The sequence below is a fragment of the Musca vetustissima genome, unplaced genomic scaffold, assembly GCF_032173495.1.
Source record: "Musca vetustissima isolate MV318-11 ecotype Yass unplaced genomic scaffold, APGP_CSIRO_Mvet_v1 utg3485, whole genome shotgun sequence".
Classification (NCBI taxonomy): Eukaryota; Metazoa; Arthropoda; class Insecta; order Diptera; family Muscidae; genus Musca; species Musca vetustissima.
In genome coordinates this window covers 1-129,790 of record NW_026889661.1, presented here as the reverse complement: position 1 = coordinate 129,790, position 129,790 = coordinate 1, and the positions used below count along the sequence as shown (strand labels likewise).

Sequence of the window (129,790 nt, the reverse complement as noted above, 5' to 3'; positions counted from 1 at the left end):
ATGATACCCTTCGCCACTTTGGGTATATTCAACAGATGAATCCTAACAGATTTTAAAGAAGCAGTAAAATGAAATTGGATCCATGAACATGTCATTCTGTAACCGATACTAATTTTTTTATTTGGTCAGATATAGAACCAATATCTAAATCTGAACCGAATACACATCATTCTAGACCTAATTCATTGCGCTTTGCCAAATTTCGTGCAAATCGTGATATATTTACTGACTTTGGTGCACAATTTACCTCAAATCGGACGAAAATCTATATGGGAGCTATATCTAAATCTGAACCGATTTTCTCGAAACTTAACACACATATTTCTAAGCCTAATTCATTACGTTGTGCCAAATTTCGTGCAAATCGAGAGATATATAGACACTTTGGTGCACCATTTACCTTAAATCGGATGAAAATATATATGGGAGCTATATCTAAATCTGAACCGATTTTCTCGTAACTTAACACACATATTTCCAGGCCTAATTCATTACGCTGTGCCAAATTTCGTGCAAATCGAAAGATATATAGGGACTTTGGTGGACCATTTGCATTAAATCGGACGAAATTATTTATGGGAGCTATATCTAAATCTAAACCGATTCCAACTAAACTTCGCATTCATTATTGAACTAATTTAGTACGAAGTGCAAAATTTTGTCTCAATCGGATATGTATCGGCAGTATGGAGCTTCATTTACATAAAATGGGACGAAACTATATATAGCAACTATATCTAAATCTGTACCGATTACAACAAAATTTTACATACATTCAGTACTCTGTGCAAAATTTTGATTTAGTTGTCCACTATTCGGAGTTTGGTGCACTATTTACATTAAATCGGACGAAAGTATAAATCGGAGTTATCCAAATCTGAACCGATTTTAACAAAACTTGGCATATAACTATCTAGACCTAATTCAATACTCTGTGCAAAATGTTGACTCAATCGGATCACTATTGGGAGATTGGTGCATCAATAAGTTAAAATCGGCCGAAAATATATATGGGAGCTATATCTAAATCTGAACCGATTTTCTCCAATTTCAATAGGGTTCGTCCTTGGGCCTATTAAGTGACCTGTGCCAAATTTCATACAAATCGGATTATAAATGGGACCTGTACTTTGTAAACAAAAATACAAGCACGGACGGACGGACAGCCGTACATGCATAAATCGTCTCAGAAAGTGATTCTATGCATATTCTCAAAATGAACCATGTGTCTATCTCGTTTCCTTCTGCCTGTTACAAACATATGCACAAAGACATAATACCCTGTACCACAGTGTGGTGAAGGGTATAATAAAAATATAGTTGAATTCGATCTTCATCATTTACCATGTGGTGTGCATTCAACATGTCTTAAAAAGGTCGGGACATTTATATGGAGAGAAAGTCATTGGAATGGCACGATCTGTGAACATTAAATACTAAGGATGGATAATTCGGATAAGACATTCCATATATTGAAAATTAAACGGGCCTTGATATTTGACAGGGGCGTACATGAAAAATACTGCAAACCGTGAACCGATACACGGACGTAGCCATAGGGGGTTGGGGAAAGAAGGTGATCCAGGTTTTTTGGTATTCAATAGGAACATGTTTTCTGATGTCTTTTATGAGAACAGCTTTTCAGTGTTATGGAACCCCTTCTTTTTTTAAGATGACCATTGGTCTTCTGACCTCTCGTAAAAAGGCCCTGCTAGTCTTCCATAAGAATATGAAGACCATGCAGGTCTTCTGTAAATAGATCCATCAGGCCCTCTGTAAGGAAACCCTTTCCGGTCTTCTAGGAAAACGCTGGCTTCTGTTCTTCTATGAGAAGACTATCTGTACTACAAAAATAAGAACTATGCGTCCTCAATAAGCCCCGTTGGTCTTTCTTGTCATCTATGAGAAGACCTACTGGTGTTCTGTGAGAAAACATACTAGTCTCCTATACCTATTGGTCTTTTATAGGAAGACCTTCTTCTATAACATGAACTTCTGATCTCCTAAAGGAATGACTTCTGGTTTTCGATATGAACATTTTCTTTAAGAAGGCCTCTTTGGTATGAGAAGATCTTCTACAAAAGATCCTTTCTGTTCTTCTGTAAAAAGACGTATTGTTCTTTTGTGAGAATACCCTCAGGACTTCTTAGAGATGATCTAATAGTATTTTATGATAAGAATATTGATCTTCTATAAAAATCTGATCGCCCTTCTATGAGAACACATACTGGTCTTCTATGAGAAGATTATCTGATCTTCTATGAAAAGATTATCTGGTCCTCTTTTTAGATTTTCTTTGAGAAGATCTCCTGGTCTTCTATAAGAATAACTCCTGATCATCTTCATGAAGACCTACTGGTCTTCTATAAAATACTTTCTGGTCTTCTATGAGAACCCTTCTAGTCTTCTATGAGAAACCTTCTAGTCTTCTATGAAAAGACCTTCTGATCTTCTATAAATATAGCTTATAATTTTCTAGAGAAGATCCTCTGGTCTTCTATGAGAAGACCTTCTAGTCTTTTATAAGAAGTCCTTTCTGGTATGAGAAGTTTTGCTGGTCTTCTATAAAAGAATCTTTCTGGTCTTCAACGAGAAGAATTTATGGTGCTCTATGAGAATACATTCCGCTCTTAAATAATAAGACCTTCTGTTCTTCTATAGAATACCTTTCGGTCCTCGATGAGAATACCTTCTGGTATTCCGATCTCCTATGAAGAAACATCCTGATCTTCTATGAAAAAAACCCCTGTTCTCCTCTTAGAAGACCTTCTAGTCTTCTAAAAGAAGACCTCTCTGGTATGAGAAGAATTGTTGGCCTTATATAAGATACCCTCTCTGGTAGACGAAGACCTTCTGGTATTCTAGAAGAAGAACTCTCTGGATTGGTTGTCTGTTTTCCTATATGAAACCTCTCTTGTCTTAAATATGAAACTCTCTCTGCTCTTTTCTGAGGGAGAAGACGTTCTGATCTTCTATGAGAAGACTTTATGGTATTCCAGGAGAAGACCCTCTTGTCTTCCTTCTACTATAAGAAGTCATTCTGGATTGATTTTGGAAAATATTACGGTCATCTATAAGAATCCCTTCTGATCTATTTTATATGAAAAAGATTTCTGGGCTTTTGTATGAGGATCCTTTCGGTCAATTCTGTGTGGACCCTTCTGGGCGTCTCTATAGCGACCCTTAGTTTCTTCTGACCTATCGACCCGTCGTGTTTTCTGTGGAAACTCCCTTCGTTTAGAAAACAATTATTTGGTCTTCTTAAATAATGTCCTCTGCTCGTCTATCAGAAGAAAGTTTTTCATTGAAACATATTAAATAATCTATTGAGGTTATTAAACCCTTAGTCAGGTCACGATTATAATCTATTTTCACTTATTTAATGAACTTTCATTTAAATCCATTCGCCGTTTTAAATAAATATGACCCATAACCTTTGGCCGAATGCCAGAACTAAAAACATGGCGACTGACTTTTAAAATCACTTCGGATGACCACTACATAAAATAAAGTTAATTCTCTACTAAAGTTTCAATGAAACTGAACTGAAAAAACTGCAGGCCGTTGAATGCAAATATATATTTATTTTTGGTGGAAATAATGGAACTGCAATACAATATGCAGAAGAGAAAGACAACAGCAGCGGTAGCAGCAACAACAACAAAAGCTGAAATTTAAACAAAAGACAACCATTTCCGCAGAAAATTAATTTAAACTTTACGAAATAGTCATAGAGAGCTAGAGAGCGAATGGCAGAGCCAACACAATTGTATAATGACGATGGTGATAGAGATTCCCCCACCCCTTCACTTCATTGTCCCTTCTAACATGTGCCCTTGTTTCCATAGAATTTCATTTGAGCGCATTCCTATAGTGGACTAGTTTTGCTGTTATGCCCTTGCCCATGATGAGAAACTTAAAACAAAAGCTATACAACCATCCGCACCAGCAACAGCAACATGGAATGTCCTCGAAATGGCAAAAACAAGAACAACAACAACGCCAACATCAAACAATAAGAACAGCTATCAACAAATTTTATGTGGAACAAATTAAAAATTCATTTTCTGCATTTGCAACTTCCTTTCAAGACGAAGTCGTCGGCGACGAAGACTACGAAAGTCCAATTTTAATATGGCAAACTTCTTTGAATAGTTGTCATTGCTGCAGCTGTTGCAAGAATGGCTTTTGATGTCTTCCTTTTTTTTTTGTATCATTGCATTGCAGCGTCATCATTTGAACTGTGTCAGTTCCTTTCTGGCTACTTTAATTTTCTTTTCAAAGTTGTTTAATTTCTTCTTTGCAATTTCTTTGCTTCTCACTTTATTTGAGGGTTTTGAAGGGAAACTAAGGCGATAAAATTTAAAATTGGACGTTGCTGCGATTTTAAGAATGATAGAAAGGTATTACCATATATTTGAGGGTCTACTATAGAATATAGGAAAACACATTCGAAGGAGATCAGATGACCTTCATATCGTAGAACAAACGGTTAGAAGATAAAAATGTTTATTTATAGAAAACCAAAATGTCTTCTCACTGAAGGCCAGATTTGATTTTCATAGAAGTATTCTTACAAAAGGGCGTATTGATTTCTCACAGATGTCCGGAATGGTTTTTTATAGCTGCCGATAATGTCAAAAACGCAAGCATATCTTTTTATAGAAGGCTCCTTATAGAAAATACCATGAATACAGCGGGGTCTTCATGGAGTAGACCAACGCATTTTATTATAGCATACCAGTATGTACTATTCAAGCTGTCCAGAGGGTCTTCCCATAGAGACCAAAAAATCTTCTCATAGAGCACTTGAAGGATCTTTTTAAAAAAGAGCTGATAAATCTTCTTTCAAAAAACCTGAGCGGCCTTCTTAAAAAAGGTCTTCAAATAGAGCAAATACTGGATTTACTTTTCATAGACTATCAGAATTATTTGTCATAGAAGACCAGCAGTTCTTCACATAGACAACCAGAATTTCTTCTCAAAGAAGATCAGAAGTACTTCTCGAAGAAGACCAGATGATTTTCTCATAGAAGACGAATAGAAGATCTTCTCATCAATGATAAGAATGTATTCTCATAAAAGACCTCAATGTAATTTCATAGAATAGCAGAATATCGACTATATGTATGTTTTATAGAACACCAGGTACTTCTTTTAAAATACAATAGATTCTGGTCTTTGAAGAATGGAGGATCGTTTTTAGAAGACCGGAAGTATTTTGGAAGGCCTTATTTAGAAGACCAGAAAGTACATGTATATAAAACCAGAAGGTTTTTTTTATAAATGTACTGATTTCTCATAGAAGACCAGAACTTATTCCCAATATACAACCAGAAGTTCTCCTTTAGAAGATCAGAAGTTATTTTCATAGCAGACTAAAATTATTATATCAGAAGACATTCATACAGAGGAGCAGAAGGTCTTCTCATAGAAGATCGGAAGGTCTTCTCATAGAGGAGCGGAAGGTCTTCTCATAGAAGTGCCGAAGGTCTTCTCATAGAAGAGCGGAAGGTCTTCTCATAGAAGAGCGGAAGGTCTTCTCATAGAAGAGCGGAAGGTCTTCTCATAGAAGAGCGGAAGGTCTTCTCATAGAAGAGCGGAAGGTCTTCTCATAGAAGAGCGGAAGGTCTTCTCATAGAAGAGTGGAAGATCTTCTCATAGAAGAGCTGAAGGTCTTCTCATAGAAGAGCTGAAGGTCTTCTCATAGAAGAGCTGAAGGTCTTCTCATAGAAGAGCTGAAGGTCTTCTCATAGAAGAGCTGAAGGTCTTCTCATAGAAGAGCTGAAGGTCTTCTCATAGAAGAGCTGAAGGTCTTCTCATAGAAGAGCTGAAGGTCTTCTCATAGAAGAGCTGAAGGTCTTCTCATAGAAGAGCTGAAGGTCTTCTCATAGAAGAGCTGAAGGTCTTCTCATAGAAGAGCTGAAGGTCTTCTCATAGAAGAGCTGAAGGTCTTCTCATAGAAGAGCTGAAGGTCTTCTCATAGAAGAGCTGAAGGTCTTCTCATAGAAGAACTGAAGGTCTTCTCATAGAAGAGCTGAAGGTCTTCTCATAGAAGAGCGGAAGGTCTTCTCATAGAAGAGGGGAAGGTCTTCTCATAGAAGAGCGGAAGGTCTTCTCATAGAAGAGCGGAAGGTCTTCTCATAGAAGAGTGGAAGGTCTTCTCATAGAAGAGCGGAAGGTCTTCTCATAGAAGAGCAGAAGGTCTTCTCATAGAAGTGCGGAAGGTCTTCTCATAGAAGAGCGGAAGGTCTTCTTTTAGAACACAAGAAGGTCTTCCTTTACATCCGAAGGGCGTCTTATAGAACGCCAGAAGGTATTTTTAAACACAACCAGAAGGTCTTCTCATTGGAAGACACGAAGGTTAATATCAGAGTGATTTCTCATAGAAATCAAGAAGTTCTTCCCAATATACGATCAGAAATTCTGCTTTAGAAGATAAGAAAATCTACTTATAGAAGACCAGAAGTTCTTCTCATAGAAGACGAGAATTTTGGTTAGAAAGATCAGAACAGAAGAGCAGAACGCCTTTTCATAGAAGATCGAAAGGTCTTCTTACAGAAGATCAGATGGTCTTCTCATTGCAGACCAGGTGGTGCTCCCATAGAATACAAGATGGTCTTCTCCTAGAAGACCAGAAGTTCTTCTCCTAGAAGGTCAGAAGGTCTTCCCCTACCGGAGACCAGGTGGTCCTCTCATAGAAGACAATGTGGTCTTCTCATAGAAGACCTGATGAGCTTCTCATAGAAGACCGGGTGAGCTTCTCATAGAAGAGCAGGTCTTCACCTAGGGGACTAGAAGGTCTTCTATTCGAATATCAGAAAATTTATCCTAGAAATCCAAAAGATCTTCTTGAAGAAGACCAGAAGTGATGTTATTATTCTCATAACAGACATGAAGGTCTTACTATAGAAGACAAGAGGGTCTTTTTGGATAAGATCAGTCCATCTTCAAATAGAAAACAAGTGAAAAAGCGTTAAGTTCGGTCGGGCCGAACTTTGGATACCCTCCACCATTGATATACTGACAGGTACTTGAAATAAAAATATAGGGAACATACCAAAAAGTGTACCTATACAGACATTTCTACAAACCGGTTATGGTCCTAAATATTGGTGCTAGACCCCATGTTTCTTGGGACCAAATTTGTTTCAAAAAAATTTGATTTTATCCACACTTTGCCCATCTTATTATTTCTAACGAAATTAATACAGCGAATTCGGTTGAAAAAACCCGCTCAAGAACCCCAAAATACCGAAATTTGGGGGTACCCTTATATGGGGGCTATCAGAAAAAATGGACCTATATTTATAAATTTTTGTGGAGAGTTTTGGTACCTACCAAGAACTCAAAATACTAAATTACAGCCAATTCGGTAAAAAAATACGATCAAAACCCCCACAATACTGAAAATTAGAAGGTACCGTTATATGGGGGCTACCAGAAGAAGTGGACCTATATTTATAATTTTTTGTAGAGACATTTAGTACTCAATAAGAACCCAATGTACCAATTTCAGCGTATTCGGTTGAAAAACGCACTAAAGAACCCCAAAATACCGACAATTGTTATATGGGAGCTATGCCTAAACGTGGACCGATATATCCCATCTTCGAACTTGACCTGCCTGCAGACAAAAGACAAACCTATGCAAAATTTCAGCACCCTATCTCAATTTCTTCAGAAGATAGCGTGATTACAACAGACGGACGGACAGGGCTAGATCGTCTAAGAATTTTACCCTGATCAAGAATATATACTTTATAGGGTCGGAAATGAATATTTCGATAAATAACAAACGGAATGACAAAATTAATATACTCTCCATACTATGGTCTTCCCATACAAGCGCGGAAGGTTCTCATGTGGAATCTTATAGGTCCCTATAACTAGAAGGGCCTTATTTTAGTATATAAAAAAGGTATTTCCGTAGAGGACCAGCAGGTTCTCCTTTTAGAAGACCAACAGGGGTTTCTTGTAGAAAACCAGCAGGGTATTTTATAGAGTACTAGCGGGGTCCTCGTTTAAGGCGTATTTTTTATTAAAAACCAGAAGGGTTTTTTTATAGTTTTGTTCTTTTTATGGTATTAAGGTTATATCCGCACCTTCCACCAAAGTAGGCTTTTGGAAGCTAATATATATATATATATATATATATATTTGAAAAATTATCAATATGGGTCTAAATTTTTAAATAGCTCCCATATAAAAATACCATCTCAGTTTTGGTCTTTTAAAAGGTATAGCCGCATTTTCCCACCTAAGTAGCTGGAAATTGTCGTCCCAAGTTCATCTGGAAAAACATATTTCCTGAAAATGTTTGATTTATGTCCATACATGGCCCCCATTTAAAGGATCCGACCCATTTTCAGTATTTTGAATGTGTTTAGCCTCTTTAGACTGACTACAAAAGAGATTGCTGGTTGGTAACATCTGCGATTTATTTCTATAAGCCTTAATTCGACTTGGCGAGATTCATCTTCTTTTCCCCTTTTAGGTGAAGGGTGCAAAAAGTTCCGAACTCAAACAAAAACATATGTTTTTGTTGCTTTTTTAAATTAATCTTGACGCCTTTCCCCTCTGTGATATTGAAAAGAATATCAGACTTAAAAACTTGTCATCCAATATTCCACATCCCACCTCCTCCACCCCCACCCAGTACACAAAAACACAATCCTACAATTTTGATAATATCCAGGTATCTATTTCATAACTCAATTTGTTGACTCTTTATCTTCTCCGAAGAATATTATTTTGATTATAAATCCAAAAAAAAACCTTCATTTTCTCTCAAAAGCCAAATGCAAAGGACAACAATGGCAGAAAAACTCATCCCGGGCAGATTGGGCACACAATACACCAAACACACAAAAAAAATGAAAGCCATGTAAACTTATTAAGTTGTTAGCTAAACAAAACTTATTTCCTTTTTTCTCCAGTAACAATGGGCAAAATGTATGAATATATGTGCGTACGTATGTGTGGTGTATGCATGATGGTCAGACATAAATTGACTCCATGGTGAGTAGATGTGGAGCAGGATCCCCTTACCCTAGGAGAGTTATTCTATGTAATGTAATGAATTGTGAATATTCATTCAACTCATATGATTGGAAAACAGAATGAAACTTTTTGCGAACAGTAACAAAAGATAATAACAACAACAGCAACTACAACAAAAATAGAGCACAAAGTAATAGAAAACTATTGTCATTTTTGGGGGGTCTTTAAATAACTTCCTATTTTTTCGGAGTTTGTCTCGAGTGCTTTGTTTAGATTAACAACTTCAGTTCGTTTTTTTTGTCGACGTCGTCGTCCTCAACATCCTTGGCTTTCAGACCTATTCCCGTCGGATGATTTGATGTTATATAATGGTAGTAGACAATCCCGAAAAATGGAGAAGAAGAAGATGCGGACGAAGTTGTTGTTTATTTGAAAAGAGGCTTTGTTTGAATAGTTCTTCAAATTATCATTTGTTTCCGATTTTTTTTCGTTTTTGTATTGTCATAAAGGTCTCTTGTTGCTGTTGACAACAAAGTAATAGCATTGTTGCTTTGTTGTTGTTGTTTTTGTTAGTTGTGTATATATTTATGGACCAGTTGCTTTGGTTTCCATTCTGTTGCCAAAATTTTGTTACTTTAACAAAAATATTAGGCTTAGCATTGTAATTGATTCCGGAAATTTTCATCAATCGACATTAAGGGATGGGAAATGCCAAGTCCTTTTGTTAATTCGCTTCAGGTTTAATATTGTATGGAGTGGGGATATGTATATTTTGTAATTCAGATCGGATGAAAGCTCGAAATGTGTCCTTTATAAACTGGGATGATGGAGGTATATATGGTCTAAAAGGTACTTCCCAATTTAATTAGAATGAGCACATGAATAGAGGTCATACAATTTAGAAAGAGTTTTGAAATGTTGAGCATACATTGCTACCACTCATAGGGTATTTGAATTTGAACCAGTAAGGAAAGTAGTAAAGTCGGACGGGGCCAACTATATGATACCCTTCACCACTATGAGTATATTAAAAAGATGCATCCTAACAGACCTCAGACCATTATTATGACATTGGATGAACAAAAATATGTGATCCTTATCTAAATGAGAACAGACTTAGATCAATCCATATACATGTCATTCGTTTGTTAAAATGGGACAAAAGTATGTAAATCGATTTCAAACAAATATCAATGGGACATCCGTTGGACTGTGTCTGCAATTCTACAAAACACGAATACGTTAATCTATGCACAATTTCGCGCAAATCGAAACATATATAGGCACTATGGTGCGCTATTTACTTAAAATCGGACGAAACAATATATGGGAGCTTTATCTAAATCTGGACCGATTTTCACGAATCTTGGCAGGCATCGTTCTAGGCTCAATTCAGTACCTTATGCCAAATTTCGTGCAAATCGAAAGATATATAGGGACTTTGGTGCGCCATTTACTGAAAATCGGACGAAACTATATATGGCAGCTATATCTAAATGTGGACCGATTTTCACGAAACTTGGCACACATCATTCAATTAAGTGAGCTGCGCCAAATTTCGTGCAAATCGAAAGATATATAGGGACTTTGGTGCGCCATTTACATAAAATCGGATGAAACTATATGGGAGCTATATCTAAATCTGGACCGATGTTCACGAAACTTGGCAGGCATCGTTCTAGGCTCAATTCAGTACATTATGCCAGAGTTTGTGCAAATCGATAGATATACAGGGACTTTGGGGCGCCATTTACATAAAATCGAACGATCTAAATCTGGACCGATTTTCACGAAACTTGGCACACATCATTCTAGACTCAATTAAGTGAGCTGTGCCAAATTTCGTGCAAATCGAAAGATATATAGGGACTTTGGTGCGTCATTTACATAAAATCGGACGAAAAAATATATGGGAGCTATATCTAAATCTGGACCGATTTTCAGGAAACTTGGCACACATCATTCTAGGCTCAATTCAGATCGCTATACCAAATTTCGTGCAAATCGAAAGATATATATAGGGACTTTGGGGCGCCATTTACATAAAATCGGACGAAATTATATATAGGAGCATAAAATCGGACGAAACTATAAATGGGAGCTATATCTAAATCTTAATCGATTTTCACGAAACTTGGCACACATCATTCTAGACTCAATTAAGTGAGCTGTGCCACATTTCGTGCAAATCGAATGATATATAGGAACTTTGGTGCACCATTTACATAAAATCGGACGAAACTATATATGGGAGCTATATCTAAATCTGAACCGATTTTTTTCCTAATTCCATAGGGTTCGTCCTTGGATCAAATAAATGAGCAGTACCAAATTTCATCCCAGTCGGATTATAAATGCGACCTCTACTTTGTTTAGAATTTAACACCAATAGACGGACAGACGGACGGACATGCATAAATCGACTCAGAAAGTGATCCTATGCATATTCTCAAAAGGAACTATGGGTCTATCTCGTTTCTTTTGGCCTGTTAGAAACATATGCACACGGACATAATACCCTGTACCACAGTGTGTTGAAGGGTATAAAAATAGGAAATGAAATAGACCCATATGTACCCGCCCGTCCGGAATTTTTAAAATCGAGTTATATGTTTTGACATATCCGCCATATAAAGAAGAACCCGCTCAAATTTCGGTATTTTAAAGTATTCAAAGTGTGTTTGTCATTCCTTTTGAAATATTCATTTGAGACCCCATAAATCGTCTGTGGGACAACATTCCACAGAAGTCTTCAAAAGAAAATATTAAATAAAAATATATTCTCAAAGACAAAGGTGGCCTCAGAAAAGGTCCTATAACAAATAGAAGACCTCATGCTATGTTCTCTGACAAGTATAATGCCTCAGGAAAGGATACCTAATGAATATAAAAAATAAAACCTTTACTTCTGAGGTCTTGTGGGCCTCTTTTGAGAACATCTATCCTCAGACCTTTTCTATAGTCAAACCATTCCTCAAATGAATACTTGGGAAGCATTCGATTCATTGATGTCATTTTCTGAGATCCACTATTTATTGGAGGCATTTTCTGCAATGTTCATTTTTTCCAGATGTACCTAATATATCAGTGGACTGCTTAGGAGTATTTTTACTCCTTGGAAGGCGTCTTCTGAGCAATTCAATTTCTTGGATGCTCCATATATCCTACCAATGACGTTCTATATATGTTAGTAGATTTCATAGGCCTTTGATGCCACAACGGAGGACTTCTATACCCTGGAGAACTTTTTCGTGCCGTGTGAAAAATTCTCAGAGGTCTTCTGAGGCTTAAGGGCTTACGAATTTCTTGTATGCATTAAGGGAACCCCCCATTCTCGATTTTAATTTTTCAAGATTTTCAATGGGCTGGTAAATCAATACAAATGCTTTTTAAGGTTTGTAACTTTACACATATATAATTGAAGATTTAAAATAGAAGAAAAATAATTTACAAAAAATTTTTGTTATTGTTTTGTTGTTGTTTTTTTGTAATTAAAGAAAAGTCCTTATTTTTGATGGCGGGCATGATAACTCCTCACTGAAACATCGAAATCCGAAAATTCCAACAGTTGAGAATCCCTTCAGTCGTCACTTGATGCTGACACAATAAATCTGCTATATCTTCAAGAGTTCTTGAGATTTTCATTTGAAATTTTGTAGGGGCATTCTTTAATTAGTGTAGATTCGAATTATATCCACAACATTTTTGACCCCGAGAATGGGTGGTCCCCTTAAGTAGTTCATCGGGAATCTACTTATTCGTAGAAGACTTCCATACAGGCATTATATATCTATGACACATTCTATGACTTAAAGGTAAATTTCAGGAAACTTCTGAACCTAACAGCACCTTCAAAGACTTCGATCTACTCAGCCCTAGAGAACTTTGGGGAGGTGTTATTTGCCTTAGAAAACCACTAACTCTATCTACTAAAGGACCTTCTCAGATCTTCTATGCATTTTCTGAAGACTTCTATGATTTCGAGAGCTTTGATTGCCCTATATAGGCTTCCTATGAGGCCTCGTATGACCTCTATTCGGGTATTCTATATCTTTCAAGCCCATCTCATGGATTTTCTCCAATGTGTTTCCTATTGGCATGCAATTTAGAACAGAGAGCTATTCGGCAGCCTACCGAGTGTAGGTACCAAATTTATTTAAAATCAGTCCAAATGTACATACAGTTCTCATACATACTTTCAATATTTAAATAAACGGTACATCAATGCCCCTAAGTCAGTCCGATTGGCATGCAATTTTGCATTGATTTGTATTGATTGAGTGAAATTGATTTATATATAGTATGGTCCCCCAAAGGCAGATAGTCCACCGTTCGACAGAATATTTTGGGTGTAGGCACCGTCCGATTTTCAACCCTTCCTTACTTTTTTCAAATTGTGTTAAATCGTGCTTTTTGAAATCCTCCATAGACTTCTGACCAACAAATAGATTTCGAGATCGGAATTGTAATTGGCGATAATTTCCTATGAAATGTTTCTTTCACGTACAATTTGCGTTATATTTGGTTCGATTTCGATTTTCCACAACGTCGATTGTTGTTTTGTTTCATGTTCATATACCTAGAACCTTGATCTTTTAATTGCGTTGCTTAATCAACTCCAACTGTTTTTGAGCGATTGTGCGGGTTTCAACGAGAACAAACTTCCTTTGATCGGCTAATCTCTTCTCATATAACTTGGGACTAAAACTAATTATTTTGATTAATTTCTGCAATTAGTATTTTCAACTTGATAATAATTTAAAAATAGACGGAAATTATGTACCAGACGCAATTTACGCACAGTAATTTTCTTCATTACAAAATTTAAAATTATTATAATTAAAAAACAAAATTATTAATTCCGACATTTATTTTTAATATTTATTGATTTTTTTGATTTATTTTAGAATAAAAATCTGACCTTTTAAATATTCTACAATAAATTCATTCCTATACGTATTCAAAATAAAACAAAGTGCAATTAATCAGAGTCTACTGTAATTATGTAATAAAATCTTAGATTAGCTACGCATTACGTGATACAATAACAACGAATTATCAACACACTTTCCATCACAATCCTCTTTCAATGTAAGTTTATTATTGCACGACTCGCAATTTCAAATAAACTCATTTATCTTCCCCACACTCTCCACCACTCACAACAAAACTTAACGAAGAAATCGCAATCCATATCATTATCATCAAACAGGCCAATTGACACTGATACATGATCTCAGTACACGTGTTCCCACGCTTCTCTTATAATTATTGTTTCTCAATATTGGTTGTTGTTACTACAGTTTTAAATTTAGCATCCATCTAACGTTGGACATATTGCAAACGTTTATTGTTTATCTTTTATTGTTCTGTCGGAGTAGTTAGTTTTCTCTTCTTTATCACCATCCAAAATTCCTACACTCTTTCTTGATTGTGTTCCCACTCTCTTAAATTGTTAATATTCCAGTGTTGTTACTTACAACGTTACCACTGCGATACAAATTTTACAACCAATAGGGAATTTTTTAATTGGATTATTTGCACAAGAATGACAGAGTATTTCACTCTTTAAAAAATGTTCTTAGTAAATAGCAAATATTCCTGGTTTATAGGGGTTCGGAAAAATTCTGTAAAACGTGGTTTTTGGTTAATATTTTTAAAAGTAAAATGCTTATAGTATTATGGACTTTGAAAAATTCTTAAAAACATCTATGCTTATGGGTTGGTGGGAACATTTTTTGTAACAAATCCAGGCAAATGTGTCTATGAACTTTTTGACTTTTTTAAATGAACCTGACTCTTGGACAAAAATGTATTTAAACAAGTAAACAGGTACCAGTCGGTGTTGCCGATAGTTATATACCCTCAGCCTATGGTTTGCGATGGTCTACGGATTAAGACACAGGGTTTTCGCTTTATAAAAGGTCTGTATTTTTTAAAAAGTTTACAATCTTTGGAGATTTCTCTGGTGACTTTGCCCGATTTGGATTTGACCTGACATTCCATTATTTGGATATTGAATTGAATATTTCCTTCGCTTCGTATGCGATTTACAAGTCTTAAAAATGTTTAAGACCCTTCGGGGTACCTCCCCGAAGGTGTGGACTGAAAATTCTCATTTTCAACACTATACAGGCTTGTTTAAAATATTAGGTTGTACAAATGTTTCTATTCAAATCCCCTGATATTATATAATTAATTTTCAGTAAAACGTTGACCATTTTGTGTAGGAGGTACCAGAAGGAGTGTTCTGATTTTCCTCATTTTCAAACTTAATTTAAGTTTGAAAGAAATGTTACAATGTCATATCCGCTATTCAATTAGCCTAATAGTGGATTTATAAATATGGAAAATGTTGACCATTTGTAGGGATTTACCGGAAGGAGCGGTCCGATGGATACCATCTTCTAACATATTCTAGGTCTGATAAAGTTTATAGGTAATGTTTGTTTCAAATCGAATAGTCCGTATATAATTATTTTTTGGGGGGGAGGTACTAGAAGAATTGGATCGATATTCCCCATCTTTAAACTTTCTCGACGTCTGGAAGAAATTTTACTATGTGGAAAGTATGGATGAAAATTATTACTCCTTTTTATACCCTTCACCACACTGTGGTACAGGGTATTATGTCTTTGTGCATATGTTTGTAACAGGCAAAAATAATCGAGATAGACCCATGGTTCCTTTTGAGAATATGCATAGAATTACTTTCTGAGTCGATTTACGCATGCCCGTCTGTCCGCCCGTCCGTCCGTCCGTATGTCCATGTTAAATTGTAAACAAAGTACAGGTCGCATTTATGATCCGAATTGGATGAAATTTGGCACAGGTCACTTAATTGGCCCAAGGACGAACCCTATTGAAATTGGAGAAAATCGGTCCACGTTTATGCACAGCTCCCATATGAGGGTACCTCCAAATTTTCGGTATTTTGAGGTTCTTGATCGCGTTTTTTAACTGAATTCGCTGAAGTTTGATACTTTGAGTTCTTATTGGGTAGCAAATCTCCCTACCAAAAATTATAAATAAAAATCAATTTTTTCGGATAACTCCCATATAAGGGTACCTCCAAATTTTCGGTATTTTGAGGTTCTTGAGCGCGTTTTTTAACTGAATTCGCTGAAATTTGATACTTTGAGTTCTTATTGGGTAGCAAATCTCCCTACCAAAAATTATAAATAAAAATCAATTTTTTCGGATAACTCCCATATAAGGGTACCCCCAAATTTTCGGTGTTTTGAGGTTCTTGAGCGCGTTTTTTAACTGAATTCGCTGAAATTTGATACTTTGAGTTCTTATTGGGTAGCAAATCTCCCTACAAAAATTATAAATAAAGGTCAATTTTTTCGGATAGTCCCCATATAAGGGTACCACCAATTTTCGGTATTTTGGGGTTCTTGAGCTCGTTTTATAACTGAATTCTCTGAAATTTTGTACATTGCGTTCTTATTGGGTACCAAATTACTCCACTAAAAATTATTAATATTGGTCTAGTTTTTCTGGTAGTCCCCATATAACGGTACCCCCAATTTTCGGTATTTTGGGGTTCTTGAACGCGTTTTTCAACCAAATTCTTTGTAATTTGGTTTTTTGTAACGAACCTCCATCCCAAAAATTATTAATATTCGCCTTTTTAGGGGTAGTCCCCTTATAACCCCCTTTTTATACCCTTCACCACACTGTGGTACAGGGTATTGTGTCGTTGTGCATATGTTTGTAACAGGCGAAAATAATCGAGATAGACCCATGGTCCCAGTTGTGAATATGCATAGAATCACTTTCTGAGTCGATTTATGCATGTCCGTCCGCCTGTCCGTTCATGTATTTTTGTTAACATACTACAGGTCCCATTTATGATCCGATCTGGATGAAATTTAGGCCCAAGGACGAACCCTATTGAAATTGGAGAAAATCGGTTCAGATTTAGATATAGCTCCCATATATATTTTCGTCCGATTTTTTCTTATTGATGCACCAAACTACCAATAGTGATCCGATTGAGACAAAATTTTGCATAGAGTATTGAATGAAGTCTAGATAGTTATATGCCAAGTTTTATTGAAATCGGGTCAGATTTAGATATAGCTCCCATATATAGTTTCGTCCGATTTAAAGTAAATTGTGCATCAAACTCCCAATATTGTTCCGATTGAAGCAAAATTTTGCACAGAGTACCGAATTAGGTCCGACTAATGTATGCGAAATTTCTATATCAACAGGATATTGTAGATATTAACATGTCTTGCATGTACCCATAGTGGTGAAGGGTATCATATAGTCGGCCCCGTCCGACTTTTGAACTTTCCTTACTGGTTTATATATTATTTTTTATTATTATTTCATTATTTGTTAATTTATTTATTTTAGGAATGCCAAATTGTACCCACATCAAAATACCGAAAATGTGGTGCGAATCTGTTTTATATAGACAGAATGGATATTATGCCAAAAATATTGACTTATATCGGAATATTTCTGCAAAAATGTGTCTCTTCCAATAACTCGCAATGTCAAATTACAGTCACTTCAGTGCAAAAATATGTTAGGTTAAAACCTTGAAAATACGGAAAATAGGACAAATCCTTCATATTAAGGATATACCAAGAATTGGACTGATATCGAAAATCTCAGACAAAAGAAAAATGGGTTTCCTCCAAGAACTCGGAATGTTATGTTTCAGGTACTGCCGTAGCAAATGAGGACAAAAGCTTCAAAAGCACGAAAATGGAGCAAGACCGTTATATGGGCCTATGACAAATCTTGCTATGGATTTAATTTCGGGAGCCCGCGTTTTTAAACAAAGATTACTCCGACCCCCTCTCTCTTTTTAAGTGCGTATGTCTAAATTGTTCTGGCTAGGCCTCTATATGAGAGCTTTTGCAAAACGTGGACGGATTTATCCCATTTCCATTAGATAAATCGACATAGAATTATATCGTATTGCAAACGAATTTAATAAACACCTCATGGTTGGAGGTATAAAAATCCAATTCGCAATGTCTCCGGGAAAAAATGTCTTCGAGGCTTATGGAAAAAATATAAAATATTCTTAACACTAGAAAGACGGGAATTTTGTATATACCTATATTGCCTAAAATCGGTCAAAATGACTTCATTCTGAAAAAATTTTTATTTTGTAAAGAAATTTGTTTAAACTTATTTATTAATATTTTTTACATTATTTACAATCATACAAAACGTTGTTATTATTTGTTTTATGGGGGAGGGCTCTCGAGTTTCCCTTTATGAAAAATAAGAACGCGGACAATATGTTAAAAAAAGAGGAAGTCTTTACTCTAAGAGTGAAATCGACTGGAAATATAAAATTTATTTTTCCCGATTTGTTTGTTCGTTTGTGTTTCTAGAGTATTAAACGGTTTTCGATGTTGTTGTAGTGATGTTGTCATATAACAAATTTACTTTATACAATAATAAAAGTAGTTTGATTATTTAATATTTCACAAAAAGTCAAAATGACCGATTTTAGGCTATATAGGTATAGCACATGTGAATACGGGGAATGAAAGAGGGGAGGAAGCAGCTACTATGATTAATAAGCGTAGTTCTATGTGGTACAAAAAGTCACCAAATTTTAAAAAGCTGGGTCATAATATACACAATTGTTTTTGTACTTGAAATTGAAAAACGGTCAAAATGACTGCCTTCGGCTATCTAGTGTTAATAATATCATCGATTTCTAATCAAAAAAAAAAAACGTCATATTTTGCAGTTTTTTTTCTACAGTATCTACATTTGTAGTATAGTATTTGTAGTATATTTAGTCCTTGTCCTTCACTGTATTTTTTGCCATACCTTCACGTTTCTAAGTACAAATAAAGAACAAAATTCTTCGATTTTGGTTTACCTTTTCCCGAAAATGTTCATATATACAATTTTGTGGACTTTAGTAGTAGTTCTCCTCACAGCCTTAAATTGCAAATTCCCTCAAGAACCGGCATTAAAAAAATAATCTGGCAAGTCCGTTTAAAATGCTTTAAAAAATTATAAAGATTTTATTGTTGTGTTGTTTTTTTTTTTGTTATAATTTAGTTACAGTGTGTCTTGCCGCAACAACATTCCCATTAGTGGTGTATACATGGGGGAGTTTGTTGTTTTTTTCTAATACGCATGGGACTGTCAAATTTCAATGTCTGTCTGTCTCACTAACGGTCGCTATGTCTCGTCATTGCAATTCACACACCATTCACAGCAACGTAATTGGCTTACTCAAATCTTATTAAAAAATACACAAGACCCCCTGCAACAAGCTAACCCCGCTTGCCAAACAAATTTGCCAAAATACCATTGAAGGAAGAAAAAAAACAACAACAAACAAAAAGCAAAATCCTTAGAAGGATAGATTCTCAAAAGAGAATCGCAAACAGAAGAAAAAGAATAAACGGGAAGGAAGCATTCAAATGAACGTTGGAGACATGTCTGTCTGTCCCAAATCATCACACATCTCCCTTTGGTATTACACCCCCCTTCCACCACTCTGCAGCTATTAACGTCGAGTACTAAGTAAACGTGGGAGAAATCCTCAAAGTTGACAAACTCATGGCAAAAACATGTGGTTGTTGTCTCTCCCTTTTGTTATTGTTTTTCATTCGTTGGTTCTATGTTTTGTTTTTTGCGACGTTTTTTTTTTTTTGAAGTATTTCTCTCAAATTTCTTTTGAAATTAACAGAAGGTAGAAAAAATATCACATTTTTTGTAAACAAAAAAACGGGGGACGAACAATTGGCATAGAGGAACTAGCAAATGGACGGTCTCCTCCCAAGAGGCATATTAGGCATAATAGACAATGCTCGAAAAGGGAACTGCTGCAAAAAGTTTGTAAAATAGCAAAAAGTGCACTAAATCTTAAAGAACACAAAATATATAGGGACTTTGGTGCACCATTTACCAAAACTCGGGTGAAACGAAACTAGGCACACATCATTCTAGACTTACTTCAGTACGCTATGCAAAAATTCATGCAAATCGAAAGATTTTTAGGGACTTTGGTGCACCATTTACCTAAAATCGGGAGAATCTATATATGGGAGCTATATCTAAATCTGAACCGATTTTCACGAAACTTGGCACACATCATTCTAGAATTAATTTCGTACAATATACCAAAATTCGTGCAAATCGAACGATTTTCTGGGATATTGGTGCACCATTTACCAAAAATCGGGCGAAACTATATATGGGAGCTATATCTAAATCTGAACCGATTTTCACAAAACTTAGCACATATCATTCTAGACTTAATTCAGTACGCTATGCAAAAATTCGTGCAAATCGAAAGATTTTTAGGGACTTTAGTGCATCATTTACCTACAATCGGGCGAAACTATATATGGGAGCTATATCTAAATCTGAACCGATTTTCGCGAAACTTGGCACACACCATTCTAGACTTAATTCCGTACGCTATACCAAAATTCGTGCAAATCCAAAGATTTTCTGGGACTTCGGTGCACCATTTACCAAAAATCGGGCGAAACTATATATGGGAGCTATATCTAAATCTGAACCGATTTCTATAGGGTTCGTCCTTGTGCCAAATAAATGCACTGTGCCAAATTTTATCCAAATCGGATCACAAATGCGACCTGTACTTTGTTAGCAAAAATACTTGGACGAACGGACGGACATGCATAAATAGGTTTAAAAAGTGATTCTATGCATATTTTCGAAAGGAACCATGTGTCTATCTCGTTTCCTTTTGCCTGTTACAAACATATGCACAAAGATAGTACCTTGTACCACAGTGTGGTGAAGGGTGTCAATTCAGGCCAGCTGAATTAGAGTTTCTATCGATAATTTTCAATTTAACCTGACTGACATTTATATAGACAAACTTCAATTTAGACCTTTTAAATTAGAATTCCTATAGAAAATCTCTTAAGTTTAGCCCGGTTGAACAAGGTTTTCTATAGATAATCTTAAATTCAGCCCGACAGAAACGTTTTTGACATAACATTTCTAAAAATTCCAGGGTTCTAAACCCATTTCGCAACCAATTCGACATTTCATTTCATTTTATTTTTTATTTTATTTATTTTTTTATACCCTTCACCACAGGGGTATTATGTCTTTGTGCATATGTTTGTAAAAGGCAAAAATAAGCGACATAGACCCAGGGTTCCTTTTGAGAATATGCATAGAATCACTTTCTGAGTCGATTTATGCATGTCCGTCCGTCCGTCCGTCCGTCTGTCCGTCTGTCCATGTTAAATTGTAAACAAAGTACAGGTCGCATTTATGATCCGAATTGGATGAAATTTGGTACAGCTCATTTGTTTGGCCCAAGGACGAACCCTATTGAAATTGGGAAAAATCGGTTCAGATTTAGATATAGCTCCCATATATATATTTTACCGATTTAATGTAAACGGTCCCTATATATCTTTCGATTTACACGAAATTTGGTACAGCCTTATCATTTAGGTCTAGAATGATGTCTGCCAAGTTTCATGAAAATCGGTCCAGATTTAGATATAGCTCCCATATATAGATTCGTCCGATTTCATGTAAATGGTGCCCCAAAGTCCCTATATATCTTTCGATTTGCACGAAATTTGGCACAACGTACTGAATTGAGCCTAGAATGATGTCCGCCAAGTTTCGAGAAAATCGGTCCAGATTTAGATATAGCTCCCATATATAGTTTCATCCGATTTCATGTAAATGGTGTGCCAAAGTCCCTATATATCCTTCGATTTGCACTAAATTAGGCATAACGTACTGAATTGAGCCTAGAATGATGTCTGCCAAGTTTCGAGAAAATCGGTCCAGATTTAGATATAGCTCCCATATATAGTTTCGTCCGATTTCATGTAAATGGTGACCCAATGTTCCTATATATCTTTCGATTTACACGAAATTCGGTACAGCCTTATCATTTAGGTCTAGAATGATGTCTGCCAAGTTTCATGAAAATCGGTCCAGATTTAGATATAGCTCCCATATATAGTTTCGTCCGATTCCATGTAAATGGTGCCCCAAAGTCCCTATATATATTTCGATTTGCACGAAATTTGGCACAACGTACTGAATTGAGCCTAGAATGATGTCCGCCAAGTTTCGAGAAAATCGGTCCAGATTTAGATATAGCTCCCATATATAGTTTCGTCCGATTTCATGTAAATGGTGCCCCAATGTCCCTATATATCTTTCGATTTCCACGAAATTTGGTACAGCCTAATCATTTAGGTCTAGAATGATGTCTGCCAAGTTTCGAGAAAATCGGCCCAGATTTAGATATAGCTCCCATATATAGTTTCGTCCGATTTCATGTAAATGCTGACCCAAAAGTCCCTATATATCTTTCGATTTGCACGAAATTTGCCATAGAGTACTAAATTAGGTACAGAATGATGTGTGCCAAGTTTCCCAAAAATTGGTTCAGATTTAGATATAGCTCACATTTATAATTTCGTCCGATTTAAGGTAAATGGTGCACCAAAGTCCCTATATATCATTCGATTTGGATATAGCTCCCATATATAGTTTTGTCCGATTTAATGTAAATGGTGCACCAAAGTCCTTATATACCTTTCGATTTGGATGAAATTTGGGACAGCGTACTGAATTAAGTCTAGAATGATGTGTGCTAAGTTTCGTGAAAATCGGTCTAGATTGAGATATAGCCCCCATATATATTTTCGTCCGATTGAAGGTAAATGGGGCACCAAAGCCCCTATGCATGCTTCGATTTGCACGAAATTTGGCATAAGGTACTGAATTAGATCAAGAATGACGTGTGTTAAGTTTCGAGAAAATCGGTCCAGATTTAGATATTGCTCCCATATATAGTTTTGTCCGACTTCATGTAAATGGTGCACCAAAGTCCCTATATATCCTTCGATTTGCACGAAATATGGCATAATATTCTGAATTAAGCCTAGAACGACGTGTGTAAAATTTCCTGAAAATCGGTACAGATTTATATATATATATATATATATATATATATTCGTCCGATTTTATGTAAATGGTGCACCAGAGTCCCTATATATCCTTAGATTTTCACGAAATTTGGATTTATAAGTAAATGAAGATATCGGTTTAGATTTCGATATTTTGCTTTAAATTTATTTACATAATTTCCCATTGTAAGAAGCAACTCTATATCTGACCAAAATTTAGTATAGGTTGCGGAATGAAATGTTTAATTTAATGTTAATGATCATTCAAAAATGCGACGTCCGTTAGGATCCCATCTGTTGAATATACCCATAGTGGTGAAGGGTATCATATAGTCGGCCCCGTCCGACTTTACTACTTTCCTTACTGGTTTTTTTTTTTGAAAAGACAAACACATCAAAACAGAAACGAAACAATAAACCCCACATAAAGCCCCGACGCCATTTTTATACCATTTTTATACCCTTTAGGCTAATGAGGGTATACACTTTGATACGGTGAAAATGTGACTCATCGAAATATTGGTTTTAGACCCCATGTTTCTTTAGACCAAATCCGTTTCAGAAAATTTGAGGCCGATTTAGCCATGTCCGTCCGTGTGTTGTCAGCACGATAACTTTCGAAGGCAGCAAACGATTTCATTCAAACTTTGCACATCTTAATATTTCGTTCAAACTTAGTTTAAGTTCGAAAATGGGGAAGATCGGTCTACTCCTTCTAGTACTCCCCCTCACTAAATGGTCAAAATTCTGCTAAAAATTAATTTTTATTATAACATGCAAACGGACTATCCGATGTTAATTAAACTTTGTACAACCTTTTGTCTTTACCAAGCCTAAATCAGGTAGCAAGATGGGACCCATTGGTCAACTCCCTCTAATACTTCCCCCGCAAATGGTCAAAATTTTCAATATTTGTAAATTCAATATCAGGCGAATGGAAAATCCGAAGTGAACCATACTTTGCACAATCCATTATCTTTACGAAATCTAGATTAAGTCCGAAGATTAGTCCACTCCTTCTGGTACCTCCCCCACAAATGATCAAAATTTTCAATATTAGTAAATTAGTAAATGGAAAGTCCGATTTGAACCAAACCTATTATCTTTACCAACCCTAGATCAAGTTTGAAGATGGGACCCATTGGTCCACTCCTTTTGGTACCTGTCCCATAGTATAAAGAGTTCAAGAAATGTGACAAGTGTGTCCATATGAAGAACTAGATCCACTTCATATATTTAAATGGTCCCTGGAAAAAATGATTAAATACTCGAGTTGACAAAAGAACATATATTAGAGGAGAGAGTTTTATATTTGTTCGCCGACCCACAACCCAATCAGACCAGTGATGGGGCCGATTATATGTACAAGAGATGCTATTAAGAAATACGTAGTATTTTTGATGGACCTTTGAAGAACTATGAAATCGGAAGAAATAAAGTATGTCATCAGTGTCTATAAGAGGAACAACAAATTTTATTCTGCAATCTATGCGAAATGTCATTTCAATCGAAAATTGTAGTCGGTTACCTACCATTTATATGAATCGGACAAATTTCTTTAAATCTGGATCGATTTAAAGCAAGTTTGACACCCGCTATGCAGTATGCTACAGTATACATCGCACTGTGCAAAATTGCATCTCAATCAAATTGCACTACTTGGATGAAATCGGTCGAAAATATATATATATATATATATGGGAGCTATATCTGCATCTGCACCAACATCAACAAAACTGAATATCGTGATTCTGGGGTCAATTTGGTACCTTGTGCAAAATTCCGCCGCAATCGGAAAAATGTGGGTATTTGGGGTACCATTTAAATAAAATTGTCTGAAAATATATACGGAAAATACACAAAAATTAAAATCCATTTATCAAACTTAACATACATTATTTGAAACCAATTTCAGTAAAATGTGCAAAAGTTTGAGCAATTCTGACAGAAATTCGAATTTTGGAGCATCATTTACATAAAATCGTAGTAAAATGTTTATGAGATCGAAATGGGCCTACTATGTGATATCCTTCACCACTTTCAGTATATTGTACAAATGTATCCTAACATGTCAATGACCCCTCGAAGAAGTCGTTTGCATAAAATGGGACTAATTTATGGAAATCGATTTATAGCAAACTTGATACCGGCTATTCGGTAGCCTCATGCGACCTGTACTTTGTTACACGTTTTCATTAAAATTGATTATATTTTAGGATATGCTAGGTAAAACAGAAATAGAATTTGAATTCCTGGACTAACCCCAATAAATCAATTCAAAATAAATAAATACCAAAATAAAGTTACTTAGGTTACTTTTCGCCATAAATGTCAATAAATTCTAATAACGCATTACGCATAGCCAGCAAAACAAAACAGCAACAACAACAACAAATATTACAATGTAATAACAAACAAATATAATCTCTAACGGTACCTTTTGCAACAAGTCGTTTTATTGTTGTACGGACGAAAAAGAAGTTGAAAGCAACAACAACAATAACAAAACTTAACGAAGAAACGGCAATTTCTTTAACTCTGCCGGCGAGAAGTGCCAAAAATGGAAATGGAAGAAGAAGGAACTTTTTGTCGGGGGGTACTCTTTGACTGGCGCTGAAACTTCTCGTTCATTTCTAAGTCGACCGTTGTCGTTGAAAGTCATAACGCGCGTCTCGGTATTTTTTCCATCCCCCTACAACGGAAAGTTGCTGTTGTTTTGTGTGTTAAAACAAAACACCACGCATTCACCCTCTCACCCACCTCACAATTCTGTGTTACTTTAGTCCAATAACAACAACCCCCGTTTGAAAAAAACAAAAAGAAATTTGTCGATTCCCTTTCTATATTGAATTGTCTGCTTAAATGAAACCAAAGTGAACGAAGCAAAAAAAGTGTGTTTTAAAAAAACAACCAAAGTGTGGGCTTATCCAAAACCTTAAAAGAAAAATTAAATTAATTCCTATAAATAAAGTAAACAACCTTAAACGTTTATTGTGAATTCCAATTGAGAGTGTTAAACGTGCCTATATATTTTTTTACAAATTTTGAATTCTTTTTGCCTTAATAAATATATTGCGTGAATAAAATATATTTTCTACTTGAATTGTGCCACGTTTTTTGCGATATATACGTACTTATATCAATATATAAGTTTTTTATTATTTTAAAAAATTACTTGTGTATATTTATTATTTTATACAATTAAAACAAATTGAATTACTCGTTGTCTAAGTGAGAGTGGGAATAAAAAGAAGAAGAAAAACGTCCGCGTGTTCCAAATTCGTAGTTTATCGAAATCATCATGTTTAGCACCAAATCCACTTGCTTTTTGGGCAATCGCCGTTCCATATTTGATTTTGCCGAAAAAAAGGAATTACTTTTGGAGTAAGTTAAGAAAACAAAAATTGCTTTGGAATATTATTATTTGTTAGAATATTATTAATTTTATTTAGTAATATTTTATATTTTTTATTATATATTTAATTATATTTAATATTTTTTTCCTAATCCTGTATTTTTTGTTTATATTTTATAAAATAATAATATCAAATTAAAATCCATTATTCACGCAAATAAGTGTTTATGTGACTTAGTCGTTTTTGTCACACATTGCAAAAACTATTTCAAGGCCATGTTTCTTAAATGTCAATCACATGGACGAACAGGTCTTACCATGCTAACAGGTGTATGAGAAATTTGAACATACTGATGGAGATAGAAAGAGTGGAATAAATGAAATGGGAGAGATGTTATTCCGCTGTAATAATTGAATATTTATCATTTTCTTTGGTCTCACTCTCCTAAAATAGACTCTTCTAAATGGATTGTAATATTAAACAATATGAAGAGAATTAACCATTGAGAGAGAGACAGTTCAATTGTGAGGAAAGTGTAACGGAGTTGCCCCAAGTTGGGAGTATTATTTCTAATTGGGACTGCCAATTGGAAGTGGAGAGTTCATTGAAATTAGTTATTGTTGTTGATGGAAGAAGAGAGATTGAATATTACCATTGTGTAAGAGATTGTATAAGAAATCTATCATTGTCGTTCTCTTTTTTTACAGTGAAGTAGCCTAATAATCAAAGATGAGCAGCGTTGATGCGTTCTCTTAAGATTTTTGGTTGCTAAATCGAAATAAACATTAAAGAAATTTTTTAATGAATAATTTGTTTACTTTTTTTTGTGTTAAAAACTAATTTTATTAAATCTCACAAAATGAACCTTAACAGGAGAACATATGTCAATTTTTGTTAATAAGAAACCTTTTGTATCATTTTGGCTCATAATTAGAAAAAAATGTAAATAAGTGCTCTAAATAAGGATTAATTTATAAAAAATCAGTTTTGAGTAGTTTTATGTAATAGAAGACACGACTTTAATCTCAAATTCTTTTAACCTCTAAAATGCCTTATTTAGCCAGGCCGATAATTGGATAACAGGTTCCCAATGTCGGCAACATGTTTTATAATTGTAATATTTTAATAAATAAAATTATTTTATATAATTTTTTCAATACAACACTGATGGAAACGTCCTATAATAATAATTTATTAATTTTGTTTACTCCCCGATGCAATGAAAATTTGTTTAATTTATTTTGTATTAAAGTAGATTAAATTGATAATTAGCTAAAATAGAGCCTTTGTGCCAATAGTCAGCACTTTTTTCCAATAGTCGGCATGTCGTATTTATACCCTTCACCACACTGTGGTACAGGGTATTATTTAGTTTAACAAAAATGATTTTTTAAATTAATTTTTCTGATATTTTAATTAATATAATAAATAATTAATAAAATAATATTATCGGAGTTTCCATCGGTGTTGTATTAAAAAATTAATATAAAATAATTTTATTTATTAAAATACTACAATTATAAAACATGGTGCCGACTTTGGGAACCTTTTATCCAATGCTCGGCATGGCTATATAAAGCATTTCAGAGGTTATAAAAATTTTAGATTAAAACCAAGTCTTCCATCATGAAAAACTACTCAAAACTAATTTTTTGTAAATTAATCGGTATATAGGGAACTTATTTAACATGTTTTCCAATTTTGAGCCAAAGTGATCGAAAAGGTGCTTATTATTCACCCATATGCCGACTATAGGAAAACCTAAAAAGTGTTGTTCCTAAGGGCGGCATCGATAAAAATGTTATAATTACAAATATTTTTTAATGATTTTAAATTCTAAAGAATTCTCCTCTATGTTCTTTACAATTACTAAGAAGATTCTTGTGATAAATATATAATTTTAATATAGTTACAAGTCTTTTAATATCGATATGCCCACTAATTTTTTCTTAATGAACTTGAATTTTCCCTTGCGTTGAAAAACCTCATTGACTAAATGCTAAATTTTGACTGAATAAATGTACTGAACTCGATTATGCAATGTTATTTATGATTATTCAAGGTATTTTTCATATATATATTATAGAAAAACAGATGCCGACTATTGGTACATGCCGGAATTAGGTGCGTTTACCCTATTACGATGTGCACATTTTGAATGAAATCTCTTCGAGGTATCGTGCACACCAGACGGACAGACAGATATAGGGACGTTTAGACAGTTATAAATGGACTCCAAATTGTCTGAAACGGATTTGATCTAAAGAAAATTTGTCTAAAACCAATATTTCGATGAGATACATTTATGTCGGAGCAAAGTGTATATACCCTAATTAGCCACAGGGCTGATTGATTTTGAATTAACTCGAATTTGTTTAATTTTGCAATTTATAAATTTGATAAAAAATATTATAACAATTTTTTTTGTTAATACAGTCGAGTACGCTTATAACCGCTTATAACAAACACCGGTTACAACGAAGTTTTAAGACAGATTTTTTTTTTTTTATTAGGTCCCAGCTTCAGATTTTCATTTAATTCGGTTATAACAAACAAATTTCTTACAAATATACATAATATTTAACGATGAGAATCCGCACATAAGTTAAATCCCTAACGCTAGCACTCTTCACAAAAAATTGCAGGCTCATCAAAGAAAATATAATTAGGTATTGTTAAAAATGACTGTCTATTTCGGGACTGAATATTTTTGTTTCTACCCAATAACAGCTGATTAGATTGAAAATCGTGCCCATATGCTTTAAAATACCGAATATGGATGGATACAATTTTATGGGGGCCTATCATATGATGTGGACCGATATATCCCATGTGTCAAATTTTAAGACTCTTTCATAAATATTGCGAACACGGAGATGGCAACAACACAGGATTGAAAATTTCAGTTTTTCTTCGGGATATATAAAATTCCAAATAGCAGCCGATTATGTCTAGTTTTTTTGAAAATATATAAAATAGTTCGCAGGTTAAGTCGCTGAACATTTTTTTAACATAAGAGAATCCGAAATTTTAATTAACGCCATTTTGGTTGAGAAAAACGAATAATCTAAAAATTCATAAAATAACGAATAAAGATATTAAATTTTTTCAAAGCATGGAAATTCTTTGGAAATAATCCTAGTATATATATGATGAATGTCTTAGCAGCATTTTCAAAATGTCTACTTTTCATTATTAAGGAATTTTACTGTCTACATTGGAGGGTATACATTTTTATACCCTCCACCATAGTATGGAGGGTATATTAGTTTTGTTTTTCCGTTTGTAACGTATCGAAATAATCATTTCCGACCCTACAAAGTATATATATTCTTGATCAGCGTAATATTCTATGACAATCTAAGCATGTCCGTCTGTCTGCTGTAATCACTCTAGCGTCTAAACGAATTGAGATAGAACACCAAAATTTTTCATAGAGTCGTCTTTTGTCTGCAGGCAGGTCAAGTTTGAAGATGAGCTATATCGGTCCACGTTTGGGCATAACTTTTTAGTATTTATTTTCAGAATTTTGGGATTGGTGATCGCGTTTTTCAACCGAATTCGCTTAAATTTGGAAAAATGAGTTCCTTTCGGATACCAAATTTCTCCACCAAAAATTATAAATATAGGTTTTGACCGAATTGGCTGTATTTTAGTACTTCGAGTTCTTATTGGGTACAAAATTTCTCCACAAAAAATATTATAGATATAGGTCCATTTTTCGGGTAGCCCCCATATAAGGGTACCCTCCAATTTTCGATATTTTGGGGTTCTTGAGCACGGTTTTCAACCGAATTCGCTGTAATTTGGTATTTTGTAGTCGTATATGGTAACAAATCTCCCTACCAAAAATTATTAATATTCATCCCCTTTTAGGGGTAGTCCACTTATAACCTCTATTTTTATTTTAAAAAATGAGCTGATTTTTTCCGTGTGTTAGGGTTATCATATATAGCTGTATTCCACCATAGAAGGGGGGATATTGGTTAGACGAAATTTTCAGTTCATACCCCACATAGTAAGGAATTCTAAAAGGATTTAATCGATTTAGCCATATGTTGTAATAATTTTTCTCTCGGAGGATATCGACATAAAAACTAAAACGTGAGGTTTGAGAATGAACTGTATCGACCCGCATTTAGGACCAAGTCCTATATAAAACATCCTACCTATTTCATAATAAGCGTGATGGACAGTATTGGGATTCAAAACAAAAATATTAGCTTGGAACTTGAGCTACATCGGCCCTTAATTAGGCCTAACCCCTTATATATTGAAAACACCCAGTAGTTGCTAATTCCTACACAATGTTGTCATATTGGTCCCGCTTTAGTATGCCTCATATATAATATTGCCTCTATATTGGAGTATTTTCAGGATTTTATACACATGTTTCACCGTACCATCCGTTACTAATATATGTCAACTTTTTAGGGTTTTGAGATTTTAGGAAAACCCCCATTGGAATTTGCTGAATTTTCTATTTGGTTTACAACAATCGTTTGGAAGAATTGTCGTTATTATGTATGTTCCCTATGTTTTCATTTCAAAAAATTTTCAGTGTTTCTATGGTGGAGGGTATCCAAAGTTCGGCCCGGCCGAACTTAACGCTTTTTTACTTGTTTATATTAAAAAAGATATATGATTTGTTACGCGTTTTGAGTTTGGTTCTAAGACTCTGTTAAAATCATTTCACCTACGGAGGATAGCGAGATAAACAATTAGAACATAAGGTTCGATATTGAACTGTTACCGCATTTGGACCTAGCACCTGTGTGAAGGTTCCAGTAGGAGTAGACCGATATTCCCCATCTTCTAATTTGAACTAAGTTTGGAAGAAATAATAAGATGGGCAAAGTTTGGATGAAATCAAAATTTTCTGAAACGGATTTGGTGCAAAGAAACATGGGGTCTAGAACCAATATTTCGATGAGGCACATTTTCATTGTATTATGGTTTACATAATCCGCTTTTAGAAATGTCGGTATAGGTCCACTTATTGGTATGTTGCCTATATTTTCATTTCTAGTACCTGTCAGTATATCTATGGTGGAGGGTATCCAAAGTTCGGCCCGGCCGAACTTAACGTTTCTCACTTCTTGGTTTTCATAATGTTGTCACATTATTGTTTTTCATTACCCTAAAAAGGATATCTCTAATTTGTATTATTTTGAGTTCCCATTGGATTGGAAAGAACGCCGCTGACATGCACATTAAAAATACAATAAAATTTTCCAGGATCTTTATATGAGAGTATGTGAAAACATGATCTTATATTAAAAATTGTATCCAACATAACAAATGTCGTATAACAGCCATTTATGTATGAAGGTAAATTTTGGACGTGATTTTTCGTGCTGTATACGAACGGATAAAGAGAGTATTCCTTTTTTAATATACGAAAAAAATGTTTATATTCCCTATACTTAGAGATAAATATATAAATTCTTCAAAAAGCCTAATTTGAAAAGTTTTGTTTTCCTCAAAGGGTATCAAATTTAATTGTTAATACACTTCGAACAACTTCCAAATATTGCAAATAAAATAAATTTCACTTTTCTCAATATTTCTAATTATAATGACCGATTCAATGTAAACATGTCTTCACCAAAGGCTTATAAATTTCATTTTCTTATTTCAGAGTCTGTATGTGTGTTGTGTAAACTATCAATAGTCCAGACATTATTTTCTCTTATTTATTATTGAACAACACAACACATCATTGAATAACAGCATCAAAGTCTATATTAACTTTCCTATATAGACAAGGGACATTGCATGTTATCCCATTTTCTGTTTTTCGTATCGATGGCTATATCTTTCGTTTTCTTTTCATTGTCTGTCCACAGACGGCTGACATTCGGCAGCTTCAGTTTCATTTTCCTTATCGAAGAGGCAGAAATTTCCTTTCGTAGCATCTTCCTTTAACTATGTTTTCTTTTTTTGTCTTCCTTCTCATCTTAACTCATTTTTTTTTCATTTTCCGACGGGGGTAATGAATTTAATTGTCCAGTAGTATCAAATTGCTTTTTCAGTTCTTCTTCATTTATTTCTTGGTAATTTAATTAATTATGTCGAATTATTGGTAGGTATTTTATATGTTTTCTTTTTCGTTTTTTTTCTCTCATTCGACATCGACATGGTCATCGTCGTCTTTGTCTTCGAAGTCGTTGTCGTTCTTGTCATCGTTGTTATTGTAGTGGGTCTTGTCTTTTGTGTGTGTGTGTGGGGCGAAGCATTCCCTGCCCAGCATGGAATTTGAGAAAATGATTATTGCCTGTAATGGCCAATAACAGGTGACCACACCAACAACGATTAAAGTGAAATAAGATAGCCCAAGTGAAAGCTGAAGATGTTCTCTCTTCGGCCGTTGTAATCCAAGATGATGCCTTGTAGTTAATTTTTTAAGTATATGGGGAACGTGTTGTTTTTTTGTCTTCCGATCAACCGTCCTTTTAAATGCGCGTAATTGCAGAAAATCCATTTGTGAATTAAAGATAAAAGCGAATAATTTTTGCAATTCGAAGTTGGAAATTATAGGTTATGATAATTATGGAGATTTTGTTTTAAGAATGGAAATTGAAAACAGGTGACTAAAGGTAGGAGATATGCATACATGTGAATATGAAATTTCTTGAACGGACAAAATATTAAAAAAAACTTATTTTTTGAAGGTTACCCGTATTTCTGGATTTCTTAAAAAATATATTTTAAAGAATCCTAATTTAAAAAAAAATGAAGGTTTTGCTATAGGCGTGGATTTTTCAAAAGATATTTTTTAAAGGTTCGATTTTTTACCCTTCACCTCACTGTGGTACAGGGTATTATGTATTCGTGTATATGTTTGTAACAGGCAAAAGGAAACGAGATAGACACATGGTTCCTTTTGAGAATATGCATAGAATCACTTTCTGAGTCGATCTATGCATGTCCGTCCGTCCGTCCGTCTCTCCGTCTGTAGATGTTAAATTGTAAACAAAGTACAGGTCGTATTTATAATCCGATATGGATAAAATTTGGTACAGCTCATTTGTTTGTCCCAAGGACGAACCTTATTGAAATTTGGAAAAATCGATTCAGATTTAGATATAGCTCTCATATATATTTTCTTCCGATTTTATTTAATGGTGCACCAATGTCCTTATATATCCTTCGATGTGCACGAAATTTGGTACAGCGCGCTTAATTGAGTCTAGAATGATGTGTGCTAAGTTTTACGAAAATCGCTTCAGATTTAGATATAGCTCCCATATACATGTTCGTCCGATTTTAAGTAAATGGTGCACCAAAGTGCCTACATATCTTTCGATTTGCAACAAATTTGGCACAGCGCATTGAATTAAGAGTGGAATGATACGTGTTAAGTTTCGTGAAATCGGTTCTGATTTAGATATAGCTCCCAAAACATTTTCGTCCGATTTAAGGTAAATGGTGCACCAAAGTCCCTAAATATGTTTCGATTTGCACGAAAGTTGGCAAAGCACACTTAATTGAGTCTAGAATGATGTGTGCTAAGTTTCATGAAAATCAATTCAGATTTAGATATAGCTCCCATATATATTTTCGTCCGATTTTAAATAAATGGTGCCTCATAGTTTCTATATATCTTTCGATTTGCACGAAATTTGGCACATTGCACTTAATGGAGTTTAGAATGATGTGTGCTAAGTTTCGTGAAAATCGGTTCACATTTACATATAGCTCCCATATATATTTTTCGTCCGATTTTATGTAAATGGTGCATCAAAGTCCTTAAATATCTTTCGATTTGCACGAAATTTGACATAGCGTACTGAACAAAGTCTAGTATGATGTGAGTTATGTTTCGTGGAAACCGGTTCAGATTCAGATATAGCTCCCATATATATTTTCGTCCGATTTTATGTATATGGTGTACCAGTCCCTATATATCTTTCGATTTGCATGAAATTTGGTACAGCGCGCTTAAAGGAGTCTAGAATGATATGTGCAAAGTTTTGTGAAAATCGGTTCAGATTTAGATATAGCTCCCATATATATATTTCCGTCCGATTTTAAATAAATGGTGCCTCAAAGTCTCTATATATCTTTCGTTTTTCCCGAAATTTGGCACAGTGAACTTAATTGAGTCTTGCATGATGTGTGCTAAGTTTCGTGAAAATCGATTCAGATTTAGATATAGCTCCCATATATATCTTCGTCCGATTTTAAGTAAATGGTTCACCAATCCTCATATATATCTTTCGGTGTGCATGGAATGTGGTACAGCGCGCTTAATTGAGTCTAGAATTATGTGTGCTAAGTTTCATGCAAATCGGTTCACATTTACATATAGCTCCCATATATATTTTCGTCCGATTTAATGTAAATGGTGCACCGAAGTACCTATATATCTTCCGATTTGCACGAAATTTCTCATAGCGTACTGAACTAAGTCTAGAATGATGTGTGCTAAGTTTCGTGAAAATCGGTTCAGATTTAGATATAGCTCCCATGTATATTTTCGTCCGATTTTAGGTAAATGGTGCACCAAAGTCCCTAAATATCATTCGATTTGCACGAAATTTGGCATAGCGTACTAAATTAAGTCCAGAATGATGTGTGTTAAGTTTTGGAAAAAATCTAAAAATGATATGTCTGTTCTATCTACAGGATATTGCATATATTTGCGTCTCCTGTATGTACCCATAATAACACATGAACATTTGTCCTAAATTAAAAAAAGATAATTCATCTAAATTTTCAAAATCGAATTAGTGTCCCATATTCGATACTGAAAATTTAATCACTTCAATTCTAAAACATGTAATTACTTTCAGTTGTTTGTTTATGTCCTTACCACCTTACTTCGTTGATAAAATGATATATATGACACATTCATGAATTCATAAAAATAAATAAAGAAAAATTATTACAAAAGAAGAGAAAATTGATAAAAAACCGAACTACTGAAAGGAAATGATAACTTAAAAATTGATTAATTTTTCCATTCAATTCATTTCGTCCACTACGATTTACATTTACACAACATTTACTCGGCTACTCTATATTTTCATATATACTACATGCATATGTATATGTGAATATATGTGTGTGCATGAAAATAAATGGAAGAATGAGTGATTTTCATATACATATGTGAGTTCTTTTTTCTTTTTTTTAAATTTTTGTGATATATATTTTCATTTTCATTTAAAAAGCCATTCATTCAATTCAATACATCATCCCCCCGCACAACTCATCTCGCTACCATTTTACAACCCGTCAATAATGACAGCCAACTGCAATATTGGACAGACATAAATGGTGGAGAATAGTGGTGATTCTGGCAGGTTTTCCATAGAAATACAAAAAGCTGGCAACACAAATAAAATGATGATGTTTATAGGCATTGGCCATTTCGCTTATACGCTATAACTGATATTTTGTTTATGTTCTGTCTGAGCATGGTATTTTACACAATAAAACAATACTGTGGGGTTGTTTCGTTATTTGTTTCAGAATTCACGTTAAAAATCTCTCCATATATGACAAACAATTTTTTTAAGAATTTTTTCGAAGTGAAAAATGCTAGCCCTAATTAATTTTTATTTATACGAAATATTCTTCTAAGACCTTTAAAATTTTGAATTCAGTCCAATATTCCGTACCTCTTTTTTAAATTTTTTGATCTTTGTGCCCACTGTACCATACATCCTTGCATTCCAATCAGCAATGATTATTATGTGTAATATTTGCACGAGTAATTTTACTTCTCGTAGTCATCGTCGTCGTCTTTCCATCAGTGTCAGTTGGACACATATACAGACGAGAACCTAAATACATACATACGTTCATATGTAAAAAAAATGACTAACGAAACGAATGAAATATAAAAATTGACAGATTTTAATAGCAATTTACTTTTTCCATCATTTTCTCTTCCCTTTTCTACCATTTACATTCATCACAGATATTTTCGCTTGTATTTTGTTCATATACGAACAATGTGATGTATAATACTTCAAACGGTTGGCATCAGGCAACAACAACAACAACTATTGTTGGCTTCAAACAACAACACCAATAACATCATTTTTATAAAATATTGCATATACAGTTATTTTGCTGTAACATCATTCATTGTTTACACCTATTGGAGGAGGTGAGATCATCTCTAATGGGTTACTCAAAAAACAATGGCGGTGGAGGAGGAGATTTTTAAAAATAATTTTTTAGATTCTACTGTTGGCGTGGATTTTTAAAAATAATATTTAAAGGACCAATATAGGCGTGGAGTTTTAAAAAAATGTAAAGGCCCACAATAGTCGTGGATTTTTAAAAATAAATTTTTAAAGGACCACAATAGGCGTGGATTTTTAAAAATAAATTTTTAAAGGACCACTATAGGCGTGGATTTTTAAAACCAAATTTTTAAAAAACCGCTATAGGCGTGGATTTTTAAAACCAAATTTTTAAAGGACTACTATAGGCGTGGATTTTTAAAACCAAATTTTTTAAAGGACCACTATAGGCGTGGATTTTTAAAACCAAATTTTTAAAGGACCACTATAGGCGTGGATTTTTAAAAACAAATTTTTAAAGGACCACTATAGGCGTGGATTTTCAAAAACAAATTTTTAAAGGACCACTATAGGCGTGGATTTTTAAAAACAAATTTTTAAAGGACCACTATAGGCGTGGATTTTCAAAAACAAATTTTTAAAGGACCACTATAGGCGTGGATTTTTAAAAACAAATTTTTAAAGGACTACTATAGGCGTGGATTTTTAAAACCAAATTTTTACAGGACCACTATAGGCGTGGATTTTTATAACCACCCACTATAGGCGTGGATTTTTAAAAATAATTTTTAAAGGACCACTATAGACGTGGATTTTTATAACCACCCACTATAGGCGTGGATTTTTAAAAATAATTTTTAAAGGACCACTATAGACGTGGATTTTTATAACCACCCACTATAGGCGTGGATTTTTAAAAATAATTTTTAAAGGACCACTATAGACGTGGATTTTTAAAACCAATTTTTTAGAGGATAGGATAGACACATGGTACCTTTTGAGAATATGCATATAATCATTTTTTTAAGTCGATTTATGCATGTCTGTCCGTCTGTCTGTCTGTCCGTCCGTGGGTTGATCTTAAATTGTAAGCAAAGTACAGGTCGCATTTATAATCCGAAATATGGCACAGCTCCTTTATTTGGACCAAGGACAAACCCTATTGAAATTGACGAAAATCGGTTCAGATTTGGATGTAGCTCCCATATACAATTTCGTCCGATTTAAGATAAATGGTGCACCAAAGTCCCTAGATATACTTCGATTTACAAGAAATTTAGCACAGCGTATTAAATTAAGTCTAGTATAATGCTTGCCAAGTTTCGTGAAAATCGGTTCAGATTTAGATATAGCTCCCATATATAGTTTCGTCCGATTTTCAGTAAATGGCGTACCAAAGCTCCAAAATATGGCCTATTGACACAAAATTTTGCACAACGTACTGAAGTTTGTATAACTGTGCGGAAAGTTTCGCTGAAATCGGTTCAGATTTAGATATAGCTCCCATATATAGTTTCGTCCGATTTTCAGATGATGGTCCATCACTGCTCCAAAATATTGCCGATTGGCACAAAATTTTGCACAACCTACTGAAGTTAGTATAACCTAACGTGGTGAAAGTTTCGTTGAAATCGGTTCTGATGTTGATATAACTCCGTCCGATTTTATGTCAATACTGAACCATAGACCCACAAGTCCTGAAGTTAGTTTAGCTCCCATATATATATTTTTTTTTATCCGATTTGGAGTAAATAATGCGCCAAGGACCGATATGCTGAAAACATACTGAAGTTAGTATAACCTTGAACGTTAAAATCGGTTCGGGTTTCGATATTGGTTTCATATATATTTTTGGCTCCAAATAATCCAAATTGGTGAAGGGTATCATAATGTCGGTCACGTCCGGCTTTACTATTTTCATTGCCGGTTATAAACTATTTTTTGGAAGACTATACAAAAATAAGGCGTGGATTTTTTGGAGGACCATCAAACATCGAGACGTAAATTTGTATAAACTATTTTTTTTTTTTTTTTGGAAGGCTATCAGACATCGCGGCGTGGATTTTTATAAAATATTTTTTGGAAGACCATCAGACATCAAGTCGTGGATTTTTATTAACTATTTTTTGTGAAAGACTATCAGACATCGAGGCGTGAATTTTATAAACTATTTTTTTTGTTTTTTTGGAAGCAATTAGGCCTTTAGTCGTATTTTTTTTTATAAAATACTTTAAAAATTTAATAATTTTAAAATTTAAATGTGTTGCCTTATTTTAATAATTTAATAATAATAATTTAATAATATAATACATTTTTATATTTTTTATTTTAAAGATCCTTCAACTGATTACAAACATTACTTATCACAAACTTTCTCTCACTCTCTCTCTCCCTTTTCTCTTTTCTCTCCATTTTTTCTCCATTCCAGTGCATTTGGTATGAGTGATAAAAGCAGTACCACCAACAGCCTACCGAATAGTCCTATTCACAATAACAACAACAATACATCATTGCTGAATAAAAACAATGCTGTCGCCAATCTGTGCAGCAACAACAACAATGCGAATGCCATCAATAATAACAACAACAATACATGCAGTACAAATCGTAATCTGATGGTCGTCGACGGTGAATCGTGCTTTCGCATGGACACTGACGGGCCATTCCTGCGCGAAGAACCCGATCCAGACAATATTAAAATGTTCGTTGGCCAGGTGCCAAAGTCCATGGATGAGGCTCAGTTGCGTGCCATGTTCGAAGAATATGGACCGGTGCATTCGATAAATGTGCTGCGCGACAAAGCCACCGGAATCAGTAAAGGTAAGTGATATAATAAAATTGGTTTTCGTAGGTATGTATGTGGAGAAATATGGGGGGTGTATATAGGTGTGTGTGTGTTGGACGTCATTCCGCAACATTGAAGTGTCAGCCTCACTTTTGCTGCATTGCCTTTTATTTTTTGTTTTGTGTTTTTGAACCCTTGCATTGTTTGCCCTCCTGTTTTTTTTTCTGTTTTCATGATTTGCCAGCAGCAAAATAGAACAATGCCGAGTAAGGCTGGCTGGCTGGCTGTTTGGCTAACTGTCCTACCTGCCAGAGAGGCTGCTGGCTCTTTTGCTTGTTTCCATTTATGCTGAAGTGATGATAATTTATTGTTTTCCACGAGATTTTTATTTAAAAATCATTTATAAAAATAAATTGTTTTTCTTTCGCCTCCCCTCTTCTCTTCTTGTGCATATATATATCAAATGCTTGTCGGTCCAGACGTTGCCGTATGAGGACATGGGCATTTTATTTAATAGTATGGGAGAAATAAATATATTCGCCATTTAAGTGAAAATACTGGTAATAGTGAGAAACACCTTTTAAAAGAGGAACTATTGGCGACGACCTTAGATATACCTTCCGCCAAATTTAATAGATGAATTAAACAACCACAGCGTATTTTGCGGGCTTCCTCATCACTTCAAGCTCAATTGTGGCTGTAGCACCATCCAGATTTTACATGGGCTCAACAGAGTTTATGGACTAAGCCTCTTGATTATGAGGTCACGATTGTATTCCTGGACCAAACTGTCTACCTCGATATAATATATACCTCTATCGAGTCACCAGGGGTATAATTCTTCATATAGGAATTTAATTTCCATATTCTCATGGAGATGGCCCAATAATGTGACAATGTAACCTAATATTTGTTGAGGCGGCTGCACCATCCTGATGTTACTTGGAGGTAACCTGGGTCAGGGGCAACGTGTGTACCTCTACATCACTTTTTTACCAGTAGATCATATACACATTTATCGATGAGACTGGGCAATGATCTTTCTTTAGCAACCGAGGGTTTACTATTTGCCTCCTTATTATTTAGTGGTATTATTATTACTTTCAAATAGTTTAGCAAGGTATTTTCGTCATTATCGACCTCGTTCTGTATCATGAAAATGCCATATGACGTGTCTTCTTGGGGATATAACGATCAATGTTTAAGACATAAGACAAGTCTCCCCATTTGGTAATGTAATAGGGTCATAAGGTGACATCCTGTCCTTTTTTCCAGTGATATATTCTGTCAGCAAGCTTCTTGAAATTAACGTCCAAAATGTTCGCATGGCTGGGGGTCAGAATTTACGGGCGGCATTTCTTAAAACGATATTTCGGGGGCAGTTCCTTAATGGTCTTGGGAGCATTTTATAGCTCCGGAATGCTTGATTTGACATTTCCTAGTTGTCGGATGAATTCACTGGAGTACGTTCAAGTCTTGGAAGACAAATTATTGCCATTTTGGGAAAGAAGTAACAATGAAGGACTCGTTTGTCAGCAGGACAACGCACCTGTTCATAAAAATCGTCATACTCAAGTATAATTAAAAACCAAATGTACGAGAATATATGTGGAATCTTGACATTTCATGATTATGCAGAACACCGCCAATACCAAACTGTATTTTACCTCCAAGAAATGATTATCGATGAATGATGGTCAATCGATGAAGATTTGCGAAAAATGTTGATTTTTGAACTTATTCGTAATAAGGGATGCCCTACCCATTATTGATTAATGTTATTTTATTTAAGTTTTTAAAAATAAATTTATCTAATTTTGTAAAAGTGCGTCTATAGTTATGCAACGCCAATAAGTTTGAAAGTGCAGAATTAGGCGAAACCATAAGGAGTAAATTAATTATTTTTGATGAATAATATGTGTTTTTCAGAAGACTTTAAATCAGTCGGGACACTTAAAAGGGTTCTATGGATCTGAATCTGAAATCACAATTCTTGATGAGACTTTTGTTATCCTCAAAAAACACGTTAACTTCCAGGAACAGCCGTTTTGGATGACAAACAAGTAGCAAAATGTCAGTCGGTGTTAACGACAGATATATATCCTCAGCCTATAGTTTCTGGAGGACTTCGGAATTAAGATATATATATTTTTTCAAAGAGGTTTTGGATTTAATGTTGATCAAATCGATTATTCAATTAGCTTCAAATTAAATTTTTAGGTTTATAAAATATTGAACCTTTGTGAGGGGACCAATAGGTCACATCTTCGGACTTGGTCTAGGCTTGTCAAATGTAATAATAGGTTGTGCAATCTTTGGTTCAAATCAGACATTCTATTAGCCTAATAATTGATTTATAAATATTAAACATTTTGGTGGAGGTACCAAAAGTAGTGGACCGATGGGGTCCCTATCTGGAACTGATCTAGAATTGGTAAAGATAACAGGCTGTGCAAAATTTGGTTTAAATCGGACATTCTAATTGCCTAATATTGGATTTTTTTAATATTGAAAATGGTAACAATTTATGGAAGCGGGAACCAGAAGTATGTATCAACAAGTCTAATTTTTGGAATTGATCTAGGCTTGGTAAAGACAACAGGTTGTGCAATGTTGGGTCAAATCTGATAGTCCGTTTACATGCTATTATAAGTTAAATTTCAGCAACTTTATACACATTTCGTGAGGGAGGTACCAAAGGGAGTATACCGATATTCTCCATCTTCGAACTTAAACTAAGTATGGAAGAAATATTACGATGTTCAGAGTTTTTATCGGTTGCTCCCTTCGAGAGTTATCGTGCGCACCAGCCAACCAGGCAGACAGACGTACGGACATACATTTGTAAATCGACTCCAAGTTGTCTGAAACGGATTTGGTTCAAAGAAACATGGGTCCTAAAATCAATATATCGATGAGGAATATTTTCACCGTATCAAAGTGTATATACTCTCATTAGCCAATAGGTTGAGTGTATAATAAGGCTAGGGTCTTCAGATTACTTAAAATTCATCAACTTCCAACTTATATAGATTTGAACCGATAACGGGACGTGACTCTTGAAAATGTGTCAAAAATGGACTAATATTGTCAATTTGCTGTCGAAGATCTTTCTCTGATATTTCAAAATCGTTACGTTCGGCCGGGATTAACTTTTAACACCTTCCATTTAAAATATCAGTTATCATTCGTGACCTGCATAAATGCCAGGCTATGCTATAGAATTTTTTTTTGTAGGAGGATTTGACACCAAATGTGCACCAATATCAGATTCATAAAAGTAGGCCGATCTCGATAATTTTTGATAGGGCGATTTGATATATAGTGACCCCATACCAAACGTTTGAAGAGTATTTGAAGGGTATGTTTTTATACCATTCACCACACTGTGGTACAGGGTATTATGTCTTTGTGCATATGTATGTAACAGCAAAAATAATCGAGATTGACCCATGGTTCCTTTTGAGAATATGCATATAATCACTTTCTGAGTCGATTTATGCATGTCCGTCCGCCACTCTGTCCGTTGGTGTTAAATTGCAAACAAAGTACAGGTCGCATTTATGATCCGAATTGGATGAAATTTGACACAGCTCATTTGTTTGGCCCAAAGACGAACCCTATTGAAATTGGGAAAAATCGGTTCAGATTTAGATATAGCTTCCATATATATTTTGCGTCCGATTTAAGATAAATGGTGTACCAAAGTCCCTATATTTCTTTTAGTTTGCACGAAATTTGGCACAGCGTACTAAATTAAGTCTAGAATGATGTGTGCAAAGTTTCATGAATATCAGTTCAAATTTAGATATAGTTCCCACATATAGCTTCGCCCGATTTTAGGTAAATAGTCCAATAAAGTCCATGGAAATCTTTTGATTTGCACGAATTTTGGCATAGAGTACTGAATTAAATGTAGAATGATGTGTGCAAAGTTTCGTGACAATCTGTTCAGATTTAGATATAGCTCCCATATATATTTTCATCCGATTTAAGGTAATTGGTGCACCAAAGGCACTATATATGTTTCGATTTGGCCGAAATTTGGCATAGCGTACTGAATTGCGTCTATAATAATGTGTGCTAAGTTTCATGAAAATCTGTTCAGATTTAGATATAGCTCCCATATATAGATTCGCCCGATTTTAGGTAATTGGTGCACCAAAGTCCTTGGAAATCTTATAGATTGCACGAATTTAGGCATAGCGTGCTGAATCTAGAATGATGTGTGCAAAGTTTCGTGAAAATCGGTTCAGATTTTGATATAGCTCCCATATATAGTTTCGGCCGATTTTAGGTAAATGGTGCACCAAAGTCCCTGAAAAGCATTTGATTTGCACGAATTTTGGCATAGCGTATTGAATTAAGTCTAGAATGACGTGTGCTATGTTTCGTGAAAATCGGTTCAGATTTAGATATAGCTCCCATATGTAGTTTCGCCCGATTTAAGGTAAAAGGTGTACCAAAGTCCCTGTATATCTTTCGATTAGCACGAAATTTTGTATAACCTACGGAATTAGGTCTAGAATATGTGTGCTAAGTTTCGTGAAAATCGGTTCAGATTTAGATATAGCTCCCATATATAGCTCCCGAATGAAATGAAATTTAGCATATTTTCCAGAAAGACATAAAAATCACATATTTAAGTTCGTGCAATTTCATGTCAAAATACCTCAAACAAGGCGACGTCTTTTCGGATACATATGTAGAATATACCCAAAGTGGTGAAGGGTACCATATAGTCGGCCCAGTCCGACTTTACTACTTTCCTTACTGGTTTATATAAATCGTATTGTATATTTAATTCCAAGTTGTTTGGAAAGACCTTGAACTCTCAATCTTGATGGTGACTTTTTCTGAAAAGTTCGTGTTTTCCATGCGGTGGACAATTTAAAAAGTCCTACCGTGTCGAACTTAACAACTTCATTCTTTGCATTGTTCTAAAGTCTAAAGACCTTCCTAGCAGCAATTTTATGTTTCTGGGTTTTATGCATGATCTCAACCAAAACCCTCTGTCTGGACATTTGGTCTTTTGTATTTGTTTATGTCTAAAACAAACAAAACCCACAACAGCAAAAACTACAACAAGAAAAATGAAGAAATGTATCTTATCTCCATATTTTAATTAATTGTTCAAGCAGAATATCATAAAGAATAACAACAAAAACCCCCGTACAAAAGGACGAGAGATAATAATAATGCAAAGAACAAAAACACTAAGCAGCTATTATAACGCCTTAAACAAATACACCCACACAGAAGTAAATAAACAAACAAACGAAACGTCCGTCCATCCTAGACATAAGTAGTTGATGTCATTAACAGACGAACTTCAGGATTCGCCTTTATCGTTTTTGTTTTGCAAAAAAAGCGAATTGATTTGAAAAGGTTGAGCGGTCCTGCCTGCAAACCGGTTGGAGCCTGTCAGCGGTGATAGATGGACATATGGAAATATATAATTTGTTATTTTTATTTTATTTTCCTTTCACTTTTTTGTTGTGTACAACACATTTACACACCCACTGACACATTAGCCAGCCCATAGAGTGGTGTAAGGCGGGAATGTTATGCATGAAGATGGTGGAGATTTGATGGTACCAACTGACAGTGGGTGTTACTGTTACAGAAAGGCTTTTTTGTAACATCTAAGAAAATGTATTTCATAAATGTGTCAAAAACAGCATCGAACGGAATTTTTATGTTTATTATTAATTAATTAAATGAGTGCGGGGTAAATGTTTGTATTTAAAATTATGTATTTTAGAAAAACAGAGAAGGAGAAGAAAAATGCAGAAATTGTTTCTGTACACACATCCTTGAACGATTGGAATTTCAAATGTTATATATCAGACCAAGTATAGTATATCCCCCATATAACGTAACCGCGCCCATTTTGGTATTCTTAAGGTTTTAACCGCACATTCCCAACGAAGACGCTGTAAGTTGGCATTTCGGGTCTTTGGAGGCTGGCATATATTTAGGCTGAAAATAATTAATGTATATTCTAATCGAATTTTCTAACACAAAGAGTTGAAATTTGAGTGTCTGGGTTCATGGAGGTTTAATTTCATTTCTGTGGAATTATTCGATCGGCTTCGGTGTTCTAAAGTATCGTATTTTAAATGTGCCGCTTATTTTCGTAATTTTAATGCTTCAATGAACATCTGAAACCTAAAGTGGGTTTGATTCATGGCTTCATGGCTTTTGATAGTGAAAAAATAACATCGTCCCCATCTGATGGCCTGTAACGATTAAAGGTATTTTGAATCCTCACCAAATGTTGGAGGGAATAAAATGTTCCGACGGATTGAACTTTTTTTACATCCAAATTTCCTTTATGTGGAGACTATGCCAAAAAATTAAAATGATATTTTTCTCCGATGATGTATGTCGGTTTCAAAAACCCTGAAATGATGAGTTAGAATATAGAAAAAAAATATTTTTTTTTCTATTCACACACAGTTCTCGGATAAAAAAAAAAAATATATTTGTTTATATGGCAGCACAAGTCTTGGATATTTCTAAAACTTATTTTTTTGGGCAGCATAAGTAGGGAAAAGTTTTACAAAATATTTTTTTAGCACCAGTCGTGAAGATTTTCCAAAATTATTTTTTAGAGCAGCTCAAGTCGTGGGTATTTAAAAAATTAGGCCAGCACAAGTCGTGGATATTTAAAAAAAATATATATAGCACCAGTCGTGGATTTGTTTACCCTTTACCACACTGTGGTACAGGGTATTTGTGCATATGTTTGTAACAGGCAAAAGGAAACGAGATAGACACATGGTTCCTTTTGAGAATATGCATAGAATCACTTTCTGAGTCGATTTATGCATGTCCGTCCGTCTGTAGATGTTAAATTGTAAACAAAGTACAGGTCGCATTTATGATCCGATTTGGATGAAATTTGGCACAAGTCACTTATTTCGCCCATGGACGAACCCTATTGAAATTGGGAAAAATCGGTTCAGATTTAGATATTGCTCCCATATATAGTTTCTCCGATATAATGTAAATGGGGTACCAAAGTCCCTATATATCTTTCAATTTGCATGAAATTTGGTATATCATACTGAATTAGGTCTACAATGATGTGTGCTAAGTTTCGTGAAAATCGGTTCAGATTACGATATAGCTCCAATATATAGTTTCGCCCGATTTTAGGTAAATGGTGCACCAAAGTCCCTGAAAGTCATTTGATTTGCACGAATTTTGGCATAGCGTATTGAATTAAGTCTGGAATGACGTATGCTAAGTTTCGTGAAAATCGGTTCAGATTACGATATAGCTCCCATACATAGTTTTGCTCGATTTAAGGTAAATGGTACACCATTCCCTATATATCTTTTGATTTGCACGAAATTTGGTATAGCATACTAATTAGGTCTGGAATAATGTGTGCTAAGTTTCGTGAAAATCGCTTCAGATTTAGATATAGCTCCTATATACAGTTTCGTCCGATTTAATGTAAATGGAGTACAAAAGTCCCTACATATCCTTCGATTTGCACGAAATTTGGTATAGCCTACTGAATTAGGTGTAGGGTGGTGTGCTAAGTTTCGTGATATAGATATAGCTCCCATATATAGTTATGCCCAATTTTAGGTAAATGGTGCACCAAAGTCCCTGAAAATCATTTGATTTGTACGAATTGTATTAAGTCGTATTGAATTAAGTCTAGAATGATGTGTACACCTTCTATATATATTTTCGTCCGATCTTAAGTAAGTTGTGCTGTGAAGATCCACAGCTAGTCCGATTGACACAACATACTGAAATTAATATGGATTAATCTCTGGCAAGTTTGCTTCAAATCATTTCAAATATAGATATATCGTAGCTTCCATATGTAATTTCGACTTATTTATGTTAATTGTACACCAAATAATTAATAGGTGTCTGATTGAGTTTAAATTTTAAACAGTGCAGCATATCGAATATCATGTGTCATGTTTGCTTTAAATCGATTTACACAAAGCTGTCCCACTGTGGGCAAACGACTCTAAACTTGCCCAAATGAAATGCAATTTAGCATAGGTTCCAGAAAGACATACAAATCACATATTTAAGCTCGTTTAATTTCATGTCAAAATTCCTTCAAAAAGGCTGCGTCTTTTCGGATACATATGTAGAATATACCCAAAGTGGTGAAGGGTATCATATAGTCGGCCCAGTCCTACTTTACTACTTTCCTTACTGGTTTCAATTGGTTCAAATGTCTATCTAGATAACACATTTAATTTCGCCCGATTCCATCTCACTTGTCCTCCAAAGATAACATCTCTTGTATGTACCCTTAGTGGTGAAGGGTATCCGGCTCCGTTCGTTTTTTGAACTTTCCTTACTAGTTTAAATATGTACTGTGGTTAAAACAAGGCGTGGATTTTTAAAAAAAAATATTTTATTCATTTCAAACACAAGGCGTGGAAATTTTAAACAAATACTTTTTTTATATCAAACCCATTTTTTTCCTGACGTTTGGCCTTTAGATCGACCAGAAAATGGACAAAAATAAAGTTATTGGTCCATTTCATCCCCTTAATATTAATCGAGTATTGCCAAAAACAGTTGGGATCTTCTTTGGCCAAAACCCGCCCTACATACAATATGTCGTGGCGATTGGTCCATAACGGTGGCCTGTATTTTGTTTACAAGTTATAATGTAGAGATGGACAGAGGGAAGGACACAAATGTCTTGATCGACTCAGTTTGTCGAGATATGACAATAGGTATACAAAAAGGTGGGTCTAAGGTCAATGTTTCGCAGCGTTACTCTTGGGGCCACACAAAAGCTATAATACCCTTAAAACATAGTTGTGTAGGTTATTATACCCTATCCGACTTCTTCCCATTACTTTCTATTCAAAATCCAAATACAGCTGACCAAATGCCTCTCATATCCTATTCCTGCCTTAATTTAATTTTGTTGTTGTTTTCATATTTCATTAAAGACATTCCATTCCCTTCATTATGACTGCTGACCCGCAAACAATATTAATAATCTGTCTTCATGGTGGTTTATTCAGTTTGACCAGCTGGTCCAATGAAATTAATAGTAAATTAATGACACGTGTTGTGAATAATTTTTGGTTCGTAACGCATCAAATGGCATAAAAACGGACCATTAACAATAAATTGAGTAGTACAAAGAATTTTGTATTCTATTCTCTACAGTAACACAGACAACAGATGACAAAGCAAAAATTAATTGGATAAAACTTGTATTGAAACCAACAAAATAAATAAATATTACCTGAACCGTGCCAGAATGATGATGATATGATGGCCTTGACATTGACGGACGACAATAAATCATGGAGCAAAAAGTCATTGACGTTAGCTACACAACTATCTAATGGAATGGAGGTCTAAAGCTACAAATATATATATATATATATATATCTACATATTTATATATAATCCCCTATTAGTATTTGTAATTTTATTTATATTTAGAGCAACACAAAAACTTGTGCCACCTGTAATATAACTTGCCTCTGGGGGAATTTTTGGTCCGCCTACGCCGTAGATAATCAATGGCGATAAGACGAATAAACTACTGCCTGACTGATCTCTTTCATTAAGTTCTATAAATGTCATAAAAATTCGTATTTATGTATTCTATTTGTTCGGAAAACTACAGTGTCCATCCATCATTCATCAAATGATTGTCAATCTTTGACCCATACACACACAAATACATACAACTTGTGTTAAATCCAGTGGGTAAGAATGTCTAATAAACTTTAATAAAAATTCTCCGAAAATTTCATCAACATCGTCCTGCTCCTCTACGGCTTCTTAAAGGCAAAGTTATGTTCACATTTTTAATATTCATCAGAAGAAGTTTTTTTTTCTTTCGTTTCGTCCTTTTTTTATTTGATGGTTGGTATCGCAAACTTTTCAGACATCTAGGATTTTGTCGTTTATGCTAAAGTGTTTGCAAGTGTGTGTGTATTTGTGTGCGTGAGTTGATATTGAGTGACTTATTTTGTCGTTATTTGTTGTTGTTGATAAAAAATTATTATCCTCGATTGCAGTGTAGCCGTTGTTATTATTGTTGTTGTTTTTGTTACCAAGGACGCCCGGCTTTGCATTATTAAACCGCACAGCGTAAATAGTTTTGTGGCTAATTTAATTAAAATTTATAAAGTGCCACAATGTGTGGCAATACCATTTTGCGGCCATAAATGAGTCTGCTTCATGAATTTATGATGAAATGAGCAAGTTGAAATGCGAAAAAAGAAAGGAAAATAACAAGAGGAAGCAAGTGGAATGATTAAGGATAAATGTTGTGACTCCTGCAGAAAGAGGAATATTTTCGGAGGTATTTCGAAAAAAAATCGGTGTTTTGTGTCATTGACCCCCGCGGTCATTAGCATCGAAGTAACATACCTGTCAGGCATCATTGTACTATTTTAAATGTAATAATCCCGTTTATTCGAAATTGTAGAAATCGTAGATATTGTCTGGAAATTAGAAAGTATTGGTAAACGGCCACCATTTCTATACAAAGACCCAGCCGTACCCTTTCTATATATATATTATTTCGAAAATTACTGAGACAATTCGCTCGTCTGTCTGTTTAAATCACAAGATAGACCTTTGACATTTTGCATATTTATTGTTATTTTGGCTGTTATTTGGTATTTTGAATTAAGGATACGTAGTAGAGAGCAAAAGTCGACTTTTAGACTTTTGGTCGATTTTTGGACTTTTCGATTTTTGCCCTGACTAAAAATAGACTTTTCGATTTTATATTATATGAATTGTATTAATTTTTGGGATAGTTGGTCTTTATGACAATGAACCAAGTATTAATGAAGAAAATCGAAAGTCGACTTTGCGATTTCCTCAAAGATCAAAAGTCGACATCGACTTTTAGACTTTTACACAAAAAAAGTCGATTTACGCCAATAATTCGGTATTTGTGGCAAATTGACTACGTTTTTACCTCAATTGGGTCCAATCCGATATGATTGGTTAGAAACTTTCCTTTAAAAAAATTAGCGTAAGTTAGGTTGTAGCCCCTACCCTCAATGACTCAGAATTTTGGGGGTTATTTTATATTTTTGGTTATCAGGGGATGTCAAATCTTCCCCATAAAAAAAAACTTTGCGGGGATTTAGAAGCCATAAATTCAGATCAAGTTTTTGAACATAGCTCCATATATAAAAGTATCATAGTCTTTTCGATATTTTAAAGATTGAAGTAGTTTTCATTCCGAGTTATTGGATGTGTTTAAAATAGTTTAAAGTTTTTACATACCCCCACTCATTTTCGGTACTTTTAAGGGTCTAACCAAATTTTCCCACCGAAGTGGTTGTAATTTGAAATTGAAAATTGTTTAGGGCAGAAAATTGTCGAAATAGGCATTTTTTCAATAAAGATCCCGCACAATTTTTGATATTTTAAAGTTTTTTTTTTTTACTTTTTTCCAAACGAAAGCGATGTAAATTTATATTCAGGGTTCTTTCCAGAAAATATTCAATACAGATCAATGTTTGGGCATAGCTCTCGTATAAAGGTTTCGCAACAACTGGGTGTTTTTGAGCTTCTGTTTTTAGTTAGGCATTCCTTTTGAAATGTCCTTTTTATAAAAAAATATATGTGTCAAAAAAATCCATTTATGCCCATATTTTGACATAGCCCCTTCGGTATTCTGAAGGTGATAGCTTCAGGTGGTTGTAATTTGGCATTCCTGGATTTTACAAACATATTCTTTAAAAATTCACGATTCTTGCTCTGATAAACCTTCAGAAAATATTCTTGAACAATTCTCTCTTCTATCTGCTATAGTCATTGAGAAAATAATATTTAAACATACAATATTTTATCTTTGATAGTCCTTGAGAAAATATTCTTTATAAAGCCATTCTTCTAATTGTGTTAGTTCTTGAGAATAATATTTAAAAATACAATCTTTTAGCTCTGATAGAGAAAATATTTTTTAAGCGCTTCTTGTTCTGATAGTCATTGAGAATATTTTGTTTAGAAATCCTCCCTTCTATCTGTGATAGTCCTTCAAAAAATATTCTTCAAAAATCCACGCTTCTAGTTATGTCCTTGTCCTAGTCCTTGAGAAAATATTCTTTAAAAATCCACGCTTCTAGTTATGTCCTTGTCCTAGTCCTTGAGAAAATATTCTTTAAAAATCCGCGCTTATAGACCTGCAATGGATGTCGAAAATATTCTTTAAAAATCCACGCTTCTAGTTATGTCCTTGTCCTAGTCCTTGAGAAAATATTCTTTAAAAATCCACGCTTCTAGTTATGTCCTTGTCCTAGTCCTTGAGAAAATATTATTTAAAAATCCACGCTTCTAGTTATGTCATTGTCCTAGTCCTTGAGAAAATATTCTTTAAAAATCCACGCTTCTAGTTGTGTCCTTGTCCTAGTCCTTGGGAAAATATTCTGTAAAAATCCACGCTTCTAGCTATGTCCTTGTCCTAGTCCTTGAGAAAATATTCTGTAAAAATCCACGCTTCTAGCTATTTCCTTGTCCTAATCCTTGAGAAAATATTATTTAAAAATCCACGCTTCTGGTACTAATATTCCTTCAGAAAATATTCTTCAAATCCACGCCTCTGGTACTAATATTCCTTCAGAAAATATTCTTTAAAAATCCACGCCTCTGGTACTGATATTCGTTCGGAAAATATTCTTTAAAAATCCACGCTTGTGGTGCTGATATTCCTTCAAAAATTATTCTTCAAAAATCCACGCCTCTGGTATTGATATTCCTTTGGAAAATATTCTTTAAAAATTTACGGCTCTGATATTGATATTTCTTCGGAAAATATTCTTTAAAAATCCACGCTTCTGGTCCTGATATTCCTTCGGAACTTTTTCTTTAAAAATGCATGCTTTCTTCAAAAATCCACGCTTCTGAATATCAGATTAAAAATTATTCTTTAAAAATCAACGTTTCTGGCTATCAGATTAAAAATTATTCTTAAAAAATCCACGCTTCGGGCTCTGATGTCCTTGAGAAATTATTTCTTAAATATCCATGCTTCTGGCTCATATGCTTGAGAAATCCTTAAGAAATTAATTTTTGAATATCAAAGCTTCTGGATCTGATAATTCTTGGGAAATCTTTCTTTTAAAAATCGATGTTTCTGGTTTTGAGAGGCCTTGTGAATTTATTCTTTAAAAATCATTTCTTCTGATCTTGGTAACTGAAGTCCCGGTCTTGATTCCCTGGGAAAATATACTTAAAAAATGTTTTAACTCTTCACGATTTCGTTAGAAATCTACGCCTGCGGCTTTACTAATCCATCATGTATAGTTTTGAAAAACATATATATTTTCTTTAAATCCAAGTTTCGGGCTCTGAGGTTCATTAAGAAAATATTATTTTATGCCTCTGGCTATAATTGAACTTGAGAACTTTTCTATAGTTGACCTTGATAGACTTTCACAAATTTTTGTTTTAAAAGTTCACGTTATTTTTTGGGTTCTGATAGACCTTAAGAAAATATTATTTCTGCCTGATACTTCATGGGTAAATATTCTTTACAAACCCTCTTTATGGCAATGATATTAAATCCACAATTATGGCTCTTACGGCCCATCAGAAATATTTGGTTTAATTAACATAAAAAAGGTCGTCTCAAAACTTTTTCTTATTATCCTTTTCAGATATTGATTTATCATGTTCACAATTTTTTTAGATTTTTCCGATAAAAATTAATCCCAATATTCGACACATTTGATTATTATTACTTTCGACTTTTGTTACTTTTTTTCAAACTTCTAATTACCAGCGCTTAACAAGTTTCGTGAGCACCCAAAAAAAGAAGAACAACAAACTATTTTATCTCAGTTTTCATATCACTTTTATTGGGTCATATCCTTCAGAAACAACTAACATCAAACTACTCCCAAAAACAAAAACCCGACAATGTCTACCAAAATTAATTGACTAAATCCTAAATCATGCGTCAACTAGCGAAAGTGAAAAATTTCTTGCCGCACTGCTGTTGTTGTTTTTTATTGTTGTTATTCTCATTTTACTATAAAAAGCACGAACTAAGATAATGTTTTTCAAGTGATTTATAACTTAGAAAATCCTCCACCAAAAAAAAACTTAACTTTTTTTCTCCATGGCGAAAAAATCTTCTTTTCTTCTACTTAACCTTGGAGTCAAATAGTGTCGTTCGGGGGTCATGGCATATATGATGAGAAGGAGGGTGATATAATGGAAATTCTGGAATAAAGGAAAAACAATTTATGGGGATATTTCAAAAAAATAACACACCGAGAATAAAATGTTAATGGTTTGGGTAAACTTATGTGTTAAATGCGTTAATCTTATGCGACATTCTTTTACGCCACCATTTTTCGGGATGGGAGGGGTCTTGTGACATTGTGATTTGTTAAAAGAGTGGAGAATGGAGGTGGTGGGTCATGGTTGTATAAAATCAACTTATTTTTTCCCTGGCTTCTTTTAACTTGTTTTTGTCATTTTCTTTTCAAAAACTTTCCTGATGATATGGCTATACGGCATTCGAAGAAAAAAATAAGCATAAAATTTCAATTTATTTTGTTTTCCTAAGAAAAAAAGAGAGAAAACGACCGAACAGCATTCATTCTTATCGACCTGTTTTGTCGATTTGTATAACAATGCATTTGAAAATGAAACACCAATTTTCATACCACAAACACACAAAGAATTCGGTGGTGCACAGTGGGTTGCAAGCTAAGGATAATATACAAAAAAATACCTAAAAAATAGCCCTTGAACCCGATCGGAATGGGCTGGATCTTAATATGGTGGCTATATCAAAACATAGAACCAAACCGACAAATTTATAATCTAATTCAAGAAATAGGAATGACATTTTCAAGCCACTTTGGTGCACATTACGATTTAAACCTTCCAAATACAGAAAATGACACAGTCCGCTAGGTTACTGAACATGGGACGACACCGTTATATGAGGGCTATATCTAAAACTTCGACCGATATATCCCGTTTTCAAAGCCAACCATTCTAGGAGTGGAGTAACCTTAAGTACTACCTTAAATATTCCGAACTCTATTTAATATACACTCCACCTTATGGGCCTAAGGGGTTCCTCAAACAATATTTCTTGAATAATCCACTCTTTTCGATATGATCGTCCTTTATAAGCTAATCTTTAGAAGTCCACGCTTTGGGTCTTTGGACTTCCCAATAATCGAAGTCATTAATAGTCACATGGCTCATTAAAAATCCAAGACTTTGAGGGTTTTCTGTTTCCTTCAAAAACCAAGCCATTAAAAGACTTTTGGCTGCCCTCAAATCCAAACCATTTATAGTCTTCTGGCTTCTTAAAAATCCATGCTTTTGATAGGCTTCTGGCTCCTTACAAATCCAAGCCTTGGATAAACCTCTGAATCCTCAAAAAAATATTAAAACTCCACGCCTTTTATAGTCCTTCTTGCTCTTCAGCAAATATTCTTTAAAAATCCACACCTTTGATGGTCCTTCTGGCTCCTCAAAGTTATTCCATTTATAAAGTTCTTGCTCCTTAAACATAAACGACTTTAATAGGCTTCTGGCTCCTTAGAAATCCAAGCTTTTGATACTCCTCTGACTTCTCAAAAAAAAATCTTTAAAACTTCACGCCTTTGATAGTCCTTCTGGCTCCTCACAAATATTCCTTAAAAACCAACCATTTGAGGACTTTAAAAGGCTTAGTTTTTAAAGAATGATTTCTGAGGTCCTACCTTTTGAGGTGCTTGTTCACAGTCCTTCAGAAAGCAATCTTAAAAATCCAACCATTTGAGGTGCTTGTTCACAGTCCTTCAGAAAGCAATCTTAAAAATCCAACCATTTGAGGTCCTTGTTAAGAGTCCTTCAGAAAATAGTCATTGAAAGAAATCCACGCTTTTGATAGTCCTTCAGAAAATGTTCTTTAAAAAATCCACGCCTTTGATAGTCCTTCAGAAAATGTTCTTTAAAAAATCCACGCCTTTGATAGTCCTTCAGAAAATATTCATTTGAAAATACACGCCTTTGATAGCCTTTGAAAAAATATTCGTTGAAAATCCACGCCTTTGATAGCCTTTGAAAAAATATTCGTTGAAAATCCACGCCTTTGATAGTCCTACAGAGAATATAAATTTAAAAATCCAAGCCTTTGATAGGCTTTGAAAAAATATTCGTTAAAAATCCACGACTTTGATAGGCTTAGAAAAAACATTCTTTTGAAAATCCACGCCTCTGATAGTCCTTTGAAAAATATTCTTTTGAAAGTCCACGCCTTAGGTAGTCCTTTGAAACATATTCTTTTGAAAATCCACGCCTTTGATAGTCCTTTGAAAAATATTCTTTTGGAAATCCACGCCTTTGATAGTCCTTAAAGAAATATTCTTTGGAAAATCCACGCCTCTGATGGTCCTTAACAAAATATTCTTTAAAAACCCACATCTATGGCTCTGATAGTCATTGAAAACCCACGCCTATGGCTCTGATAGTCTATGAAAACCCACGCCTATGGCTCTGATAGTCTATGAAAACCCACGCCTATGGCTCTGATAGTCTATGAAAACCCACGCCTATGGCTCTGATAGTCTATGAAAACACACGCCTATGGCTCTGACAGTCTTTAATAAATCAACGCCTTGTATTGATCCTTAAAAAAATATTCTTTAAAAAAATCCTCGTCTTTTGATCCTTAAAAAAATATTCTATAATAAATCCACGCCTTGTATAGGTCCTTAAAAAAATATTCTTTAATAAATCCACGCCTTGTATTGATCCTTAAAAAAATATTCTATAATAAATCCACGCCTTGTATAGGTCCTTAAAAAAATATTCTTTAATAAATCCACGCCTTGTATAGGTCCTTAAAAAAATATTCTTTAATAAATCCACGCCTTGCATAGGTCCTTAAAAAATATTCTTTAATAAATCCACGCCTTGTATAGGTCCTTAAAAAAATATTCTTTAATAAATCCACGCCTTGTATAGGTCCTTGGGAAAAATATTCTTTAATAAATCCACGCCTTGTATAGGTCCTTGGGAAAAATATTCTTTAATAAATCCACGCCTTGTATAGGTCCTTTTAAAAATATTCTTTAATAAATCCACGCCTTGTATAGGTCCTTAAAAAAATATTCTTTAATAAATCCACGCCTTGTATAGGTCCTTAAAAAATATTCTTTAATAAATCCAAGCCTTTGATAGTCCTACAGAAAATATTCTTTAAAAAAATCCACTCCTTGTATTGACCTTGACAAAATATTCTTTAATAATCCACACCTTGTATATGTCCTTGAAAAAATATTCTTTAAAAAATCCATGCTTCTGATAATTCTTCAGAAAATATTATTTTAAAAATGCTCGCTTCTGGAATTCCTTCTGAAAACAGTCTTCAAAAATTCATATCTCCCAACCACTGTCCCCATTCATCTATCAAATTTGAACTTCTAAAGTATCTTCAATGAAAAAAGTTTGTCGCTCTTCGTTGTTGTTGTCGTTTTTTTGCCTTCAATCCTCTTTTAGTTATTTATTTCCTAAAGTTGCCATTAATTCTAACAGCAAATAAGTTTACAATGTGAGACATTTTCCGAAAAAGTTTATAAATCTTTTTAAGGTTTTCTGTTCTATTCTATTTTGTGTGTTTTTTTTTTCGACATCTTTGTTCCGAATTCAGATATTTTTCTGAGATGGCATTGTTGCGCTGGCAGTTTGTTTTGCTGCTGCTCCTGCTGCTCTTATTCAGACATTGTTTTGTTGTTTTATTGTATTTTTGTATTCTCATTCATTCATTTGTTTGTTGGTTTATTTGTATCATGACTCGATGTTGTTGTCGTTGTTGTTATGTATAGATTGTATTTTTCTAACTTATCTATGGAAATTATTTTCCGCTCTGTGTCCTGCCAAAAACATAAACTTTGTAGTAGTACTCATGGCAACTTCGATTTAGATGTTTGTCCTTTCATAAACATAGCTATCGAGATGTTGTTTTTTCTGAGTTTTTTTTTTTTTTTTGCTTTTCTTAGGAATTGTTCAATACACTTAGTCAAATGTTTTTATTATTGTTTCGTTTGGTTACAGATTCTGGTATATAAAGAATAACTAGAAAAAAAACTGCTTTTAAATCCTCCACCATAGTATGGAGGGTATATTAGTTTTGTTTTTCCATTTGTAACTCATCGAAATAATCATTTCCGACTCTATAAAGTATATATATTCCTGATCAGCGTAAAATTCAATGACGATGTGAGCATGTCCATCTATCCGTGTGTCTGTTGTAATCACTCTGGTGTCTTAACGAATTGAGATAGATCGCCAAAATTGTGCACAAAATTTTTTGTCTGCAGGCAGTTCAAGTTCGAAAATGAGCTATATCGGTCCACGTTTAGGCATAACTCCCATACATGGTACCTCCCAGTTTTCAGTATTCTGGGGTTCTTGAGCGCATTTTTTCAATCGAATCCGCTCAAATTTAGTACTTTTAGATTTTATTAGGTACCAAATATCTCAATAAAAATTATAATTGTTGGTCAAAATTTTCGGGTAGTCCCCATACAATGATACCTCCCAATATTCGATATTTTTGGGGTTTGAGGGCAGTTTTCAAATGAATCCGCTGTAATTTGGTATTTTGCGTTCTTATTGGATACCAATTTTCTCCACTAAAAATTATAAATATTGGTCTACTTTTTCTGGTAGCCCCCATATAACGGTACCCCCACAATGTCGGTATTTTGAGATTTTAAGCGCGTTTTTCAACCGAAGGTGTAGTCCCGATATATGCCACTTCTTATATTAAAATTGTTAACTGATTTGTTCCTCGTTTTGGGGTTATATCCATTTAGCCGTATTATACCAAAGTATGGAATTCTAAGACGATTTAGCCATATGTTGTAATAATTCTACCTTTGGAGGACTACAGGTTCGATAATCAACTGTATGTCCCGCATTTAGTCCTAGCCCCCATATAATGATACCTACCGATTTTTGGCAGTTTTAATATTTAACGTGAAGGAAGGTATTGTTATGCAAAATGTTTGGTTCGAAATCGACCTATTCCGGTCCTAAATTAGACATATCACCTCATATAATGATAACTCCAAATGTACGGTAATTCCTACATATATTGGTCCCGTTTTAGGTATAGCCTAAAACTTACTGTGATGATGGCTTCATATAAATTTCCCTCTAAATTGCAGTATTTTAAGGATTTTATACAGAGATCCCACCCTACCATGCGTTGGTTGGTTTTGATATTTTAGAAAGATCACTAATAAACATTACTGAAATTTGTATTTGGTGTACATTATGATTGACAACAATCGCTTGGTAGAATTGTCGGTGTAGGTCCACTTTTTGCTATATTTGCTATATTTTCATTTTAAGTAACTTTCAGCATACCTATTGTGCATTTTTCATTTTTCACTTGTTACGTTTTAGCAGCAGTTTCCAACTGAAATTTAAAACCAGTGAGAGGAGCAGTATAGTCGGACGGGGCCGACCATATGATACCCTACCCAATTAACACGGAACACTAACTTTTTGCAGATCTATATTCCAAGAATGGGCAATATTTCGCGATATTTGCATCCTCTTAGCTCCAATTTCTTGCCATGACATCTACTTCGAATTATGTTTTATATCATAAAATCCAATTTTTTTCATTTTATACAGAAATGTCCTTGACCCGCTGAATAGTGACAGATCATTACAAAAGCCCATCAAATTAGTTGGCCAGATTCATTCTCCAGTGTAATATTCTGCTTATAATTGTGGCACAGATCGACTTGAAAAAAAAACACAATTTAAGTTTGGGTCTACTTCATCCCAAAATTATTATCCGATCATCATCGCAAATTATAGGCGTTGTCCTTGACCATAACTGGAACCTCATGGAAATTTTAAAAGCGATCAGCGCTATATTTCCGCCCTACAGTGTGGTAATGGGTTACTAACTAATATCTGAATACGTAAGCACCTGTAAATATTTAAGTGTAACTCTCATATCCGAGCAAATACGACAATATAGTTGGTATCAATTTATCTTCTCATGGATATACTATCAATTTCTTGTGTCTATGTCCTTCAGGATATATATTTACTCCTGCCATAGAATACAAATTTTGTCATTTTCACACAAAAGTATGGGTCCATTTGACCCACTAAATATTGACCGATCTTTATCAAAACAGGCATGCATATTCTTTGGCCCAATCCCCTTCTCCATGCAAAAATTCGCAATGTTTGGACCATAATTGCGGCCTCTGCGAGCGACCAGAAAATCAGACAAAAATAAAGTTTTTGGTCCATTTCATCCCCTAAATATTAACTGTTTTTTTTTCAAAAACAATAGGGGTCTTCATTGGCCAGAACCCACTCTACATGGAAAATTTCGTGAAGATTGGTCCATAACTGTGGCCTGTATCGTGCTTACAAATTAAAGTGGACAGACGGACGAACACACATGTCTAGATCGACTCAGCTAGTCGAGATATGATCGGTAGGTATTATTATCGGTATACTTAAAGGTGAGTCAAGGACCAATATTTCGCGGCGTTACAAACTTTTGGGGCTGCAAAAAGCTATAATACACTGACAGCATAGTTGTGTAGGGTATAAATAGGTTCCTGTATTGGCATAGCTTCCATAAAGGTGACGGTATTTTAAAGGTTTTATCCGAATTATCTAATCGGTCATTAGGCTCATCCTCTCCAGCAGGTTTATGTCAAAATTGGATGGACGACTGAATCTCCACTAAAATATACAAGGTTTCTGATACCCATTTCGGCTGATACCCATTTGTCATTGGATATACATAGGTGCCAATGGAAATATGGAGACCCATATCTCATGGACTGTGTCCTTACTCAAAACAATCATATTGTTGTAATCGGGGCCTTTATGCTATTTTTAAAACTTTGTTTTCGAACACTACTGAAGAATAAACATTTAAGCTGTTAGCCTTATTTAATTTTCTACAATATTGCCCGTTGGCATATTGTTGCTTGTTTTGCTATTTTCTTTCTATCCTCTTCAGGGCACCTTCGCTTTAATATTCACTACCAACTATTTGCCTGTCGGTTTATATTTTCCTCAAGGATAGCCTGTAGTAGTAACTCTGCAGGACATTATTCTTGAGTCTATTAAAAATAGGTGGGTAGATGTGTGTTTGCTTAGAGGAACTCCGTACAGTATTCACCGAATACTGTCGCTAATAATTACTAACGCATCGGGACAATTTAGTTACTGATTTTTGATGGTTTAAAATTTCGGAAAAGATTGCTTCATTGGAAAAACCAGTAAGGAAAGTAGTAAAGTCGGACGGGGCCGACTATATGATACCATTCACCACTATGGGTATATTAAACAGGACTATTAACATGAAATTGGATGAAATAAAATATGTGATATTTATCTAAATGTGAATCAATCAAATATAAATAGGCCATCCGTTGGGCTATGTCTGTACTTCTACAAAACGCAACTACGTAATTCTATGCTCAATTTTGTAAGTTGTGCAAAATTTGATGCCAATCTAACTAACATGAGGAGTTTGATGCCCAATTTACATGAAATCGGACGAAACTATATATAGGAGCTATATCTAAATCTGGACCGATTTTCTCGAAACTTGGCAGACATCAATCTAGGCTTAATTCAGTACGATAAGCCAAATTTCGTGCAAATCGCAAGATATATAGGGACTTTGAGGCACCATTCACATGAAATCGGACGAAACTATATATAGGAGCTATATCTAAATCTGGACCGATTTTCTCGAAACTTGGCAGACATCACTGTAGGCTTAATTCAGTACGTTATGCCAAATTTCGTGCAAATCAAAAGATATATGGGGCCTTTGGGGCACCAATTTACATGAAATCGGGCGAAACTATATATGGGAGCTATATCTAAATCTGTACCGATTTTTACGAAACTTGGCAGACATCATTCTAGGCTTAATTCAGTACGATAAGCCAAATATCGTGCAAATCGCAAGATATATAGGGACTTTGGGGCACCATTCACATGAAATCGGGCGAAACTTTATATGGGAGCTATATCTAAATCTGGACCGATTTTTAAGAAATTTGGCAGACATCATTCTAGACCTAAATGATTAGGCTGTACCAAATTTCGTGCAAATCGAAAGATATATAGGGACCGTTTACATTAAATCGGTTAAATATATATATGGGAGCTATATCTAAATCTGAACCGATTTTTCCCAATTTCAATAGGGTTCGTCCTTGGGCCGAATAAGTGACCTATGCCAAATTTCATCCAATTCGGATCATAAATGCGACCTGTACTTTGTTTACAATTTTACATGAACAGACAGACGGACAGACGGACGGACGGACATGCATAAATCGACTTAGAAAGTGATTCTATGTATATTCTCAAAAGAAACCATGGGTCTATCTCGATTATTTTTGCCTGTTACAAACATATGCACAAAGACATAATACCCTGTACCACAGTGTGGTGAAGGGTATAAAAATATATTTTTGTATGGATGTAATTGAGATACAATTAACCACATTCTACTGTTCCCTTCACTTACTCACACTTACTGCGTTAGACATACCGACAGGACATCATTGATTATGATCGTTCAAAAGAATAATAGCAGAATAAGAAGAAGGAAACCGTAAAGGAGCAACAACTTCAAAACTGTAATATTCTTGTAAAGAAAAAAATATACTAAACTCTTACCGACACACACACACACATAAACTCATACCTACACACATTCAACACATGCTGTGAAAGACTACAAGTTACTCTATACGATAGCAGGATATCAGTTGGTAAGTCTTCGTGCAAGCACAATGTACATCATCAATGTGTAAGAGTGTCTGTATGTGCAAAAGTGTATTTTAGTTATGTGCGTGTGAGTGCTTTGCTGTATTGTCGCAGATGTTGTTTTTGTTGTTATTGTTATTGCTATGACCATGGCCATTGTGTTGTAGTTTCAGTTTTGTATACTGCTGTTATCTGTATTATATTAAGTCAGGGGATACTGATTTATTTAAGTTCGATTAATTCGTTTCCTGTACGTGTTCATTCAGTATCAAATCGATATGAACAGGATGGGAGCTTATAGCCAGCCAGTCAAACAAGCATAAGCAACCAAACAGCCAAGCAGACAGACCGTCTGCTATTCTTAGTCAGGGTATGCATGTAAGAATGTGTGTGCGTGGGAGCATACAAAGACAATGGGGTTCTCTGTGTTTATCTCTACTGTAATGGGGTTAGTCTCTATTGAGTCTTTGCAAGGAATTTAGAAAGATATGAACTAAGAAATACATAGTCTAAGGATTACTGTTTCAGAAAATAGAAAAAAAAACTAAACGAACGAATGAGCATACATGTATCTGACACTAACAGATATGAAAGGATTGTTGTTTACAAAATTTTCTTTCGTATGTTTTGAAAAAAAAAAAAAATGTGAAACAATAAAAATCGTTCGAATTTGTGGAGAGCGATAATGTGTTCAAGTTTAGGAAATAGTAACCAAGAAAAAAACCTGAAAGGAAAGTAGTAAAGTCGGACGGGGCCGACTATATGATACCCTTCACAACTATGGGTATATTAAACAGGACTATCAGCATGAAATTGGATGAAATAAAATATGTTATATTTATCTAAATGTGAATCTACCTAGATCTATCCATAAGGTATGTATGTATTTCAGAACGTTTTGTTCCTATTGGTTCCTCGGTGCGCCAATTACTTAAAATCAATCTATAATAAAAGGGAGCTATATCTAAATATGGACCGATTTTCACGAAACAAGGCAGACATCACTCTAGGCTCAATTCAGTACGATATGCCAAATTTCGTGCAAATCGACAGATATATAGGGACTTTGGTGCACCATTTACATGAAATCGGACGAAACTATTTGTGGGAGCTATATCTAAATCAGGACCGATTTTCATGAAACATGGCAGACTTCATTCTAGTCTCTATTAAGTACGTTATACCAAATTTCGTGCAAATCGAAGGATATATAGGAACTTTGGTGCACCATTTACGTGAAATCGGACGAAACTATATATGAGAGCTATATGTAAATCTTGACCTATTTTCACGAAACTTGGCAGACATCATTCTAGACCTAAATGATTAGACTGTACCAAATTTCGTGCAAATCGAATGATATATAGGGACTTTGGTGCACCATTTACATGAAATCGGACGAATTTATATGTGGGAGCTATATCTAAATCAGGACCGATTTTCATGAAACTTGGTAGACTTCATTCTAGTCTCAATTAAGTACGTTATGCCAATTTTCGTGCAAATCGAAGGATATATAGGGACTTTGGTGCACCATTTACGTGAAATCGGACGAAACTATATATGAGAGCTATATGTAAATCTTGACCTATTTTCACGAAACTTGGCAGACCACATTCTAGACCTAAATGATTAGCCTGTACCAAATTTCGTGCAAATCGAAAGGTATATAGGGACCGTTTACATTAAATGGGTTAAATATATATATGGGATCTATATCTAAATCTGAACCGATTTTTCCCAATTTCAATAGGGTTCGTCCTTGGGCCGAATAAGTGACCTATGCCAAATTTCATCCAATTCGGATCATAAATGCGACCTGTACTTTGTGTGCAATTTAACATGTACAGACAGACAGACGGACATGCATTAATCGACTTAGAAAGTGATCCTATGCATATTCTCAAAAGGAACCATGGGTCTATCTCGATTATTTTTGCCTGTTACAAACATATGCACAAAGACATAATACCCTGTACCACAGTGTGGTAAAGGGTATAAAAAATTAGGAAAGTAATGTGGCTAAAACGTTTCTGAACACATTTTGAACAATAATAATATAAAATCCAGTATGTAAATGACCAATGTCTGTAAATGAAGACTATCAATCTGGAACCATTTATAGGATTTTTCCTTTAGGTTTTGTGGTATGATGCTATCCGCATTAGCTGCAATTTAACATTTCCAGTTCTTGGTGGGGTAATAAATAGAAGCACCTCTAAAAATATTGTTGTAGATTGATGTTCTTTGGAAATAGTTTTTTTTTAAAAAATTACACAGCCCTTAATGTTTTTATATAAATATGTTTTTAAAAAACCACAGACAAGTGTCAAAACATAGACCCTTTCCTGCGAAAATATTCGGTGGGGAAACGTGACAAACATCTTTATAATAACTAAAAATACGCGCATTTCTATGTCAAATCATGGACCTATATCAAAAAACCTCTGCACAATTGTTTTTCATCCTTCAAAAATACTGAATATCATTTTTCAGACACTTTTGTAAGAAAATGCTTCTAAAACCATAAAAATATAAGCAATTGGGAGGGGCCTCTGTATGTGGACTATGCCAAAGCATGGACCTATATCGAAAATTGTCTACAAATATGTTTTACAAGCTCCAAGGAAACGCAGAACCAAATTACAACCATTTCGAAAAATGCGCCTAAAACGGTTAAAAATCGTGCTTAAGCTCCCAGCAATCCTGACATTGGAAGGTGCCCTTTATAAAAGGGCTGTAGCAAAAAACCATGCCTGTTTGAGTCCCCTAAAATATATTTGTTAAAAATCAACCCATTTTTGAGTCCCTTAAAGTATATATTTTAAAAGTCCAAGCTAGATTCTCTTAAAAAATATATTTTTATAAATTTCATGCCTGTTTGAGTCCCTTAAAGTATATTTTTTTTAATCCACACCTTTTCGAGTCTGTTTAAAAATATTATTTTTTATCCAAGTCTGTTCGATTCCCTTGAAAAATATATATATTTTTTAAATCCACGCCTTTTCGAGTCCCTTAAAAATATATTTGAAAGTCCCTTATAAAATATATTTGTAAACATCCATCACTGTTAAAGTCCTTTACAGTGGTCCAAGGACGAACCATATTGAAATTGGGAAAAATCGATTTAGATATAGCTCCCATATACAGGGTTGCTCATATTCGACGGACCCTTCCAAATATATATTTCGTCCGGTTTTACATAAATGGTGCACCAAACTCCTAACGTTTGTCCGATTAACACGAAATTTTGCACAACCTATCAAATTGAGACTTGAATGACGTTATTGGGTTTTGTTGAAATTGGTGCGGATTCAGCCATAGCTTCCATGTGTGTTTCGAACGGGTGTCTGACTGAAATTAAATTCACATTGAAAGTAATTTTACATTTTTCATAAAATTGTCTATCATTTTTTTTCGGAAGAATGCCTATTTCATTAATAATCTCATATAAATTCATAACTCAACACCAATTACGCTTATAAATATTTTTACCAGCTTTAATCCTTTCAACGATTTTTCCTAATTAAGGCGACTTAATTAGCTACATAGCTACTTATTCATAATCAAGTTTTTCTGTAAAGGTCTTTAAATCCAAGAAAAAAAATCCATTTAAAATAACCAAATAATCGCCTAAACGTGTTTAGAATTTTACAAAATCAAATGACTTGGGTCAAATGTCATTAAATTTTATTTTTTGGGCATTTCCGTTTGACCATCACGATGCCGATGTTCGTCGCTTCGTTCATAAATTTTGTGTGAAAATTTCGTGCATTACAAATGGCGATTTAAAACGATATTAAGGAAATATTTAGTGGAAGTAATAAAACATAAATTCCGAAACGAAATGACCTTTTCAATTGACCCCTCAATGTGGGATCACATTTCTAAGTTTACTTAAACCAAAAAAACACATCAAATGCCTTGGCCATAGTTATGCGGCAATCTTTATTTATACGCAGTTGGCGACACACACACGCATACAATCACAATTTTTTTTATATAAAATTTTGTATAGTCGGAATCCCTTAAAATTTCTGAATATTAATATTTTATACAATTTTGTGTGTGTTTGTGCGGTGGTTGTTGCTGGTTTCCTTTCTTTTTGTTGGTTGTACGTTATTTTTTGATGCGGCAAACATTTTTTAAGCCTCTACTAAGTGTACAAAAACCAATAAGGACAACCAAATTCCTGAACGTTTTCGTTCCGTATTTTTTTTTTTTTTTTTTTGCAACCATAATTCCTTTTTATTACATTTATTTAGTCCACTTTATTTTGAGAACTTGTTGTTGTTTTTCTTTTTTGGGATCAGTGAACAACGTTTTCTTGTTGATGGTCCACTTGTTTTATTTGTGTTTTTTCATTCCGTATTTTTTTCTGATTTCTTTGCAGGTTGTTGTTTTGTGACATTTTATACCCGCCGTGCTGCCTTAAAAGCCCAAGATGCCCTGCACAATGTTAAAACTTTAAATGGGGTAAGTATTTCGTTTTTGGTTTTTTTCGAATATTAATATAATTCTTTCTCAATATAATGATCCGAAAGAGAATGAAATTTAACAAATGCTTGGAAATAAAATTTTTATGAAAGGTTGTAATTGGTTTACGTGAAAATGTCGGCACGTGACACAATGTAATACATTTAAAGGGTGACATGACAACAGTCACAGTATAGAGATTTTGCTGTAGAAAGAAAGTAATCGGATTTTAAAAATGAACTGAATTCCCATATCTTGTAATCGAAGCTAAAAGTCGCGATTAAAAAAAAATCAACTAAAAGGAACAGACATAAAATAGTTGTTTTCCGGCTTCAAATTTGTTTCCAATTTCTTAATTTTCACAAAAAGCAAGAAACGGAAAAACATTAATAAGTTCTATACCCCCCAACATGAGTTGCATAAATAACCGGCAATGACATGGTACATTATTTGTAGGAATATCGAATAATAGGGGTGCTGTTATATGTGGGACTATTCTTAAAAGTGGACAGTTATCCATAATTTTTAGAAGGAAGATTTTGGTTAAAACATATTTGGAGAGTTCCGTCAGATGTGGGTTATACAAAAACGTTAACCGAAATATATAATTTTTGATAGCAAGCATTCTAAGAGTAGTAACAATGTATGTGCTTAATTTTACAACTCTATATTAAATATTAAGAGTCAGAAATACCGATTTCGATTTTGATTTCAGCAGACTGACAGCTGGACATGCGTAATTCGACATAGAATTTTATTCTGAGGAAATGGGGTAGGAAATAAATATTTCGAGGTTTTGAAACCGGATGGAGAATATAAAATAGTAAACAACCAACGTTGGATCGGACCTGCTACGGAAACATACGAGAGGGGTTCCTAAATTTTAATTGTACCCTGCATTAATATATATACCGATTTAAACCAATCCTAACAATTGCTCCTCTCTCTACTAATTTGGCTCGCTCATATATGAGATCTTACTTACTTAATTGACTCGTATCTATACATTTGTTCCATAAACCGAACTTAACAAAGATTTCCATGCACGTGGATGTTGTGCATAGTTTTTCCCATTTGAAGGCCATGTTTCAGATGTTATCTTCAAATATTCCTATCGAATTCTTGGCCTTCCTCTTTTGCGTGAACCATCAATAGGCTCGCTTTAATATGTATTTTGAGTTGGCACGTCCTCATCCATTCAAACACAGTTGCTGCAGCTCGATATTTGTGACTATGCGGATATCCGTTTACAAATATTCACCGCCGACACAGATCGGTCTATAGATTTTTCGGAGAATTTTTCTCTCAAACACTCCAAGAGCTACCTCATCGGAAGTACCCATGCTTCAGATTTAATACCAGTACGGATTGTGTCATCGTATTTTAGAGTGTAAGCTTGGTCTGAATTGATTATTTTTTTTTATTATTTTTCAAAGCTGTAGTTTCAAGTTCCACAGTTGGTCCGAGTCGACTAGACGACTTTCGCATTGATACCATCAGCTTGGTCGTTTCGCCAGTTCTGGCAATAACTCTTTTTGGCAGACTTCTTTTCAATCGGTTCAAAGGTGGCAGTTACCGATTACAATTTTCGACACCTTATGTCGATGTCATCGGTGTAGGAGAGTAACAGAGTGTTATTCCTGTTTATCTTTTGAATCTCGTATGATTTTAAATTAGGCAAAAGATTGCCTATCACCTTATCTGAACCCTCGTTCGGTATTGAAGGGCTCCGAGATGTCCTTTCCGATTTTAATTGCTTATCTTGTGCAAGTAAGGGTTATCTTGTATAGCCGTATCAATTTGCAGGAATGCCAAACGCAAACATGGTTTTTCGCGGGATATATGAGAGCTATATATATGTAAATCTGGGCCGATAGTGAGCTACAATTTGACAACCGTCATTCGGTATCCTGCAGCATAATCAGTCATACATGAGTTATTTGTTCCACAATAGGCATAAAATCGTCTGAAAATATATATTCAAACTATATGTTAATTTGTATAGAGCTTAACAAAACTTTGGTAACGTCATTCTAGGCACAATTTCCCACGCTGCGCAATAATTTGTGACAATCGGAAAAATTGGGTATTTGATCACCATTTACCAGAAGTCATATTAGGCTCAATTTCGTACGCTGTTGGAAAATTTAGGTAGCACATATAGGTAGCTCCATATAACTGTACCCCCAATATTCGGTATTTTGAAGCATTTGGAGCAAGTTTTTCAACAGAATCTTAACATGGGGGAATATTAATACGCTATGCATGCATATGAGTCGATTTGTGAACTGAATTACATAGTACTGAATTAGGTCCAGACTGATTTCTGCGAAGTTTTGTTAAAATTGGTTCAGATTTATATAGTTTCGTCCAATGTTTTTGTAAATGATACACCAAATTCCCAATATTTGTTCGATTGGAACAAAATTTTTCACAGAGTACTGGACTAAGTCCAGACCGATGTCTGCGAAGTTTTGTTAAAATCGGTTAAGACTTAGATATAGCTTTTTTGTCCGATTGAGCCAAATTTTGCATAGCGAATGCAACTGAAAAAAAAAAAATTATATGTAGGTAAGTCATTGGGTGCCAAGTCAATAATACCAAGTCAGTTAATAATACACCTGCTAATATATAACATTGCCAATCAGATGAAATTTTCCTTATTTTTAAAATTGCATCAAATGCATTCAATTATATAAGCTATTCTAAGATATTTTCGATTTCAGATTATTACTCTTGTTGACACTTCCTTTGTTCTAAACATACAGCATCATTTCCTCCTGCGCCTTCTGAGATAATAAACTGCAAAAAATAGTAACATTTTCCAATTTATTTTGCGCCTTAAGCTGCTAAGCAACAATCTTTTGGTCAATTTCCTGTTTTTCTCAAGCGCCATTTAATTTAGTTTAGTTCTATGTTTTTATGAAATATCTTTCGCCATTCTTTTGATGGCAGCTGCCATCTACAACAATATGCAAGCTAACTGAACTAGGTCAGAATTGCATAGCTGGCTACCATGTTCTCATATTGCCTTTGATCCAATTCTTTTGACTTTGGCTATTAGCTGAGCGGCGGGGCAGTGGGAAAATTAATAGTTCATTGTTTGTTTTTCTGGAGTCATTTTTCAAAATGTGATTAACACAGTTTTATGGCGATGGTGTTGTTCTTAATTTTGTGCGTGCCGCAATGGAATGTGGTTGTTGTGTTTTGTTATCCAATAATCTATTGTGTGCATTTCCGTTTTGGTGCATGAAATATGAAATGTATTTCGGTTAAATATTGCACTTTTCGAAATAATAGTTGTTGGTGTATTGTGGATTATAAACATATTTGAAAGTAAACTATTTGAGATTTAAACTTTCAAGATTTTAAATGGGCTGGTAAATCAATACCAAAGCTTGTTGAGGTTTGTAACTTTGTAGATATATATTTTAAGATTTAAGGGAAAAAAAATAATTTACAAAAATGTTTTGTTGTTGTTGTATGGCATTAAACATCGGAATCCGAAAATTCCAATGGTTTTAGAAAGGGTACATGTCTGGCTTTCGTATGAACTAGGATTATTGACTTCGCTCAAAAATGAACAAAATGATGAACCTTTGAAAACATATTTTTGGAAAATCGCCTTTTTTACCACAAACCAAGTTTAATGGATGGATTTATTTAAATATTCTTTAGAAAACTATACCTTCTTTAAGGCTTAGAAAAAATATTCTTTAGAAATCCACGCCTTCCTCAAGGCTTGAAAAAAATATTCTTTAGAAATCCAGGTCTTCTTTAGGGCTTGGAAAAAATATTCTTTAAAAATCCACGCCTTCCTTAAGGCTTAAAAAATACTCTTTAAAAATCAACGCCTTCTTTAAGGCTTGGACAAAATATTCTTTAAAAAATTCACGCTTGCAAAAAATATTCTTTAAAAATCCTCGGCCTTTTTAAAGCTTCGAAAAAATATTATTTAAAAATCCATGCTTCTGAAAACCTTGATTTTTCTCTTTAAGAAACCTAAGCTATTTATTATGTGTGGAGAAATAATTGTAAACAACTTGTCTTTTGTTATCAAAATTTTCTATCAGAAATTAATTTATTTTCCACTCTATTCAATTATTCCTCACCCAAATAAATTCGGCTTATAGTAGGAGTAATTATGTTGTACTTCTATTATTAAAAAAATCTATAGAAAATTTAAATTGTTTCATATTTATTCCCACACAACAAAATTTCTCCCACATTTTCTTCTCACAAAAGCTTTGCATCATTTTCTAATTAAAATCAGCTTAAAAAGCCACTACCAATACAAGGAAATCCCCAAAACAAACACATATAAATTTATAACGAGAGAGAGGGAGGGAGAGGGACATACATACAAACGCACATCCACACATTTTTAGCCATAACTCCACACTTTTTTGCCTTTATAGAGAATACAGAAGAACATAAATTATACGCAACTCTTTTTTCATTCTCTCACACACACATAGTTACTCTGACTCGCCGTTACTATGATTTATTGACATTGCAGTTCATTTTTAAAGCGTCGGAAATTCACGATTTTGAACTTCAGTTAAGACATGCTTTAAAAATTTTGTACAACAACTACACGGACACACAATGGCGGTTTACGAAGAGACAATACGCCACCGAAAAACTACTACTGCAATGGCGGCGGAAATGGACAAAACGAATTATTCCGTATATAGATCATGAATTATGGAATGCTCACTAGCTGTTGTATATATGTATGTATGTAGGGTTTTTGTGTGCATGTGTTTAGATGTCATGTAATTGATGATGTACTATGTACTAATGTAAATATGATTACACTGGAGTGCAAAATATTAGAAACGGATGTGGAAGAAGTAGTGGCTGAAATTGATTATTAATGGTCATTTGATACCCTACATCATCAAAACTGGAAAAGGGATTCATGAAGGAAAGAGTACTTCAAAAAATACTCACTAGGTTTTCGATGGCTTTATTGTGGAGTGGATTTAAAAAAAAAATTTGAGTCTTAATAGAGCCGTAGATTTTTAGAGAATATTTTTTGGATGCTTAATACTGACGTGGATTTTTAAAGAATATTTTTTGGAAGCTTAATAGAGGCGTGGATTTCTAAAGACTATTTTTTCGAAGGCCCAATAGAGGCGTGGTTTTCTAAAGACTATTTTTTTCGAAGGACCACTAGAGGCGTGGATTTTTAAAGACTATTTTTTTCGAAGGCCCAATAGAGGCGTGGATTTTTAAAGACTATTTTTTTCGAAGGCCCAATATAGGCGTGGATTTTTAAAGACTATTTTTTCGAAGGCCCAATAGAGGCGTGGATTTATAAAGACTATTTTTTTCGAAGGCCCAATAGAGGCGTGGATTTCTAAAGACTATTTTTTTCGAAGGCCCAATAGAGGCGTGGATTTATAAAGACTATTTTTTTTCGAAGGCCCAATAGAGGCGTGGATTTCTAAAGACTATTTTTTTCGAAGGCCCAATAGAGGCGTGGATTTCTAAAGACAATTTTTTCGAAGGCCCAATAGAGGCGTGGATTTCTAAAGAATATTTTTTTCGAAGGCCCAATAGAGGCGTGGATTTTTAAAGAATATTTTTTTCGAAGGCCCAATAGAGGCGTGGATTTTTAAAGAATATTTTTTTCGAAGGCCCAATAGAGGCGTGGATTTTTAAAGAATATTTTTTTCGAAGGCCCAATAGAGGCGTGGATTTTTAAAGACTATTTTTTTCGAAGGCTAAATACAGGTACACCATTTACATAAAATCGGACGAAAATATATATGGGACCTATATCAAAATCTTAACCGATTTTCACGGAACTTAGCACACACCATTCTAGACTCAATTAAGTGAGCTGTGCCAAGTATATAAGGACTTTGGTGCACCATTTACATAAAATCGGACGAAAATATATATGGGAGCTATATCTAAATCTGAACCGATTTTCACGAAATTAGCACACATCATTATAGACTTAATTAAGTGCGCTGGGCCAAATTTCGTGCAAATCGAAAGACATATAAGGACGTTGGTGCACCATCGGAACACAACTGCGGTCTGTATTTTGCTCACAAACATACACGGACGGACGTGCATAAATCGACTCAGAAAGTGATTCTATGCATATTCTCAAAAGGAACCATGGGCCTAGCCCGATTCCTTTTGCCTGTTACAAACATATGCACAAAGACATAATACCCTGTACCACAGAGTGGTGAAGGGTATACAAATACACGCCTTATTTAGCTCTTGAAAATTTTTAATTTTATGTAGAATCTGAAAGAAATATTTTTTTATTCTCTTCCAATAGTGATATCGAAGTTCGCATAACTCCATTTTATAATTTTTTTCACGCTCTTCCGCCAATCGTCAAAATAGAAATTGTTCAAATTCTAATGGGAATTTCTATTCAATTTTTGTGGCACTGCGGAAGTGTAAGTTTGTGGATTTTGCGACAACCACTTTAAATTGTTTTCTCTTCATACAGTAACCACACTACTCTCTATATACATACACGCACACATATGTACAGACACTTCGCGATACGCAAAAACAATAATACAGTCAGAACATTTATAATGCGTATGAATGTTCATGTTCATGTCCCTACACCATTTTTATGACTTTGAATTTTTGTCCTTAGAATCGGACGACCCGTCATAACACCACCACGAACCATAATCTTCTCTACTTTTATTGTGGCTATTATTATTTGTATGTGACATTTGGTGTCATGTATACAAAAACACACATATCTACATATGCATATGTAAAGGTATATGTGAGCGTGTGTATGTATAAATACGATTATATTATGTCTGCTTGTATTGCAAGCCACATGAATTAGTGTGTCTGGTGTGTGAAGTTTTTATGTGTGTGTCTGTGTGCGAGTGTTCGGTGAATGCCCCCTTAGCTCTATGAAATTTTTATGAATGTCTGCGATAATGGTTTTTAGCGGATATTATCACAGTTACCGAGTGTTACACGAGTGCAACATACTGACACTGAGACGAACATAAAATATATAAATTTCATTAGGATAGAATTCCTTGCTTATTCAACTTTACCATGACAATTCATAATTTCGAAATGTGCTTTAGTTCCGTTGTCTATTTCCTCACACCCACCCATCCATTCTCCCATAGAAGTTAGGGGGGTCTCCGATTCATCATCACTCTCTTATTTATTATTCTTTAGAAAAAAGTTTTTTTTTATTTTATTTTTCTGGTTTTCTAAAGTTGTGTTTCTTGTTTTTGTTGGCTTTCATATTTAATGACTACGAGAAGCATGAATTATACATTGCTCGCCACCAACCCCCACTCCCCTCCTTAAGTTACCATAATATATGTGGCAAGGCATTGCGTGTGTGGTTTAAAAACCGATAAAGATAATTTCTAGCTTTAAATAATAAATTGTGTAGTTTGAAGTTTTTTGTTTCTTTTCATCCTTCCTCTTTTCCTTTTTTTGTTTTCTTTACGCATTTGTCTGTGAGTTTATCAGAATAATCGTTATTATTATTATTGTTGTTGCGCGGTTTAACTTTTATAATGTGTCGTTTTGGGGGGTAATGGAAGCTCATGGGGACATTTAATGTGATTTATTAAATTATAATTTTATTTGTAGGTTATAATGTATGTTGTGAGGATTTGAGTAGGATTTTACTTACTTGTATCTACAATAAAGGATATATTATGTTGACTCATTAAAACAAGAAATTTAAAATACGTATAAAATGCTTAAATTTCGATTGTGCCGAATTTAATTAACAGCCCTAAACAAGCGTGTAATTTTATAGTCCTCTTTAGAGTAAAGAAATCGAAGATATCGCAAATATTTTTCGTTTCAAGATATTTGCAAGGAAAATACCAATACCAATAGGTCATTAACCCGAGTTAAAGTTGATTTTATGCTTAATCCGGACTAGTGGTCATATATATCCTAGTGGTCATATATATCCTAAATTTGTTCAGAGTGGAGACAGATGCAATGCCTGGTGGCATGTAAAATTTCCTTTGGAAAGTGTGTCATATATGTGAACAAAATTTACAGACTACGTTTTTACGTACGACCATGTGTTGTTTTCAGATTTCGATATCGATTACAATGACAAGATTGCATTGGTGAATATTATAGTTAAAATTGGGTTAATAACTTCAAACGTGCTGCTGCTAGTTCATAGACGTTCAAACAGTCCATTTTGCCACAGTACTGTCATACAACTATAGATACATCATTGAACACTGATATACCGATATCCTTGGACATTCCATTCATTCCACCATAACCATAAAAATGGTTTCTTCTCCTTATTTCCAGCACACTTTTACACGGTCCAAAAAAGTCCCCTGCAGATTGGTGCATATACATTTTTCAAAATACAATCTCGGTGTTTCAAAAGACGTTTACAAGTGGCTAATAATGAATGATACAAAACAATCTGTGCACCTTTTAATTTTATAAGAGGTGAATGGGTCAAATTGACGGACATCTCTGATTTAGCATCTTAAGCAGAAGATGTTGTTATCAATGTCTTTAAAATCCATATTTTGGAGGTGTCTCAATCGAAGTATTTTGAAGAATGAAGTATTGCACATACATTACCCCTATTCCCATAACAGTTCATATTGAAAATTATAATATCGGCGAATTTTCGTGAACAAAGTACAGGTCGCATTTATGATCCGATTTGGATGAAATGTGGCATAGGTCAGTTATTTGGCCCAAGAACGAACCGTATTGAAATTGGGAAAAATCGATTCAGATTTAGATATAGTAAATGGGTCTCCAAAGTCCCTAAATATCTTTCGATTTGCACGAAATTTGACATAGAGTACTGAATTAGGTCCAGAATGATACGTGCCAACTTTCGAGAAAATCCGTTTTTATTTAGAAAATATATATGTGGGCTATATATATTTTCGTTCGATTTTATGGAAATGGTGCAGCAAAGCATCTATATATCTTTCAATTTGCACGAAATTTTGGATGGAGTACTAAAAGATATCTAGAGTGATGTGTGTTAAGTTTCGTGAAAATCGGGTCAAATTTAGATATAGCACCCATATATAGGTTCGTCCGATTTTACGTAAATAGTGCACCAAAGACCCTAGTCGATTTGCATAAAAATTGGCATAGCATACTGAATTAGCACTAGAACGATGTGTGCTAAATCTCGTGAAAATCAGTTCAGATTTAGATAAAGCTCCCAAGTATATTTTCGTCCGATTTAAGGTAATTGGTGCACCAAAGTCCCTATATAACTTTCGATTCGCACGAAATTTGGCATAGCGCACTGAATTGAGTCTAGAATGTTGTGTGATAAGTTTCGGAAAAATCGGTTCAGATTTCGATATAGCTCCGACATATACATATATATTCGTCCGATTTTAAATAAATGGTGCACCAAACTTTTAATGTTGGACCGAATAACTCGAAATTTTGCACAATGTATGAAATTGAGACTGAGTTCTTGAGATTTTCACTTGAAATTTTGTAGGGACAATCTTGAATTAGTGTAGATTCGAATTAAATCAAAAAAAATTTTGACCCCGAGAATGGGGAGGGTCCCCTTAAGCGTAAAAAAGAGTATTGAGATTTAAAAATAAGAAAAGTTTCGAAGTCCTCAATTAGGCATAGCACCTAAAACGGCATATACATTAGAACTTTTTACCGGGTTAACCCACTTTATGAGGATTTATTTGACGTATATTCAAAGGAATTGACAATTGAAACCCACTGGGTTAACGAAATTCAATTAAATGTAAACCTACTATAATATAATGATAACTACAAATGTTCGTTAATTCTTACACGATGTAAGGTACGTATTGTCGGTAAGGTCCACTTTTTGGTATTTTCATTTCGAATACCTGTAATAATGGTGGATGGTATCCAAGTTCGGCCCGGCCGAACTTTATACTTTTCTTCACTTGTTTATTGTTGTTTCTCATAATAAAATTTAGTGTATTTGTTAAGATGAACTTACCCAAAATGTCCTTCCATTTTATTTACAGATGTATCATCCCATACAAATGAAACCCGCCGATAGTGAAAATCGTAATGGTAAGTAGACTTCGAATAATTAATATTTATAAATACCCTCATCAAATAAGCGTATCATAAAACGTAAGCTATAGTCGATTCCAAAAATAAAGAAAAAATTGAAAAGTTTAAACTTTAAAAAAATTTGCTACGTAGATTTCGATTTCGAAGAAATGACAAAAATCCCCTAACTCAACAGAAAAGACGAAAAAATTGATGAAATTTGCAATTAAAAAGCCTCTTTTCTATTTGAAAAAAAAATCATGCAGTTTTTTTTCGAACTAACTTCTCTGTCTATCATTTTAATGTATTTAAATACCAATAGAAAAATGCGAATATATCTTCATACGCAAATAGCCATTCATTTTTCTTTACCCCAAACCAAACAAAAACATGGATATTTCTCTGCCTTCCCAAAAAATTCAAAAAACAAAAACGCAACAAATTGACCCAAAAAGGCATAACATGAAGAAGAAGAGGAACAACAACAACAAACTATTTACCATCAACAGACTTATGGAGGCAAGATACACAGACCCTAGCAACGAAACAAACACAACCAGTAGGACAAACAAAAATTGTGGGATTGGAGACGAAAAAAAAACAAAACAACAACAGAAAACCAGCAACAACAAGTCTTATACCACATTCCATGACGTTGTTGATGTTGCTGTTGTTGTTTTTTCTTTGGCCCAGAAATGTTTTGTTATGGTTTAGTTTAGTCATTCGATACTGTTGTTGTTGTCGTCGTCGTTTCTTGTCGCCCTACCCCTATCATTTCTCCCTGTATTCGGACATGCTGCTGCCCCTTTGCATAGATAAATGTGTTGATGATGAAAGGGTCACATAAACAATGTGCCTAGGCCATACCACTGGCAAACACTTGACAAACTCTCACATTATTTGAACTTTCAACCAAGCCACCAACCTAGCCCCCCCTCGCCTTCACATCACACCCTTCAACTACCATGAAACAGTTCGGACTACTTACAACATCAAGTGTTGCTGCCATCATGTTGTCACCAACACCCATCGCATCCCATTCAGCAACAGCCCACCCAACCAACTATCGTACTCATCAGCTTTGTTCTGCCACTTGACTGGTCAGTCTATGTACTGCCCAGAAGAGAGAAGAAGGTGGAGGTTGGGAAGGAAGAAGGACATGAATCTAAGCTTGATTTCCAAAAAGCATCCAAAACATACATCAACACTTGGTGACACTGAAAGAGCGTCACACTAAATCATATAAAGTGTCTTTTTTTGTTTGATAGGAACCGGGGAGGCGTAGGCCACAAAAAAGAGCGGCTATCATTTTTTTCTGTTTGTTTGTTTGTCCTGCCGCCAGAATGGCCTTTGATACTTCATTGCCGTTGTTTTTTTGTTTTTTTTTTTGACTGTTGCTGGCATTTTTTGGCAATAAGTGGATTTTGTTGGCAGGATTTTCGTTTTTTTTATGTGCAAAAATAAACAAATCATAAAACATTTTCACACAAAGCCAACAACAACAGCAACAACAAAATTAACTGTGACTTGCATGGGCATTATAAAATATTAAAATTACCCTTTTGAATATTATATTTTCTTGTAAGGGGCAAAATTATGTATAGGCTCGAATATGAAATACGGGATAATATAATTAAATTATGGTTTATAAAATTTGTAAACATATTATATAAACTTAATGGAAGACCACAAAATAAATTAGAAACCAGTAAGGAAAGTAGTTAAGTCGGACGGGGCTGACCATATGATACCCTTCACCACTATGGGTGTATTAAACAGGACTATTAACATGAAATTGGATGAAATAAAATATGTGATATTTATCTAAATGTGAAACGACCTAGATCTATCCATTATTTTGTTACAATGGAATAAAAGTATGTAAATCGACTTCAAACAAATATAAATAGGTCATCCGTTGGGCTATGTCTGTACATCTAGAAAACGCAACTACATTATTCTATGCTAAATTTTGTACATTGTGATGTCAATCTAACATATATGATGAGTTTGAAGCTCAATTTACTTATATATGGATGCTATATCCAAATATGAACCGATTTCAACGAAACTTGTCACATGTTAGGTTATACTGATTTCAGTAAGTTTTGTTCCTATCAGCCATATATTGGTTCCTCGGTGCGTCAATTACTTAAAATCAATCTATAATATAAGGGAGCTATATATAAATCTCAACCATTTTTCACTAAACTTGGCACACATTATTCTGGATTAAATTTAAAACGCTATGCAACATAAGAACTTGGTACATCATTTAGATTAAATCGGACGAAAATATATATATCTAAATCTGAATCGATTTTCACGAAACTCAGCACACATCATTCCAGCATCAATTCAGTACGTTATGCCAAATTGCAAATCGATAGATATATGGGACTTTGGTGCACCATTTACATGAAATCGGACGAAACTATATATGGGAGCTATATCTAAATCTGGACCAATTTTCACAAAACATACAAGACATCATTCTAGGGTCAATTCAGTACGTTAACCCAAATTTCGTGCAAATCAAAAGATATATAGGGGCTTTCGTGCACAATTTACATGAAATCGGACGAAACTATATATGGGAGCTATATCTAAATATGGACCGATTTTCACGAAACTTGGCAGACATCACTTTAGGTTTAATTCAGTGCGTTGTGCCAAATTTCGTGCAAATCGAAAGATATATAGGGATTTTGGTGCACCATTTACATGAAATCGGACGAAACTATATATGGGAGCTATATCTAAATCTATACCGATTTTCTGGAAACTTAACAGACATCACTCTAGGCTCAATTCAGTACGTTATGCCAAATTTCGTGCAAATTACATGAAATCGGACGAAACTATATATGGGAGCTATATCTAAATATGGACCGATTTTCACGAAACTTGGCAGACATCACTCTAGGTTCAATTCAGTACGTTATCATGCAAATGGAAAGATATAGAGGGACTTTGGTGCCCCATTTACCTTTAATCGGGCGAAACTATATATGGGAGCTATATCTAAATCTGAACCGATTTTCTCGAAACTTGGCAGACATCATTCTTGGCTCAATTTAGTACGTTATGCCAAATTTCGTGCAAATCGAAAGATATATAGAGACTTTGGGGCACCAATTACATGAAATCGGAGGAAAATATATATGGGTGCTATATATAAATCTGGACCGATTTTCACGAAATTTGGCAGACATCACTCTAGGCCCAATTCAGTACGTTATACCCAATTTCGTGCAAATCGAAAGATATATAGAGACTTTGGACACCATTTACATGAAATCGGACGAAACTATATATGGAAGCTAAATCTAAAACTGGACCGATTTTCTCGAAACTTGGCAGGCATTGTTCTAGACCTAAATGATTAGCCTGTACCAAATTTCGTGCAAATCGAGAGATATATAGGGACCGTTTACATTAAATCGGTTAAATATATATATGGGAGCTATATCTAAATCTGAACCGATTTTTCCCAATTTCAATAGGGTTCGTCCTTGGTCCGAATAAGTGACCTATGCCAAATTTCATCCAATTCGGATCATAAATGCGACCTGTACTTTGTTTACAATTTAACATGGACAGACAGACAGACGGACGGACAGACGGACGGACGGACATGCATAAATCGACTTAGAAAGTGATTCTATGCATATTCTATCTCGTTTCCTTTTGCCTGTTACAAACATATGCACAAAGACATAATACCCTGTACCACAGTGTGGTGAAGGGTATAAAAAAATTGTTGAGATTCACTTTGTAGCCAATATCTCCAGAAACAATTCTAAAAAGCCAAATTTTAATCGAAGAATTATTAACACCTAAATTTTGTATTATTCTGAAAAATTAAAATGTTCTCTGTTTTTTCCACAATTATTTTGAATACGCTATTGTTTATACATCACCCTTAAAACATGTAAACATTGTAATTAACACTCTTTCATCAGCTAATTATGACGGAATAGGCTTATAGTTGTAATATCTCTTCCCAACTGAATGTGCATCGTTGCATTACTAAATGACTTCGAGGTGGTGCGGGATCCACAAACACCACCACCTCAGAGCAGTAATTCGCACAGCATTGATAATAAATGAAACAAGAACATTTAAGACGAATGAATGAATCAACATTGGAGATGTGTAACACAAAGAGAGCTATATACTTACATACATACATACACGATTCTAATTTGTGTAATACAATATTCCGCAAAGGGAGGTAGTATGATAAGGAGGGTAAAACAGTATATATTTCATGATCCAAAGACAGTAAATCGTAAATAAAATATTGTTTCAGGGCCAAACCGAACAAGGATTTTATTAAGAATATTTTTGCAGGGACTAAAATAACCTGAGTTCAATATACGTTTTTTTCAGGGACCAATTTTAAACAATATTTTTTCTAAAGGCCTATAAGTAGGCGTGGATTTTTAAAGAATATTTTTTCAAGGCCTAAAAAAGGTGTGAATTTTAATAAATATTTTTCTATGGCCTATAAATAGGCGTGGATTTTTAAAGAATATTTTTTCCATGGCCTATAAATAGGCGTGGCTTTTTAAAGAATATTTTTTTCCATGGCCTATAAACAGGAGTGGATTTTTAAAGAATAACGTGGATTTTTTTTTTAAATTTTAAAGTATTTTTCTTCCATAGCCTATAGTTAGAAGTGAATTTTTAACGAATTTTCTCTAAGGCCTAAATTTAGGCGTGGATTTTTAAACAATATTTCTTCTAAGGTCTTTGTTAGGCGTTGATTTTTAATGAATATTTTTCCACGGTTTTTTTTAAGGTCTGTAATTAGGCGTAGATTTTTAACGAATATTTTTCCACGGATTCTTTCTAAGGTCTGTAGGCGTGGATTTAAAAAAAAAAATATTTTTTCAAAGGTCAAAACGAGTGGACTTTTATATAATATGTTTTATAGATTGTTTTTCAAGGCACAGTCCATAAGGCGATGATTTTAAAAATAATGTTTTTTTCAACGCCCAGTAGAGCTTAGATTTTATAAAGAACATTTTTTTTTAATCCAGTAGAGCGTAGATTTTATAAATCATATTTTTTAAGACCCAGTATAGCGTAGATTTCGTTAGAAGTATTTCTTTTCAAGATCCGCTGGAGCGTATATTTCATTAGGAGTATTTTTTCAAGAGCCAGTAGAGCTCAGATTTCATTAGGAGTATTTTTTCAAGACCCAGTAGGGTCTCGATTTTATAAAGAATATTTTTTCATGTTCTAGTAGAGTGACGATTTTTTAAAGAATATTTTTCCCAGTTCCAGTAGAGTGTCGATTTCATAATATTAATATTTTTTAAGTACCACCTGAGGGCCTGGCTTTTTAGGGAATATTTTTAAGGACCATCTATAGGACAGGATTTTTATGGAATATTTTTTAAAAACCATCTATAGGCCTGGAATTAAAAAAAAATTAAGGAACTTCTATTGGCCTGGAATTTAAAGAATAATTTTCAAGGACGATCTGTAGGCCTATATTTTTAAACGAATATTTTTAAGGACCATAATATTCGCAAAAGGCCTTAAAAATATTCGCAAAATATAAGGTATTTGGTATAATAAGGTATTTGGACCTAATCTGCCTTAATTTTATATTTTTTCTTTCAACTTTTCACAATAGCTCCCATGTAGCAATACCTTGCAAATTTCGGTATATAGGGGTTATGGCACGCATTTCCACCGAATTGTTTGTAATTTGGATGCTAATTGGGTAAAAAATCGTATTTCCAAAAATTGGCAATGTCACATTATTCGACATTTTTTGAGGCTTGTTGTTTTAAATTCTCACGGGGTATCATATCCCCTCCTTAGTTTCCATGTATTAAATTTTATTCCATGACAATTATCTATCTATTGTACCGGGCCTCGTATAATCTACTCATATTTTTGCCCATATTATGACGGCACTTAGTTTATTACAATTTACCTGTTTTGTGTTAAACAGCAGTCAGTCCATCCCAAAATCTATGGCTTGATTACTATTTAAAACCCTATGCCCTCGGCTCCGCACTCTCACTCACTCGTTCTTTACAAATGTTAAGCGATGTCGGCGTTGTACTTCGCTGTGTTCAGAGAAGCGTTAAGAAGTAACAACGGCAATGGCAATGCATTAACACTTTTGCAATGAAATATACATGAGCACCCTGAATGGTAAATACGTACTTACATACGTACGTAAGTAAAATCCATATGTTTGTACGAAAGTGTGTGTATGTCTTCTATCCATGGCTACTAGCCATTTTAAAACGAAATACAAATGTATGTAAGAATGTATGGATGCAACTACATCGGTATGTCTAGCTGTCATTCATTCAAGCAAGTGTAGCAGCAAACGGACATACAGATGAATGTATGTCCGTCTGTCTGTCTGTCTCTCCGTCCGGCTGTCGGCTGTGTCTTTTCAATTGCATTTAACATTTTGCATTCGAGCAGATATCAGCAGCATCCAACATCAGCTCTGCGTTCAGCATCAGCATTTACATGCAACTTACATTTACGAATATTGCAGCAAACCGCAGATATAGACGAGAACTCTGAGATATCGGTTGCAAACTAAAATGTCAATCAGTTAAAATAAATCACAAAACTCGCCAGCCAACCAACCAAAATTTGTCGGACGTTCGCATTTTCGTTGTTCGTATATAGTGTGTGTCTACAAGTGAGTGAGTGTGTGTGTGTGTCTGTGTACGTCTGTGTGAAGAATACAAAGGCAAATTGCCAATATATACGATATATTGTACCGGCTATACAATCGGTTAATACTGCTGGATAATTCGAGTATTTGACGACGATGGCATTCACTTAAAGTGAAATGTAATTGAAATGACAATTCGAAGTGCAAAGACAACAAAGCCAACAACAAGAATGAAAATTGCAAACGATTGATATAACGAGCTGGAATTTTTAACGGGATATTCAACAAAAAGAAAAAAATAAGAGTGAAAGAAACATTTAAATTCAATTGCCATTGAATCCTTAGATAATGCTCTACACCATTTCCAAAAATAAATATTAATTAGAAATACATACATTTAAAATATATATAAATGACAAAAGTCGGACTGGGTCAACTATACGATTTTGGGTATATAAAAGAGATGATCCTAAGAACCTTATTGCAAAATACAATAGCGTTCTTATAGGATATGTGCAATATCCTGCCGAATGGTCAGGTGTGGCAAATTTGGGGGAACATTAAAATATGAGGCGATTTAAAACAAACTTTCTACAAACTATTCGGTATGTTGTTTGGTGATCGGAAGAAAAAATATATTGGTGTTATATGTAAATTTGAACCGACTTCAAAACAGCTTAATGACGCCACTCTAGACAATTTAGATAGCTGTGAAAAATTTTGTTACAATCGAACAAAAAATTGGTGTACCATTTAAATAAAGTCCTACGAAAATACATGTAAGGGAGCTATATGTAAACCTTAACTGATTTCAACGAAACTTAACACACATAATTCTACACTTAATTTATTATGCTGTGCTAAATATCGTCTCAATTGGAAGTTTGGTATAACACTAACACAAAATCAGACGAAAATACATATGGGAGATATATCTATATCTGAACCGATTTCAACTAAACTTACCAGATGTTATTTAGACCCATTTCGATACGTGGTGCAAATTGTTGTGCCAATAGGAAAACTTTCAGTCGCTGGTCCACCCTTTGCTTAAAATCGGATTGAAGTATATATGGGAGTTATATATAATATATATATATATATATATATATGGGCGCCAAATCAAAAACTGAGCTGATTTCGTTAAAACTTTCGGTCTAGGCTCAATTTGTTACGCTGTCTCTTCTCAATCAGCCGAAAATAGTGTACTATTGTAAATTCGGACCACAATATATATATCTGGAAAAAAGCTTTTATTGCTCAGTAAGAAAATGCGACAATTGTGGCGTCTTATATGTTAAAACCCGGTTGTGCCATAAGCCGATCCTAAAAGAGATTTCCAAGCGCGTCGGTGTTGTGCGCATCCCCTCCAATTTGAAAGAGATGTTGTATTCTACTTGGTCTTTCCATCTAATTCCCCTTCTGCGTGAACCATCAGTAGGCTCGCTTTTATATGCCTTTTGAGCTGGGGCATTCTCATTCATTCGCTCAACATATCCTCAACATACCCTATATAGATTTAAAAGCTCGTGGTTCATTCGTGGGATATGCCAACAAATGGACCTATGTCGAAAAGTTCAAATTACTGGCAATGCGGCTTAACCTTAGAGAATACCGTTTTATAGGAAATATGCCGGAATGTGGGCCTATATGGAGAATTTTCCGAATATATATATATATATATATATATATGGCAGCCTCCGAGATCCCGTAATGTCAAATTACAACCACTTCTATGTGGCTAATACCTTAAAAAATCGAAAATGAGTAGATGCCCTTATATGGGAACTATAACAGGACATAGAACGATATTGCTAATACCCTAAACCTTGCGGCTAATGGCGGTGATTCATCCAAATATTGTTTTAAGATCCCATGTTTCTTTGGAACCTGTACCACAGTGTGGTGAAGGGTATAAAAACATATACCTATGTGTAATTCCGAAAATATCCGCAAACCATGGGCTGAAGGTATATACCTGTCGGCAACACCGACTGACACCTTGTTACTTTTTTTTGCACAAATAATATATGTGCGCCAGCCATTAAAAAACCCCCAATATCAAATTACAGCAACTTTGGTGGCGTCAATTTTTTTAAAATACAGAAAATACGACGTCAAAGCATGAACCTATATTTAAATTGTTCTACAAAAATATTTTTCATACTCCACGAAACCGAAATGGCCAATTATAGGCCGACTCGGTGGCCCAGCCTCCAAAATCCCTTTACTGCCAAATCACTTCGGTAGCGTCTGAATCTTAAAAAATACAGAAAATGAGTCGGTACCTTTGTATGTGACGTTAAAATACGGACCTATATTAAAATTGTTCTACAAACTACAGACATGTTCGTTGGGAAATGCCATCAAAATACCGAAAATGGTCCTGTACCGTTATATTGGCACTATACCAGAACGTGGACCAATATTGTAAATTTTGTGGTAGGAAGATTTGACACCGAAACTTAGGGCATTATTAGAATAATGTTTGGCAGGGCCAGTTCTTACCTTATAAGAATTTTAATTATAAAATTTTCACCAATTTGGTTGAAAAAATTAACCCTTTTGGTGTTTTTGTCGAATATATTCGACATTTAAAATTTCTTTCTTTGCGATTTTTTGGTTATCCATGTACCGTTACAATTGGTGTTTTTATTCTAGCTGAAAGACCGACAAAACTGTCCGAGGGTTAAAATAAAAATTGTTTTTTTTTCTAAACTCTGTGCCTTTATATGATTTTTAATACAAAATTTTAGATTTTTATTCCGACAAAAAGTTTTTTTGACACTGAAGGGGTTAAAAAACTCTTTAAAATATCGAACTTTGGTGGGTATTGCTATATGGGACCACCCTAATATGTTGTCCAATATTGAATATTTCTTGTAGGACGAGTTTACACCACACACGGAGATTTTCAACTCAGTGAAATACCCAAAATATCAAATTTGAGCAAAGTTAGTTGAAAACGTTAATAATATATAATTAATAATGAAAAATAATCAATAAATATTATTATTTATTATTTTGGAAATGGTGTATGATTATCCTCCTTCCTAAACAAAAACATCAAATGGTGTTTTTTGCATTTTTCTCACTGTCATCGACAAGATTGGCAAACAAGCAAAAATACAACAATAAATCCAATACAACAACAAAAACAACCACATTAACAGCTAAAGCAGCGGATTTCTTTTTTTTCAATTGCAATAGCGCGCGGTGTATTGTTTGATTTATTTTTAACTCAAAATCTGTTTTCCATGTGCTAAGCAATTTTCAGCGCGCGTCGCGAAATCAACAATTTTCTGCGTGAATTACGACAATAATGCTGGCACATCCTCTTATTTTGTTTGTCCGTCCGCATATCTGTCTCTCTGGCTGCTTTCCTTCTGGCAGCTTGGCTGGCTGGCTCCTTGCCTGTGCACCGACACAATTCTTCTTCTGCTTCTTTTTTTCTTCTTCTACAATGTGCTTCAAAAGTAAAGTGCACAATTAAGATGTGATTGTGTCAATGGGCGTTTCGTTTCGATTCAATTGGATTTTTTTTATCTTAAATAATACCAAAATGTAATCACAGCGATCACAAAGTGAAGTGTGACAAAAATATAGGAGAACACAAGAAGAAAATAAAATCGTGAAAACAAATATTTTGAAATTGTCTACCTTGTGACAATCGGTGTGTGTGTGCGAGTGTGTGTTTGTTTGCGTGCCTGTGTAACATTCATTCAATTTGAATGACATATTGCGTATTTTCGCGATTGTCTTCGATTTAATTGTGAATTTGTTTTCTTTGTATCAAGGATTTGTTTTATTTTTTGTGAGTTCTACAATTAAATACAATTAATTTCGTTATAACGGGATATTCGCTAAAAAAGAAATAAGAATCATAGATTACCAGTGGCATTTATTTTAAATCTCATTCCGGATTTTTTAAACAACAATTATATTCCTGATTTGATGTTTTTGATTTCATGAAGATGATGTTTTGAACAAAAACAACAACAATATATGTAAGTAATTTATTTTATTTGTTCATTTACTCAACCAACAATGAATAGCATTTGTTTATTTATCAAATAATGCTAAGTTTTATTATGTGAATATTTTCCGAAGTTATTCATGATTTTTCTTCGAATAATTTTAATAGGTATGAGATTTTTTATTACCCTTTAATAAGTCATGTAAACTTTGCGAAGCATGCTTCCTCAAAAAAGCAACAAATCATTGCATTCTATGGGAACTTAAAACAATATTTATACCCTTCACCACACTGTGGTACAGGGTATTATGTCTTTGTGCATATGTTTGTAACAGGCAAAAATAATCGAGATAGACACTTGGTTCCTTTTGAGAATATGCATAGAATCACTTTCTGAGCCGATTTATGCATGTCCGTACGTCCGTCCGTCCGTCTGTCCGTCTGTCCATGTTAAATTGTAAACAAAGTACAGCTCGAATTTATGATCCGAATTGGATGAAATTTGGCACAGCTCATTTGTTTGGCCCAAGGACGAACCCTATTGAAATTGGGAAAAATCGGTTCAGATTTAGATATAGCTCCCATATATATCAATAATAACAATAATATTTAATAATATCGTTCACAAATGTCCCGTAATATATTTTTATCCACGCCTTTTACGGTTTGAAAAAATATTTGTTTAATCTGCGTTATTGAAGGTCCTGCAAAAACATTTGTTTTTTAATCTGGTTTTTTGGAGGTCCTTTAACAAATATTTTTTTCTTCGTTATTGAATGTCCTGTAAAAATACCCATTTAATCTGCGTTTTTGTGTTTAAAAATATGTTCATACCTTCAGCCTTATAGCTAATGAGGGTGTACACGCTTTAATAGGGCGAAAATGTGCCTCGTCGAAAGATTGGTTTTAGACCCCATGTTTCTTTCGACCATTCGATTTACACATGTCCGTCCATCTGTTGACCGCCTGTCTGGCTGGTGCGCACGATAACTCTCGAAACTTAGTTTAAGTTCAAAGATGGGGAATATCGGTCCACTCCTTCTGGTAACTACCCCACAAAATTGTCAAAATTCAGCTTAAATTTAATTTTCTAATAACATGCAAACGGCCAATCCGATTTTAACGAAACTTTGTACAGCATATTATCTTTACCAAGCCTAGGTCGATTAGGAAGATGAGACCCATTGGTCCATTCCTTCTGGTACCTCTCCCACAGAGGGCGAACATTCCTAATATTTATAAATCCATTATCAGGGTAATGGAATGTCCGATTTGAACGAAACTTCGCACAACCTATTACCATTACCAAGCCTAGATCAAGTTTGAAGATGGGGCTCATTGGTCCATTCCTTCTGGTACCTCCCCCACAATGGATCAACATTTTCAATATTTATAAATCAAATATCAGGCGATTAGAATGTGCGATTTCAACCCAATTTTGCACAACATATTCATCGGTCCACTCTTTCCCACAAAGGGTGAAAATTGTCAATATTTATAAATCCAATTTCAGGCGAATGGAATGTCCGATTTGGACCAAGTTTGGGACACATTTGTCGACTCTTTCTGATACCTCAACACAAAGGGTCAACATTTTGAATATTTATAAATCCAATATTAGGCAAATGGAATGCCCAATTTGAACCAAAATTTACCAAGCCTAGATCAAGTCCGATGGTGGGACCCGCCTGCCCTCTCTCCAGGTACATCCTACAAAAAGAGTCAATATTATGTATTTTATTATTTGTATTTGATGAACATAAAATCCGAAACAATTTTAATTAAACATATACCTTATATAAAACGAATAATAAAACCTGTGTATAACTCCGAAGACCTCCTCGCAAACCATAGGGTGAGGGTATATAATTGTCGGCAACACCGACTGGCACTTTTTTATAATGCCTTTGTGCATATGTTTGTAACAGGCAAAAGGAAACGAGCATAGAATCATTTTCTGAGCCGATTTATGTATGTCCGTCCGTCCGTCTGTAGATGTTAAATTTTAAACAAAGTACAGGTCGCATTTATGATCCGATTTGGATGAAATTTGGCACACCTCACTTATTTTGCCCAAAGAAGAATCCTATTGAAATTGCTCCCATATATATTTTCGTCCGATTAAAGGTGTACCGAAGTCGCTATATATCATTCGATTTGCACGGAATTTTGGCATAGCGTTATGAATTAGGTCTAGACTGGTGTGTGTTAAATTTCCTGAAAATCGGTTCAGATTTAGATATAGCTTCCATATATATTTTCGTTCGATTTAAGGTAATTGGTGTACAAAAGTCCCTATATATCTTTCGATTTACACGACTTTTGTCACAACGTAATGAATTAGGTCTAGACTGGTGTGTGTTAAATTTCCTGAAAATCGGTTCAGATTTAGATATAGCTCCCATATATATTTTCGTCCGATTTAAGGTAATTGGTGTACCGAAGTCCCTATATATCATTCGATTTGCACGAAATTTTTCACAGCGTAATATATTAGGTATAGAATGATGTGTGTTAAGTTTCCTGAAAATCGGTTCAGATTTAAATTTGGTCGCATATATATTTTCGTACGATTTAATGTAAATGGTGCACCAAAGTCCCTATATATATTTTAAATTGCACGAAATTTGGCATAGCGTAATAAATTAGGTCTAGAATGATATGTGTTAAGTTTCGTGAAAATCGGTTCAGATTTAGATATTGACCCCATATATATTTTCCTCCGACTTTACTACCTTTGTTACTGGTTTTATTCTACTGGTTCTATTCACCAAAGAGTCAAATTTAGTCCGATTTTGCACAACGTACTGAAGTTGGTGTAGCCTTAAGTGTGCCAACTTTTATTGATATCGGTTCAGATTTAGATAGAGCTCCCATATATATTTTCGTCCGAAGTTTAGCAAATGGGGCACTAAAGAGTCAAATTTAGGCTGATTGGCATTAAAATTTTGCAAAACTTACTGACGTTAGATTAGCCTAACGTGTGCCAAGTTTTATTGAAATCGGTTCAGATTAATTATAGCTCCCATAAATATTTTTGTCCAATTTTTAGCAAATGGGGCACCAAAGAGTCACATTTAGTCCGATTGGCACGAAATTTTGCACAACGAACTGAAGTTATGATAGCATAAAGTGTTCCAAGTTTTATTGAAATCGGTTCAGATTTAGATATAGGTCCGATATATATTTTCGTCCGATTTTTAGCGAATTGTGCACCAAAGAATTAAAGGGTGCCCTAAATAATGAACTGATGATTGTGGATGAACTAGTTCACATATAGACACAGATCGTATATGTAAAATAGTCCACTTTCATGTCAATGGTACTTCAAAAATGCGTGGTCTGTTAGGATGCATCTCTTGAATATAGCCAAAGTGGTAAAGGGTATCATATAGTCGGCCCCATCCGACTTTACTACTTTCCTTACTGGTTTATTCTACGTCTTTGAAAGGCTTTTAGAAACTATTTTTTTAATCTACGCTATTGAAGGTCCTTAAAAAAATATTTTTTAATCTACGTCTTTGAAGGTCCTTGGAATGGTCTCTGGAAAAATAAATAGAAGGTCGTATAACAAAATATGTTTTAGTATACGCCTGGAAAACGTCCTTATTTTTTGTTTCAAAAATGCACCTTAAAAGTTCTTTAAAATTATTCTTTAAAAAATCCACGCCTTGTAATTGACCTTAAAAATATTCTTAAAAAAATCCACGCCTTGTAATTGACCCTAAAAATATTCTTTAAAAAATCCACGCCTTGTAATTGACCCTAAAAATATTCTTTAAAAAATCCACGACTTGTAATTGACCTTAAAAATATTCTTAAAAAAATCCACGCCTTGTAATTGACCCTAAAAATATTCTTTAAAAAATCCACGCCTTGTAATTGAGCTTAAAAATATTCTTAAAAAAATTTACGACTTGTAATGGTCCTTAAAAAATATTATTTAAAAAATCCACGCATTGTAGTGGACTTCAAAAAATATTCTATAAAAAATCTACATCTTGTAATGGTCTGTGAAAAAAATATTCTTTAAGAAATCCACGACTTGTAATGATCTCTGAATAATATTCTTTTAAAAATCCACGCCTTTTAATTTTTAATAAAAAAAAATCTTTAAAAAATCCACGCATTTTAATGATCTCGAAAAAAATATTCTTTTAAAAATTCACGACTTGTAATGGTGTCTGAAAAAATATATTTTTAAAAATCCACGCTGTTGTATCCTTAAATCCTTCAATATCCTTTAAAAACCCTTCTTTTGTAGCTTTTTTTAAGTTTAAATGATAAATTCAAAATCAAGCGATAAATCGATTGCTCCCCTTTTTTAAATTTTCCACTTGTCAATCAGAGAAATTGCTCTTTTAAATGTTGACACCAACCCAACCAAAAAAATCTAGCCTCATACACCAATGGGATTATCTACGCAATCCATTAAAACCACAAATGTCCTTTGGTATTTCCACTGCAACAATGGCGCCCAACATGCAATCACTTGGGCGTTGAATTCAATGGAAATCGAGGCATTGTTTGGGGTGATAAATCAAACTATTTTTAGAGGCATTTCAGATAATCGACAAAGAAAATAAAATAAAACCAAACACTAAAACAGAACAAATCTCACCAAAATAAATCAGTCGCCAAGTCAAAAAAAAAAAAAAAACCCAACAACACTTTAAATCTCATTTGCAAATGCACCCCAAAATCACAAAAATAAAACGCGGTGACTGACTAAAAATTGCATTTGGCAATCAATTGATGAGGTCTGAACGATTTGATTAAATGTCGGACCAAACATTTACTGATAAATAATGCAACGTAGCGCGCGCATTAAAACTGCCGACAATTTCTGAACCTAGATAATAAAAAAAGACTGAACTGAACGTTGTGTGTTTTATTTTTCTACTTGTTTAAATTCGTATTAAGTGTTAATTGTTAAATTTGAAAATAAATATAAAATAAAAACCTAAATAAATAAATTTAAAAAAACTCATTTTACAAATAAAAAATAAATAAATAAATACTATCACTGTGTAATTTATATACGTTGTAATCTTCAAATCAAATACAAAATAAATTCCACCAAAGCGATTGGAAAGCAGCAAGCAAATTGTAAATTACAAAATTACAGCAACAACAAAATACAAAATAAAAATATATGTGTTTGTGTAACATAAATAAAAAAATGATAAAAAAAGTAGCAAATTTGAAATGTTAAATAATTTAAATGTATCTCCGGCTCTTGGTGTTTTCTTTTCTGTGTTTTCTTTTTTCGATTACGAATTGATTTTAACTGCGTGTCAAAATAATTTACGATTGGTTTGAGCGTGTTGCGCCCCTAAAGGCATAGTAGTTACTATTGATTTATGTTGTCGTGTTTTTTATTATTATTATTTTTTTTAAAAAGATTTGTGGAAAAATTATTATAGTGTTCTTATATAAATTTTGTAATTAATTTCCATATTTATTTGATTTATTTTTTTTTATTTTGTAATGTAACGTAGATATTTGAATTTATGTAAATATGTTGGTGCCTCTGTTGGTAGCTAATGAACAATTTTATTTTTTTTATTATCAATAATAATTAAATTGAAATTAACGTAATATTTAAACTATATTTTCTGAGTATTCTACACTCACACAGTACAGCATGATATAAACATTGTTTACACTAGTCATATCTCAAATTGCAATCGATTATCAGTCATTGGGATAAAAATTGGGAACTAATTTTTATTGCCTTGGCGTTGTAGTTATACCCTTCACCACACTGTGGTACAGGGTATTATGTCTTTGTGCATATGTTTGTAACAGGCAAAAATAATCGAGATAGACCCATGGAATCACTTTCTGCATAGAATCACTTTCTGAGTCGATTTATGTATGTCCGTCTGTCCGTCCATGTATTTTTGTTAACAAAGTACAGGTCGAATTTATGATCCGATTTGGATGAAATTTGGCACAGGTCACTTAATTGGCCCAGGGACGAACCCTATTTGGTACTTTGAGTTCTTATTGGGTAGCAAATCTCCCTACCAAAAATTATAAATAAAGGTCCATTTTTTCAGACAGTCCCCATATAAGATTACCACGAATTTTCGGTATTTTGGGGGTTTTGATCGCATTTTTCGACCGAATTCGCTGAAATTTTGTACATTGGGTTCTTATTGGGTACCAAATTACTCCACTAAAAATTATAAATATAGGTCCAGTTTTACTGGTAGTCCCCATATAACGGTACCCCAAAACATTTGGTATTTTGGGGGTTCTGATCATATTTTTCTGATCTTATTTTCGTCCGATTTAAGGTAAATGGTGTACCAAAGTCCCTTAATATCTTTCGGTTTGCACTAAATTTGGCACAGCGTAATGAAATAGGTCTAGATGTGTGTTAAGTTTCCTGAAATCGGTTCAGATTTAGATATAGCTTCTATATCTGACCAAATGAACAATTTAGTACCGGTTGCAGAATGACGTGTTTATGGTTCCAATTTCATACTGGTCCTTTAAATATGCGACGTCTGTTAGGATTCATCTGTTGAATATACTCAAAGTGGTGAAGGGTATCATATAGTCGGCCCCGTCCGACTTTACTACTTTCCTTACTGTTTTTTTTTAATCCATGTCACGGTATTAGTCCTTTCAAATAATCTTCAAAAAATTCAGGTTACTGTGTTGGTCCTTTGGAAGATATAAAAAATCGCGTCTTCGTGTTCGTCCTTCAAAATATATTCTTTCAAAAATCCACGTGATAGTCCTTTCAAAAAAATCCTTGAGGATATATTCTCTAAAAATCCACTCATTGATGTTGGTACTTTGAAAATAATTAATTAATTTTGTACCCACATTTAATTTGATTCCATTTCTTAGATTTTATAAAATTAATAAAACCATATCATACATCCACCAAATATTGATATGGTCACCATGTAACAGTCCGACCCACTTTTGTGTATATTGACGGCCCTATTTGCATTTCCCAACCAGAGTGGATTTAATATTTGGTTCCACCCTGAATGGTGGAAATTTCATGTAGTAAACCTTCTTTATATAAATTTTATAAATATATTTAAATAAATTTTAAATTTTCTATGAACGTTCGTTATTGTCAATTTGTACCTTTCCTTTAGTAGACGTGTTCGATGTTGTTTGTAATTTTTTAATTTTATAGTTAATTAGTATCTCATTTAGGGAGAGACAAATAACGAAAACGAATTTATTGGAAAATTTAATATGTTTTAGTATTTAAATTATAACAATTTATATTCTTCGTCAACATATGTTGTAGGGTTTATAAATAATAAGTCTCGATAGATTGTTTATACATACTAGATTGATCGACAATATGGTAAGTAGTACTTTTATATTGTAAGCTTCTCCAAGAGTCCTAATTTATCTTTGACACAAAAAACTAAAGGCGAGAGTTTGACAAGTAGTGTATGACAATTTTAGAGGACTTAATTTTAAGAACCTGCAACAATTTGTTATGTATGTGGGACTTCACTTTTTTCAGACATCCAAGAAATTATATTTTAAAGCAAGTAAACACGGCGCTATGAAAATTCCTAAAATCGTCCTAGATATTCTTGCATTATGTGGTAGTATGTTCTTCATGCTCTGAAAAAATGATGTTCCAAATCAATATACCGAAAAATAAACGGAATATGGGGACAATTTAAAATGTTAACCTACTTTGAATCAATTATGGAAACAAGTTTGTATTTACCAGGACTTTGATATGCTAAATTATACTCTTCAATGAGAAAATTAATAACATATCTTGTTTTACACTCCACTATGAGGATGACATTCAAAATATCTAAAATAAATGGGGACTCCTAGGAGAAAACTCATGTTATGATAGAACCTTGATTCAATTTCTCAAAATACTTAATAGTGATATAATAGAGATTAATAGTGAGACTACCCGAATCTTGGATCTGTATTATTAATTTTTGTTAGTGAAATTTGACTCCCAATAATAATACAAAATACAAATTTACTGACAATTCGGTTGAAAACGTTTCCAAAATCCCCAAAAATTCCGGTAAATGGGGGTTACACAAAAATTTGGGCCGATTTGCCAAATTTACAACAATTCCAAACATCCTAGGAGTACTAGCGATGTCTGTGCACGGAAACACATAAATTGACATATCGTATTATTCTGATCAAGAATATAAACAGTATGTGGGTGAATACTTCGCGGTGTTGCATACGAAATTACAAATGCCGAAAATGGCGCGGCACTTCTATGTGGAACTTACTTGGACTTATGTAGAACAAAACAAATGAAAAAGCGTTAAGTTCGGCCGGGCCGAAATTTGGATACCCTCTACCATATATATACAGACAGGTACTAGAAATGAAAATACGGGGAACATACCAAAAAGTGGAGCTATACAGACATTTCTAAAAAGGGATTATGTAAAATTTAATACAAATTTCAGAAATTTTTAATGGATAATTATACCCTCAGCCTTATGGCTAATGAGTGTGTATACAATTAAACACGGTGAAAATGTGCCTCATCGAAATATTGGTTCTAGACCACATGTTTCTTTGGACCAAATCCGTTTCAGAAAATTAAGATTTCATCCAAACTTTGCCCATCTTATTATTGCTTCCAAACTTATTTCAAATTCAAAGATGGGGTCTATCGGTCCACCCCTTGTGGCACCTCCACAAAGGGTCAAGGTCTAAATGCGGCTATAATTCATTATCCTCCGCAGGAGCAATGATTATAACAGATTCTTAGAACCAAACTCAAAACGCGGAATAAATCAGATAGCTATTAATATAAACAAGTGAAAAAGCCTTAAGTTCGGCCGAGCCGAACTTTGGATACCCTCCACCATAGTTATACTGACAGATACATGCAATGAAAATGAAGGGAACATACCAAAAAGTGGATATATACCGATAATTCTACAAACCGATTTATGTATACCATTATGTACACCAAATACAAACGTCTGCAAGTTTTAATGGGGATTTTTAGTATAGAGATTCGCTACCCAATAAGAACTCAAAGCACCGAATTTCAGAGAATTCGGTCAAAAATGCGATCAAACCCCCCAAAATACCGCAAAATTGGGGGTACCCTTATATGAGGGCTATCCGAAAATATGGACCCATATTTATAATTTTCAGCGGAGAGATTTGCTACCCAATAAAAACTCAATATAACAAATTTCAGCGAATTCAGTTGAAAAACGCGCTCAAGAACCTCAAAATACCGAAAATTGAGGGTTATCCTTATATGGGAGCTATGCCTAAACGTGGACCGATAAATCCCATCTTCGAACATGACCTACCTGTAGACAAAAGACGACTCTATGCAAAATGTTGGCGATCTATCTCAATTCGTTTAGACGACATCTATATCGTCATAGAATTTTACGCTGTTCAAGAATATATGTACTTCATAGGATCGGAAATGATTATTTCGATGAGTCACAAACGGAAAAACAAAATTAATATACCCTCCATGCTATGGTGGAGGGTATAAAAATAGTTTTTCCTGACTCTCAATTAAAGCACATTCGGTCGAAAAACGTAACCAATTTGGTTTTAAAACGCGCCAAAAATACCCTAAGAGGGTAAACCCCTAAAAAGAGGGCCAATATCGATCATTTTTAGTAAGAATGTTTTCTTTAATTTTTTTCTACCAATGATCATCCAAAATATAAAACTTTTTTATTTAAAATCGCGCCCAAAACTCCCAGAATACCGAATATGTCTAGAATGATTTTCTACACCGTGGGGAATTCAAAATATTTTTGCGTGTTCCCTGCTATGGGGACTACTCTAAAAAGTATACCGATACATCCCATTGGCAATACCTGTCTTAAATTTTGAGGACTCTATCGTGCCTGCAACACACATATGGGCATTACTGACATAGAGTTTTGTTCAGATATATTATTTAGGTGCATTTTTCAAAGCGATGCAAATGGAATGACAATTTTAAAATACAATCCACATTGTGGTGTAGGGTATGAATAAAGAATTTAAGATTTTCTTAACATAACAAATTAACTCAATACAGTACGTTATTCCACATTACGTCTGAATCGGACAAACTTTACAGAAAATCGGATGAACATTATTATGGGAACCTTATCTAAATCTGAACTGATTTCAACGGAGCTTAACACATGTCATTTTGGTCTTAACTTACAGCCTCTTCGGTGGGAAAGTGCGGTTTAAAAATTGCGAAAATGAAAGAATCGAGAATTTTCCATAAAAGATTTTCAAGATTAATGCAATATGTTAGTTCTCAAAAATAAAAATGTACCTTTATATGGATTTATGTAAAATCACTGACCTATGTCGACCTGACCTATTTTTTTAAAAACACGATTTCAATGACATCCACTTTGCTAAACAAATGTGGCTCAGAACTTCTATTACCTGCAATAATGAACCCGAGTTACAAGAATTTTGGTTAGAAAATAAAAACTCCAAAATGCGCGAAAATGGAGTGGAACCAAAATTTTAAATTTCAGCTCCGTCGGCTAGAAAATATTTTCAAAGCCATAATAATGGCGAAAATGGGCCGATTATATTATATGGGACCATTAACAAGGAATAGTAGCAATGTATGTGCAAAGTTCTATCGTAAATATTGAAAACACATTTTATACATGGCATCATTACCGCTACACAACACCTAAAACACTACCATCTCAGAAAAATAGTTTCTTGCTCTCTCTTTTTTACGTATGTCGAAATTTTGTCTTTCCAAAAATTATATGAAGTTTATTTTGTGAATAAAAAAAGAAAACCAAAAAATTCGGACGTGATTAATAAGCGTAGTAGTCAAAGAATTGTTTTCTTGGTAATTTCGTCTGTTTGTATAACCCAATCCACATACGGCCAAACACCTTAATTCAGTTCAGAGCACTCTTCTTCACTATATATTTTGCTGATTTTGTCTTCATTTTTTTGGCGTCCATCCGAAAAAAAAAATCCTGGGGCGTTCCATTTTCGGGACATGATGTTGAATTCAAATGTGATGAATGTAACTTCAAACACTTCGTCCATGTCAACTGCAACATTGCCGGTATTAACGATATCAACGTCATTGACGACTCCATCATGCTCGTCATTGTCACTGTCGTCGTCATCGTTATCCAACTCCATGTTGACTTCAACTGCACTGGCAAATTATGCAAATGGCTGCAACAACCACCACAATAACAATAGTAGTGGCAGCAGCTGCAACATAAATACTGCGGCCGATATATCCAACAGAAACAGGCAATTACCGACGGTAATTGAGAATTTATCCAATAATAACTGTTGCAGTATCAACTTTAGCGGCCCCGGTGATGGTAGTGGTAGTGGTGGCAGTAGCAATGTCAGTGTTAGTCTTGGTACTGCTGTTGATATTGCTTCGCTAACAGCAGGTGGTGCCCGTGATGCAATAACAGCCCACAACAACAACAACACCAACAACGGCAACCTTTCTCATTCCACCAGCCACAGTCTAGCCTCAATTTCCTCAAACATCATCAACAACAACAACGATAACAACAACAAGTACAGCAGTAGCAACAACGGCAACAATAACAACAATTCCTGTATCACAACCAAGTATTCATTGGCTTTGCATCCATATGCCTCAACCACAGCCGTAGATGCAGCTGCCACTGCCAAAGCTATCGCTTCATCGTTATTTAACTCATCATCTTTAACGCCGTCAGCATCAGCCTCCGCATCGGCATCAACATCTGCAACGGCAACATCATCGACTCCATCATCCACTGCGTTGTTGTCGTCGTTTAAGCCATATCCGTCAATAAATTCCGCATATTGGCTGCCATCACCACATCCTTCGCCATATACGATACCAGGTAACGTTATAGTGTATCCGCGTATCGGGGAAATATCATTGTATTTTATATCCTCTATACAATGTGTGTGTGTGTCTTTGTTATTGTTGTCGAGAAGTTGGCAAAACAAAACAGTGGCAGGATGGGTAGAAAACCTAGATTTGTAATTTTTAAAGGATGTTCGAACAGTTATGACTTCCCATTCAGACATATAGGTCTCAAAGCCTATATAAAAAGGACCAGAGGTCCTGACGAATTTTTTTCTATAGAAAAACATTGGGACCAGAGGTCCTGACGAATTTTTTCTATAGAAAAATATTGGGACCAGAGGTCCTGACGAATTTTTTTCTATAGAAAAACATTGGGACCAGAGGTCCTGACGAATTTTTTTCTATAGAAAAACATTGGGACCAGAGGTCCTGACGAATTTTTTTCTATAGAAAAACATTGGGACCAGAGGTCCTGACGAATTTTTTTCTATAGAAAAACATTGGGACCAGAGGTCCTGACGAATTTTTTTCTATAGAAAAACATTGGGACCAGAGGTCCTGACGAATTTTTTTCTATAGAAAAACATTGGGACCAGAGGTCCTGACGAATTTTTTTCTATAGAAAAACATTGGGACCAGAGGTCCTGACGATTTTTTTTCTATAGAAAAACATTGGGACCAGAGGTCCTGACGATTTTTTTTCTATAGAAAAACATTGGGACCAGAGGTCCTGACGATTTTTTTTCTATAGAAAAACATTGGGACCAGAGGTCCTGACGATTTTTTTTTCTATAGAAAAACATTGGGACCAGAGGTCCTGACTATTTTTTTTCTATCGAAAAAACTTGGGACCAGAGGTCCTGACGAATTTTTTTCTATAGAAAAAACTTGGGACCAGAGGTCCTGACGAATTTTTTTCTATAGATAAAAATAGGGACCAGAGGTCCTGACGAATTTTTTTCTATAGAAAAAACTTGGGACCAGAGGTCCTGACGAATTTTTTTCTATAGAAAAAACTTGGGACCAGAGGTCCTGACGAATTTTTTTCTATAGAAAAAAACTTGGGACCAGAGGTCCTGACGAATTTTTTTCTATAGAAAAAACTTGGGACCAGAGGTCCTGACGAATTTTTTTCTATAGAAAAAACTTGGGACCAGAGGTCCTGACGAATTTTTTTCTATAGAAAAAACTTGGGACCAGAGGTCCTGACGAATTTTTTTCTATAGAAAAAACTTGGGACCAGAGGTCCTGACGAATTTTTTTCTATAGAAAAAACTTGGGACCAGAGGTCCTGACGAATTTTTTTCTATAGAAAAAACTTGGGACCAGAGGTCCTGACGAATTTTTTTCTATAGAAAAAACTTGGGACCAGAGGTCCTGACGAATTTTTTTCTATAGAAAAAACTTGGGACCAGAGGTCCTGACGAATTTTTTTCTATAGAAAAAACTTGGGACCAGAGGTCCTGACCAATTTTTTTCTATAGAAAAAACTTGGGACCAGAGGTCCTGACGAATTTTTTTCTATAAAAAAAAAACTAGGGACTAGAGGTCTTGACGAATTTTTTTCTATAGAAAAAAAAAACTGAGGATCAGAAGTCCTGACGATTTTTTTTACTATAGAAAAAAACTAGGGACCAGAGGTTTTCTATAAAAAAACTAGGGACCAGAGGTCCTGACGAATTTTTTATTGTGGAAAAAACTTGCACCAGAGGTCCTGACGAATTTTTTTCTATAGAAAAAAAATCTTTCAAAAATCCACGCCATGTATGAGGCCTTGAAAAAATATTATTTCAAAAATCCACGGCCTGTAATGAGTCCTTAAAAAAATATTCTTTAAAAAATCCACTCCTTGTTGTGACCCATGAGAAAATATTCTTTAAAAACTCCATGCCTTGTGCAGGTCCTTGAAAAATATTCTTTAAAACATCCACGCTTTTTAATGGCTTCGTTTGCACCACTGTCACATCTTGGCATATCATTTTTCAACACAAAGATCGTGCTCATGTATATAAATTAAGAGATTTTATGCTTTACGTCATCTCCACTGCTGAAGATGGATAGCAGTAGGCACTTCAGGCCTATGGCCCTGAATAAAAAAAATAGGAAACTTAATAAATGTATGTAAATTACATACTAACTTAATCACACCTGGAGATTGAGTCCATTCATTCATTTGGTCGTCGGCATGATGATGCACGTTCTACCTTTTGCTTTTGTTCTCTTCAGATAAGAATATATGAATATCCGCACCCTGTGTGTGCGTGCCTGTAGTGGGGTCGGTCGTGCGCCAATTTTTATTTGTTTTGATAGACAGCTGTGAGGTGCATTGTTGCAATGCTGAGTTACTTGACTCTTGGTAACATTCCAATAGGGGCAATATGTGAGTGTGTTGGTATATATATATATATGTGTATCATGGTAGATGTACGTAGCCTCTTGGATGATGAAATTTTTAGCGTGAAACTAAATGTCACTGGGTTTCAATTGATATGGACATTGTGTGTGCGTGTTCTGAAGTGAATTTGTTGTCAAACGTATAGAATATAAATAGTTTATAGCAGAAAAATGAAAACAAGTTATGCAATGTGTGCGTGTAGCCATTACAGAAACGCTAAGGCGTATGAGTTTTATTATTTATTTTAAAATAAATATTACTGCGGACAGTGGGGCGTATGACTGATAGTTACTATAATCTTAATTCTGATCATTGGGGCGTATGTTTTATTAAAGCAGTGACGATACTTATACGCCTAAGTATGTAAAAACAAAATGTTATTGATATTTATTTAATGTTGCAATACATATTATTTATTATAGTGTATTAATAATTTAATCAATTTACAACAAACATCAACCTTTAAATTTATACTGAATGACAGTAATTATACCCACTCTGTCGAATGGTTTTATAATCCGCATTGAGATTCCAAATTCTTCGTCTCCTAGGCAACTATAATTCACTGTATTTTATTTAAAACGAAAACTGAAATGGAATCTCTTATGGTGGATTAAAACCTCTTTAAGGATATGTGTATGAATTTATGCCAACGATATGACATGGAGATGACGAAAAGAAGATTCCTGATGAAAACCACATGACATTAAATAAGAATGTGAAAATTAATATCTTTCATGGCGGTAAATATGAAAATTTATCGAATGAACGACATGACAATAAAGCCATAGAATATAACAACAAATTAAAAAGTCTCAAATAACAGCAGTCGACAATTTAAATAACAAAGAAGAAAATGAAATTTTTTGGAAGAAAAAGGAATCTATAAAAATAAAAATTCCTGGTGAAATTGATTGATTTTGATTAATAAAAATATTTTTTCGAGGATCAATATAGGCCTGGATTTGGAGAAAATTAAAATTTCAGCGAATTCGGTTGAAAAACGTGATCAATGACCTTAAAGTAGCGAAAATTGGGGGGTACCCTTATATGGGGGCTACCAGAAAAATTGGACCTATATTTAGAATTTTTAGTGGATATATTTGGCACCCAATAAGAACCAAATGTACCAAATTTCAGCGAGTTCGGTTGAAAAACGCGCTCAAGAACCCCAAAATACCGACATTTGGGAGGTCCCCTTATATGGGGGCTACCAGAAAAAATGGACCTATATGTATAATTTTTTTTGTGGAGAAATTGGGTACCCAATATCAACTCAATGTATCAAATTTCAACGAATTCGCTTGAAAAACGCGCTCAAGAACCCCAAAATACGTAAAATTGGGGGTACCCTTATATGGGAGCTATGCCTAAACGTCGACCGATATATCCCATCTTGGAACTTGGCCTGCCTGCAGAAAAAAGACGACTCTGTGCAAAATTTTGGCGATCTATCTCAACTCGTTTAGACGCTAGGGTGGCTTTGGTTGACCATTTACATTAAATCGGACGAAAATATATATGGGAGCTATATCTAAATCTGAACCTATTTTCACGAAACTTTGCACGCATTATTACAGACCTAATTCATTACAATGTGCCAAATTTCGTGCAAATCGAGAGATATATATGGAGACTGGTGCACAATTTACATTAAATCGGATGAAAATATAAATGGGAGCTATATCTGAATCTGAACCGATTTTTTCCAATTTCAATAGGGTTCGTCCTCGGGCCAAATAAGTGACCTATGCCAAATTTCATCCAAATCGGATCATAAATGCGACCTGTACTTTGTTCACAAAAATACATGAACGGACAGACGGACGGGCATGCGTAAATCGACTCAGAAAGTGATTCTATGCATATTCTCAAAAGGAACCATGTGTCTATCTCGTTTCCTTTTGCCTGTTACAAACATATGCACAAAGACATAATACCCTGTACCACAGTGTGGTGAAGGGTATAAACATTCGTGAGACCTCTGGCCCAAGTTTTTTCTATAGAAAAAAAATTCGTGACACCTCTGGTCCAAGTTTTTTCTATAGAAAAAAATTCGTGAGACCTCTGGTCCAAGTTTTTTCTATAGAAAAAAATTCGTGAAACCTCTGGTCCAAGTTTTTTCTATAGAAAAAAGAATTCGTGAGACCTCTGGTCCAAGTTTTTTCCATAGAAAAAAATTCGTGAGACCTCTGGTCCAAGTTTTTTCTATAGAAAAAAATTCGTGAGACCTCTGGTCCAAGTTTTTTCTATAGAAAAAAATTCGTGAGACCTCTGGTCCAAGTTTTTTCTATAGAAAAAAATTCGTGAGACCTCTGGTCCAAGTTTTTTTCTATAGAAAAAAATTCGTGAGACCTCTGGTCCAAGTTTTTTTCTATAGAAAAAAATTCGTGAGACCTCTGGTCCAAGTTTTTTCTATAGAAAAAAATTCGTGAGACCTCTGGTCCAAGTTTTTTTCTATAGAAAAAAATTCGTGAGACCTCTGGTCCAAGTTTTTTCTATAGAAAAAATTCGTGAGACCTCTGGTCCAAGTTTTTTTCTATAGAAAAAAATTCGTGAGACCTCTGGTCCAAGTTTTTTCTATAGAAAAAAATTCGTGAGACCTCTGGTCCAAGTTTTTTCTATAGAAAAAAATTCGTGAGACCTCTGGTCCAAGTTTTTTCTATAGAAAAAAAATCGTGATAGGTCGATGTTTTTTCTTAAAAAAAAAATCGTTACACCTCTGATTTAAGTTTTTTCTATAGAAAAAATTCGTGAGACCTCTGGTCCTGGAAGTTTTTTATATAGAAAAAAAACGTGATATCCTTAAAAAAAAAATCGTTACACCTCTGATTTAAGTTTTTTCTATAGAAGAAAATTCTTCAGGACATCTAGGTCCTGGAATTTCTTAAGAAAAAAAACGTGTATCCATTCGGGAAATGTTTTCTTTAAATATGAGACCTCTTAACCAACTTTTTTTTCTGTAGAAAAACTGTGATGCCTGTTTTTTTAATCCCTTTGATTTCCCCACAATATTTAATTTTAACTTTTTCTAAAGTCTCCACATCTGTCGATTTATACTAAATCGTTACAAAATCCTCTTTAATAGATATTCCATTTTGTTCTTAAACGCTGGCATATCTACAACAAACACTTCATATCCTTTAATCCATTCGTTGAGCACACAAAAGCTACACAAACAACAACAGCAGGAACAAAAAAACAATTTCCTCACCAAAAGTGAATTTTCATAGAAACTATTTTGCACTCACTACTTTGCTTTTTTTTACTACTGTTAAATATTCTCTGATTCCTTTGGAATAAAAAAATCTGCTTACCCTCTGCCAGATATAACCACTATTTATGTCATTTTGGTATGACTGTCAGTGTGAAAATTGTAGGAGGCTGTTCCGAATGTGGTTGCAGTGCCAGAAAGAATAGTTGTGTGGCGTTCAGTTAGTTTAATTTGCATAAAAATACTACAAAACAGCCGTTCCAGGCCGCAAAACTGTCTCTTCTTCCACCCTCCCTTTCTCACTCACTCACTCTCTGTGTTGGCCAAAAAGATATACAAAGTCGTCGTAGTCACTGCGAGTCCACTCATACTGCAGTATTCATATTTTTTCCACAAATTCAAACCTTAAATATGAATAAACATTTAAATTGTGTGACGGAATGTGGTGTTCTGCAAAACTAAAGGCCCTCACACGGAACAGTGGACCAGAGGTCTCACGAACTTTTTTCGATAGAAACACTTCGACCAGATGTCTCACGAATTTGTTTCTATAGAAAAACTTCGACCAGAGGTACTGACAAATTTTTTTTCGATAGAAACTATTTTTTGATAGAAAAAAAACTTGGAACTAGAACTTGGACCAGTGGTCCTGACGATTTTTTTCCTATAGAAAAACTTGGACCAGAGGTCCTGACAAATTTTTTTCCTATAGAAAAAACTTGGATCAGAGGTCCTGAGAATTTTTTTCTATAGAAAAAACTTGGACCAGAGGTCTTGACGAATTTTTTCCTATAAAAAAAAACTTGGACCAGAGGTCTAGATGAATTTTTTCCTATAGAAAAAACTTGGACCTGAGGTCCTGAGAATTTTTTTTCTATAGAAAAAACTTGGACCAGTGGTCCTGACGATTTTTTTCCTATAGAAAAACTTGGACCAGAGGTCCTGACGAATTTTTTTCCTATAGAAAAAACTTGGACCAGAGGTCCTGACAATTTTTTGTCCTATAGAAAAAACTTGGACCAGAGGTCCTGACGAATTTTTTCCTATAGAAAAAACTTGGACCAGAGGTCCTGACGAATTTTTTCCTATAGAAAAAACTTGGACCAGAGGTCCTGACGAATTTTTTCCTATGGAAAAAACTTGACGATTTTTTTCTGTAGAAAAAACGTAGACTGGAGATCTTACGATTTTTTTTAAGAAAAAGTTGAACCAAAGGTCCTGACGAATTTTTTCCAATAGAAAAAACTTGGACCAGAAGTCCTGACCTTCCTATAGAAAAAAACTTGGACCAGAGGTCCTGACGATTTTTTTCTATAAAAAAAATATACCGGAGGTCTTAGGAATTTTTCTTTTAAAGAAAAAGTTGAACCAAAGGTCCCGACGAATTTTGTTCTATAGAAAAAACTTGGACCGAAGGTCCTAACGAAATTTGTTCTATAAAAAACACTTGGACCAGAGATCCTAACGAATTCTTTCTATAGAAAAATTCTGATGTCTCATGTTTTTGGCTATTGAAAAAAATTGGACCAGAAGTCCCAAGATGTTTTTCTATAGAAAAAATAACTAGGGAATATAGGTGCTGTTCTATAGAAAAAATGTCCCATTGTGTTTTTATAAATCTTTTTATTTTGTTTCCTCACGTCCACTGTCCTTTGATGAAAATATATAGAGTACGAACTTTTCCGTTTGGTCTAACCCGAACCATAGCACACATTACAATAATGGGACACTAGGTTTTGCTAACTGAGCACACATTGCAATGTTATAAATTGTGGATATAGTCGGCACCAGAAGGAAAAAAAGGTTAGAAAAATCTAGGTGCATTTTTGTAATTCCTCGGTGTGTGTGTGTGTGTGTACGGATATAAATTCCCATCGTTAAGCGAGTCACAGGCACTGTGACTCGTCCTCATCACCATTTGTCGCCGTAGCTACAGTCGTTGTTCTAATAGGACATTAAACCATTTTCAAATGAGGCTACTGGAACATCATGGCAAGTGAAAGTTTAGCATAGAAATCCAATACAAATACACACACACACTTACACACTATTAAAGGTGTACTGTAATTGTCGTTGTATGCAGTTGATGGAGAAAAGAACACACACACAACGAACAAGAAGAAGGAGGTCCTTTCTCTTGGGTTAATATGTGTGTGTATAGAATTTTATTGCTATGGCTAATAGTTTGCTGCACTGGCAATTATTGCCTCGAGCAAACACCCTGCAGGACATGATGTCCTTTTTGGTCAAGTAGGCCAGTCTCTTGTTGTTTATAACTGGATTTAATCGGTTAACATAACGAAACACCATCACTTCATGTAATGGGAAGGAAAAAAAAACGCTCTCGTCTATTGGGTATTTTAAGAGAGAGTATTTGTAGGCTTTTGTTTTTTTTTGCATGTGTGTGTGGAGGGAGGACTTGGTCAAACCTAGTATTTGAGGTCAAATAAAATAAATGATTTTTTAATTCAAACTTAATTGCTGTCTTTAAATTGATAAAAAAAGAAAATAAAAATAAAACAAATAGACAATGTCTCCTGGCACACATTTCCCCGAACACTCTATTCAGATTGATAAAGAGTTGGATTAAATGAAAATAAATGACACAACGGTACTGTAAATCTGGTCAAGGTAGGGCTGTAAAATTTTCAAAATTAAATTGTTTTAAGGAAATTATTTTATTTTAGGGAAAAATAGTCAGGACAAGTTTTTCTATTGAAAAAAATTCGTCACACCTCTGGTCCCTATTTTATTTCTATACAAAAAAATTCGTCAGGACCTCTGGTCCCTATTTTTTTCTATAGAAAAAAATTCGTCAGGACCTCTGGTCCCTATTTTTTTCTATAGAAAAAAATTCGTCAGGACCTCTGGTCCCTATTTTTTTCTATAGAAAAAAATTCGTCAGGACCTCTGGCCCCTATTTTTTTCTATAGAAAAAAATTCGTCAGGACCTCTGGCCCCTATTTTTTTCTATAGAAAAAAATTCGTCAGGACCTCTGGTCCCTATGTTTTTCTATACAAAAAAATTCGTCACAAGGTTTTTCTATAGAAAAAAATTCGTCAGGACCTCTGGTCCTCAGTTTTTTTTCTACAGAAAAAAATTCGTCAGGACCTCTGGTCCTCAGTTTTTTTCTATAGAAAAAAATTCGTCAGGACCTCTGCTCCCCAGTTTTTTTTCTATAGAAAAAAATTCGTCAGGACCTCTGCTCCCCAGTTTTTTTTCTATAGAAAAAAATTCGTCAGGACCTCTGCTCCCCAGTTTTTTTCTATAGAAAAAAATTCGTCAGGACCTCTGGTCCTCAGTTTTTTTCTATAGAAAAAAATTCGTCAGGACCTCTGGTCCTCAGTTTTTTTCTATAGAAAAAAATTTGTCAGGACCTCTGGTCCTCAGTTTTTTTCTATAGAAAAAAATTCGTCAGGACCTCTGGTCCTCAGTTTTTTTCTATAGAAAAAAATTCGTCAGGACCTCTGGTCCTCAGTTTTTTTCTATAGAAAAATATTCGTCAGGACCTCTGGTCCTCAGTTTTTTTCTATAGAAAAAAATTCGTCAGGACCTCTGGTCCCAAGGTTTTTCTATAGAAAAAAATTCGTCAGGACCTCTGGTCCCAAGGTTTTTCTATAGAAAAAAATTCGTCAGGACCTCTGGTCCCAAGGTTTTTCTATAGAAAAAAATTCGTCAGGACCTCTGGTCCCAAGGGTTTTCTATAGAAAAAAATTCGTCAGGCCCTCTGGTCCCAAGGTTTTTCTATAGAAAAAAATTCGTCAGGCCCTCTGGTCCCAAGGTTTTTCTATAGAAAAAAAATTCGTCAGGATCTCTGGTCCCAAGGTTTTTCTATAGAAAAAAATTCGTCAGGACCTCTGGTCCCAAGGTTTTTCTATAGAAAAAAATTCGTCAGGACCTCTGGTCCCAAGGTTTTTCTATAGAAAAAAATTCGTCAGGACCTCTGGTCCCAAGGTTTTTCTATAGAAAAAAATTCGTCAGGACCTCTGGTCCCAAGGTTTTTCTATAGAAAAAAATTCGTCAGGACATCTGGTCCCAAGGTTTTTCTATAGAAAAAAATTCGTCAGGACCTCTGTTCCCAAGGGTTTTCTATAGAAAAAAATTCGTCAGGACCTCGGGTCCCAAGGTTTTTCTATAGAAAAAATTCGTCAGGACCTCTGGTCCCAAGGTTTTTCTATAGAAAAAAATTCGTCAGGACCTCTGGTCCCAAGGTTTTTCTATAGAAAAAAAATTCGTCAGGATCTCTGGTCCCAAGGTTTTTCTATAGAAAAAAATTCGTCAGAATCTCTGGTCCCAAGGTTTTTCTATAGAAAAAAATTCGTCAGGACCTCTGGTCCCTAGTTTTTTTCTATAAAAAAAAAATCGTCAGGAGCTCTGGACCCTAGTTTTTTCTATAGAAAAAAAAATCGTCACGACCTCTGGTCCCCAGTTTTTTCTATAGAAAAAATTCATTCATATCACGAATTAAATTCAGACATGCAATTTTATTCCATTATGTTATACTTGATGACTGCCTGCATGTTAGACACCGATGCAACTGACTGATAGATAAATGGGTGTTGAAAAAAATGTCTGCACCACTTCTTTTTTCACTCCGTCTCGTTGATATGTCATTATTAGAATTATTTTATTGTACTGCACCCGACAACCTCGACATAGGTCCCAATAACACTATGCTACCCTTTGGCATAATAATAATTGTGCTGGTGGTGTGGTGATCGTTGTGTTGTGCGGCATGCCAGCACAGCGGAATCGCTTTTGAAAAGTTCTCAATGAGTTTTGGATTTTTTTTTTCATATTCGGATTTTTTCCATTGCATTGCAATCTAATCAAAATTCTGCAACGTTTGCTGAATATTCAGTTCAGTTGCGATAAGTAGACAAATGTACTACATATGTTCGGTACACCAATACCATCGAGTAATATATGTATGTGTGTGTGCGCGTGTGTGTTTGCAATAAGAAGAATTATGGCCACATAAAAATAAAGGATTTGTGGTAAAAGCAAACAGTTTTCCAATTTCTATAAGTGGAATTTGGAATTTTTGGCTCACTGGTTGGTCGTGTTGGGTGCCTTCATTTGATTTCAAAGCTTATGGGCGGCCATGGAACTGCTTGCATGTGTTTGTGTGTGAGTGTATGTCACATAAAATGCTTTGATTTATAATTGATTCATGTCATTATCATAAACTTTTATGACGAACTAGAAATTTTGTCATAGCGCATTAGTAAATATCTACTCAGTGAAAATTTGCAAATTGCTTTTATGAAACCTTGGTTCGAAATGAAAATGCATTTTCTTTATTTGTGGTAAACGAGTGAGCAAATAATTCGTTGGTCTAGTTTTTTAATGAATTAGATAGTTATGTGTAAATGTCATAGTTTTGGTGGAAATTAAATAAATCAAGGAATTTAAAACAAATTAAAGCAATAATTTTATAAAGAATATTTTTCAAATATCTAATACAAATGCTGATAGGTTTATGAATATATTTTAAAAATCCTTGGATTTGTTTAAAGGCATATTTTGTATATTCTAAATAATTTTTCATGGACCTGGTCTGATTTATTAGAATTGATGATTGATTTCTTTAAGAATTGGAAAGAACCAAAATAAGGATTGAATTCTTTTGTTGAAAAATACCAAATATTTTTAGAGGGCTTGGCGTTTTTAATTTTTTAAGGAAAAAGGACTTAAATAATGCATAACGAATATTCTGGATATGACACAAGGCGTGGATTTGTTAAATAATATTTCTGCAAGGATGATCATAGGTCTTTCATTGTGAATATTTTTTCGAAGATAAATAATGAGTTTTCAAGGACCAACACAAGGAGCGGACTTTTAACGAATAATTTCCAGAGGAGCAATACAAGACGAGGACTTTAAAAAAAATAATTTTCAAGGAGTTGGTGTTTTAAAAATTGGGTTATAAAGGACCAATAAAAGGCGTGGTTTTTATAGGACCAATAAAATGCATGGTTTTTAAATTTTAATTTTATTTTTTTTTTCAATTCTATAATATTGACTCGGATTTTTCAAAACAAACTCTACGAGATCCTGCAAATCAAGTTAGGTCCAAGCTTTGATAGTATATCTCATTTGTCCCCATTTTTCGGCTGTAATTTGACATTCCAGTACCATGGGCTTACATGGAAATTGTTCTATAATCCACGATTGATAGATATTCAGATATTGCTCACCCTCCAATATTACGGAATGTCACATTAAAGTCACCTCTGTGGAAAATTGCGGCCACGATCTTCGAAGTACCAAGAATAGAGCATGACATATATATATATATGGGGGCTTTGCTGATTCATGGTCCTATATAAAGTACCACCTACTTCGGTAAGAAAATGTGACTCAAATCAAAAATCAAAAAATGTCGAAAAATATCGACAATGTTCTGCATAGATGTTTTCAAAACCCTATGTCAAAAAATTGACCTATGTCGAAAACTTACTGAAAAAATATTTATCACCAAATTACAAGAAATATTTGCCAAATTACAGCCACTTCTTTTGGAAAAGTTAAAAAAATCGTCTCTAAATAATCCACGCTTATTGGCCTACAGGCCCTTAAAAAGTTTTCTCTTAATACTCCACACTTGTTGGATTACAGGTCCTTATGAAGTCTTTTCTTAACAATCCATGCTTATTGGCCTACAGGTCCTTAAAAATCTTAACTAAATAATCCACGCTTATTGGCTTACAGGTCCTTAAAAAATCTTCTCTAAATAATTCACGCTTGTTGGCCTACAGGTCCTAAGACATTTTTTTTTTAAATCAAATAATCCACGTTTATTGGCCCACAGGTCCTTAAAAAATCTTCTCTAAATAATCCACGCTTATTGGCCTACAGTTCCATAAAGAATCTTATTTTAATAATCCATCTTAAAAATCTTCTCTAAACAATCTACGCTTATTGACCTACAGGGCCAAAAAAAAATCTTCTCTGAATAATCCACGCTTATTGGTCTACTAGTCCTTAAAAAATCTACTCTAAATATTTCACACTAATTAGGCGACAGGTCCTTGAAAAAATCTCTGAATAATCGACGCCTATTAGGCTACAGGTCCTTGCAAAATATATATTTTTAAAAATCCACGCCTATTGGAGTACAGGTCATTGAAAACCCCTTCTCTGAATAATCCACGCTTATTGGAGTACATGTCCTGGGAAATTATTATTTTAGCCTACAGGTCCTTCAATGACTCTAAAAATACACGCTTTTTGACTACAGGTCCTTATATAATTCGTCTTTAAAAAATTCACTCTTATTGAAATACAGGTCCTTGGAAAATTATTCTATAAAAATTCACGCCTTTTGCCTACAGGTCCTTCCATAATTATACCCGTCACCACACTGTCGTATTATGCCTTTGTGCATTTGTTTGTAACAGGCAAAAGGAAACGAGATAGACCCATGGTTCCTTTGAGAATATGCATAGAATCACTTTCTGAGTCGATTTATGCATGTCCGTCCGTCTGTTGATATTAAATTGTAAACAAAGTACAGGTCGCATTTATCATCCGATATGGATGAAATTTGGCAAAGCTCATTTATTTGGCCCAAGGACGAACCTTATTGAAATTGAGAAAAATCGGTTCAGATTTAGATATAGCTCCCATATATAATTTCGTCCGATTTAATGTAAATGGTGTACCAAAGTCCCTTAATATCATGCGATTTGCACGAAATTTGGCACAGCGTAATGAATTAGGTATAGAATGATGTGTCTCAAGTTTCCTGAAAATCGGTTCAGATTTAGATATAGCTCCCATATATATTTTCGTCCGATTTAAGGTAAATGGTGTACCAAAGTCCCTTAATATCTTTTGATTTGCACGAAATTTGGTACAGCGTAATGAATTAGGTCTAGAATGATGTGTGCTAAGTTTCGTGAAAGTCGGTTCAGAGTTAGATATAGCTCCCATATATATTTTCGTCCGATTTAATGTAGATGGTGTACCAAAGACCCTTAATATCGTTCGATTTGCATGAAATTTGGTACAGCATAATGAATTAGGTCTAGAATGATGTGTGCTAAGTTTCGTGAAAATCGGTTCAGATTTAGATACAGCTCACGTATATAGTTTCGTCCGATTTTATGTAAATGGTGCACCAAAGTCCCTATACACCTTTCGATTTGCATGAAATTTTGCACAGGCTACTGAATTAAGCCCAGAATTACGTGTGCCGGTTCAGATTTAGATATAGCTCCTACATATAAATTATATTTTTAACAACGCGGCGTTCCGAATAGCGTGTATCAATTTTAAATCGTTTTCCATAAATTTTCCCCATGTTACGCAGTCGACTCTAAATCTGCTCGAATGAAATTAAAGTTAGGATAGGATGGAGAAAGAGGGAACATAGACATGCAATTGTGAGGACATATATTTACAATATACCCAAAGTTGTGAAGGGTACCATATAGTCGGCCCTGTCCGACTTTACTACTTCCTTTACTGGTTTGATCAGAGTCTTCCCTGTATAGGGCAACCTGTAAATGCTTTCATTGGCCATTATAGAAAATGATAGAATCTCAATCATGGAATGATAAAATACTATCCTGAAAGGTTCTGTCTATATACCGTTGGATACCCTCCGGAATTCTTATGTACACCTTGGAATATTTTGCCATCATTGAAGGTCTGAAAGGATCTACATTGGTTGCGAATAGACAAGTTAAAAAAAAAGTGATATTTATAGACATGATCTATGAGACATTCCTAAATTACTTCAATACTTTTTGAAATATACTGTAGATTATGAAGAATATTCCGCTTGTTGAATACTTTCTAAATATCATATAGAGAAAATGTAGGCGACTTCCAAATAGATTTAAGGTCCTTTCTAAACCATGACCCTTTTGTACGGTCTTAAATATTTAACATTATTTCCAGCAGTATTTTTTAAAGAATAACCCAACCTTCTGCTTTCGTTTGCGGGACAGTTTTAAACATTTTATTCAAAGTCTTGAAAAGATCTTTATTGGTGCGAATAGACAAGTTAAAAGCGATATTTATAGATATGACCCATGAGACATTTCCACATTACTTCTATCCTTTTTGAAATATTCTGTAGATTATGAAGAATATTCCGCTTGTTGAATATCTTCTGAATATCCTATCGAGACCTTCTAGAATTTTTTTCATATAGAGAAAATGTAGGCGACTTCCAAATAGATTTAAGGTCCTTTCTAAACCTTGGCCCCTTTGTACTGTCTTAAATATTTAATATTATTTCCAGCAGCCAACCTTCCAACCTTCTGCCTTCTTTTGCGGGACAGCTCTAAACATTTTATTCAACATCGGTGTTTTTTTCTATTCATTGTCGCTGTTTGGTGTTGCATGTCTGCAAGTTAGCCTTTATTGTAGTTATGTATGTATTCACATACATATGTATGTTGATCACCACTAGAATATGTATCGACAACAACAATCACACCAACTAACAATACAGCCAACCAAAAAATGTATGTACAAGCACAAGCATACCAGCTAACATGGAAACTTTTATTGAAAATTGTTAAATGCAACCGACGGGTGCAACCATGCATATTTGTGACATACATAACTATTTTACAGGCAAATATTTTTTGCCACAATGAATGGCAAGGCAAAATATTCTGAATCGATGTTATTCAGCATAGCCCGAATGTCAAATGGTTGCATTTTACATGGATTTTGGTGTTTAGGGTTAGGGTTTTGATTGGTGTTTGGGGAGAATTGGAAAGTCAATTTTTCTCCAATGGGGCGAGAGGGGATGAATTGAGGAATATCAATGATATAAGAAATATTTAAACTCTTTAGCCGTGTTTTGATGAAACTTTTCCGGGACCTTACGATCTTGCCTTAACTGACAATTTTTTTTTAAAGCGAGATTCGAGCAGATATTTTACTGTTCTAAGCCTGTTGTATCCCCTCCCAAAATGGCGAACATGTTCACACATTGTCGTATAGTACAACAAAATATGACTTCATGTTAGTGAGTGTGTGTTAGTATGTGTGACATGATTGTAAAAATGCCTGCCGTCGACATGTGTATTGATGGTATTTTTATGGCAATAACAGCAATTGCCAATACCAAAAAGGAAGCAGCACTCACTGGTATTGTGTGTAGGATGTTAGAAATTCCAAGCAAGAAATTGTTTTGTAGCCAATATCCCTACCCCTCCCCGGCGTTTTGTTTCGATTTCGATTCAAAATTGAAATCGCGTTTCCAACAGTATTGCAATGAATACCAACGAACCGTACACCCCATCTTCCCCCACACCCTTGTACACCACATCCAATACACAAAGCAACCTCAACTTTGTTGTTGTCAAGTATTATACAATCCCATATGGTTGGATCTGTGGTGCATTTCCACCATAGCTTCGTTCGTTTGTTTGTTGCACATATCGACCCATGAAAATTCTTTTAAACAACAGCAACAAAAACTAAAAATCCCAAACTTTTAATGTAATTGTACAACTGCCTTGAATAAAAATCTATGCCATACGACGACGACGTCATACCGTCATGCCATACCATTAAGTAGTGTAGGCGGGACGCCGACGATGATGATGACATTGCTTTTGAAGTGGAACACAAAGTAGTAAACTAACAAGTGTAAGTTTCCTCAATGAGCACGGAGAAGAAGAAGAAGCGGCAGCAGCAACAACAGAAACATTCACCCAAAATCCAAGACTTGAAATTCATGTTAAGTTTCTGAATGCACCATATAAACTTTTCTTCTTGATTATATTTGACAGGAATTTTGGTATTTTACTGTTAAATTTAATTTACTAAATTGAAAAATGCCAAAATGTTGTTACTTTGGCAACAACGAAATCGTTTCACAAATTTTGTTAGGACGAAGGAAGGGCGGCAAAATTGTTATTGTTTAGAAACAATTATTTTTATTAGTTCGACCAAAAAAGATGTGTTAAAGAAATATTGAACAACATATTAAATAATTGAAACCTTTTTTTCAAGAACAAGGACGCATGACTTTGTTAAAATGATTTGTAAAAGTATGCCAAATTCGTGGAAATCGAAGGATATATATGGGCACTTTGGTGCACTATTTACCTAAAATCGGATGAAAATATATAATATATGGGAGCTATATCTAAATCTGAACCGATTTTTACGAAATTTAACACACATCTTTCTAACCTTAAGTCAGTACGCTATGACAAATTTCGGGCAAATAGAAGGATATATAGGCACTTTTGTACACTATTTACCTAAAATCGGACAAAAATATATATGGGAGCTATATTTAAATCTGAACCGATTTCAACGAAATATAACACACATCGTTCTAGTCTTAATTCAGAATGCTATGCCAAATTTCGTGGAAATCGAAGGATATATATGGACACTTTGGTGCACTATTTACATAATCTGAACCGATTTTCACGAAATTTAAAGCACATCCTTTTAGACATAATTCAGAACGCAATGCCAAATTTCGTGCAAATCGATGGATATATAGGGCACACTGTACATAAAATCGGACGAAAATATATATGGGAGCTATATCTAAATCTGAACCGATTTTCACGAAATTTAAAACACATCCTTTTAGACATAATTCAGAACGTGGTGCACCATGTACATAAAATCGGATAAAAATATATATGGGAGCTATATTTAAATATGAACCGATTTTAGCGAAATATAACACACATCTTTCTAGTCTTAATTCAGAATGCTATGTCAAATTTCTTGGAAATCGAAGGATATATAGGCACTTTGGTGCACTATTTACCTAAAATTGTATATGGGAGCTATATCTAAATCTGAACCGATTTAACACACATCTTTCTAGACTTAATTCAGTACGCTGTGCAAAATTTCGTGCAAATCGAAGCATATATAGACACTTTGGTGCACAATTTACCTAAAATCGGACGAATATATATATGGGAGCTATATCTAAATCTGAACCGATTTTTCCCAATTTCAATAGGGTTCGCCCTTGGGTCAAATAAGTGAACTGTGCCAAATTTCATCCAAATCGGATCACAAATGCGACTTGTACTTTGTTAACAAAAACACATGGACGGACGGAAGGGCGAACAGACGGACATGGATAAATCGACTTGAAAAGTGATTCTATGCATATTCTCATGAGGAACTATGTGTATATCTCGTTTCCTTTTGCATGTTACAAACATATGTACAAAGACATAAAGACGCGTCGATCTTCTGAACAGATCTTCCAATTTGAACGACCATGTTCCGAAATGTTGTTTTCCACTAGATCTTTCCATCGAAAACGGGGTCTTCTCCTTCTGCCTTAACCATCATTTGGCTCGCCTTTGTATGTCTTTTGAGCTGGGGCATCTTCATTCATTTACACAAATTGTCCTAACCAGCTCGATACGTCTCACTACGTCGATGTCCGCGGATATATAGGCCAGCTCATGGTTCATTCGACGCCGATTTTCACTGCCGACGAAGATCGACCCGTAGATCTTTCGGAGTATTTTTATTTTAAACACCCCAAGAGCTGCCTCATCTGCTCGCGCAAGTACCCATGCTTCAGAACAGGTAGCATCAGCGTCTTGTAAAGTGTGAGTTTGGTCTGGCGGGAGGTGGCCTTGTGGTGGCTTACGTAGACCATAGTATCATCTGTTGGCCAACACTATTCTTCTCCGAATTTCAAAACTGAAGTCATTAGTTGTATTTATGGCGGTACCAAGGTACATAAAATCTTTGACTACCTTGAAGCTGTAGTTCTCAAGTTCCATAGTTGGTTCGAGTCTACTGGAAGTCTTGCGCGTTGATACCATCAATACGACAGACTATGTACATGTCCGCGTTTAAATTGTAAAGTTCGTGGTTCATTCGACGCCGATGTTCACCTTCGACGCAGATCGGCCTGTAGATTTTTCGCAGAATTTTTCTTTCAAACACCCCAAGGCCTGCTTGCGCATGTACCCATGTTTCAGATCCATACAACAGAACGGGTAGTATCAGCGTCTTGTAAAGTGTGAATTTAGTCTGGCCAGAGATGGCCTTGGTCCTAAACTGCTTACATAGACCATTGTAGCATCTGTTGGCCATCACAATATTTCTCCCAATTTCAAAGCTAATGTTATTAGTTTTATTTAGTTTAGTTTATGGCGGTATATAAAATCGAAGGTGTAGTTCCCAAGTTCCACAGTTGGTTCGTGCCTACTGGACGTCTTGCGCGTTGATACTATCAGCTTGGTCTTCTCGCCATTTAGTGTCAAATCCTCTTCGGCAGAATCCTTTTCAATTCGTTCAAAGGTGACTGTTGCCGCTCGCAATGTTCGATGTCATTGTAGCGGAGAAACATGTGTTGTTTGGTGTACAGAGTGTCATTTCTTGTAAACTTTGCCTCTCGTATGACCCTTTCCAGCAGGATATTAAAACAGGTCACTCGACAAACTGTCACCTTGTCTGAACCCTCGTTCGATATTAAAGTTCTCCGATAGGTCCATTCCGACTTTAACTGCTTACCTTGTGTCAGTTAAAGTTATCCTGCATAACCTATTAATTTCGCATAACCGTATTAATTTCGCTGAACACAGACATGGCATTAAACATCTCTGAGCGGATTTGGCTGTTGAATGCGGCTTTGTAGTCGACGAATAGGTCGATGTACTTTTGTGGGTCTTTTTCAGGATTTGGTGCAGTGTGAAAATCTGGTCTATAGTGGTCTGGAGACGCATTGATAAGATTCAATCATATCACTGACCATTGGCTTCAGTCGTTCACATAGTACGCTAAATAGCACTTTATATGCGATGGTAAGGAGACGAATTCCTCTATAGTTGGCACATATCGTATTGTCTCATTTTTTGTGCACGGGGCATGGGATACCGAGGTTCCATTTATTAGGCATGCATTCCTCTAGACTAATTTTACTAATCAGTTGATGTATGCTTCTGATCATCGGCATCTGCTGCTTTATTATTCTTCAGCCGACTAATTGCTATTCTATACCATCATTTCTGGGGTATCTTCTTCACCGTTACTATTTGATACGAAGCTTTGCAAAATGCTACTTCCAGATCATAAACACGTTGTCAATATTAGCCACCAGGCTTTCTTCCTTATAGTGCGGCACCAAAACCGTTGGTTTGGTGTTTTACTCGTTGGTAAAACTCCCTGGACTTCATTCTGATTCCTGTACATCTCGATTTGCTTACGTTTTTTTTCTTTTTTCTTCAAAAAATATAAAGTTTGGAACTAATCGGAAACTCTATCAATTCATATAAGATAAAAAAAACAGTAAAAAACCAGTAAGGAAAGTAGTAAAGTCGGAGTGGGCCGACTATATGATACCCTTCACCATTTTCGGTATGTTGTACATATGTATCCTCACAATTGCATGTCACTGCTACTCGAAGGAACGTGCTCATGTTCCTTCGGCAACCTATGATAAATTTAATTTCATTCGGGCAGATTTAGAGTAGTCTGCGTACCATATGACAAATTTATGGAAAACGATTTACAGCAAAATTGATACACACTATTCAGTACGCCGCACTGTTAAAAATTTAATTTCAATCAGACACCCGTTCGACATATATATGAAAGCTATAGCTGCATCTGCACCAATTTAAACGATACGCAATAACATTCAAGTCTCCATTTGAAATATTGTGAAAAATTTCGTGTTAATCGAACAAACATTAGAAGTTTGGTGCAACATTTATGTAAAATCGGACGAATACATATTTATATGTATGTTGGACCCATATCTGAAATCTGTACCGATTTTCCCGAAACATCATTCTAGAATAAATTCTAGAATGATTCTAGACTCAATTCATGACAATCTATGCCACATTTCGTGCAATTCGAATGATATTGGTGCACCATTTGCTGAAAATCGGACGAAACTATATATGGGCGCTATAGCTAAATCTGAACCGATTTTCACGAAACTTTGCACACATCATTCTAGACTCCATTCAGTACGCTATGCCAAATTTCGTGCACATCGAATGATATATAGGGACATTGCTGCACCATTTACATAAAATCGGACGATAATATATATGGGAGCTATATCTAAATCTGGGCCGATTTTCACGATACTTTGCACACATAATTCTAGACTTAATTCAGTTAAGGGTTCGTCCTTGGGCCAAATAGATGAGCTGTGCCAAATTTCATCCAATTCGGATAATAACTGCGATCTGTACTTTGTTTACAATTTAACATCGACGGACATGCGTAAATCGACTCAGAAAGTGATTCTATGCATATTCTTAAAAGGAACCATGGGTCTATCTCGTTTTCTTTTGCCTGTTACAAACATATGCACAAAGACATGATACCCTGTACCACAGTGTGGTGAAGGGTATATAAGGTATCAGTCTGTGTTGCCGCCAAATATATACCCTTAGCCTATGGTATGCGGAGGTCTTCGAAGTTATACACAGGTTTTATTAATCGTTTTAAAAAAGGTGTATGTTTTTTATCAAAGAGGTTTCGGATTTTATATTGATCAAAAAGATTATATAAAATTGACCCTTTTGGGGAAGGTACCAGAGGAAAGGACAGGCGAGACCCAACTTCGAACTTGACCTAGGCTTGGTACAGATAATAGGTTGTGCGAAGTTTGAATAAAATTGGACATTCCATTCGCCAGATATTGGATTTAGGCTTTCATAAAAATACAAGATTCAAAAGTCGTACAAAGTTTGGCTAAAATCGGATCATGCGAACGATATTATAAAATTAATTTTTTGCATAGTTTTGGCCATTTTGGCAGAGGTACCAAGGAGTGGTATTACGATGTGCAAAGTTTGGATGAAATCGGTTACTCCCTTCGAGAGTTATCGTACGAACCAGCCGTTCAGACAGACAGACGGATATTTGTAAAAAGACTACAATTTGTCTGAAATAGATTTGGTGCAAAGAAATATGGGGCCTAAAACCAATATTTCGATGAGGCACATTTTTGACGGACAAATAGGTACATACTCCCACTGGCCATTAGGCTGAGGATATACAAAACACGTTAAAAACAGGATATTTTTTTAATAATTCAATTATTGTTAAAACCAAATTTACAAGATTTCGACATAGGTTTTAATAAAAAAAAAACAAAAAAAACAATCCCTTATTCTTAATTAAAAGGTATATTTGAAAACATATTGCCTTAATATTTGGTCCCTCCATATTGTAACGTTCCTCATATTATCGAAAATTTAAATTTCATTATGTTTTATAAAATGTTTAAAACAGATTTATTTAATTAAAAGAAATCTACCTCATATTTTTTATAATGAATGACGCAAAACATTCGAATCGCCCCTTTGTTTTCCCTCAATGCTGTACAAGTTAACGTGCGAGTAGTGTAAGGGTATGTTGTGCAACCAACCGTTTCTAGAGGCAAACAACGGATTTACAAAAAACCAAAATGGATTTTTCCAAGATGAAAAAAACCAAGGGTACTACTCCAACATCGTAAATGAAATCCAAATGCCATACTCTATGGCTGCAGCACTGAAAAAAAACAATGCCAACAATTCTGTGTATTCCGCTGCCTGTCAGAGCAACTCGCGCATTTATTATTAAATTTAATTCAGTAATGCAGGATAATTTTGCACAAATTTACGTTAAAAATTTAAAGAAAAATATATTTTATGTTAAGCAGCAGCAGCAGTAGAAGAAGAAGTATAAAATATTCATGAAGATTTTTTTTTCTCTCGCTTCGACGTTCTTTACACACAAACACTTTGCTGGGGCACACACACACAGAAGGAGAGGCTTCTCGCTTTGCGTTCACGTTAACTGCCCATTTTGTGTAAATTCTGGGAGGGAACAATGGGCATAGTGTTTGCCAGTTGTATAACCATCTACAGAGGACATATGTTGCAGTAGCCGGGGCGGGAGGTGTGAATGTTACATCACGTGTACATAACAGCTTCACGCCAAGACTGCGTTCTTTGATGGGTTTCTTTAGCCGGGTTTTTTTGCCTCATCATTTCTGCATTAAAAAAATATTCTTCAATCATGTTTTAATTTTCCCAACCAAGAAGAGGATAGGGAGGAGGACACAGGGTGTAAAAGAAAGTAATGGGTGGGAAAAGATGAAATAGAAGCTCATAAGTTCCGCAGTGCAAAATTTAATTCTTTGCCCTATCCCCAACATTTATTGATAAGGGGTATCTTGCTCCCTTCCAGGATTTTTCTTCGCATATTAAAGTTTCCTTTCTTTTGAAAATGTTAAAGAAAATGAACCTGCACTGTTTCAAAATCTGCACTGTTTCAAAATCTTCCCCAAACTTTGTATCCCCACCTCATAATAAATGTGATTAAAGTAAAATTTTACAGCTGAACAAAAAAAAAATGAATCAACAATTGCTCCGTAAATGTACGAGTAATATGCATAAGTATTTTAGACTTCATAACTGCTATACAACAGCTCCACAAGCTAGCCTTCAAGATCCTTACCCTCAACACCCCCGCACAATCCCCCTGCCACCAACAACCAATAAAAAATGCAAAACACTTTTTGCCAATGTGAAATTTTTCGCAAACAGAGGAAACGGAAGAGCGCAATGGAACAAAAAGGAGCTGCAAATGACCTTAATGTGTTTGTAGTGGTAGTAGCAGCAGTAGTTGGCCATGAAGCGCACCAGATTCTTTCTCATTTCATATTTTTTCATCCACACACACACACATTTTAACTGGAATTGACTTGACCAAAAGATCCATCCAAAAACCCCTCCAACGTTGGCAGCTTGAATTAAACCTCAAGCTGTAGATTTTTTTCAGCAGAACCCGATTCCTTTTTTTGTGTGTTAATCTTAAAATAAGCTAAATACGAATTTTATTATTACATTAATTTTACATTACATGCAGTTTTTTTTCGGGTTTTTGTTTCTCGTTGGGAACTGTTGTTGCCTGGCTGCCATTTTTGCCAGTAATTTTTTATACGAATTTCTTTGTTGTTTATTTTTCTTCTCACTTTGGCTCATCATCATCGTCGTCGTCATAGTCTGCAGGAACAGCAACAGCCAGTCGGTAAATTTGTAGTTGGTCATAATACTAACTCTAGGGCATTAGTTAAGCTTAACAGCTCACAAGGGAATGGCAAATATTATTTCTGTTCGGAAAAATTCCAACAGAAATTAGTTGGGGTATAATGAAATAAATGTTCATGGAAGATTTTTTTAAAAGACCATTCCTACCGCTTGATAAATATTTTTGTATAGGTTGGATTTTTAAGCAATAACACTCATATCAAATTTTTTCAAAGACCCCAAGTGGTGCATATTCAAAAGCTGCACAAAGGGCAGTACCAAGGCATGGAACATTAAATAATAATTTAGAAATAATATGGAATACTGTTCAAAATTATTTTTTAAAGAGCCGGAACAATGCATGGAATTCTTAAAGAATTTACACAAATAACGTAAAAAGGTGTGGTATTTTTAACAATATTTTAAGGGCACAAACATGGAGTGTTATTTTTAAAGAATAATTAATTAAAAAAATAAAATGGGGGGTCCATTTTTGATTTCAAATTTCGGCGATTTTCAAATGGCTGGAAGATGAGCTAATACACGTTGAAGACCTGGCCTTTGCATATATGTATTTGAAAACATATAGGTTAAGAAAACGAGCACCTAGGGGTCCCCATTAAAGAATTTTTGGTATAGAGCAATTTCAATAGTAATCGTCGTTGGTCTAAATTAATGAGACGTGCTAAATTGTATCTTACGATCATGCAAAAGTAAACTCAGAAATGTATTCTATGAATATTCTCAAAAGCAACTTGATTCCTTCAGCATTTTACAAGCACAAAGACTGACACTAAATCGTTGAGTTTATATACCCTCCTGCTGAAAATGGTATATATCGGAGAATATGGGATATCGGTATTATGAAGTTCATGGGCACGTTTTTCAACAAAATCACCTGTAAGATTGTATTTTGGATTGCCACTGGAAAATCTTCATACTAAAATGTAACAATATTGGTCAACCATTTCAGGTGGCCCCCATATAACGTTAACCCCAATAATCGGGATTTTTAAGCCTTTGGGAAGGTTTCTTACTAAAATGGAAAATGTTCGTACTAAAAATTAAAAAATTGGGTCACTTTTAGCAGGTTGCACGTTGAAAGAGGCGTGCGACGGGAATTCAACATAATCAGCAGTAATTTTAGGTACTCAATGCGTAGAAAATCTAACTACCACAAAAAAAAACAAATTTGGTCGAATTTCCAGGTAGCTCTCATATAACGGTACCCTTCTATATTAGCACGTTTTTATGCTTATTGGGTCTGATTCTATTTTTCGAATTTTGAATGCACTCCAAGTAGTGGAGGGTATGAAAAAGATTTCGATACATCGACAATAGAAGGTTTTGAAAGAACGTCTATCATCAACAGAAGATTTTGAAAGGGCTTCTGTAGTCAATAGATTTCTGGTGAATAAAAAACCTTTTGCAGGAAAATGTTCAATATTAGTGCTTGTCCCTTAATAGGGCTTATATCGTCGTGAAGGGTTTCTATCGTCAATTGAGGGTCTTAAAGAGTCATCTAAATGACTGTTGCTGTTCCTTTCCTTCTTCGGTATTTTGAAGATTTCTACCGCATATTTCCTAGGGAATATTGGCATGCAATTGTAAGGATACATATGTACAATATATCCAAAGTGGTGAAGGGTATCATATAGTCGGCCCAGTCCGACTTTACAAATTTCCTTACTGGTTTTCATAAACTTAAGTAATCCCCGAGTTATAAAGGGTTGAACATCAGCTTCAACTATGTTAAAAAATTGGCAATATTGCCCATACATTTATTCGACCGGTTTTACTTAAAAGTGTGCACTAAATACGCAAACTTTGTTCGATTTACATGACATCTTGCACAGAGAAATCTAATTTAACCTGAAAAATTACAGTTTCTGGTTAAACTGCAGGACAACTGCAGTTTTACATTTGCATTTGTATCGAATTTGTGGACGTCTATTTTTATACCCTACACAACTATGTTGTCAGGGTATTATAGCTTTGTACAGCCCCAAAAGTTTGTAATGCATGTAGGATGGGTTCTGGCCAATGAAGACCCCTATTGTTTTTGGTAAAGATCGGTTAATATTTAGGGAATGAAATGGACCAAAAACTTTATTTTTGTCGGTTTTTCGGTGGTTGACCTTTAAATTGATAATATGAGCGTATGTATTCGGATGTGGGAGTTACACATAAATATTTACGGATGCTTACGTACTGAGGTATTATTTAGTAACCCATTACCACACTAGAGGGCGGAATTATAGTGCTGACCGCTTTGAAATTTTCCATGAGATTCACGTTATGGCTAAGGACAACGCCTATAATTTTCGGTGATGATCACATAATCATTTTGGAATGGAATTGACCGAAAACATAATCTTTTGTTTTTTTTCGAGTCGATCTATAGGCCACAATTGAAAGCCGAACATCAAAACACAACCCACGGTGAAGGAAATATGGACAAGTAATTAGAAGGAATGAATATTAGTAATATTCGGAAAATATATCAGTGTAAGGAAAAGGTGATGTTGATCTCTAATCGGCAAGGCGGTGCAAATATCAGAAATATTGCCCAGGCTCGAAATAAACATCAGCAGAATGTTAGAGTTCCGTGATAGCTGTGTAGGGTATCCTATGGTCGGACCCGTCTGACTATACTGCTCCGCTCACTGGTTTATAATGCATTCAGGGGAATATTTTTAAAGGTTAAGAGTGGAATGCTTCTTTATTTTCTTCCGAATTTTAATATACTCTCCACTATTTCTTAAAATAGTCGGGATATTGACATAGTCACTGTGTTATTGTATTGCGTGTTTATACGTTGTTTATGCTCTGATCCGATATGCAAAAAAAGTATTAAACCTTATATATACCGAAATAAATAACACCGGGCAACTGTATAAAGTCTATGTCAAAGTATATACCTAAATTTATGTATATCAGCCTCCAAATTCCCAAAATGTATTGCCATTTTGGTTGGATAAGGCGCCCAAAACCTTCTTAATACCAAAATTTGGTCGAAATCGTTATATGCGGCCGATGTACCCCTGACCGACATCCACTTATAATATTAGGGGAGAGGGGGGCACCTTTGAACACTTTTTTTCAAGCCTCATAAAAATTGTTATTTTATAATTTTTGATTTCTTATAAATTTTACTAATAGGTACGTATGTAACCTTTGCAATGAATATACATATGACATACTTTAAGCTTGACATAAATATTTTATTGCTATTTTAAGGGAGGAAGTCAAAGTGTTCAAAACTGCCCCCAGGGGGGCACCTTTGAACAAGGCTTGACATTTTTGAACGGCTTGGTTTTTTACAGTCTTTATGTTACAATACAAATGTATTTTATTCGAACATATCAGAAATGCATTTATTTATTAAAAAAAAAATATATACAAAAATTTTCGAAAATTAAAAAAAATTCAAAACAATTTGTTGACAACTGAAAAAGCTAGCCAAATTGGATTACGCAGATAAAGAACAAAAGGTGCCCCCTCTCCACTACATACATTTGTAGTGAATCCGACAGTCCTCCCTATACTACTTTCTAGTATTCGTATTTATTTTCTTAATTCATGCTAAAATTTGCATTATTTTCATTCCCCCTTCCCCATTTTCTTTTATTTCTTTTATTTCTTTTATTGTGCATTATTACACATTTTATTATAATGAATTTTAACCTTACGAACAACAACAACAACGACAACAAAAACTACAGAAGCATTGTATATATGAAATATAAGTCAAGCGTTAATATTTATGCTCACATACAAGGGCCTTCTATTATATGGTTTTTGTTGTAGTTTTTACCATATTTGGTTGAGGGCAGAATGTATGGTGTGTGTGTTGGTTTGCTTACGTTATAATGAGAACAATAAAATAAAACTTGTACCGAACAAAAAACAAGAAAACATTATTTTAATGCCATTGTGAAGGTCTTCATTATAATGAGAGAGAATATGATGATGATTTTTTTATGAATAATAATAATATTTATATATACAACTACCCAACAACTTGACATTGCTGCTCATATTGCGATTAAACCAAGAACTCATCTAAGGTGTACAGTGCACAGTGGTATTTATATGACAAGGTTTTGTTGGTAACATTTAAATGTATAAATGCGCATTTAAAGTCTTCATCATTCGAAATTTAAATACTAATTTTATGTCTTAAAATTTTAAGTTCAAACCAAAAATAATATACAAAAGAATGTATTTATAAACCCCTGTACTTTATTTTTGTCAGACAACTGCATCATCAAGTACAAAGTCAAGTTTAAAATCTTCAAGCATGACTTGAATTTCCAAAAACAAAAAACCCTCATTGAAATATTGGTTTATGTCTGTTGATCTTGACAAAGCTTACGTTTACATTTATATTTAGATGATAATATTGTATATTTAAAACATTAAATAAAAATTATTGTATTTACAACATTAATTAATTGTTTATTTGTTTTTCTTATCTCTCTCACTCGTTTCAGAACGTAAACTGTTCATTGGTATGCTAAATAAGAAACTGAACGAAAACGACGTTCGAAAACTATTTGAAGTACACGGAGCCATTGAAGAGTGCACGGTGTTGCGTGATCAAAACGGTCAAAGTAAAGGGTGTGCCTTTGTGACATACGCTACGAAACATTCGGCGATATCTGCGATAAAAGTAGTAATTTTCACATTTTTTTTTTCTAAATTGATTAATCTAACAATACTAACACGGCATGAAATTTAGGTCAATCAATTTGTGAAGTGTTGAAATTATTTAAAATTTATAATTAAAACAAATTTATTGGCCTATGACAACAGTACTTTTGATCCGACAACCTAACAGTTGCTAACATTTGATTTTACACCAGTTGGTTGTATTTATTAGTTTTTAAATAATGTACAAAAGCAAGTATGCCCCAGTCTCATAACACACCTGGAATATTGCATACAACATCAAATTGTTCTTTCTGATATCGAACTACTATTTTCTGGAAAGAATATACCAACGCCAATATTTTGGTAATTCCAATCCTCGAAATATACACTTGAGACATGTCTGTCTGTAGAAATCCCGATAGAGATCACAATTTTTAAATTTTGATATATGGGAGACATAACACTGATATTTTCTACAATGAAGTAAATAGTTGTTGTGTGTTTTCTACAATTGCAGAACTTAAGGCTCACGAAGTTTTCGTAGATGAAGTAGATGTTCGATGTTGCTTTAGAGTGATGATATGATGGATGAGGAATTTTGATATACGTCATATTAAGCTACAAATTCTTTTAAGACAATCGAAAGAAAACGGTATTTAATAAAGCAAAAATCAAGGAAGGGATGTTCCCGCAAAAGGTAGAAGACATGAAGAGCTGGAATTTCATCAAACTATTACAGATGAGCAGGAGAGGCTGGGAGTCTAGAGACCCGAGCATAATTACCTTTATAGATAACTGTAAGGCGAAAGAATATATGTAGAGGAGCTAAAGTTTCAGGGACTTTATACGAATTGGAGGATGGAAGTCTATGTTGATGAATTGAAATGCTAGAAAATCGTTAAAGACGACAATCTAAGGGACCGGGCTTTAGCCAAGGAGTCTACATAGTCGGAACCAAGGAGTCTACATAGTCGAGGTTAATGGCACAATCTGGAGGATATAAATTGTGTAGAAGGAGGGCTAGGGATATGGTAAAGAACTGTAGGGCCAACGTTTATAGCAAGGTTTAAGGTTTAAGGTTTAATTTATTGAGCCTTTTTTAAAAACGTTATAATTCAGAAGAGTTTTAATAAAAGAAAGCCAAACTTAAGATTATAATGTGTTATCAAAATTTACAATATAGTGTGTACAGCACCATGCTTAAACATGTGAGAAAAGAGAAAAAATAATTATATTACAATAATAATGTAGAATAATTCCTTGCTCCCGAGAATACCGTAATTTTGAGAGTTAAAATCTCAATTAGACTTAAAAATTAAATAAAAACAAAAAAACAACAGAAGAGAACAAAGAAAAAATAAATAATATAAAAAAAAAATAAAATAAAAACCAACCAGCATACACATCACCCTCTATGTGTACCGAATATCGCTTTTTCATAAAAAGAATATCGAATGTTTGTGTTTATGTCGAAACTAGGTGGGACTTCATTTATATATCCAATTGGAGATAAATAGTTGATATTTGACCAACTGTATGGTCTCTGGTTGTTATAAATACATGATATATAGCTACTTTCATGACCGTTTACGCGTTGAACAAATTTTGAAATCAAATCACAAACGTATAAACCAACAGGAGTAATTTTGGACTCGCCATATATTACCCTATTGGAAAAACGCTTGCAGCTTGATTCATAGTATTTCCCAATACAGTGTCTTAAAATTTTTCTTTCCAAAATTTCCATTTCGGTAATTAGAACAGGGGATATACTGAACCATATTGGGAACGCATAAAGAAATACGGGTCTAATCGAAGTTTTATACAAAAGTAATTTAGTGCTTGATGGCAGGTCCTTATTGGCCAAAATTTTTGAAAAAGACCCAAGAAGGCGATATGCTTTTCCTAAAACCTGTCTGGCGTGTTTATTAAATTTCATAAGGTTATTAAATGTGATACCTAAATATTTAAATGAGTTGCCTATAGGAATGTCAGTACCATTGAATGTTAACTTTAAATTTTTACTTTCAGGGACTACCCATTTTTTGCATTTCCCTGAAGCATTTCTAATACAAATAGCTTCAGTTTTAGATGCATTAATTTTTATACCCCATTTTGTATAGTACTGTGCAACTTTCTCCAAGTGATTTTTTACTTTACATAATGCCGTACTTGGCGATTCATCGTGTGCATATAGCAATGAATCGTCTGCATAAAGGATACCACAAGAATATCCATAATGATGTGGAAAATCGTACATGAATATACTATATAAATGGGGTGACAAAATGGAACCTTGAGGAACACCACATCCAATATCCACGAGCTCAGATACTAGTTGCTAAAACTGAACACAAAATTTCCTATTTGAGAAAAAACTATAAAACAATTTTATAACAAATGGGTCAAAATTAAGTTGTATCATTTTATATAAAATTCCTAAGTGGGATGCACGGTCAAATGCCTTTTCTACGTCAAGTGAAATAGCTACTGTACATTTTCGTTCTCGTAGATTACATATTATATCATTTTCAAATTTAAGTAAAGCATCGGTCGTAGAATGGCCACTTTTAAATCCGAATTGCAGATCTGGAATATATGACGAATTAAGACCATAGTCCATTTTAATGCG

The 129,790-nt window shown here is 34.6% G+C and overlaps 1 protein-coding gene across 1 annotated transcript; it reads left to right on the top strand.

Moving 5' to 3' along the window:
• Positions 1 to 26,227: 26,227 nt before the first annotated feature.
• On the top strand, positions 26,228 to 127,246 carry LOC133337329 (CUGBP Elav-like family member 2). Its single transcript, XM_061545563.1, has 5 exons — positions 26,228 to 26,312; positions 38,756 to 39,147; positions 66,285 to 66,367; positions 76,378 to 76,426; positions 126,999 to 127,246. Exons 1-5 carry the CDS (start codon positions 26,230 to 26,232, stop codon positions 127,244 to 127,246), a joined length of 855 nt encoding a protein of 284 aa, XP_061401547.1. The 5' UTR covers positions 26,228 to 26,229.
• The last annotated feature ends 2,544 nt before the right edge of the window (positions 127,247 to 129,790 follow it).

Bases quoted from the DNA above. Each gene is read 5' to 3' on its own strand.
- LOC133337329 (XM_061545563.1), top strand. From the start codon at position 26,230: ATGTTTAGCACCAAATCCACTTGCTTTTTGGGCAATCGCCGTTCCATA. The intron at 39,148-66,284 runs GTAAGTGATATA...ATTTCTTTGCAG, and splicing joins AGCCACCGGAATCAGTAAAG to GTTGTTGTTTTGTGACATTT. The intron at 66,368-76,377 runs GTAAGTATTTCG...TTTTATTTACAG, and splicing joins ATGTTAAAACTTTAAATGGG to ATGTATCATCCCATACAAAT.